The following is a 118982-nucleotide window of genomic DNA, read 5'->3' as shown; positions in this document are numbered from 1 at the left end:
GAAACTTCTGGGAGTAGAATCCAAACTAGGCAGTGCAGCAAGAGAAGGTCCAGATGAAAATAGGAGAGCACCGTATCATTTGTTTTAATGTTACACAAAAGCAACACAAGAGGGCGCTCAAAAGCCATGAAATTAAAAAAAATACTCAATCTAAATTTCTTTTAAAATTAAAACCTTTTCTGTGGCGGATTCATTTTGATATTTGGCAAAACTAATACAGTTATGTAAAGTTTAAAAATAAAATAAAATTAAAAAAAATAAAATTAAAACCTTTTCATGTAAAAATGAGCAACAGAAAAGGATCAAGGTTTATTACAATGAAAAAATAAGGCTAATAACATCCCTTGACAACAAAATCATGGTAGATAAATAACACTACAAAATATGAAAACTATAAACCAACTGTTTTAGAGCAAGTAAAAGGACATTAAGGAAATTATACAAGATGTGAAACAACAATACAAATCAGAATTAGAAAAACTCAAAAGTTAGGTGACAGAAGTAAGGAAAGAATTGGAAATAAAAGAAAAAATCAGAAATGAATTCTAAACTAGAAGAAGCACAAGAGCAAATAAACTCAACACACAATTCCTTAAGAGAAAAAGAAATAGAAGAAAAAAATTAAAACTAAAAGAAAAAAGAGATAGAATCTGAGAAAAAGTGATAAATTCAGAAGATAGAGAAAAGTCAACATACATAGAAGAAAACCAAAGCAAGGGGAAAAGAATGAATAATAAAGACTATAAGAAAGTTTTCCTAAAATAACTTTCAACAGACTTGAAAAAAAAATTAAGAAGGGAATTTGTGAAACTGAGAAAATTAACCCAAGATGATCATATCATAGTAAAATTACTGGACTTTAAAGAAAAAAAAATCTTATGTATCCTAGTAAAGAGAACAAGGGAAAGAAAATCAGCCAGTTATCAGATGTATTGACAGCAATGGCTTATGCCAGAAGAAAATAAATTTACATGTTCAAGATATACAAGGAAAGAAAATGTGGGCTAAAGTTTATCTCTAGCCAAACTGACTGGTGTGGGCTGAATTGTGTATTCCCTCCCCACTTGTAGTGTTCTTATGCTGAAACCCAGTATCTCAGAATGTGAACTGTATTTGGAGACAGGACTTTTCAAGGTGATAAAGTTAAAATGGGACCATTTTTAGGGTGGGCTGTAATTCAGTCCCACTGTCATCGTAAGAGGAAATTTGAAGACCCAGAGAGAAACCAGGAATGAATATGCACACAGAAAAGATTATGCAAGGACACAGTAAGAAGCTGGCCATCTGCAAGCTGAGGAGAAAGGCCTGAGAAAATCAAACTTGCCAACACCTAGATTTTGGACTTCAAGCCTACAGAACTGTGAAAAAAATGAATTTATGTTGTTTAATTCATCTAGTCTGTGATATTTTGTTACAGCAACCCTAGCTAACTAATACACTGACTTTCTAGATTAGAGGCTACAAACTACTATCAACATGTAATCATTCAAGAAAGATTGGTTTTGTGACCCCCTACCTGAGGAATCTACCAGAGAAAAAACTTCAGAAAACCAAAATAACTAGAAAGACATTGATATGAGGACTGGTGTGTGCTTCGTAGCTCAGTCATATCCGACTCTTTGTGATCCCATGGACTGTAGCCCACCAGGCTCCTCTACTGAGGAGGATTCTCCAGGCAAGAGTACTGAAGTAGGTTGCCATGCCCTCTTCCAGGGGATCGTCCCAACTCAGGGATCGAGCCCAGGTCTCCCACACTGCAGGCAGATTCTTCACTATCTGAGTCACCAGGGAAGACCAAGAATACTGGAGTGGGTAGCCTATCCCTTGTCCAGGGAAATTTTCCAATCCAGGTATCAAACCAGGGTCTCCTGCATTGCAGGCAGATTCTTCACTAGCTGAACTACCAGGGAAGCACATAAGGACAGATAGTGAGCATTAAATAAATAACAAACACACATACACACACATGTAGAACTAAGATTCAATGAAGGTTCTAAGTAAAAGTATAGTATATAATTGCTACTAAAGGGAGGGAAATGGAGAGATGACATGCAGAAATGTTTAATTGTTTTCATTATTATATAGGTGGTAGTATTAATAATGCCATTTTGAGACAGTTGTGTATGTTAGTGGGATAAAGCAAATGAGTAATTATGTGATATTCTATTATTCCCTATATCTATGGGAACCATAGTGGGCCTTAGGAAACATTACTAGGAACAAAGCTAATGGAGGTAATGGAATTCCAGCTGAGCTATTTCAAATCCTAAAAGATGATGCTGTTAAAGTGCTGCACTCAATATGTCAGCAAATTTGGAAAACTCAGCAGTGGCCACAGGACTGAAAAAAGTCAGTTTTAATTCCAATCCCAAAGAAAGGCAATGCTAAAGAATTTTCAAACTACTATACAATTGCACTCATTTCACATGCTAGTAAGGTAATGTTCAAAATCCTTCAAGCCAGGCTTCAGCAGTATGTGAATCAAAAACTTCCAGATGTACAAGCTGGATTTAGAAAAGGCAGGGAAACCAGAGATCAAATTGCCAACATTTGTTGGATCATAGAGAAAGCAAGGGAATTCCAGAGAAACATCAACTGCTTCATTGACTACACTAAAGCCTTTGTGTGGATCAAAACAAACTGGAAAAGTGTTAAAGAGATGGGAATACCAGACCATGTTACCTGTCTCCTGAAAAACTTGTAGGCAGGTCAAGAAGCAACAGTTAGAAGCAGACATGGAACAATAAACTGGTTCAAAACTGGGAAAGGAGTACATCAAGGCTGTGTATTGCCACCCTGCTTATTTAACTTACATGCAGAGTTGTTGCCATTCAGTTGCTCAGTCATGTCCAACTCTTTACGACCCCATGAACTGGAGCACCCCAGGCTTCCCTGTCCCAAACTCATGTCCATTGAGTTGGTGATGCCATCCAACCATCTCATCTTCTGTTGTCCCCTTCTCCTCCTGCCCTCAATCTTTCCCAGCATGAGAATCTTTTCCAATGAATTGCTTTTCGCATCAGGTGGCGAAAGTATTGGAGCTTCAGCTTCAGCATCAGTCCCTCCAATGAATATTCCGGGTTATTTTCCTTTAGAATTGACTGGTTTGATATCCTTGCTGTCCAAGGGACTTTCAAGATTCTTGAGCACCACAGTTCAAAAGCATCAATTCTTTGGTGCTCAGCCTTCTTTATGGTCCAACTCGCACATCACTCTCCTCAGGCTGGATGAATCACAAGCTGGAATCAAAATTGCTGGGAGAAATATCAGCAATCTCAGATATGCAGATGATACGACCCTTATGGCAGAAAGCAGAGAGGAACTAAAGAGCCTCTAAATGAAAGTGAAAGAGGAGAACATTGTGGAGATTCCTTAAAAAAAACTGGAAATAGAACTGCCATACGACCCAGCAATCCTACTGCTGGGCATACACACTGAGGAAACCAGAATTGAAAGAGACATGTGTACTCCATCTCTTTCAGAATTTTCCACAGTTTATTGTGTGGAAAATACTGAAAGAGATGGGAATACGACCACCTGACCTGCCTCTTGAGAAATCTGTATGCAGGTCAGGAGGCAACAGTTAGAACTGGACATGGAACAACAGACTCGTTCCAAATAGGAAAAGGAGTACGTCAAGGCTGTATATTGTCACCCTGCTTATTTAACTTATATGCAGAGTACATCATGAGAAACTCTGGGCTGGAAGAAGCACAAGCTGCAATCAAGATTGCCGGGAGAAATATTAATAACCTCAGACATGCAGATGACACCACCCTTATGGCAGAAAGTGAAGAGGAACTCAAGAGCCTCTTGATGAAAGTGAAAGAGGAGAGTGAAAAAGTTGGCTTAAAGCTCAACATTCAGAAAACGAAGATCATGGCATCTGGTCCCATCACTTCATGGGAAATAGATGGGAAACAGTGGAAACAGTGTCAGACTTTATTTTTTGGGGCTCCAAAATCACTGCAGATGGTGACTGCAGCCATGAAATTAAAAGATGCTTACTCCTTGGAAGAAAAGTTATGACCAACCTAGATAGCATATTCAAGGGCAGAGACACTACTTTGCCAACAAAGGTCCGTCTAGTCAAGGCTATGGTTTTTCCTGTGGTCATGTATGGATGTGAGAGTTGAACTGTGAAGAAGGCTGAGCACTGAAGAATTGATGCTTTTGAACTGTGGTGTTGGAGAAGACTCTTGAGAGTCCCTTGGACTGCAAGGAGATCCAACCAGTCCATTCTGAAGGAGATCAGCCCTGGGATTTCTTTGGAAGGAATGATGCTAAAGCTGAAACTCCAGTACTTTGGCCACCTCATGCGAAGAGTTGACTCATTGGAAAAGACTCTGATGCTGGGAGGGATTGGGGGCAGGAGGAGAAGGGGACGACAGAGGATGAGATGGCTGGATGGCATCACTGACTCTATGGACGTGAGTCTGAGTGAACTCCGGGAGTTGGTAATGGACAGGGAAGCCTGGTGTGCTGCGATTCATGGGGTCACAAAGAGTCAGACACGACTGAGCGACTGAACTGACTGTGTACCCCAATGTTCATCGCAGCACTGTTTACAATAGCTAGAACATGGAAGCAACCTAGATGTCCATCAGCAGACAAATGGATAAGAAAGCTGTGGTACATATACACAGTGGGATATTACTCAGCTATTAAAAAGAACACATTAGAATCAGTTCTAATGAGGTGGATGAAACTGGAGCCTATTATACAGAGTGAAATAAGTCAGAAAGAAAAACACCAATACAACATATTAACAAATATATATGGAATTTAGAAAGGGTAACAATGACCCTATATGCGAGACAGCAAAAGAGACACAGATATAAAGAACAGACTTTTGGACTCTGTGGGAGAAGGTGAGGATGGATGATTTGAGAGAATAGCATTGAAACATGTATATTACCATATGTGAAATAGATGGCCAGTCCAGGTTCGATGCATGAGACTGGCTGCTCAGGGCCGGTGCACTGGGATGACCCTGAGGGATGGGAGCGAAGAGGGAGGAGGGTTCAGGATGGGGGACACATGGACACCATGGCTGATTCATGCCAATGTATGGCAAAAAACACCACAATATTGTAAAGTAATTGGCCTCCAATTAAAATAAACAAATTAATTTTTTTTAAGTGAAAGAGGAGGGTGAAAAAGTTGGCTTAAAACTCACCATTCAAAAAATTAAGATCATGGCACCTGGTCTCATCATTTCATGGCAAATAGATGGGGAAAAAGTGGAAACAGTGATAAATTTTATTTTCTTGGGCTCCAAGATCACTGAGGATGGTGACTGCAGCCATGAAATTAAAAGATGCTTGCTTCTTGGAAGAAAAGCTATGACAAACTGAGACAGGGTATTAAAAAGCAGAGACATCACTTTGCCAACAAAGGTCCATATAGTTAAAGCTATGGTTTTACCAATAGTTAGTTAGTGTTAGTCGCTCAGTCGTGCCCGACTCTTTGTGACCCCATGGACTGCAGCCCACCAGGCTCCTCTGTCCATGAGATTTTCCAGGCAAGGATGGAGTGGGTTGCCATTTCCTTCTCCAGGGGATCTTCCTAACCCAGGGATAGAATCCGGGTCTCCTGCACTGCAGGCAGATTCTTTACTGACTGAGCTACAAATAGACATGTACAGATGTTGAGAGTTGGTCCATAAAGAAGGCTGAGAACCGAAGAATTGATGCTTTCGAACTGTGGTGCTGGAGAAGACTCTTCCGAGTCCCTTGGACAGCAATGAAATCAAACCAGTCAATCCTAAAGGAAATCAACTCTGAATATTCATTGGAAGGACTGATGCTGAAGCTCCAATAATTTGGCCACCTGATTCGAAGAGCCAGCTCATTGGAAAAGACTCTGATGCTGGGAAAGATTGAGAGCACAAGGAGAAGGGGTGACAGAGAATGAGATGGTTGGATGGCATCACCGACTCAATGGACATGAGTTTGAGCAAACTTCAGGGGATAGTGAAGGACAGGGAAGCCTGGGGTGCTGCAGATCATCGGATCACAAAGAGTCAGACACAACTTAGCAACTAAACAACAACAATGGGAACCAAGATTCTCAAGTTTGAAAGAAAGGAGATTCAAATACAACATGGGAGTTAAGTAAAATCCCATAGGCTTGACTTTGAATTAAAGTATCTGTGGGAACTCATGAGGCATTTTTTCTTAAAAGGCTTAGAAACAGTGACCAGCCCTGTACCTATGAGCACTGCTAGCATCTAGACTGTGACCTTAAAATACCTTTTTCCACTAAAGAGAAACCAGGGCTTTTTGGAGAAGTGGCTGATTCCAGATTTGGGACAGGAAATGTACATGGTGAGTCTGAGATATCAAATATATTCAAATCCATGAGTTCAAAATTAGTGAATTTTTGCTGAAAAATAAGTAAAATCATACATGTCAGCGGTATGCAAAGGGCCTCTGTAAAAGTACAGCAAATACACAGCTTATCTCTTGGGACTAGGATCATAGAGAATTTTTCTTTCCAAGCCACAACTCTCTGGTTGTTTGTTTAAAACTTAACGAGCATACATTATTTCTGTGACTAGCAAAAGCAGTGATTAAAGAAAAAAATTTTAAAGACTGATAATCACATAGTTTCAAGAATCAGTTTATAAAATGAAGCATTCTCATTGACGTAATCAAAATTGAGCAATGACTAACACTAGGCTTTGGTAAAATAAAGTTTCCTAAGCTTACTTTTAGAATGTTTTTGTATTATTGTTCAAATTCATAGTTTTGAATAGCTAGAGGACTATTGTTATTGATAGAAATTCATATACTCTCACAAATGGATTTCTGATCAAGTGGTTCAGTAGTTTGAAAAAAAAAAGTAGAATCCTGCTTTAAGTTTTAAACATTTCTTTCCTTCTGCTTTGGTGGAATATGAGGATCAGAGGGAAAAGCTTCCCACGGACTTTATCTCTCACCATTTAACCTACCTGGCATGGATCTCAAAAGTGGTCTCTAGACCAGCAGGCACCAATTCTCAGGCCCCATCCTGACCTACAGAATCAAAACCATTGGGAAGTGAGGCCCAGCAAGCTGTGTTTTAATAATGCCTTCCAGGAAAGTTTACCAGATAAAATACAAAATGGTCCAGCTAATTTTGAATTTCAGATAAACAACAAATAATTTTTTGTTATTGTTCCTTGTTGAGTTGCTCAGTCGTGTCCAACTCTTTGCCACACCATGGACTGTAGCATTCCAGGCTTCCCTGTCATTCACCATCTCCTGGAGCTTGCTCAAACTCATGTCCATTGAGTTGGTGATGTCATTCAACCATCTCGTCCTCTGTCATCCCCTTCTCCTCCTGCCCCCAATCCCTCCCAGCATCAGAGTCTTTTCCAAAAGTATCAATTCTTCATCACTCAGCCTTCTTCACAGTCCAACTCTTACATCCATACATAACCACTGGAAAAACCATAGCTTTGACCAGATGGACCTTTGTTGGCAAAGTAATGTCTCTGCTTTTTAATATGCTGTCTAGGTTGCTCAAAACTTTTCTTTCAAGGAGCGAGTGTCGTCTAATTTCATGGCTGCAGTCACCATCTGCAGTGATTTTGGAGCCCACTGTTTGCATTGTTTCCCCATCTATTTCCCATGAAGTGATGGGACCAGATGCCATGATCTTCGTTTTCTGAACGTTGAGCTTTAAGCCAACTTTTTCACTTCCTCTTTCACCTTCATCAAGAGGCTTTTTAGTTCCTCTTCACTTTCTGCCATAAGGGTGGTGTCATCTGCATATCTGAGGTTATTGATATTTCTCCCGGCAATCCTGATTCCAGCTTGTGCTTCTTCCAGCCCAGTGTTTCTCATGATGTACTCTGCATATAAGTTAAATAAGCAGGGTGACAATATACAGCCTTGACGTACTGCTTTTCCTATTTGGAGCCAGTCTGTTGTTCCATGTCCAGTTCTAACTGTTGCTTCCTGACCTGCATATAGGTTTCTCACGAGGCAGGTCAGGTGGCCTGGTATTCCCATCTCTTTCAGGATTTTCCACAGTTTATTGTGATCCACACAGTCAAAGGCTTTGGCATAGTCAATAAAGCAGAAATAGATGTTTTTCTGGAACTCTCTTGCTTTTTTGATGATCCAGCAGATGTTGGCAATCTGATCTCTGGTTCCTCTGCCTTTTCTAAAACCAGCTTGAACATCTGGAAGTTCATGGTTCATGTACTGCTGAAGCCTGGCTTGGAGAATTTTGAGCATTACTTTACTAGCGTGTGAGATGAGTGCAATTGTGCGGTAGTTTGAGCATTCTTTGGCATTGCCTTTCTTTGGGACTGGAATGAAAACTGACCTTTTCCAGTCCTGTGGCCACTTCTGAGTTTTCCAAATTTGCTGGCATATTGAGTGCACACTTTAGCAGCATCATCTTTTAGGATTGAAATAGCTCAACTGGAATTCCATCACATCCGCTGGCTTTGTTTGTAGTGATGCTTCCTAAGGCCCACTTGACTTTGCACTCCAAGATGTCTGGCTCTAGGTGAGTGATCACACCATCGTGGTTATCTGAGTCATGAAGATCTATTTTGTACAGTTCTTCTGTGTATTCTTGCCACCTCTTCTTAACATCTTCTGTCAGGCCCATACTGTTTCTGTCCTTTATTGCGCCCATCTTTGCATGAAATGTTCCCGTCTCTAATTTTCTTGAAGAGATCTCTAGTCTTTCCCATTCTATTGTTTTCCTCTATTTCTTTGCATTGATCACTTAGGAAGACTTTCTTCTCTCTCCTTGCTATTCTTTGGAACTCTGCGTTCAAATGGGTACATTTGCTTCTCTTCTTTTCTCAGCTATTAAGGCCTCCTAAGACAACCATTTTACCTTTTTGCATTTCTTTTTCTTGGGGATGCTTTTGATCACAGCCTCCCGTACCAGGTTATGAGCCTCCATCCATAGTTATTCAGGCACTCTATCAGACCTAACTCCTTGAATCTATTTATCACTTCCACTGTATAATCATAAGGGATTTGATTTTATTTTAAAAACAAACAATTTTAACTATAAATATTTGAAATATTTGGTACATAACTATATTCAAGTTAAAATTTAACTGGACATTTTGTTTTTGTTTGGTTGGTTTTTGTCTTATTATTTTTCAAAATCTGGCAACTTTACCGCCAAGGGATTCTGATCTATACTAAAATTTGAAAACAATGGAGGGAAAGGTAAGAACCTGGGCCTTGGGTTCAGGTAGATCTGACTCCACCATTTTGTTAATAATTGGATGGAATCTCACAAATATGACTGGTATCTCCATGTGACAAAGGAAAACATCGGGGAGAGAGTCAACAAGCCTCAGGGACTAGAGTAGAGTTTAATAGCAGAGAGGGCCTGGATTTTACCAGAAAGTTCAAAAACACCCTGAGTTGCCCAGGGGGTACTGTTCTTACACAAAACATAACTTAAGTCTAAATGGGAGAAAGGGCTGGGGGATCCAAGGAAGGGAAAAAAACAAATATACAACAGAGAGGAAGGAGAATAAAGGGCACAGAAAAGGGCTAAGACTTAGAACCAGTCATGTCACCTTGTATTCATAGCATGTTCTCTACCACTGACTTTGTAGGGAGAAAAGACTGGGGAAGAGTTACTCTCTTCGGGTATAAAGAGGCTCCTGGGCAGCACCTGCTGTGTTCTGTGAACCTCTAAAGCAGTGATTCTCAATCAGGGGTGATTTTAACCCTTAGCAATGTCCGGAGACATTTTCGATTGTCACCATGTGGTAGGCCTGAAGGGTATGCTACAGCCGTCTAGTGGGCAGAGGTCAGAGATACTAGTAAACATATCATTCATGAGACAGCCCCCCACAACAAAGAATTACCCAGCTGCAAGTATCAAATTTCAAGGCTGAGAAACCCTGCTCTAAAGCAAGTCAGTGTGGAGAAAGCACTACCCTCTTTGCCATAGCCTCACCCCTTATCCCAAACCTGCATTTGCACTGCACTAAAGACATTTTATACACGCACATGCCCATAGGTCTAAATTTGAGCAGGCTACTAAATCCTCTAAGCCTTTGTATCCTAATCTATACAGTGTGGGTAAAATTATTTACCTCATAGGGTTATTGCAGGGATTAAATGAGGTATTTTAATATTCTAGATTCAAACATTTATTGAGCACTGACACTGTGTGCTGGGTGTTGAGGGTACAGACATAGTCCTTACTGTTAATGACTTAAGTCTAGTGAGTTTTAAGTCCCAGAGTACATTGTTAAACATAGACTAATTTCCTTCACACTAAGCCCCTACCCATGTCCTTCTCTTTCATTATTAGACAGGCATCTAATCCTCTCTCTTCCTTGCCAGAGAACTAGAAAGAAGAGCAGAATTAATACCTATTAGGAAGAGGAGCTGTATCACCACTTTGTGCTATTTTGTTGATGCTTCTCATCACTATACTGAGGACAGCATTCAAGCAAATGTATTGTTCTTAATATCAAGAGATTCAGTTAACTATTTAAGACTAACACCTGTTCTGTTCTCAGACTTGACTATTACCTTTGAACATGGTTAGGAAATAAAAAAAAAGCAAGTTCACTCTCTTTCTGACCCTGACCTGCATGGCTTCTACATCCTGCTCTGACAGGGCTTCAGTAAGCCAGGTAAGGTTATTGGAATATTAGAAAATGTATGTGCTCTCTCAGCATTCCCACTTATTCATTAAATGGAATGAAAGAAAGGGAGGACTCAAGTGTCATATCCAGGTTTGGGGGTTGAGAAACTGAGAGTGGTGCCATTTACTGAGATTGGAAAGTTTGGGGAAGCAAGTTTTGAAGGGAAATCAGGAATGCTACTTTAGACATTTTAGAAAATCTCTCTTCCTCTTGCCTCTAACCTTTCCTTCTCTCAGTCTGTACAAATGATCAAGTCTCTTTTTTCTTAAATGAAGCCCTCCACAAACCTTATAATCCCTCTAACTATTGCCTTCTCTCCTTCCTTTTAGGTCTGAACTTCTTTAAAGGATCATCTACTTCTCACTATGTCTACTTCCCTACCTTTGATAGGGATCTTCTCAACCCCCTGTAATCTGGCTTCAGGCCATCACCATATTATTGGAACTACATTCACTAAGGTGGTAAATAACGCCCTATTTGCCACATGTAATGGATATTTTTCAGTCCTAACCTCACTGAACCTCTCTGTAGCCTTTGACATGGCTGATCATATCTTCTTTGAATATCTCTCTTCCCTTGTCTTCCTTGGCATCAGCCTCTCCTGCTTCTTTTTCTCCTTGCGTTCTTCCTGACTCTACCTCTATCTGCTGCTTAAATGTTGAATTTGCAGGGGTTTTGCTCAGCTTTTTTTCCTCACTTTACACTGTTTTCAAGGATGATCCTATCATTTAGATCCCATTTAGATGATTCTGGTTCTCATCTATAAACTGTCAACTCCCAATTTGCTATTTACCAACTCTAATTCTCTTTGGAACTAGAGGCCCATATTTTGAGTTGCCTACTAGACAGGTCATCTAGATGCTCCTAGATGACAAACTCAACACATTCAGAATTCAGTTTTAAACAAGGCAATTTACAGAAGAAATTCAAGTTGTCAAAAACAAATGAGAAGATGCCCAATCTCGCCTAGAAATCAGGAAAATTCAAATTAAAGCAATAAATGCAATATATCTCACCAAGCCTGGCAAAAAATTAATGATACTGATAACATCCAACACTGGCAATGATTAGGGAAAACAGGGACTCTCATACACCTCTGTGGAGAAGGAAATGGCAACCCACTCCAGTATTCTTGCCTAGAGAATCCTGTGGACAGAGGAGCCTGGTGGGCTGCTGTCCATAGGGTCACACAGAGTTGGACATGACTGAAGCAACTTAGCATGCATGCATGCTTTGGAGAAGGAAATGGCAATCCACTCCAGTGTTCTTGCCTGGAGAATCCCAGGGACGGGGGAACCTGGTGGGCTGCCGTCTGTGGGGTCGCACAGAGTTGGATACAACTGAAACGACTTAGCAGCAGCAGCAGCAGCATACACCTCTGATAGAAGAAAGACTTATTATAACCTTTCTGGAAAGTAATCTGGCAATATCTATTAAAATATAAAATACATTCATGTCCTTTATATGCCAAAGAAATTGCTACACAGGTCCATAGGGTACATGTACGAGTATGCTCATCACATTGTTGTTTGTGTTACCAGGAAGTTGGAGATAATCTGCTTGCTCATCACTGGAGAAACTGATAGGGAAAATATAGTAGACATATACCTCGGAGTACTATATACTAGTCAGAGGGAATACCTTAGATGTATGTATGCAGTAAACAGGAATGGCTTTTTTTTTCTTTTTTTAAATTTTATTGGAGTTACAATGTTGTGTTAATTTCAGGTGCACAGCAAAGTGCTTCAGTTACACATATACATACTTTCACTCTTCTTAGATTGTTTTCTCATATAGTTTATCACAGAATATTGAGTAGATTTCCCTGTGCTATATAGAAAGTCCTTGTTCATTATCTGTCTTATATATAGTAGTGTGAGTGTGTTCACCCCAAGCTTCTTATTAAAATGGCTTCTACAACAGAGTGCTGAGTGAAAAAAAATTGAGTGTTTAACACAATATGATTTATATAAATATAAATAATACACATAAAATAAATTGCATTTTACATTCAAACAAAAGGATATACATTAAGGAATGGTTGCATGTGGGGTGAAGAGGGCATGGGAGTGGGGAATGGGGCTAAAAGAAAATATATACACAAATAAAGGAGGAATCTTGCATGGGTCAATGAAGACAATATGCCATAAATTGAGGAATATGATTCACTCAGCCCACAGCACTGAGAACCTCTCCTTAGTTAATAACACATTCTCTTTGATCCTACAGTCTATTCCTATTTTTGCCACTAATGATAATGTTACAATAAATATTCTTTATATATTTTTGTATTAGTGATTCTACGTCTGTAGCATATATTTTAATTGTGATATCTTCAAATATAGAATACAATGCAGTTATTAGAAAGCATGAATTACAAAGAAATCCATGCTAAGACACATTATAATTGAACTTCTGAAACTGAAAGACAAGAAATCGTGAAGTCAGCCAAAGAAAAAGATGCACTACTTAAAAGGGAACATCAGCTTGGATGATGACAGATTCCTCACCTGAAACCATGCAGGTCAGAAGATAGTGGCACAAAATTTTTCAAGCACAGTAAAAGAATAACTGTCAGATTAGGGCAATACATAAGATGAGCCTAGAACATCTTATAGAGCCAGAAAGTAAGAAAGTGCTGAGGAAAGTGCAAAGGAAAAAAATTAAAAAACCACAGTGATGGGAGTATGTCAAAGGGACAGAGGAGCCAAATGAAAGAGCTCCCGATGGTCAAAGCCAGAACAATTTGAGCAATATAATAAAATAGTATTGGGTTATAACCCAAAGTATAAAATAAATATCCATGAGTATATATTTATACTCATATAATGATTGATTTGATGGATAAATACATACAAGCATATTAATACATTTATTCATAATGCCACATATATGTATATACATATATACATGCATATATGGAGGAAAAAAGACAAATCTCCCATGCAAAACTCTAAATAATTTATTTTGATAGTTTGCTCCCAAGGAGGTAGTAGAGCAAAACTCTACTCAAGTTTGGGTATACACAGTGACTTCTAAGAGTACAACACAGGAAGGGGGATAGAATAGTAACTTTACTTTGAGGAAACCTGACAAACACCACCTAGCCGAGTGTTCAATGTGAACATCTAAAGTGAGAAATCATTTGATAGTGTGTACACTTGATACGATGCAGTGAAAATGGTACTTTACCTCTGTGGTCTTCCTTCCCAAGACCTATAACTCCAGTTTTATCATGCATTGGATAAATTCTAGTAAAGGATATTCTATAAAACAGCTGTCCAGTGCTCCTCAAAACCATCAAGGTCATCAAAAGGAATACAAATCTGAGAAACTGTCACAGCCAAGAGGAGCCTAAGAAGACATGATGACTAGATGCAATGTGGTATCTTGGGTGGTTCTGAAACAGATAAAGAACATCAGGTTAAAACAAAGGAAATTTGGATAAAGTATAGACTTTAATAATAATGTATTGATATTACTTCATTAACTGTAACAAATGTACCATACGAATATACTAATGTAAGATGTTAACAATAGGGAAAACAGTGTGGGGTATATGGAAACTGTACTATTTTCTCAATTTTTCTGTAAACCTAAAACTGTTCTAAAAAATAAAGATTAGTCAAAAATAAACAACTGTTGGACTTCCCTGGTGGCAGAGTTATTAGGAATCCACCTGCCAATGCAGGGGACACCGGTTTGATCACTGGTCTGGGAAGATTTCACATGCCTCAGAGCAACTAAGCCCATGCACCACAACTACTGAGCCTGTGCTCTAGAGCCTGCGAGCTGCAACTACTGAAGCCCATGTTCCTAGAGCCCATGCTCCACAATGGGAGAGTAGAGGGGGCTATTCAGCTCCCGCCCTCTGCAACTAGAGAAAGCTTGCATGCAGCAACGAAGGCCCAGCATAGCCAAAAATAAATAAAGCAGTGTGTACATGTCAAAAAATTTTAAAAAATAACTAACAGTCAACAACAAATTCTGTATCTGTCAAAACTATCCTTCATTCAAAGGAAAACTGAGAGAATGTGTTGCTAGCAAACCTGCCCTTCAAGAACAGCTAAAGGAAGTTCTCTAAATGGAAAGGAAATGATAAAAGGAGGTCTGGAAATTTAGAAAGGAAAGTACATCAGAATGGGTGAAAATGGGGGAATACTATCTTTTTCATGAGTTTCTTAAATCATATTTGATGGTTAAAGCTAAAATTATAACACTATCTAATGTGGTGGCTCAATACATGTAGAAGAAATACTTAAGACAATTATACATTTTTAATGGGGGTATCATAAAGCAATCTAAATGAAAATAAGGTCTCTCTACTGTAGTTGAAGTAGTAAAATACTAAAAAGAGTAGACTATTATAAGTCACTGTTCATGGGGTTCTCAAACTTGTTTAAAACTCAACATTCAAAAAACTAAGATCATGGCATCCAATCCCATCACTTCATGGAAAATAGATGGGGAAACAATGGAAACAGTGACAGACTTTATTTTCTTGGGCTCCAAAATCACTGCAGATGGTGACTGCAGCCATGAAATTAAAACATGTTTGCTCCTTGGAAGAAAAGCTATGACCAATCTAGACAGCATATTAAAAAACATAAACACTACTTTGCTAACAAAGGTCTGTACAGTCAAAGCTATGGTTTTTCTAGTAGTCATGTATGGATCTGAGAGTTGGACCATAAAGAAAGCTGAGCACTGAAGAATTGATGGTTTTGAACTGTGGTGTTGGAGAAGACTCTTGAGAGTCCCTTGGACTGCAAGGAGATCCAACCAGTCAATACTAAAGGAAATCAATCCTAAATATTCACTGGAAGGACTGATGCTGAAGCTGAAGCTCCAATACTTTGGCCACCTGATGTGAAGAACTGACTCATTGGAAAAGACCCTGATGATGGGAAAGATTGAAGGCAGGAAGAGAAGGGGATGACAGAGGATGAGATGGTTGGATGACATCAACAACTCAATGGACATGAGTTTGAGCAAGCTCTGGGAGTTGGTGATGGACAGGGAAGCCTGGAGTGCTGCAGTCCATGGGGTCACAAAGAGTCAGACACAACTGAGCAACTGAACTAAACTGATTATAAGTTACATGTTTATATTGTAACACTTATAACAACAACTAAGAAAACTATATAGAGCAGTGTGCTCAAAAATACTATAAATAAATCAAGATAGAATCCTTAAAAATGTTCAAGCAAGTACAGGAAAGCAAAAGAAGAGAAAGAAGAACAGAGGACACAAACAGAAAATAATGAAATGGGAGACTCAAGTCTTAACATATCAATAATTACTATATTTTATCACTAATTACTATTATAGATTGAATTGTATCCCATAGAAAGATATATTGAAGTCCTAATACCAGTACCTGTGAATGTGGCCTTATCTGGAAACAGGGTTGTCTTAGTTCTGGCTTCTATGACAAAGTACTGTAGAGGGGGTAGCTTACAAACAACAGAAATTTGTTTCTCACAGTTCTAGTGGCTGGAAGTTAGGATATCAGGGTGCCAGCATGCTTGGTAGGCAAGTTCTTTACCCACCCAGGGAAGAACCTGTGTCTCCTGCATTGGTAGGCGAGTTCTTTACCACTGCGCCACCTAGGAAGCCCAGTATAATACAACTGGTGTCCTAATGAGAAAAAGGGAAGCTCCCCGCGTTGAGGATGGTTAAGAATCCAATATGGAATAAATTGGGGGAAATAGATAGGGCTCAGTGAGGTGCCCTGTACCGCCTCACAGGTATAACTCCCCTAGCTCCCCCCAAGCCCTGATTGGTCTAGCGGTGGGGGGTGGGGAGGTCCAGGATTGAGCCCCCCTCCAACAGCTTGCCCTCTCCTTCTCCCAGCAGTCCCCGCCTCTCAGCCACGTGGTAGTTTTTCCACCCAAATCGTTTCCATCTCCCCTCTACTGACTCCCAAGTCCCCTGAGTCCCTGCTGGCCTCCATCCTCTCGCCTCACGGGTGCTCAGTCCCCGCTCCCCCAACCAGATTGTATATGCAACCCTGCCCTTGCACTCCAGTCGCTCCAGTTGCTACCATTCTCCGCCTCCAACTAAATCAGGTGATCTCTGAAGATGTAAATAAGCGGGGAGGGTAGCAGACAGGAAGATGAAGGGAGAAAAGCTGCCCACCATCACGGGACAGGAATGTAGGTGAATAGGAAAATGATAGAAGAATCACACCTGGGTGAGGACAGCTATATTGTGCACGTGGAGGCTGTAGTTATGACCTGAGGTGACTTCAGCTGGGCGGGTTGGTTCCCACAAGAAGGAAAGCGGAATCTGTAATGTTGTGTGTGCGCATGCGTGCGTGTGTGCGCCTGTGTGTGCGTGTGTGCGCATGCGTGTGCGTGTGCGCATGCGTGCGCGCGTGTGTGCGTGTGTGAATTGCTCAGTCGTGATGGCAACGGACGAATCGGCTTTCTCATAAAAGACAGAAAGAGAAAAAGTGAAGGACAGAAAGACAAACTGGTGGTATTGGAACACTTTTAAGAAATGACTCGGTCTACACCAGAGTCTTCCCTGGTGGCTCAGATGGTAAAGCATCTGCCTACAATGCGGGAGACCCAGGTTCGATCCCTGGGTTGAGAAGATCCTCTGGAGAAGGAAATGGCAACCCACTCCAGTACTCTTGCCTGGAAAATCCCATGGACGGAGGAGCATTGTAGGCTATAGTCCATGGGGTCGCAAAGAATCAGAGACGACTTCACTTTCACTTTCACACCAAAGTCAACCCAACCTTTCATCATTGGAAGGTTGACAACAGTTAGTTTTGACTTAATTTCCAAAGCCTCGAGTGAGGAAACCAAAGACCTTATAAAAAGCTCAACATCATCTTTCACTGTCCATTATGAAACTGGAGCTTTGCGATGACAACGTTTTATTAATACAACTGCTAATTCGTCTCAGAAGGAACAACTTGTTCAGAGGATCTCCTCCCTCATATCCTGTTAGCACCAGAGGACTTACAGCCTGGGTCACCTCCCGGACCCATACCTCACAGACCGTTATCATATCAAACAGCTGATGGCAAGGCCCCACTGGCAGGTGAGGAGATCGTGTGCATCAACCCAGGGAGAAGATCAGGGACAAGCACTAAGAGGATTACCAGTGTGTGCAAGGGACAAATACCTGGACCACTTGGAGGATGCAGACCCCAACCAGTGTTTCGCCAAGGGCAAGGTCTCTAAGCACGACTACAGTTACCCCATGTGGACTCCTTAGACTTTGGCATCAGTGTGGGACCAGTGAGATTAAGACATAGTCATCTCAGAGCAAGTCCCAGCAGTGGAAGGAGAGTATCATGCACATACAACAGAATGCATTCAACTGTGAGTAAAACGGAAGGGGCTGCTGTCAGGACTCAGTGAGAACTTGGCTCCAAGCAGTGAGCTGTATGTGGGGAGGACAGCATGCTCTATTGCTGTGTGTGGGACCAGTGGAGACTATACAGACCTGTCTTGTGCTATGAGAAGTTTTGCCTCCATTGGATGGCTCTAACAGAGTTCTGTTTCTTGGCCCTCTGTTCTTACTGTCACCTCCCACTTTGGGCCTGCTACCACTGAGGAATGATGTGCAGGTGCTATGGAAGGAACCACAAAGCGGCTGTGTGACTCAGTTTCAGAGAGAGAGGGGAAGGAGGGAGGGAGAGGGAGGAAGAATATGATTTCATTTTTATTTAAAAAAATCGTATCTGTGTGTATAAATACATACACATAATGAAGGTGTGAAAGGCTCCACAAATTGGTACCCTCAATATTACAAGGGGAGGGGAAGGGAATATGAAAGGGGAGATTTTTTTAATTTTAAAAATTAATTTATTTTAATTGGAAGCTAATTACAAGATTGTGGTGGTTTTTGCCATACATCGACATGAATCAGCCATGGGTGATTCATCCCATCCCTCTGGGTTGTCCCAGAGCAGTGGCTTTAAGTGCCCTGCCTCATACATTGAACTTACCCTGGTCATCTGTTTTACATATGGTAATATACATGTTTCAATGCTACTCTCTCATATCATCCCACCCGCACCTTCTCCCACAGAGTCCAAAAGTCTGTTCTCTACATCTGTGTCTCCCCTGCTGTCCTGCATATAGGGTCATTGTTACCATTGAAAGGGGAGATTTTACCTTTATCTTCTTCTTTTTTTTAAGAATAAATAAATAAATAATATTAAAAATGAAGAAATAAAATCCATTTGTTGCTGCACATGGGCTTTCTCTAGTTGTAGAATAGAGGCCTACCCTCTGGTTGCAGTGCATGGGCTTCTCATTGCAGTAGCCTCTTTTGTTTGCAGAGCAGGGGATCTAGAGCATGCAGGCTTCAGTAGTTGCAGCATGTAGGCTCAGTAGTTGTGGCTCATAGGCTCTAGAGCATAGACTCAATAGTTTTGGTGCACGGGCTTAGTTACCTCAGGGCGTGTGGAATCTTTGCAGAGCAGGAATGAAACCTGTGTCCCCTGCATTAACAGGTAGATTGATTCTTAACCACTGGGTCACCAAGGAAGTCCTTTATCTTCTTGCATTTATTATTTCACTTCCTACAATGAGAAAAAACATATTTGTAACTTAAAAGAAAATGTCAATTAAATAAATTTTTGAGAGAAATTTTTTCCCCTCAAACCTAATTTTACTCTTGTTCTCTGCTCTGGTGGACTGGTATCATCATTCACTTCCAAGACAAGAGACCTACAAGTAATTCAAGATCCTTCCTTCTCTGTAATCTTCCACCCTTCCACTTAGTCACTAAATCCAGATTTTAGCTCATAAATATCCCGACCTTCTTCTAATTAATAAGTCCTGTCTATTCTAGTTCCTAAATATCTTTTAAATCCCTTCCCCTCTTTACCATCCCTGCGAATAAGGCTTGTTTTTGTTTTTTTTTTTTTTTTAATTCAGGACTTCATCATCTGTCAATAATCACATGTTTTATTCCCCCATCCATTCTCTCTCATATAACACTCTCAGACTATCTTTCTAAACAATTATAGTGTACCACTGCTGGAAAACAAATGAAAACATTTTTATTTTAAGAGGCATACTTTTATTTTAATATTCATAGGAAATATATATTAAACTCATAATTTCAAAAATATTATTGACTAAATTTAAAAAATTAAAATGGTAAAGGTAGAATATGAATAAGTGAAGTTGGAAAACATTGGCTTATAAGGATAAAGCCCAAACTCCATGAATCTTTATGACCTAGTCCCATCCTACCTTTCCAATTTTGTCATCATAAAAGTACCATTTCAATTAAGGAAAACTTTCTGATGGCCCCAAATATGCTTTCTTCTTTCATCCCTCTCTGCCCTTCCTCATGATATTCTTACTCATTCTACTTAGTAATCTCCTCCTTTTCATGATATTCTTACTCATTCTACTTAGTAATCTCCTCCTTTTCTTTGAATATTCAGCTCAAATATTTCTTCTGTGAGGATCTTTTTCGGGGGGTATGTGAATGTTTACAGAAGCTTTACTCATAATTACTAGAAGCAACCAAGATGTAATCCAGTAAGTGACTAGATAAACAGACTATGGTATATCCAAACAATGGGATACTACTGAAAGATAACAGGGAATGAAGTACCAACCCATGCAAAAACATGGATGAATCATAAACATAAATGATTTATATGTGAAACAAGTCAGTATGAAAAGATGACATACTGTATGATTCCATTTATATGACATTCTAAAAGAGGCAAAACTAAAATGACAGTAAAAACATCACTGGTTTCCAGGTATTTGGAGAAGAGGAGGAGGTTGAAGGACAGGGGAATATTTCAGGACAGTGAACTTTTCTCTATGATACTGTAATGGTAGATGCTTAATATTTTTTTCCAAACCCATAGAACTTTAGAGCACAAAGTAAAATATGAAAAAAACTTAATATATTTAACTAAAACAAAAAAATCACTTAGGAGATCAAGCGATACAAAGGTCAGAATGCACAACATGAAAAAAGAATTTGCAATTTGGGTTACAAAAGTACAAAAGAACGCTTCTGAAGTGGGTGCAAACCTAAGTAACTTTGTAAATGAGTGATGTTTAAGAGTATAGGCAAAAGGGACTGTACATAAGCATTCTATTCTAGTTGACAAAATTTTTTCCCCTAAGGGTACAGGCTAATAATTCTGAAACCACTATACATGTATACTGGAATTGAACAATTAACTATCTGATGGTGGACTGTAGGAGCCAGGTTTCTTAGTGTTGAAGTGGGAGGATACAGATAAGCAAAGGGAAGAAGGTAAAATGACCCACAGGGTAATAGATATGAATTGGAAATATTAGTATGAATTCATTTTACCTTAATACAGATACATGTATAAATATATATATGTTATTAAATTAATTAAATAAGGAGGCCATTACACTGATGTGGCTCTAATGCCATGGTGGCCTATGTAAGCAAGCCAGAATCTAAGCTTCAAGGTTTCAAAATCACAACAATAAGGACAGCCAATCACAAACAGCCAATTAGGCTTTAAGTAATAGGCTTCAGCAGTACGTGAACCAAGAACTTCCAGATGTAAAACTTGTGTTTAGAAAAGACAGAGAAACCAGAGATCAGATTGCCAACATTGGCTGGATCATAGAGAAAGCAAGGAAATACCAGAAAAACACCTACTTGTTTCATTGACTATGCTAAAGCCTTTGACTGTGTAGATCACAAAAACTGTGGAAAATTCTTCAAGAGATGGGAATACCAGACCACAAATATTTTCACCACCTTACCTGCCTCCTGAGAAACCTGTATGCAGATCGAGAAGCAACAGTTAGAACTGGACATGGAACAATGGACTGGTTCCAAATTGGAAAAGGAGTACGTGAAGGCTGTATATTGTCATCTTGCTTATTTAACTTAATGCAAGGACATCATGCAAAATGGCGGGCTGGATGAATCACAAGCTGGAATCAAGATTGCTGGGAGAAATATCAACAGCCTCAGATATGCAGATGATACCACTCTAATGGCAGAAAATGAAGAGGAACTAAAAGAGCCTCTTAATGAGGGTGAAAGAGGAGAGTGAAAAATCTGGCTTAAAATTCAATATTAAAAAAACTAAGATCATAGCATCCAGTCCCATCACTTCATGGCAAATAGAAGAGGAAAAAGTGAAACAGTGACAGAGTTTATTTTCTTGGGCTCTAAAATCACTGTGGACAATGACTGCAGGCATGAAATTAAAAGACACTTGCTCTTTGGAAGAAAAGCAATGACAAACCCAGACAGCATATTAAAAAGCAAAGACATCAGTTTGCCAACAAAGGTCCATCTAGTCAAAGCTATAGTTTTTCCAGTAGTCATGTATGGATGTAAGAGTTGGACTATAAAGAAGGCTGAGCACCAAAGAATTGATGCTTTTGAATTGTGGTGCTGGGGAAGACTCTTGAGAGTCCCTTAGACAGCAAGGAGATCAAACCAGTCAATCCTAAAGGAAATCGATCCTGAATATTCACTGGAAGGACTGATGCTGAAGCTGAAGCTCCAATACTTTGGCCACATGATGTGAAGAGCTGACTCGTTGGAAAAGACCCTGCTACTGGGAAAGATTGAGGGCAGGAGGAGATGAGGGTGACAGAGGATGAGATGGTTGGATGGCATCACTGACTCAATGAACATGAGTTTGAGCAGACTCTGGGAGATAGTTGGGACAGCAGCCTGGCATGCTGCAGTTCATGGGGTTGCAAAGAGTCAGACACAACTTAGTGACTGAACAACAACAACAAATGTTTTTTGCAGAATTATTCACAACAGCCAAGATATGGAAACATCCTAGGTGTCCACTGACAGATGAATGGATAAAAAAGTTGTGGGATACACATACACACACATATATATGCACATACATACAATGCAATATTCAGCCACAAGAAAGAAGGAAATTCTGCCATTTGCAACAACATAGATGAACTTTAAGGGCATTATACTAAGTGAAATAAGTCAGACGAAGACAAATATAGTATGCTGTCACTTATATGTGGAATCTAAAAAACTGAACTCATAGAAACAGAGAGCAGAATGGTAGTTTCTAGGTGCTGGGGAGTAGAGGAGAAGGAGAAATGTTCAAAGGGTACATAATTTCAGTTATAAAATAAATAAATGATGAGTATCTAATGTACAGGATTGTGACTGTAATTAAAAATACTGTATTATATACTTGAACGTTGCTAAGAGAGGACCTTAAATATTCTCATCACAAAAAAGAAATGGTAATTATGTGGCTGGTGGTAATCATTTTACAATATGTACATGTATAAAAATCAATGCATTGTATACCTTGAACTTACACAGTGTTATATGTCAATTATAGCTCAATAAAGTTGGAAAAAATAATTATCAGACAGTTTGTTTAAGAATAATTGAGCTGACACAATAAGAGAAGCCACCACAATGAGAAGCCCATGTGCCACTACTAGAGAAAGCCCTCACATAGCAAAGACGACCCTGCTACTGCTGCTAAGTCACTTCAGTTGTGCCCAACTCTGTGCAACCCCATAGACGGCAGCCTACCAGGCTCCTCTGTCCCTGGGATTCTCCAGGCAAGAATACTGGAGTGGGTTGCCATTTCCTACTTCAGGGGATCTTCCTGACCTAGGAATCAAATTCACATCTCTTTCATCTCTTGCATTGGCAGGCAGATTCTTTACCACTGTGCCACCTGGGAAGGGCATTAAGCCAACTAATTTATGGTAATTGGTTATGGCAGTTCTAGGAAACTAATATACTTCCTAACTTATCTCCCTGCCTCCACCTGTTTACTTCTAATCCATTTTCTACACTCCACCAGGATGGCCTTTTCTAAAATACACATGTAATCATATTAGTCTTCTGCTTAAAAGCCTGCCATGGTTCCCTAGTGATCCATGCTGATCCTTACAGCTTCAGTTCTTGCTACTCCATTACATAATCCCTACACATTAATAACATGTTACTTGAAATTCTCCCCCAAATACTATGGTCATGCATACTTATCTGCTCATCTATATATTGCTCCCTCTGCCTAGATCATAGCCCCTGAATACCATCAAATTTTTCTTTGCAATCACATATGCAAGAAGAGGCAGTAGAGAATATAGAATGGTTTTTCAAGAAATCTGGCTATGAAGGCTGAGAAACTTTTGTCAGTGACAAATTTTGAAACCAGAGCTTCTGGAATCCGCTTTCTAACAAACACTGCTAGAAAGGGACCCCTTATTTATACAAAGCCATTCTCCCAAATTCTGTCATTGGCCCTCTTCTGTTTCACCTCTGTTTTCTCCCTCTGCAGTGGCATCCAGTCTTCTATCTTCAAATACCACCTATTATCATTGAGACTAGCAAATCTCTATCTTTACTTTAAATATCTCTCCCAAGTTCAGACCACTGGAAGTTGTCCCACTGCACACTGATACTCTGTTAATTTTTTCTTCTACTCATTTTTTTCTCTGTGTGTTTCATTTCAGATAGTTTCTACGGCTGTGTCTTCAAGTTCATTAATTTTTCCTTTGGTTTGTCTAATCTATTAATCCAGTCAAGTAATTTTTTCTCAGACATTAATATCTATAAGTTTAATTTCAGTCTTTTAATATCCTCCATATCTCTCCTCAATATGATCACATTTTCCTTTACTTTATTGAACAAATAGAGTATATTCGAACTTCAAAGTCTTTGTCTACTGATTCTATCATCTGTGCTATTTCTGGGTCTGTATCTGTTGATTGATTTTGCTCATAGTTTCTTGCTTTGTATACTTCATTATTTATTACTGGATACAAGGCATTGGGGATTTTATGTTGTTGAGTGCTGGAATTTTTCTTCGTTTTTCCTTTAAATACTTGTGCAATTTGTTCTGAGATAATAAAGTTACTCAGAAACAATTTAATCCTTTAAGGCTTGCTCTTAAGTTTTGTTAGGTAGAATTAAAGCAACCTGTGTGTGTGTGTGTGCACACGCACACATGTGTGCACATGCTTAGTTGCTCAGTCGTGTCTGACTCTTTGAGACCCTTTGGACTATAGCCTGCCAGGCTCCTCTGTTCATGAGATTTTTCAGGCAAGAAATACTGGAGCGGGTTGCCATTCACTCCTCCAGGGGATCTTCCTGACCCAGGGATCAAACCTGCATATCCTATGTCTCCTGCATTGCAGGCAGATTCTTTACCTGCTGAGCCATCGGGGAAGTCTTTGGTCTAAAGCTAATTTATCTGTACTACTGAGGCAATATTCTTTCTCTTTCTCTCTTTGTCTCTTTGTATCTCTCTCTCTCCGTCTCTCTATGTGCATGTTTCTTCTCTTTGTTACTGTGCCCTGTGAATTTTAGCCACTTCCATTTCCCTGGATTCTCAACACTGCCTTCTAAACTCAAAGAGATTGCTTGACTCTAGCCAGGCTCACTCTCTCTGAACTGTTGTTTCATTTATTTTGTCCAGTTTTGTAGTTATTTAAGGTCAAAGAGTAAATCCAGTCCTTTTTAGTCCATTATAACCAGAAGCATAAGTCCTTACTCTTTTGAAAAGATCACTGTATCTACTCTGAGAAAAACCAAACTGTTGAAGGGCAAAAGTGGAAGCAGACAGACTAAGCTATCACAATAATCCAGGTAGAATTTATTATCTAGCAGGGGTAGCAGTGGAGATAGGGTTTTACCTGCTGGGGCTTCCTTGGTGGCTCAGCAGTAAAGAATCCACCTGCAACACAGGAGATTCAGGAGACGGGTCAGGAAAATCCCCTGGAGGAGGGTGTAGCAACCCACTCCAGTATTCTTGTCTGGACAATCCCATGGACAGAGGAACCTGGCAGGGTTGCAAAGAGTTGGACACGACGGAAGCAACTTAGCATGCATGCATAGTACCTGCCATACAATGGGCTCTCTATAAATGTTAGTGATTATTATATTACAGTTACCACTCCCCAAACTTGTTTTGTTGCCAACAGTTTTATTCTTTGTTAATTGTCTCACCATTAATCTAGACTCCTAAACCAGGGCCTTTTAGGGCTTTAAGCCATTTCAATGCTACTCCCTTCTTTTTTTTTTTCAGTTTCTTTAAAAAAAATATTTATTAATATTTATTTGACTGTGCTGGATCTTAGTTGTGGCATGCAAACTCTTAGTTGTAGCATGTGGCATCTAGTTCCCTGACCAGGGATCAAACCCAAGCCCCCAGCATTGGGAGCTCAGAGTTTTAGCCACTGAACCACCAGGGAAGCCCCCCAATGCCACTCCCTTCTTAATTCCTCTCATACTCTTCACAGTCACTTAGTAAACAAAGGTCTATTGAATCTTTTTCAGAAATACTTCTCTAAATCTATCACTTCCTCTCTTTTGTTTAGGACCTCACTTCTCCCTGATACAATTCCGATAGCCTTCTAAATTAATCTCCCTTCCTCTGGTCTTTCCTAGTGTATTCTTCAAACTGTAACCGGTTGTCTAAAACACAGTGGACTTTCCCCTTTAACACTCTCCAATGGGAATGCCCTGGAAGTTCAGTGGTTAGGACTCAATACTTTCACTGCTGGATGGGGTTCAATCCCTGGTTGGGGAACTAAGATCTTGTAAGCTATGTGGTATGGCAAAAAAACAAAACAAAAAACCCCAACTCTCCAATGGCTACCACATAGTTTGGTATAAAAGGCCCTTTTGTGTTCTGACTCCTGCCCACCTATCCAACTTTATCTTCTTTATCTTCTATCAATTCCTTATACCAGTCTATTTTCAATTACAAGAATGGGCCATGCGGTTTTACCATTTCATGCCTGGGTAATTTAATTTCTTCCTGAAATGCCCTTCCTTACCTTGTGTACTTAGTAAGTGCTTATTCATTCTCTGTCTCTGTTTAATTGCATTCTCTATGAAGATATATCTAATCTCACTCTCTGTTGTTACTTTATCACATTTTTTCTATTTGTTTCCCTTACCACTAGATTGTCTTTATTTCTTAAGAGCAAAAGTCACATTCATATTTTTATTCTCAAAGTGTTCCATAGTGTCTAGTGAATAAAAATATCACCTCCAAAGATCCTGATTTAGTAACCGGGTGTGGGACCTGGAAATTGGCTAAAAAAAAAACTCCAGGTGATTCTAATGCAGATGAGTGGGTCTGCACATGCCCTTTGGGAGGTTCATGAACTCAATTAAATTACATGAAAACTGTAAATATATTAATATATGTGTATTTATCTAGAAAGAGTCTATACTTTATATCATCTATGACCTCCAAAAAGGCAAAAAACTCAGTGATTAAATGGGAAACGTATATTGCTGACAAGTTACAAAACAATTAAGCTAAATTCTAGAGCAAAAATATAAATAAGGTGTTGTGGGAACATAGACCAAGGAGCAACTATGTGTGCCTAGGGTAGCTAGAAAAAGCTTCACATGAAGGTAATATTTTAGCAGGATCTTCCAAAGTGAGTATAAGTTTGCCAAGGTGGAATAGAAAAATATTAGTATTCTAGGCAGAGGGAACAGAATATGTAAAGACACAGATACAAAAGGGAAGTATTACATTCAACATGTTTAGAGTATTTGTGAGAGGAAGTGCATGGATATTATGAAAAGAGACCTTGTATGCCAAGTTAAAGAATTTTAACTTTATCCTATAAGTAGAGAAATAATGTTTTTGTAGTTGAGATAAAGTTTTCATAACATAAAAGTCACCATTTTAACTATTAAGGTGTACAAATTCAGTAGTTTCTGGTGTATTCATATTGTTGTGCAACCATTACCACTAATTCCAGAACATTTCATCATTCAGAAAGAAACTATGTGCCTACTAAGCAGTCACTCCTGATTGCCCTCTTAACCCCCCAAGCCCCTGGCAACCACTAATCTGATTTCTGTCTCTAAGAATTTTACATTTTAGATATTTCATATAAGTGGAATCATACAGTGTGAGGCTTTTTCTGTCTGGCTTTTTAAACTTAGGATTTTGTTCTCTTCACCAATGTTGTAGCATGTATCAGTACATCATTCATTCATTCTTTCTTTTTTTTGCTGAATAGTGTTTCATTGTATGGGTATACCACATTTTGCTTATCAGTCAATGGATATTTGGGTTATTTCCATTTTGGGGCTATTATGAATAATGCTGTTATGAACATTCATGTACAAGTATACATTGTAAAGCCTATTTTCAATTATCTTTGATAATATATCTAGAAGTAGAACTGCCAAGTCATATGATAAATCTGTGTTTAACTTTTTGAGGAACCCCAACAGAGACTTTTAAGCAAAGTAATGGACAGTAGGATAGGAGCTATAGCAAAGTATAGAAGAAAACTGGAATGGGAAAGAGACAGGAGGCAGGAAGACCACAGGGATGACTATTGTAATAGTCTAATAAGAGTAGAATAAGGGTTTAGATTTCCCTGGTGGCCCAGTGGATAAGATTCTGCCTGCCAATACAGGGGACATGGGTTTGATCCCTGATCTGGGAAGATCCCACATGTAGTGGAACAACTAAGCCTGTGCTCCACAATTACTGAGCCTGTGCTCTAAAGCCTGTGCATGAGCTACAACTACTGAGCCCACATGCCACAACTACTGAAGTCCACATGCCCTAGAGCCCATGCTCTGCAACAAGAGAAGTCACTGCAATAGAAGCCCACGTACCACAACAAAGAGTAGCCCCTGATCACCGCAACTAGAAAAAGCCTGCACACAGCAGTGAAGACCTAGTGCAGGAAAAAAAGAAATTCTGTCTCTCTCTCACACACACACACAGATTAAAAAGAGGCTAGAGAAAAGGCAAAATAATAGTGTGTGTAATGTTCAGGATAAGGAACAGGGATAAGTCAAGAAGATGACACTGAATTTGCTAGCTTAAAAAACCAGATGGATGGTGACATTAACTGAAATTAAGAACAAAGGAGGGAGAAGAAACTTAAAAAAGGTAGTAGAGCATAGTGGTTAAAATTATTGGCTCTAGAGCCAGACTGCTTAGGTTAATTCAGATATAGCCACTTACTAGCTGTGTGACCTTGGACAGGTTACTTACCATTCCATGTATCAATTTCCTCATCTAGAAGATGGATATAATATGCAACTTCATCAAGGTGTTGAGAAAAATAAAATGACTTAAAATACATAAAGCACCAAGAATAGTATTGAGCATGTAGTAAGTGCTCAATACCATCTAGTACTGTGTTATTTTTGGTAATGATTTCAATCTTTTTAATTTATAAAGATTTGTTTTGTGGTCTAACATGTGGTCTCTCCTGCAGAATGTCCCTCATGCACCAGAAAAGAATGTGTATTTCTGATGTTGTTGGGTGGGATGTTCTGTATATATGTCTGTTAAGTCTAGTTGGTTTCTTGTTTTTTTATTTGCATAATATTTGGTACTTATAACATATGAAGAGAACATATAACATATGAAGAACATATAGCATACAAACATATAACATATAAGACATATGAACATATAACATATGAAGCATAAGGTAAAAATCCATGAAGCTACCACTCCCCTTGAGCACGAGAATGTCATACACCTTCACTCTCCCCAAAACACACCCCTGTACCATCCCCATAGGGAAGCATTGTGGCCATTGTGTTGATTCCCTTGCTTTCCTTCATAATTATAGCACATATGTATGAATCCTATGAAATGTATCTTTAGTATTGAGCTTTATTAAAATGGCATCATATTGATAAACTTCCAAACCCTGTATTTATTCTGCATTGTATGATAAGAGCCCAGAGTGATGTCAGGGCTGTGGTCCCTGTTTCACTGACTTGACATTGAGGTACAGTCATCCCTCAGTCCTTTATTCGTCTTTCTGTAGGTGGGCTTTTGGGTGGCTTGCAGTCTTTTGCTCATCTCCATCTCCTGATTTCTCTGTATTCCACTCAAGGGCACCCAAAATATAACAGACTAAGGGTACAGAGATGCTCAATGAGACCACCTGGTAGGATGACACCCCCAATTATGCCTATACCCTCGGAAAGGAGGGCCTGATATTGTTAATGATGATGATATTATTTGAGGTGAATAATCTAAGTGTCAGATGCTAAGTTTGAAACATTCAGGGAAGAAGAGTCCAGTACAGAGTTAGAAAAAATAAACTGAATTTTGAAAAAAATAAGTATTTAAAGCCATCAGTATAGATAAGAGTTCTTATAGAGAACATATAAGATAAAAAAGAAAAACCAAGGATAGAAGATAGAAATCTTCTTTCTGGGCTATTTCTTAACCCACCTTCTAAACATTCCCTTGGGTACTAACGTTAACCTGTTCCTATTATTATAATCTCCATAAGCAATCTCATATATCCCCATGCTTTTAACCATTAGCTAAGTGCTGCTGCTGCTAAGTTGCTTCAGTCGTGTCCGACTCTGTGCAACCCCATAGATGGCAGCCCACCAGGCTCCCCCGTCCCTGGGATTCTCCAACCAAGAACACTGGAGTGGGTTGCCACTTCCTTCTCCAGTGCATGAAAGTGAAAAGTGAAAGTGAAGTTGCTCAGTCATATCCGACTCCTCGAGACCCCATGGACTGCAGCCTACCAGGCTCCTCCGTCCATGGGATTTTCCAGGCAAGAGTACTGGAGTGGGGTGCCATTGCCTTCTCCGTAGCTAAGTGCTAGTAGTTCTTAAATCTCTACTTCCTGCGTTCACTTCTCCTCTTAGCTAGAATTCTTAGATCTCATTTCTGAATAACTGCATCTTCTTGGATTCCCTAAACATGTCTAAAACTGAACTTATTGTCACTCTGACAACCAAACTTGTTCCTCCTATATTCCTTATCTCAGCCAATGGTACCATTTTCCTCAAGTCAAGCCAGAAACCTGGAAGTCATCTTTTATTCAACAAGGCCATCACCAATATATACATATCTTAGTTCCCACTAAAGTTGTGTTCTACTCTTACAAAGATCTCTAGAATCTATCCTCTCCAACTCTACAATTGGCCTAGTTCACGCCCTTGCCATCTTGTATATGGTATAACTATTATATACTCACTAGTCTCCCAGTCTTGGATCTTGGCCAATAACTATTTCATTCCCACCTACCACATGGCCACCATTATTATCCATTTAAAACTAAATTCTATTTTCTTAAAACCTACTTGAAGTACTATAGGACTCTTTTCCAATAACCACAGCAACTGATAGAGGTTAGCAGTCCCCATCAGTCCTAGCCTCTACCTGCTTATCCTCATCTTTAGTCACTCACCATTTCATACTTCTCAGTGCTATTCAAAGTTCATCAAAGGAGTGGGACTTCCCTACTGGTCCAGTGGCTAAGACTCTGTGCTCCCAATACTGGGGGTTCTGGGTTTGATCCCTGGTTATGGAACTATATTGCACATTCCACAACTAAGAGTTTGTATGCCATAACGAAAAAGATTCTGCATGCTACAACTAAAGAAAGGAAGAATTAGAAAATATAAATAAGACCAATCACAAGTAATCAAATTGAAACTGTAATTAAAAATCTTTCAACAAACAAAAATCCAGGATCAGATGGCTTCACAGGTGAACTCTATCAAACATTTAGACAAGAGCTAATACCTATCCTTCTCAAAAAAAATTGCAGAGGGAGGAACACTCTCAAATTCATTCTACGAGGCCGCCATCACCCTGATACCAAAACCAGACAAACATATCACAAAAAAAGAAAATTATAGATCAGTATCACTGATGAACATAGAGGCAAAAATCCTCAACAAAATACTAGCAAACTGAATCCAACAACACATTAAAAGAACCGTACACCATGATCAAGTGGGATTTATCCCAGGAACACAAGGATTCTTTAATATATACAAATCAATCAATATGATATAACATATTAACAAATTAAAGAATAAAAACCACATGGTCATCTCAATGGATGCAAAAAAATTGACAAAATTCAACACCCATTTGTGATAAAACCTCCAGAAAGTAAGCATAGAGGGAAACTACCTCAACATAATAAAGGCCATATAAAACAGACCCACAGCAAACATCATTCTCAACGTAACGCATATATATGGAATTTAGAAAGATGGTAACGATAACCCTGTATGTGAGACAGCAAAAGAGACACAGATGTATAGAACAGTCTTTTGGACTCTGTGGGAGAGGGAGAGGGTGGGATGATTTGGGAGAATGGCATTGAAACATGTATAATATCATATAAGAAACGAATCGCCAGTCCAGGTTCGATGCAGGATACAGGATGCTCGGGGCTGGTGCACTGGGGTGACCCAGAGGGATGGTATGGGGAGGGAGGTGGGAGGGGGGTTCAGGATGGAGAACATGTGTACACCCGTGGTGGATTCATGTTGATGTATGGCAAAACCAATATAATATTGTAAAGTAATTAGCCTCCAATTAAAATAAATAAATTTAAATTAAAAAAAAAAGAACTGAAAGCATTTCCTCTAAGATCAGGAACAGACAAGGATATCTATTCTCACCACTCTTATTCAACACAGTTTTGGAAGTCCTAGCCATGGCAATCAGAAAAGAAAAAGAAATAAAAGGAATCCAAATTGGAAAAGAAGTAAAACTGTCACTGTTTGCAGATGACATGATACTATACATATAAAATCCTAAAGATGCCACCAGAAAACTACTAGAGCTCATCAATGAATTTAATAGTTGCAGGATACAAAACTAATACACAGAAACCTCTTGTATTCCTATACACGAACAACAAAAGATCAGAAAGAGAAATTAAGGGAACAACCGCATTTAACATTGCAACAAAAAGAATAAAATACCTAGGAATAAACCTACCTAAAGGGACAAACCTACAAAAAGAGGCCTGTACTCCAAAAACTTATATGCAGAGTACATCGTGAGAAACGCTGGGCTGGAGGAAGCACAAGCTGGACTCAAGATTGCTGGGAGAAATATCAATAACCTCAGATATGCAGATGACATCACTCTTATGGCAGAAAGTGAAGAACTAAAGAGCCTCTTGATGAAAGTGAAAGAGGAGAGTGAAAAAGTTGGCTTAAAGCTCAACATTCAGAAAACTAAGATCGTGGCATCTGGTCCCATCACTTCATGGCAAATAGATGGGGAAACAGTGGAAACAGTGGCTGACTTTATTTTTTGGGGCTCCAAAATCACTGCAGATGGTGACTGCAGCCATGAAATTAAAAGATTCTTACCCCTTGGAAGGAAAGTTATGACCAACCTAGACAGCATATTGAAAAGCAGAGACATTACTTTGTCAACAAAGGTCCATCTAGTCAAGGCTATGGTTTTTCCAGTGGTCATGTATGGATGTGAGACTTGGACTGTGAAGAAAGCTGAGCGCCGAAGAATTGATGCTTTTGAACTGTGGTGTTGGAGAAGACTCTTGAGAGTCCCTTGGACTGCAAGGAGATCCAACTAGTCCATCGTAAAGGAGATCAGTCCTGGGTGTTCATTGGAAGGACTGATGTTGAAGCTGAAACTCCAATACCTTGGCCACCTGATGCGGAGAGCTGACTTATTTGAAAAGACCCTGATGCTGGGAAAGAGTGAGGGCAGGAGGAGAAGGGGATGAGATGACAGAGGATGAGATGGTTGGATGGCATCACTGACTCGATGGACATGGGTTTGGGTGAACTCCGGGAGTTGGTGATGGACAGGGAGGCCCACGATTCATGGGGTCGCAAAGAGTCAGACACGACTGAGCGACTGAACTGAACTGAACTGAACTGCAAAAAGCATAAGACACTGATGAAAGAAATCAATGACACAAACAGATGGAGAGATATACCATATTCTTGGATTAGAAGAATCAATACTGTGAAAATGACTATACTACCCAAAGCAGTGTCAACTCCAGTACTTTGGCCACCTCATGCGAAGAGCTGACTCATTGGAAAAGACTCTGATGCTGGGAGGGATTGGGGGCAGGAGGAGGAGGGGACGACAGAGGATGAGATGGCTGGATGGCATCACTGACTCGATGGACGTGAGTCTGGGTGAACTCCAGGAGTTGGTGATGGACAGGGAGGCCTGGCGTGCTGTGATTCATGGGGTTGCAAAGAGTCGGACACGACTGAGCGACTGAACTGAACTGACCCAAAGCAGTCTACAGATTCAATGCAATTCCTATCAAATTACCAATGGGATTCTTCACAGAATTAGAACAAAACATTTTATAATTTGTATGGAAACACAAAAGACCTTGAATAGCCAAAGCAATCTTGAGAAAGAGAAACAGCTGGAGGAATCAGGCTCCCTGACTTCAAACTATACTACAAAGCTACAGTAATCAAGAGAATATGGTACTGGCACAAAAACAGATATATACATCAACTGTACAGGTTAGAAAGCCCAGAGATAAACCCATGCACCTATGGGATCTTCCCAACCCAGGAATCGAACCTGGGTCTCCCGCATTGCAGGCAGACACTTTACCGTCTGAGCCACCAGGGAAGCCCAGTGGTCACCTAATCTATGTCAAAGAAAGCAAGAATATATTAACACAGTGGAAAAAAGACAGCCTCTTCACTAAGTGGTCCTGGGAAAACTAGACAATTACATGTAAAAGAATGAAATTAGAACATTCTCTAACACCACACACAAAAATAAACTCAAAATGGATTAAAGACCTAAAGGTAAGACTGAACACTCAGGATGGGGGACACATGTACACCCATGGCTAATTCATGTCAATGTATGGCAAAAACCACTATAATATTGTAAAGTAATTAGCCTCCAATTAAAATAAATTAATTAATTTTAAAAATTCTTAGAAGAAAACATAGGCAAAACACTCTTTAACATAAATCACAGCAAGATCTTTTTAGACTCACCTCCTAGAGTAATGAAAATTTTAAAAAATAATAAACAAATGGGACCTAATTAAACCTAAAAGCTTTTTCACAGCAAAGGAAACCATCAGATCAGATCAGATCAGTCGCTCAGTCGTGTCTGACTCTTTGCGACCCCATGAATCGCAGCACGCCAGGCCTCCCTGTCCATCACAAACTCCCGGAGTTCACTGAGACTCACGTCCATCGAGTCAGTGATGCCATCCAGCCATCTCATCCTCTGTCGTCCCCTTCTCCTTCTGCCCCCAATCCCTCCCAGCATCAGAGTCTTTTCCAATGAGTCAACTCTTCGCATGAGGTGGCCAAAGTACTGGAGTTTCAGCTTTAGCATCATTCCTTCCAAAGAAATCCCAGGGCTGATCTCCTTCAGAATGGACTGATTGGATCTCCTTGCAGTCCAAGGGACTCTCAAGAGTCTTCTCCAACACCACAGTTCAAAAGCATCAATTCTTCGGCGCTCAGCCTTCTTCACAGTCCAACTCTCACATCCATACATGACCACAGGAAAAACCATAGCCTTGACTAGAAACCATAAACAAGATGAAAAGACAATCTTCAGAATGGGAGAAAGAATTTGCAAATAAGGCAATGGACAAAGGATTAATCTCCAAAACACATAAACAATTCATGGAGCTCAATATTCAAAAAAAAATTAAAAATGGGCAGAAGACCTAAATAGACATCTCTCCAAAGATGTTCCTTTTTTCTTCTTTTAGTTTCTTCACTTGTTTGATGATTTTCTTAAGCGGTATTTGTGTTCAGGGGCTTCCCTGATGGCTCAGTAGTAAAGAATCCACCTGCAATACAGGAGACACAGGAAACAGGGGTTTGATCTCCGGGTCAGGAAGATCCCCTGGAGGAGAGCATGGCAACTCACTCCAGTGTTCTTGCCTGGAGAATCCCATGGACAGAGGAGCCTGGCAGGCTACAGTCCATGGGGTCACCAAGAGATGGACACAAATGAGGTGATTGAGCACATATGCATGTTTGTGTTCCTTTCTCTCTAGTTTTTGTGTATCTATTGTAGGTTTCTGACTTGTGGTTAACATGTGGTTCATATATGTTAACCTATGTATTTGTTTTAAACTGGTAGTCATTTTACTACAAAAATTTTCTAAGAGATCTACATTTTTTTACTCCCCTCTCTCACAGTTTTATATTTCTGCTGTCATATTTTACATTCTCATGTTTATTCCTTAATGGTTTGTTATAGCTGATTTTATAATTTTTCTTTTTAAATCTTAGTTCTACCTTATTTAACCACTGAAATGTTGATCCAAAGCCCTTAATATATATTTGCCTTGACTAGTGGGATTTTTCCTTCCCTATAGATTCTTACTTCTTGCTATGGTCCTTTCTTTGCAACTTAGAGAAGATCCTTTAGCATTTCTTTTAGGGTCAGTTTAATACTGATGAACTCTTTTAGTTTTGGCTAGTCTGAGAAGTTCTTTATCTCTCTACCAGTTTTGAATGATGATCTTGCTGGGCAGAGTATCCTACTTTGTAGAGTTTTCCTGTTCAGGCCTGCAAGCTTCTGCAGAAAAATCAGCTGATAGCTTTCTGGAGGTTCCCTTGTATATGACTTTATTTTTTTCTTGTTGTCTTTAGAATTCTCTTTTAACTTTTACTATTTTAATTATGATATGTCTTGGTATGGGTCTGTTTGGGTTCATCTGTATTTTTTGTACCTGGATATCTGTTTCATTCAGGTTCAGGGATTTTTTTAGCCATAGTTTCATCAACTACATTTTTGACACCTTTCTCTCACTCTTCTCCTTTTGAGACTCCTTTAATGTGGATGTTGGTGTGCTCTATTTTGTCACAGAGGCCCCTTAAACTGTTCTTATTTAATTTTTTTCTTTTTGTTGTTCTGACTTTGTGATTTCCATTATTCTAAATTCCAGATCACTTACACATTCTTCTGTATCACTTCCGTTCAGTTCAGTCACTCAGTCGTGTCCGACTCTTTGTGACCCCATGAATCACAGCACACCAGGCCTCCCTGTCCATCACCAACTCCTGGAGTTTACCCAAACTCATGTCCATCGAGTCGGTGATGCCATCCAGCCATCTCATCCTCTGTCGTCCGCTTCTCCTCCTGCCCCAAATCCCTCCCAGCATCAGGGTCTTTTCCAATGAGTCAACTCTTTGCATGAGGTGGCTTAGTCTACTGTTAATTCCTTCTAGTGTGCCTTTCATTTTAGTTATTATATTCTTCAGTTCTGACAGGTTCTTTTTATATGTGCTAGTCCCTTATTAACATTATCACTGTGTTCATCTATTCTTTTCTCAAGTTCAAATGCTTTGAACTCTTTATCTAGTAAATTCTGTTTTATTAGTTGTTTTTTCAAGGTTTTTAAAATCTGTCTTTGGTTTGAAACAAATTCCCCTGTCTTCTGATTTCCTGTAAGTTTCTCTGTGTCTATGAAATTAGGTGAAACAGTTACCTATCCTGGTCTTGAAGACATGTCCTTGTATGGGCACACCTTTATACAGCCTACATGTGCCCAGTGGCTTTGGTGGGAGGGTTGGACCTTAAGTGAGCACAGGTCATATCTTCCCCTCAGGTTTGATGGCAGTTATCACCTTGGTGGGAGGTGGGACTGCAGATGGAGGGGTTAGGGCCAGAGCCGGGGCTTCTCCTATGCTCAGTGGCCAGTACTAGGGACAGGGTTGGGTCCCAAGGTACTAAAGCAGAAGCTCTGAGGGTCAGGTCTGAACTGATTCTGTTCCCTCTAAGTGTGTTCTCTCCCCACTCCTGGCAACAGTACCTCCATCCCAGAAGGTAGCAATGCTGGAGCAAGAGGTGCTGACCCAGGCTCCCAGTATGGGCCACGGCATGTGCTGGGACCATCCCAGCACACCAATCAGAGTTCCAGATTGCTCCTGATCTGCTACTCCTATGAGCACCAGTAAGGCTGCCCTCACACCATTCAGATTCAGATGCAGTGCCAGGTATGAGCCATCTCCGTCCCCACTAAGTGTGCACTTTCCTTAGTAATAGCAGCCTTTGTCTTAGTGCAGAGCTGTGCTGGAGAAATTAGTCAAGCCAGAGCCAGTGCTCAGCATGGGCCAGTGAACAGGAAGACAGTCCCAGCACATCAATTAGAGCTCCAGACCACTTCTGATCTACTACCCCCACAGGCACCAGTAATGGCTGACCTCACCACATTCAGGTGCAATGCTCATGCTAAGCCAGCTCTGTCCCCACTAAGTGTGTACTCTGCTCAGCAACAGCAGCCTTTATCCTAGTGGGGAAGCTGTGCCAGAGCTAGAGGGGTCAGGGAAAGGACTGGGATGGTCATGGGAAACTGGCCAAAGCCCCAGGCAATTTCAGTCTGATTCTTCCACCTTATTTCCAGGAGTAAGCAAGCGTGTGCATTCTATTTATGAGTGGATTCTGGGTTTCTTACAGCCCTCCTAAAGTACCACTGGTTTTCAAACCAGCTAAGGGGACTCATTATTTCTGGTATCTGACTCCTGGGTTGAGATATCCAGTATGTGGTTCAAACCCTTCACTCCCCAGGGAGGATCTCTGAGTGATATCCCCCTGCTCTCCTGTGTTCGCTCCTGGAGGCACAGGTCCTGACCTGATTGCTTTTCCTCCTTCCCTAACTGACTATGTATGGCTCTTTCTTTACAGGCTCGATTATAGAAGAATCTTTCTGTCTGTCTCCAGTTTGTTTTCAGTGAGCATTACTCCACAGGTAGATCTATTTTTGATGTGTTTGTGTGGGATGTAAGCTCAGCATCTTCCTACTCTGCCATCGTGATCTCCTCCCTACAGGAGAAACACTTTAGATCAAAGATACAAAGAGGCTAAAAATAAAAGGATGGAAAAATATATACCATGAAAATAGCAACCATAAGAAAGCTGAACTGGATAGACTAATATCAGATAAAACAGACTTTAAGAATAAAGTGTTTCTAGAGATAAAAAGGGACATTTTATAATGACAAACACATCAGGAATATATAATAATTATAATATATATGTACCTAACAACATAACCCCAAAATATGTGAAGCACACATTGACAGAATTGAAGGGGAAAAATAGAGAATACAATAATAATAGTTGGAGACTTCAATATTCCACTTTCAATAATGGCTAGAACTACAAGACAGAAGATTAACAGGGAAACTGAAGACTTACATAACACTATACATAAACTAGCCCTAATAGACATCTATAGAACAACATGTCCAACAACACAAGAATATACATTCCTCTAAAATATACAAGGAACATTCATTCTCTAGGATAGACAATATGCTAGGCCTCAGTAAAATTTAAGTGACTGAAATTGTACAAACTATATTCTCCAATCACAATGGAGTGAAATTAAAAATTTAAGTAACAGAAAAAAATTTGGAAGAATTAACAAATATGTGGAAATTAAACAATGCACTCCTAGAAAAGCAAGGGTTTAAAAGAAGAAACCATAAGGGAATTTAGAAAATACTATGAGATGAATAAAAATTCAAACACAACCAGAACTTACAGACTGCCACTAGAGCAGTACTTACAAGAACTGTACAGACATAAATGTCAACATTAAAAAAAGAGATTGCAAATCAGCAACCTAACCTTCCAGTTGAAGACAATGGGGAAAAAAGAGTAAACTAAACCTAAAGGAAATGAAAGGGAAGAATAAAGATTAGAATGGAAACAAATAAAATAGATACTAGAAAAACATTATAGAAAGTCGATGAAATCAAAAGCTTAAATCTTTGAAAAGATGAACAAACCTACTAAAGCTTTAGTTAGACTGATGAGGAAAAAGAGACTCAAATTACTAAAATCATAAATTAGAGGATTTCTCTGGTGGTCCAGGGGCTAAGACTCTGCGTCCCCAGTGCAGGGTGCCTGGGTTCAATCCCTGGTCAGGGAACTAGATCCCACATGCTACAACTAAGAGTTCACATGCCACAACTAAATATTACACATGCTGCAACTAAAAGATCCTGCATGCTGTAACAAAGATCAAAGATCCCAAGAGCTGAAACTAAGACATGGTACAGTCAAATTAATTTTTAAAAAAGAAGTGAAAGTGGAGACTTCACTACTCACATTAGAAATACAAAAACGATTACTAGGGAATGCTATAAAAAACTGTATGGCAACAAATTAGATAACCTAGGTGAAATAGTGCAATTGTGTGGTAGTTTGAGCATTCTTTTGGCATTGCCTTTCTTTGGGATTGGAATGAAAACTGACCTTTTCCAGTCCTGTGGCCACTGCTGAGTTTTCCAAATTTGCTGGCATACTGAGTGCAGCACTTTCACAGCATCATCTTTCAGGATTTGAAATAGCTCAACTGGAATTCCATCACCTCCACTAGCTTTGTTCGTAGTGATACTTTCTAAGGCCCACTTGACTTCACATTCCAAGATGTCCGGCTCTAGGTCAGTGATCACACCATCGTGATTATCTTGGTCATGAAGATCTTTTTTGTACAGTTCTTCTGTGTATTCTTGCCATCTCTTCTTAATATCTTCTGCTTCTGTTAGGTCCATAATTTTTCTGTCCTTTATAGAGCCCATCTTTTCATGAAATGTTCCCTTGGTATCTCTAATTTTCTTGAAAAGATCTCTAGTCTTTCCCATTCTGCTGTTTTCCTCTATTTCTTTGCATTGATTGCTGAGGAAGGCTTTCTTATCTCTTCTTGCTATTCTTTGGAACTCTGCATTCAGATGTTTATATCTTTCCTTTTCTCCTTTGCTTCTCATTTCTCTTCTTTTCACAGCTATTTGTAAGGCCTCCCCAGACAGCCATTTTGCTTTTTTGCATTTCTTTTCCATGGGGATGGTCTTGATCCCTGTCTCCTGTACAGTGTCACGAACCTCAGTCCATAGTTCATCAGGCACTCTATCTATCAGATCTAGGCCCTTAAATCTATTTCTCACTTCCACTGTATAATCATAAGGGATTTGATTTTGGTTATACCTGAATGGTCTAGTGGTTTTCCCTACTTTCTTCAATTTAAGTCTGAATTTAGTAATAAGGAGTTCATGATCTGAGCCACAGTCAGCTCCTGGTCTTGTTTCTGTTGACTGTATAGAGCTTCTCCATCTTTGGCTGCAAAGAAGATAATCAATCTGATTTCAGTGTTGACCATCTGGTGATGTCCATGTGTAGAGTCTTCTCTTGTGTTGTTGGAAGAGGGTGTTTGCTATGACCAGTGCATTTTCTTGGCAAAACTCTATTAGTCTTTGCCCTGCTTCATTCCGTATTCCAAGGCCAAATTTGCCTGTTACTCCAGGTGTTTCTTGACTTCCTACTTTTGCATTCCAGTCCCCTATAATGAAATGGATGTGAGAGTTGGACTGTGAAGAAGGCTGAGCGCCGAAGAATTCATGCTTTTGAACTGTGGTGTTGGAGAAGACTCTTGAGAGTCCCTTGGACTGCAAGGAGATCCAACCAGTCCATTCTGAAGGAGATCAGCCCTGGGATTTCTTTGGAAGGAATGATGCTAAAGCTGAAACTCCAGTACTTTGGCCACCTCATGCAAAGAGTTGACTCATTGGAAAAGACTCTGATGCTGGGAGGGATTGGGGGCAGAAGGAGAAGGGGATGACAGAGGGTGAGATAGCTGGATGGCATCACTGACTCGATGGACGTGAGTCTGAGTGAACTCCAGGAGTTGGTGATGGACAGGGAGGCCTGGCATACTGCAATTCATGGGGTCGCAGGGAGTCGGACATGACTGAGCGACTGAACTGAACTGAACGGAACTGAAGGTGAAATAGACAAATTCCTAGAAAGACACAAAGTAACTAAAATTACTCAAGAAGAAATAGAAGATTTTTTATTTTAATATTTAGTTTATTTTTTGATGTTTGCTGCTGCTGCTGCTAAGTCACTTCAGTCCTGTCCAACTCGGTGTGACCCCATAGACGGCAGCCCACCAGGCTCCCCCGTCCCTGGGATTCTCCAGGCAAGAACACTGGAGTGGGTTGCCATTTCCTTCTCCAATGCATGAAAGTGAAAAGTGAAAGTGAAGTCGCTCAGTCGTGTCCGACTCTCCGTGACCCCATGGACTGCAGCCTACTAGGCTCCTCCGTCCATGGGATTTTCCAGGCAAGAGTACTGGAGTGGGCTGCCATTGCCTTCTCCTTTGATGTTTATATTCTTCAAAATAATTTTGTTTAATTGAAGGATAATTGCTTTACAGAATTTTGTGGTTTTCTGTCATACATCAACAAGAACAAGCCATAGGTACACCCATGTCCCCTCCCTCCCAAACCTTCCTCCCAAACTTTCCTCCCGTCTCCTTCCCCATCCCACCCTTCTAGGTTGTCACAGAGCCCCTGTTTGTGTTCCCTGAGTCACACAGCAAATTCCCATTGGCTATCTATTTTACATATGGTATTGTAAATTTCCACATTACTCTCTCCATACATCTCACCTTCTCCCTCCTCCCCTCCCCTCATGTCCATAGGTCTGTTCTCTATGTCTGTTTCTCCATTGCTGCCCTGAAAATTAAGTCATCAGTGCCACCTTTTTAGATTCCATAATATGCATCAGTATATGATATTTATATTTCTCTTTCTGACTTACTTCACTCTATATTATAGGTTCTAGGTTCATCCACCTCATTAGAACTGACTCAGATATGTTCCTTTTTATGGTGGAGTACTATTCCATTGTATATACGTACCACAGCTTCTTTATCCACTCATCTGTCAATGGACAACTAGGTTGCTTCCACATTCTAGACCTTGAATAGCCAAAGCAATCTTGAGAAAGAAGAACGGAGCTGGAGGAATCAACCTTCCTGACTTCAGACTATACTACAAAGCTATAGTCATCAAGACAGTATGATACTGGCACAAAAACAGTATCTATGGGTACCTTATTTTTGACAAAGAAGGCAAGAATATACAATGGGACAAAGACAGCCTCTTCAGTAAGTGGTGCTGGGAAAACTGGACAGCTATGTGCAAAAGAATGAAATTAGAACACTTCCTAATGCCATATACAAAAATAAACTCAAAATGGATTAAAGACCTAAATGTAAGACCAGAAACTATAAGACTCTTAGAGGAAAACATAGGAAGAACACTAGATGACACAAATCAAAGGAAGATCTTCTATGACCCACTGCCCTGAGTAATGGAAATAAAAACAAAAATAAACAAGTGGGACCTGATTAAACTTAAAAGCTTTTGCACAGCAAAGGAAACCATAAACAAGGTAAAAAGACAACCCTCAGAATGGGAGAAAATAATAGCAAAGGAAACAACTAACAAAGAATTAATTTCCAAAATATACACGCAGCTCATACAACTTAATACCAGAAAAACAAACAACCCAACCAAAAAGTGGGGAAAAGACCTAAACAGACATTTCTCCAAAGAAGACATACAGATGGCTAACAAGCACATGAAAAGATGCTCAACATCACTCATTATTAGAGAAATGCAAATCAAACTACAATGAGATATCACCTCACACCAGTCAGAATGGCCATCATCAAAAAGTCTACAAACAATAAATGCTGGAGAGGGTGTGGAGAAAAGGGAACACTCTTGCATTGCTGGTGGGAATGTAAACTGATACAGCCACTATGGAAGATTCCTTAAAATTTAAGATTCCTTAAAAAGCTAGGAATAAAAGCACCATATGACCCAACAATCCCACTCCTAAGCATATGTCCTGAGGAAACCAAAATTGAAAAAGATGCATATACCACAGTGTTCATTGCAGCACTATTTACAATAGCTAGAACATGGAAATAGAGGATTTGAATAGATCTAAATAAGTAAAAAGGTTGAAATGGTAATCAAAGCCCTTCCCACAAGGAAAAGCCCAGACACAGATGACTTCACTAGTGAAGTCTACCAAATATTTAAGGAAGAGTTAATAATAATTTTTCATAAATTATCCCCCCCAAAATGAGAGGGGAACACTTCCCAGCTCATTCTATGAGGTCAGTATTACCCTGACACCAAAACCAGAAATATTACTATAAAGAAAATTATGGACTCTCTTATGACTGTAGACATACACATGCACACACACACACAAACACCCACACTCATATGCAACATTAATCCAGCAATATGTAAGAAGAAATGTAAACCATGCCCAAGTAGGATTTATCCCAATAATGCAAGGTTGGTTTAAAATCCAAAAATCAATTAGTGTTAAACACCATATCAATAAAGGACAAAAAACATATTATCATCTCAATAGACACAGACTGACAAACCGCAAAAACTATTCATGATAAACAAAAAATTTTTTTAAAAAAAGGGAAAAGGTAACCTCCTCAACCTGGTAAAGGGCATATATGAATAATATTTAATGGTGAAAGACTGGATGTTTTTCCCTAAGTTCTTAAGCAAGACCAGTATGTCTACTCTCATTACTTGTATTCAACACTGTATTGGAGGATATAGCCAGGGCAATTAGGGGGAAAAAAGAAAGAAAGAAAAAAGGGAAAAGAAAACAAAGCATCCAGACTAGAAAAAAAGTTAAACTAACTATATGTGTAGATGACTTAGTCTTATATATAGAAAATCCTAAGAAAAACACTAGAAAATAATCAGAATAAATGAATTCAGCAGAATTGCAAGATACAAGATAAATGTATAAAACTTGATGATATTTCTATACGCTTGCAGAAAAAATGATGTTCAACATCGTTCATTATTAGAGAACTGTAAATCAAAACTACAATGAGATATCATCTCACACTGGTCAGAATGGCCATCATCAAAAAGTCTACAAACAATAAATGCTGGAGAGGATGTGAAGAAAAGAGAACTCTCTTGCACTGTTGATAGGAATGTAAATTGATACAGCCACTACGGAGAACAGTATGGAGATTCCTTAAAAAATTAGGAATAAAACTACCATATGACCCAGCAATCCCAAAACTCGGCATATAGCCTGAGAAAACCATAATTCAAAAAGACACATGTACCCCAATATTCACTGCAGCATTATTTAAAATAGCCAGGACATGGAAGCAACCTAGATGTCCATTGACAGAGGAATGGATAAAGAAGTTGTGGCACATATATACAGTGGGATATTCGTCAGCCATAAAAAAGAACAAATGTGAATCAGTTGAACAGACATAGATGAAACTTGAGTTTGTTACACAGAGTGAAGTAAGTCAGAAGGAGAAAAATAAATATCATATGCTAACTCATATATATGGAATCTAGAAAAATGGTACTGATGAACTTATTTGAAAGGCAGGAATAGAGATGCAGACACATAGAGAACAGACTCATGGACACAGTGAGGGAAGGAGAGGGTGGCATGAAGTGAGAAAGTTAGCACTGACATACACACTACCATGTGTAAAATAGATAGCTAGTGGAAAGCTGCTATATAACACAGGAAACCCAGCCTGGCACTCTGTGACAACCTAGAGGGGTGGGATGGAGTGGTGGGAGGGAAGCTCAAGAGAGAGGGGGTATACATATAGTCGATGAAAGTGAAAGAGGAGAGTGAAAAAGTTGGCTTAAAGCTCAACATTCAGAAAACTAAGATCATGGCATCTGGTCCCATCACTTCATGGCAAATAGGTGGGGAAACAGTGGAAACAGTGACAGAGTTTATTCTTTTGGGATCCAAAATCGCTGCTGATGGTGATTGCAGCCATGAAATTAAGAGATGCTTACTCCTTGGAAGGAAAGTTATGACCAACCTGGACAGCATATTAAAAAGCAGAGACATTACTTTGTCAACAAAGGTCCGTCTAGTCAAGGCTATGGTTTTTCCAGTAGTCATGTATGGATGTGAGAGTTGGACTATAAAGAGAGCTGAGCACTGAAGAATTGATGGTTTTGAACTGTGGTATTGGAGAAGACTCTTGAGAGTCCCTTGGACTTCAAGGAGATCCAACCAGTCCATCCTAAAGGAGATCAGTCCTGGGTGTTCATTGGAAGGACTGATGTTGAAGCTGAAACTCCAATACCTTGGCCACCTGATGCGAAGAGCTGACTCATTTGAAAAGATCCTGATGCTGGGAAAGATTGAGGGCAGGAGGAGAAGGGGACGACAGAGGATGAGATGGTTGGATGGCATCACTGACTCAATGGACATGGGTTTGGGTAGAATCCGGCAGTTGGTGATGGACAGGGAGGCCTGGCGTGCTGCGGTTCATGGGGTTGCAAACAGTCGGACACGACTGAGCGACTGAACTGAACTGATGATTGATATGCAGTGTTGTACAGCAGAAATTAATGAAACACTGTAAAGCAATTACCCTCCAATTAAAAAAATAAATAATAAATATAAAAAAGAAACAATATCATTTATAATAGCATTAAAAAGAATTGTGAATAAACATATCAAAAGAAGTACAAAATGTATATGCTGAAAACTATAAAATATTGTTAAAATAACTTGAATAACTTAATAGGAACTTCCCTGTCAGTCCAGTGTTTTAAGTCTCCACGCTTCCACTGCACAGGGCAGGTTCAATTCCTGGTCAGGGAACTAAGATCCTGCATGGCACAGCTAAATAAATAAATAAAATGGAAAAGACCTCATTAAAAAAAAAACTAAATAAGTAGAAAGGCATACCACTTCATGGATGACATTTTAACACTATTAGACATAATGTCTAATGTCTAACATAATGTCTAGTATTGTTAAAATGTCAATACTCCCAAAATTGATGCATGGATTCAAAGTAATCTCCATCAAATTTCCAGCTTTCTCCTTTACAGACATTTATAAGCTGAACCTAAAGTTCATATGGAAATTCAAGAGACACAGAATGACCAAACAATCTTGAAAAATAAAAACAAAGCTAGAGTGATCACATTTCCAAATTTCAAAACTTATTAAACACAGCTACAATAATCAATACAGTGTGGTTCTGGAATTAGAATAGACACATGTGTATGTGTCTTCAGTCACTCAGTCATCTCCATCTCCTTGCTACCTTATGGACTGTAGCCCACCAGACTCCTCTGTCCATGGGATTTTCCTGGCAAGAATACTGGAGTGGGTTGCCATTTCCTCCTTCAGGAGATCTTCCCGACCCAGGGATCGAACCCACGTTTCCTGTGTCCCCTGCATTGCAGGCAGATTCTTTTACCAATGAGCCATTGGAGAAGCCCAGGATAGACACACAGATCAATGGAATAGAATTAATAGTACAGAAATAAACCCATGTATCTGTGGTCAATTGATTTTTGAAAAGGGTGCCAAGGACATTCAATGGGGAAAGAGTTGTGTTTTCAACAAAGGGTGCTGGGAACACTGGATAGCCATATTCAAAAGATGAAGTTGGACCCTCATCTCACATCATATACAAAATTAACTCAAATGGATAAAAGGCCTAAATGTAACATAAATGTAAATATTCATTATGTTGAATTGGGCAATGGATTCTTATGTATGACACCAAAGACATGAGTAATTAAAGAAAAAATAGATATACTTGACTAACCAAAATTTTAAACTTTGGTCTTTCAAAAGATATATCAAAAAAGTGAAAAGACTCCATCAATAAAAGGACTCATGGCAAGACAGTCCATGTCAGATCCCAGGAGAATAAGAAATGAGATCTCCAAATATAAGCAGGGTCTGAAGAACTTGGACAAGGAGAATAAAGAGGTCATAGCTGTTAACTGCATCTAAAAATAATTTTCTTACAGGTTTAAAGTACAAGACATTCAGGATTATGAAGATCTCTTCAAATGCAATCAACCTATCTAACTTTATTCTTGAAGGTAATCTCACATACCCAAATTAAAAATGTTCAGAGATAATGTAAAACATATCTGAGACATCACTCTACTTATGAGAATAACTGCTTAGAGAAAGCAGATGCACAGGCACCTGAGATGCACAGGATACTTATAAAGACACAATTCAGCAGAAAAACTATTTTTAAAGCACAAAAATTTACTTGGAGAGAATTCAGACAATGATTTACTTAGACAATAATTTGTGTTTTATTCTCTCTGCTGTAAAACATCAAAAAATGAAAGGTATTAGACCTTCTCCATTCTAAATCAGCGGCCACATGAATGTGTCCAGAATGTAGGCTCCATAGCCAAGGACCTTCTTAATAACTGTTCTATGACAGAACTTAAGAAGTTGACAAACACATGAAAGACAAATATCCCCCAGTGCCTGCCATCAGATCTTGTTTGAGAGATGGCAGCTTATAAAAAGGTATTGGTATAGGCAGTGGCTTAAATATCTGAGGGGAAAAATAATGGAAAAGTTTGAGCTTCTCCAGGACAACAAGGAAAGAAGGTACTAGACTTCCAGGGAGTAATGAAAAAAGAAAAAGAAAGAAAGAAAGTGAAAAGACAACACACAGAATGAGAGAGAAGTATTTTCAAATCATATATATGTTAAGGGACTAAACATATATAAATACATAAATTCTTGCAACTTAATACTAAAATGAATAATCCAATTAAAAAATTGACAAAGGAGACTTCCAATTTCTAGTCTGGCACATAAGAAGTCATCACTCCATCCTAATAAGTAAAAAGCTGAACAAACTAAAAAATTAACAACTCTTCTAGATCTGTCAGTGAAGTAATAAGGCAAACACTGCCCCCCAAGTTGGGGAACAAGCAGGCAGATTCAGAGAATTACAACTTGCCAGAACAGAAACCTATGAGCAGAAACTTCCATGGGAACCAGTATTGGGGTAGAAAATTCTGAACTATTGATGAAATGCTGGAGTATCAGAGTAGATAAGCCTGAGAGATTAAAAAAAATCCAGGAAGACCCAGTCATGGAGATAACGCACTCTCAGGATTCCAGTAGGAGGAGGAGAAAGTAATCTTTTTGAAATATGCTAGGCCATTCTGTTCTACCCTTAAGAACTGTTTTACAAGAGCCTAATCTTTCGGGGTCATATTAGAGCCTGCTCAACCTAGAGGAAGGGAAATAGTCAACTCTTGACCCCTCTAAACACTCTCTACCACCTAAGTGGGGAGAATAAAAATCTGAGAGACACATAAATTTCACAGCCCAGGGACACAGGGTCACTGAAAGATTAAGGCTTAATCAGAGGATTTATAAAACACTTCCCCTCCCACCATACTTTACCAGTACATTACAACAGTCCTATTTACCAAAGTTCCTTTTACCTCATACACCATGTCTGGTTTCCAGTGAAAAACAACAAGGCATGCCAAAAGGCAAAACACAGTTTTAAGTGACAGAGCAAACATCAGAACAAGATCCAGACATACCAGATGCTAGAATCAGCCATGAATTTAAAGCAACTATGATAAATATGCTAGGGGCTCTAATGGAAAAAGCAGATAACATGTAAGAACAGATGAGTAATTTAAGCAGAGAGATGAAAATTCTAAGAATCAAAAAGATTTTCTACAGATCAAAAACACTGTAACAGAAATGGAGAATGCCTATGACAGACTCATTAGTAGACTGGACATGGCTGAGGAAAGAATCACTGAACTTGAGAATATCAATAGAATCCTCCAGAAATAAAAAGCAAACTGAAAAGGACTTTTCTAAAATAGGAAAAGAATATCCAAGAACTATGGGTCAACAAAAATAAAAGTGTAATATATGCAAAATGGGAATACCAAGAGAAGGAATTAAAAAAAGAAGAAATTTTTCTTATTCTAAATTGATCTAATAAAAAAAAGAATAAATTGATCTAATAGATGCCAGTTTGCTCAAATAGCAACAGTGCATTCAATTATGTATACGTGTGTGTGTGTGTGTTTATAATGAAGTGAAATGAGTGAGAGCAATGATAAGAAAGAACAAGAGGGAGGAATTAGGATTATTTTGTCATCATAAGGCACTTGTGCTACCTGTGAAACAGTGTACAGTTGTCCCTAGACATCCACAGGGGATTGTTTCCAGGAGTCCTCAATCCATGGATGCGCAAGTCCCTTATATAAAATGGCATAGTACAGTTGCCCCTTCATATCTGTAGGTTTTACAACTGTGGATTCAACCAACCACAAATGGAAATTTCAATATGCAGTTGTTGAACCCACAGATGCAAAGCCTATGAGTACAGAGGGCTAACTATATATTTATTGGAAACAAATCTGCATATAAGTGGACCTGTGCATGTTGTTCAAAGGTCAACTGTAGTGTTATTTGAAAAGTGGACATGGATGCTACAAATGTATATTGAAAACTCTAGGGCAACCACTAAAAAGGGGGAAAAAAGTACAGTTGCTGTTCTAAGAAAGGAAAAAAAAATGGAACTATATAAAATGTTCAGTTAAAACCACAGAAGATACAAAAAGAATAAAAGATAAAAAAAGGAACAAAGAACAAGGGCAGCAAATAGAAAACACTAATGAATATGATAAATATTATCACTTTGAATGTTAATGATCAAAATGTACCATTGAAAAGATAGAGATTATAAAAATGAATTAAGAAAATAAGACCCAGGTATATGTTATCTATAAGAAGCCCATTTTAAATATAAAGACACATATAGATTAAAAGTAAATGGATGGGGAATTCCCTGGTGGTCCAGTGGTTATGAATCTGCTTTGTAATGCTAGGGGCATGGGTTCAATTCCTGGTTGGGGAGCTGAGATCCCACAAGCTGCAAAGCAACTAAGCCTGCATGCCATGTGCTGCAACTAAGACCTGATGCAGCCAAATAAATAAAATTTTTTTATTAAGAAGTAAATGGATGGAATAAAATATACCATGCTAACACTAACAAAAAAAGAGGAGAAGCTATATTAATTTCACACAGAGTGAAATTTAAGCAAGAAAAGTTATCAGAGATAAAGAAGAGCATTACATAATGATAAAAGGGCTAACTCTCCAGGAAGACATAACAGTCCTTAATGTATATACAACCTAACAACAGAGCATTAACTTATGTGAGGCAAAAACTAATAGCATTGCAAAGACAAATAGATAAATCCAGTATCTTGATTAGATACTTCAATATGCCTCCATAAAATAGAACTGTCATAAATGAACAGTTCTAGCAGACAGTGAGGATCTAGCTGAACTTAACAACACCATCAATCAACTGGATATAATTGACATCTATAGACGAATTCATTCAATAACAGTAGGACACACATTTTTTCTCAAGCTCACATGAAACATGTACCAGGATAGATCACAGTCTAGGCCATAAAACACACCTTAACAATTTGAAGAACAGAATTTAAAAGAATAGAAGTCAAACAATTGTCACTGTCAGGCCACAGTGGAATTAAACCAGAAATCATAACAGAAAGATGACTGGAAAAATTCCAAAATATATGGAGATTAAACAATACTCTTCTAAATAACACATGGTCATGGAGAAATCTCAAGAGAAATTTAAAAATATTTTGGCTAGATGAAAATGAAAATATAACTTATCAAAATATGTGGGATACCACAAAAACAGTGCTTAGAGAGATGTCATAGTATTGAATGCACGAAAGAATAAAGATCTAAAATCAGTAATCTCAGTTTCCACCTTAGGAAGCTAGAAAAAGAAGAGCAAATTAAATTCTTAGTAGGCAGAAGAAAAGACAATAATAAGAATTAGAGCAGAAATCAATGAGCCCTAAAATAGAAATCAATAGAAAAAAATCAATGAAACTAAAAGCTGGTCCTTTAAAAAGGTCAATATACTAAATTATACATTGGATTGTACACTTTAAATGGGTGAGTTGTGTGGTGTATGAACTATACCTCAATAAAGCTATTTTTAAAAATCAGATCAAAACTATAAAAACAGTAAAAAGGCCAGTGGTTACCAGGGGTTAGGGAGGAGAGAGAGATAAATAAGAACACAGAAGATATTCAAGGTGGTGAAACTATTCTGTATGATACTATAAGTGGCTATATATGTCATCATACAGTTGTCAAAACCCACTGAATGTACAGTACCAAGTATGAACTATGGACTTCGGGTGATAATGATGTGTCATTATAGGTTCCTTAATTTTAAGAAATGTACCACTCTGGTGCAGAATGTTGATTGTGGGGGAGGCTATGCTTGTGTGGGGTCAGGGGGTATATAGGAACTTTCAGTTTAATTTTGATGTGAACATCAGTTCAGTTCAGTTCATTTCAGTCGCTCAGTCGTGTCCGACTCTTTGCGACCCCATGAACCGCAGCACGCCAGGCCTCCCTGTCCATCACCAACTCCCAGAGTTCACCCAAACCCATGTCCATTGTGTCGGTGATGCCATCCAACCGTCTCATCCTCTGTTGTCCCCTTCTCCTCCTGCCCTCAATCTTTCCCAGCATCAGGATCTTTTCAAATGAGTCAGCTCTCTGCATCAAGTGGCCAAAGTATTGGAGTTTCATAAAACTGCTCTAAAAATAAAGTCTATTAAAATTGTTTAAATCAGAGACTCTTCAAATAGAATGTGAAATAACAATAAAACAAAAAATACTATAGCTTTATACTTTCTGTCCCATGGCTGTTTTTTAGGCCTAGCAAAATTAGGTCCATAAAAAGCACAGTCCATGTCCTCCTTTGCTATTTAGACTGAGAAGCCTAGTTCCTCCTCCTTAACTTGAATAGGCTAATCAGAGAACCTCATTAGGACCTCTGTTTTAGACTCCCTGTGGCACTTCAACTCCAGGCATTCTGTTTCACTCTACCCAGACAAGTGACCTAATGAAGTAAATCCAAAAGGTGATCTACACTAACCATGGAGAAATCTGTACCTTTTATACTCTTAACACTTACCATCTTCTCTGTTTTTAACTAGCACGGTCTGTCTACTTGATCTGTTGATGGTTTTGCCATCTAACCCAGAATTCAAGATCCACGTCAAAGAAACAAAAATGTTAAAAACACTTAAGATAAATCTAGCTAAAATGCTAATGTTAAATGCACTGTTCTGGAAGGGAAGTGTAGAAGACTTAATTTGTTACAAACTCAAAAAACAAAGAAAGCTACCCTCCTTCAAACTGGCCTGATTAGCACCCATTGTAGTCCTGATCTCCAAGATGTTCTGACCTTGAAACTTCTTGCTGCAAACTAACCTGACAAGAAATAACTAATTGCATGCCTACCTGTGAAGAATCATTCATCACATTACTGCACTCCCATCTCATTTACTCTTCCTTCCAAAGCCTGATAATAGTGACTGTATATTGAGCTCTAAGTATGTGCTAGGCATCATGTTATACACTTTATATATTTTTTCATTTAATTTGTACAATAACCATATAAGTATACCTAATCTATTTGATAGGTAAAGAAACTGAAGTTTGAGAAGGTAACTAATTTTCCCATGATCACACAACTAATAATTTAAAGAGCTGGGATTCATTCTCCTAAATATAAAAGAAATCTTTAAAACGTTATTATTATCTCTATAGAGCTAATATTGCTTTAGAAAAAGATACTTCATAACTGAATCACCTTACTGTATACCTGAAACTAACACGACATTGTAAACCAACTATATAGTCCAATATAAAATAAAAACTAAAAAACAAAAAATAAAATATTGCTAGTTTTCTAAAAAAGAAAGAAAAAGGTACTTCATTAAAATTAAGCTTCTATCCATTTTAACTTCAAAGCATACTTCTTTCCTATTTAACCTTGCCTTCATAGGTATTTTTATTGCAGTTCAACCTAAGTTTCTTCATGCTTGAAGTCAAGCCAGGTCTCAAAACAGACGTTATTCTCCCAGTATTTTTTTCATGAATTCCACTCTAGTGAACTTGTATATAACCCCCAGGGTCATCTTCACCTGTTTTGCTGCTTATGGCCCAAGCCTTAAGTTCTCCTCTAGGGCCTAAGATTCATATCTAGATTTTTTCATACTCCCCTACTTTGGTTTTTTTATTTCTTGTTCTTTTCAGAGAACAAGAAATTAGTCCATAGGGACTACTTACCTGGCTAGACCAGAATGACATAGATTGCCTCATGAACTGGAATTCTGACAGCCCAAGAGCTCAATATCCTAGGTCACAAACGATGAAGAGGACTGTACAGGCAATTGCTTTCTTGTGGTCTCTTTTCTGATGGCTGCTGGAATGACAAAAAAAAGAAAGAAATATTACATCTTATAAGAGTAACCATTAAACTCTTTCATATTATTACAAAGTAGAATCAATATAACAAGTCCTCAGCATAATCATAAATAATTTTCCTGCTGTTAACCACCAATGCCAAATATACAGTATTAACATAAAAACAGCTGTAAGTCTTCTTGCTAGCTAACGAACTCCCCTCCTCCATCCCATTGCCAGCAATTATACACCTCAGTATCCAATTATTTCAATGTTCTTTCAGTTCATAACAAATGATAGCTAGAATTGAAAATGTGCCAGATTACCATCACAGCAGTTAATCTTCTTAAAGTTTTCATAGCTGGAGCTCTACATCTACAATTCAGACTCATTTTTGCTTTACATTTTCTCTTCTCCTACACGCCTATGTTTCTTATACATAGACACAATCATGTCAAATAGAATCAGTCAGGGCAACTGAGATCAAAACCCCCATACTCAAGCAGATTCTACACAGTCCTCTATATATAGTGAATTACAGATGGTTCTAGAAAATAGAAGAAGATTATTCCAAAAAGTCAATACATTTTTAAAGCTCCAATTTTCTAATTACAAAAGGCCAAAACTCATCAGTCTCCTGGATATATTCCTATCAAAATTATGATTTATAGTCACCTTCAATTCCAGTGGTGGCATTAATAACTTATCAAACATACACCAAATCCCATTTGTCACAAAGTATTCTAAAGTTATCAAATTGCTTCCCAGCTACCAATATCAGTTCCAAAATTTCCCTAAGATCTAAATACAATAATTTCAAAAAGTTTCCTTAGTATTTCATCTAACTAATAATAATTTTAACAATAACACTATTTATAGTCTAGATTCAAACTAATTTGAATTGTTTGAATTCAAACAATATTATCTTCTAATATACTCCAAATTATGGGCTTCTCTGGTGGCTCAGTGGTAAAGAATACACCTGCAATGCAGGAAGACAGTAGACAAGGTTCAATCCCTGGGTTGGGAAGGTCCCCTGGAGGAGGGCATGGCAACCCACTCCAGTATTCTTGCCCGGAGAATCCCATGGACAGAGGAGGCTGATGGGCTACAGTCCATAGAGTCGCAAAGAGTTGGACACAACTGAAGCGACTGAGCATGCACACACGGATACTCTGAATCACACCTATGCTTAAGCCAAAAAAAAAAAAACTATCCACCATTTCCTAAAACCTTCTTGTTTTTGGTCTTGCTCATCCATTCAAGGAGTCTCTATCTCCTCTCCTTAACTCTGGGTATCCCAATTTTGTTTCCCTTGCAAATTTCTTAACTGGAAGCTATTCATTTTCCTTTATTCATCCCTTCCCATAAATCAAGACCAAGTTAACATCATCTCATGTCTTGTTCACTGGATCCCCAAAGTATTGTTTTACTCAATAGCCCTTCTTTCTTCAGAGTTTACACTGCTTAATTTTATCATCCTGTTAATGTTAAATGTCAACTTTCAGATCTCCCCTTGACATTCACTGAGGACTTTGGTACCAACTGTTTTCTTTCCCCTTTTCATTCTGAAAGCCTTCACTATTCCCCTTGATGATCTAACATCCAAACTTCACAGCTCCATGACATATCCTATTTTAATTTCTTCAGCTCAGCCATCCATTTCTGTAGTGACACCTGGAATGGCTCTACCTCCAAAACCAGAGTCTGCACTCAGAACTACCTGTTTTTCTGCCTGTCCTACACTTTACAGTCTTTGAATTTACCCTTCAACTTTCCAAAGGCCTTCGATTCATCAATGCTCTTAACTCTTCTCAAAGGCCTCAATGTCCCTTTGGACTTCACTTCCTTCTCTACCTAGGAAAGATTCCATGGACAGTGGGACTTCATTGACAGTAACTAGCACACTCAATTCTCCTATCCCCTTGATTTTCCACCATATTTATCCTGCCAATTCCTACTCATAAATCAACCCAACGATTTCTTTTTTCTATTCCTGTTTACAAATTACAAAGTACTATTAAGGAAAATCCTATACTCCTGACCAGTAGTTTCTCCTCCACCCAACTGATCTTCTATTGCTATCAGAGTGATCTTTTACTTTTGGCAGGGGAGGGGGCTGCACTGAGTCTTCTTTGCACCACACAGACTCTCTGGTTGTGGTGCATGGGCTTAGTTGCCCTCAGTATGTGGGATCTTAGTTCCCTGATCAGGGATCAAACTCATGTCCTCCGTATTGGAAGGTAGATTCTTAACCACTGGACCACCAGGGAAGTGCCAGAATGATCTTTTAAAACATAGATTAAGCAAGACTTCATGAATGGCAGAATGAGGGGCTCAGCTAATTTTCTCCCCATGAAAACAATGATATAACTGTACAGATTTGTCAAAAACAACCATTTCAAGATTCTGGAAATAGACCAAAATTAAAAAATAAATTTAAAAGTATTTAAGAAAATCTATTAAATGTTGGCTAAGAACAGTGGGAATCTATGGTGTTTTAGCCTGAGGCTTGTTCATATTCCCACCTCCCTCCCCAGCTCTACTGGAGCTGATATTATAAGGTTAGGGCAAGTCAAATCATAAAAACCAACAACTTGGCTGCTGGAGGGGAATTACTTGTATGAGAATGAGCACACACACAAAAAATTTCTATGCCCAGGGGTGTTGAAGATAACAGCAAACTCCTTAGATCAGAGAAAAGGATCATCACAGTTACCTGAGATTACAGCATTGGTTGGGGCAAGCAACAGAATAGCAGGCCTGCTGAAAGTTTAGCAGAGAGATGCAGAGAGAAAGACAACCCTGGTAGGGCTTAATAAACTCCCTCATACCCCCGTGGGTCTACAATGCTATGTATGTACAAGGTTGCACTCAAGCTCAAGGTACTAGAGAGGATCCTACTTAACTACATTTCCCTGCTTGAATGCTAAGCCTTACAAAGGTACAGAGGAGACACAAGAAGGCCCAGCAGAAAGTAAAAATCAAGGAAACTTTTTAAACTCTCCTGAACTTCAACTATACTTCCAAACCTACACACAATTCCATCGACAAAGAGTAAAAGACAACACTGGCCCAAGGTATTTAGAGACAATCTCTAATAAAACAATTGGCTGAATGCTAAGCTATCCTGACCTGTATGACACCAAGGAAGCCAAGCTTACAAATAAAAAGAGTAGAAACATTAATAGGCTACACACTGAAGAGAGAGAATTCACAGAATTGATCCAGGCAAGCCACCACAGCAACCTCAGAGACAGAATAGGTAGGAATCAGAACCTGAAATTAACCTTTTGAGGAACTGCCAACTGTTTTCCAAAGTGGCTACACCCACTGTTTTCCAAAGTGGCTACATACCGCAACCAGAGAGTCTGTGTGGTGCAAAGAAGACTCAGTGCAACCCCCTCCCCTGCCAAAAGTAAAAGATCACTCTGATAGCAATAGATCAGTTGGGTGGAGGAGAAACTAGTGGTCAGGAGTATAGGATTTTCCTTAATAGTACTTTGTAATTTGTAAACAGGAATAGAAAAAAGAAATCGTTGGGTTGATTTGTGAGTAGGGATTGGCCGGATAAATATAGTGGAAAATCAATAGGATGGCTATGGTCAAAAAGATGGACAATAAACAAGCTTTGGCAAGGATGTGGAAAAAACTGGAACTCTCGTACACTGTTTCTGGGAATGTAAAATTGTGTAACTGCTTTGGAAAACAGTATACCACTATTTACAATAGCTAGAACTAGATGTCCATTGACAGATGAATGGATAAAGAAGCTGTGGTACATATATACAATAGAATAAAAGCCATAAAAAGGAACACATTTAAGTAGTTCTACTGAGGTGAACAAACCTAGAGCCTATTATACAGAGTGAAGTAAGTCAGAAAGAGAAATATAAATATTGTATTCTGACGCATATAAATGGAATCTAGAAAGATGGTACTGATGAACTTATTTTCAGGGCAGCAATGGTGAAACAGACCTAAAAAACAGACTTATGGACACGGTGGGAGGGAAGGAGGAAGTGGGTGAGATGTATGGAGAGAGTAACATGGAAACTTACAATGCCATATGTAAAATAGATAGCCAATAGGAATTTGCTGTATGACTCAGGGAACTCAAATAGGGGCTCTGTGATAATCTAGATGGGTGGGATGGAGAAGGAGATGGGAGGGAGGGAGGGGACATGGGTGTATCTATGGCTGATTCTTGTTGATGTTTGACAAAAAACCCACAAAATTGTGTAAAGAAATTATCCTTCAATTAAAAAAAGCAAAGTGGCAAAAAATAAGTGTTGCCAGTTTCTCAAAAGGTTAAACTTGGAGTAACCTACCATATGTCTGAAACAACCCAAAATATCCATCAATTGATGAATGGATAAACAAAATATGGTATATTCATACAATGGAATACTATTTGGACATAAAAAGGAATAAAGGAAGTTCTGTCACATAACATGGATGAACCTTGAAAACACTATGCTAAGTAAAAAAGTCAGACCAAAAGGAGACATATTATATGATTTCATTTATATAAAATGCTCAGTTCAGTTCAGTTCAGTTATTCAGTCGTGTCCAACTCTTTGCAACCCCATGGACCACAGCACGCCAGGCTTCCCTGTCCATCACCAACTCCTGGAGCTTGCTCAAACTCGTGTCTGTTGAGTCGGTGATGCCATCCAACCATCTCATCCTTTGTCATCCCCTTCTCCTCCTGCCTTCAATCTTTCCCAGCATCACGATCTTTTCCAGTGAGTCAGTTCTTCATATCAGGTGGCCAAAGTATTGGAGTTTCAGCTTCAGAATCACTCCTTCCAATGAATATTCAGGACTGATTTCCTTTAGGATTGACTGGTTTGATCTCCTGGCAGTCCAAGGGACTCTCAAGTGTCTTCTCCAACACCACAGTTCAAAAGCATCAATTCTTTGGTGCTCAGCTTTCTTTATAGTTCAACTCTCACATCCATACATGACTACTGGAAAAACCATAACTTAGACCAGATGGACCTTTGTTGGCATAGTAATGTCTGCTTTCTAATATGCTGTCTAGGTTTGTCATAACTTTTCTTCCACGGAGCAAGCATCTTTAAATTTCATGGTTTTGCTTTATTTTTTTTGCTATATTTTGCTTAAATTTCATGCAGTGACCATCTGCAGTGATTTTGGAGCCCAAGAAAATAAAGTCTCTTACTGTTTCCCCATCTATTTGCCATGAAGTGATGGGACTGGATACCATGATCTTAGTTTTTTGAATGTTGAGTTTTAAGCCAGCTTTATTACTCTCCTCTTTCACCTTCATCAAGAAGCTCTTTAGTTCCTCTTTGCTTTCTGTGATAAGGGTAGTGTCATCTGCATATCTGAGGTTATTGATGTTTCTCCCAGCAATCTTGATTACAGCTTGTGCTTCATCCAGCCTGGCATTTCACATGATGTACTCTGCATATAAGTTACATAAGCAGGGTGACAATATATACCCTTGACGTACTCCTTTCCCAATTTGAAACCTGTTCATTGTTCCATGTCCGGTTCTAACTGTTGCTTCCTGACCTACATGCAGGTTTCTCAGGAGGCAGGTAAGATGATCTGGTATTCCCATCTCTTTCAGAATTTTCCAGTTTGTTGTGATCCACACAGTCAAAGGCTTTGGCATAGTCAATAAAGCAGAAGTAGATGTTTTTCTGGAATTCCCTTGCTTTTTCTATGATCCAACAGATGTTGGCAGTTTGATCTCTGGTTCCTCTGCCTTTTCTAAATCCAGCTTGAACATCTGGAAGTTCCCAGTTCACATACTGTTGAAGCCTCGCTTGGAGAATTTTGAGCATTACTTTGGTAGCGTGTGAAAAGAGTGCAATTGTGTGATAGTTTGAACATTCTTTGGCATTGCCTTTCTTTGGGATTGGAATGAAAACTGACCTTTTCCAGTCCTGTGGCCAATGCTGAGTTTTCTAAATTTGCTGGCATATTGAGTGCAGCACTTTAGCAGCAGCATCTTTTAGGATTTGAAACAGCTCAACTGGAATTCCATCACCTCCACTAGCTTTGTTCATAGTGATGCTTCCTAAGGCCCACTTTACCTCACACTCCAGGATGTGTGGCTCTAGGTGAGTGATCACACCATTGTGGTTATCTGGATCATTAAGATCTTTTTTGTATAGTTCTTCTGTATATTCTTGCCACCTTTTCTTAATATCTTCTGCTTCTGTTAGGTCTGTACCATTTCTGTCCTTTATTGTGCCCATCTTTGCATGAAATGTTCCCTTGGTATCTCTAATTTTCTTGAAGAGATCTCTAGTCTTTCCCATTCTATTGTTTTCCTCTATTTCTTTGCACTGATCACTGAGGAAGTCTTTCTTATCTCTCCTTGCTATTCTTTGGAACACTGCATTCAAATGGGTATATCTTTCCTTTTCTCCTTTGCCTTTAGCTTTCTTTTCTCAGCTATTTGTAAGGCCTCTTCAGGCAACCATTTTGTCTTTCCTATTTCTTTTTCTTGAGGATTGTCTTGATCATTGCCTCCTGTACAATGTCACGAACCTCTGTCCACAGTTCTTCAGGCACTCTGTCTATCAGATCTAATCCCTTGAATCTATTCGTCACTTCCACTGTATAATCATAAGGGATCTGATTTAGATCATATCTGAATGGTCTAGTGGTTTTCCCTACTTTCTTCATTTTAAGTCTGAATTTTGCAATAAGGAGTTCATGATCTGAGCCACAGTCAGCTCCCGGTCTTGTTTTTTGCTGACCGTATAGAGCTTCTCCATCTTCAGCTGCAATAAAATATTCAGAGTGGACAAATTCATAGAGACAGAAAGTAGACTGTTGGTTGCCAGGGACTAAGGGATGGCGAAAATTGGAAGTGACTGCTAACCGGTACAGTTTCTTTTTGGTGTGATGAAAATATTCTGGAATTAGATGGTGGTGATGATTGCACAACCTTGTGAATATATTAAAAACCACTGAGTTATATACTTTAAAATGATGTATTTTATGGTATGTGAATTACATCTCAATTTAAAAAAAGCAATATTTAAGTGAAAGCAGCCAGATGCCAAAGGTTATATAGCGTGTGATTCCATTCATATGAAATTTATAGAAAAGGCATATCTATAGAGACAGAAAGTAGATTAGTGGTTGCATAGGAATAGGGACGAGTAAGGAGACTGACAGACAAAGGGTACAAAAGATCTTGTGGTCTGATGGAAATATTCTAAAGTCAGATTGTGGTCATAGTTGTACAACTATATAATTTACTAAAAATCATTGAATTGTATACTTCAAATAGGTGAATTTTATGGTATGTAAGTTGTACCTGAATAAAGATATCATTAAAAAAGAAAATATAAATAAACTAAGGCTCCTTAGAGAAATGGCAGGTCTCAGGCAGGAAATATATGAGGTAATCTCTATGCCAAAAATCAAGCAAGCTATGAAAACCTAATGACTAGTGTTGAAGGGATACAGGAGGTAACATTTTGGCAAGATATGGGACAATTTGAGTGTTAAAAAGGATAATGAATGCAATCAATTGAAACTCACTGAATATATTTTTAAAAACACGGGTTCATAATGATAAAGCGAGAACAGACACATACAACTCACTGGATATCATTGAAAGTAAGTAAACAGGGCACAAAGCATTTATTCTAAAAACTGGCAATCAAGTCCAAGATAAAGAATTAAGTATCTCTCCTGTCCTCTCTGCACAAGTAACTCAATAGCTGTAATTGATGAGAGAAAGTTTATTTTCAGAAGAATTCCAACTAATTAATGTAGAAGATAAAATTGGAAAATCACCACCTTGAAATTCCTAGTGAAATAATTAATTCTGCTAATGATTATCAATGAATTAAATCAATAGATGAAAGGTTGATGGGAAACATCATATCGAAGGAATCAGACTGTCACCTGCTCATTAAAAGTGGAATAGACATGAGGCTCCAGATGTGACTCAAAGTGCATTACACACCAACCCTTGTGTAATATTCTTGACAAAAAAAATAGTTGAGCCTGAATCAAGCCTCTAAAGCTAACTTCCATTATAGAAAAATATGGAGTGTATAGAGGAATAAAGTAAATGACAGCAGAAGAAAGGTAACAGACAAATCCAAAATGTGGGATTTTCTGTAGGACAACTGACCCACTTTTTGTAACAAGTCGATGGCTTGAAAAAGTAAAGTGCAGACTGCTCTAGATTAAGAGAGGCTTAAGAAATAATATGGACCACAGCCTTGTCTAACTCAGTGAAACTAAGTCATGCTGTGTGGGGCCACCCAAGACGGGAGGGTCATGGTAGAGAGGTCTGACAGAATGTGGTCCACTGGAGAAGGAAATGGCAAATCACTTCAGTATTCTTGCCTTGAGAACCCCATGAACAGTATGAAAAGGCAAAATGATAGGATACTGAAAGGGGAACTCCCTGGGTCGGTAGGTGCCCAATATGCTACTGGAGATCAGTGGAGAAATAACTCCAGAAAGAATGAAGGGATGGAGCCAAAGCAAAAACAATAATGCTGAAGCTGAAACTCCAATACTTTGGCCACCTCATGCGAAGAGTTGACTCACTGGAAAGGACCCTGATGCTGGGAGGGATTGGGGGCAGGAGAAGGGGACGACAGAAGATGAGATGAGATGGCTGGATGGCATCACCGACTCGATGGACATGAGTCTGAGTGAACTCTGGGAGTTGGTGATGGACAGGGAGGCCTGGTGTGCTGCGATTCATGGGGTCGCAAAGAGTCGGACACGACTGAGCGACTGAACTGAACTGAACTGAACTGAAGAAATAATAACCATCTTGTATAACTGAAACCTTGTATACCTTGATCAACATTTTTCCCTTTAACCCCTATCCTCCCTGGTCATCGTAAATATTCCCTAGTGTATACCTGTATCAAATCATAAAGTTGTACACCTTAAATATATGCTTTTTTTTCTTTCTGGTAGCGCTTTGTAGGCTCTTAGTTCCCTGACCAGTGATCAAAGTTGGACTCCTGCATTAGAAGCATGGAGTCCTAACCACTAGACTGCCAGATAATTCCTTAAATATATACTACTTTTATTTGTCAATTACACCTTGTCTTGGTCTGTTCGTCCAGGCTGCTATAACAAAATACCATATACTTGTGTGTGTGTCTGTGTGTGTGTTCAGTTGGTCAGTCATGTCCAACTCTTTGCAACCCGCCAGGCTCCTCTGTGGAGAAGGCGATGGCACCCCACTCCAGCACTCTTGCCTGGAAAATCCCATGGATGGAGGAGCCTGGTAGGCTGCAGTCCATGGGGTCGATAAGAGTCAGACACGACTGAGCGACTTCACTTTCACTTTTCACTTTCATGCATTGGAGAAGGAAATGGCAACCCACTCCGGTGTTCTTGCCTGGAGAATCCCAGGGACGGGGGAGCCTGGTGGGCTGCCGTCTATGGGGTCGCACAGAGTCGGATACGACTGAAGTGACTTAGCAGCAGGCTCCTCTGTCCGTGGGATTCTCCAGGGAAGAATACCGGAATGGGTTGCCATTTCCTACTCCAATTACACCTCATTTTAGTCTGTTTGTCCAGGCTGCTATAACAAAATACCATAGCTTATAAATAACATAAATTTATTTTTTATAGTTCTAGAGACAGGGAGGGAAGTCCAAGATCAAAGTGCTGGCAGATTAAGTGTCTGGTAAGATCCCCTCTTCATAGACAACTCTCTTTTCTCTGTGTCCTCACATGGTGGAATGGGTAAGGGATTTCTCTGAAGTCTTTTTTATAAAGGCACTAATCCTATTCATGAGGGCTCTGTCCTTACGACATAATCATCTTCTAAATGCCCTACCTCCTAACACCATCACGATGGGGGTTAGGTTTCAACATACAAACTTGGGGAAGGGGGTGGAACACAAACATTTAATCTATAGCAATGTCAGTAAGCAGGTAAAAATGATGATAACCAAATGTAATATGAGAACATTGTTTGGATCTTTATATGAACAAACCAACTGTTGGACAATCTTTTGAGATAACCTGAGAAATTTTATAATGAACTGGGTACTAGATACTATTAAGGAATTATTAATTTTGTAAGATAGCATAAGGAGAAGGGCAATGGCAACCCACTCCAGTATTCTTGCCTGGGAAATCCCATGGACGGAGGAGCTTGGTAGGCTGCAGTCCATGGGGTCGCAAAGAGTCGGACATGACTGAGCGACTTCACTTTCACTTTTCCTTTCATGCATTGGAGAAGGAAATGGCAACCCACTCCAGTATTCTTGCCTGGAGAATCCCAGGGACGGGAGCCTGGTGGGCTGCCGTCTATGGGGTCACACAGAGTCAGACACAACTGATGTGACTTAGCAGCAGCAGCAGCAAGATAGCATAACCACAGCATAACTGTTATATAAGAAAATGTCTGTACTTTAGACATGCCTAGTGAATATGTATGGTGAAATAACATGATACCTGGGATTGGCTTTTAAAAAAATTTCAGCAAATTTTAAAAAAGAAGGAAACCAGAATTGAAAGAGACACGTGTACCCCAATGTTCATCGCAGCACTGTTTATCATAGCCAGGACATGGAAGAAACCTAGATGTCCATCAGCAGATGAATGGATAAGAAAGCTGTGGTACATATACACAATGGAGTATTACTCAGCCATCAAAAAGAATACATTTGAATCAGTTCCAATGAGGTGGTTGAAACTGGAGCTGATTTTACAGAGTGAAATAAGCCAGAAAGAAAAACACCAATACAGTATACTAATGCATATATATGGAATTTAGAAAGATGGTAATGATAACCCTGTATGCAAGACAGCAAAAGAGACACAGATGTATAGAACAATCTTTTGGACTCTATGGGAGAGGGACGGGGGGATGATTTGGGAGAATGGCATTGAAACATGTATAATATCATATAAGAAACGAATCACCAGTCCAGGTTTGATGCAGGGTACAGGATGCTTGGGGCTGGTGCACTGGGTTGACCCAGAGGGATGGTATGGGGAGGGAGGTGGGAGGGGGGTTCAAGATTGGGAACACGTGTACACCCGTGGCGGATTCATGTTAATGTATGGCAAAACCAATACACTATTGTAAAGTAATTAGCCTCTAATTAAAATAAATAAATTAAAAAAAAAGAAAGGAAAGAGAAAGGAAAAAAGAGATAGCTGAAACAAGATTGGCAAAATCTTGGTAATTATTGAATGTAGTTAATGGGTACTGCAGAAGGCAATGGCACCCCACTCCAGTACTCTTGCCTGGAAAATCCCAGGGATGGAGGAGCCTGGAAGGCTGCAGTCCATGGGGTAGCTAAGGGTCGGACACAACTGAGTGACTTCATTTTCACGTTTCACTTTCACGCATTGGAGAAGGAAATGGCAACCCACTCCAGTGTTCTTGCCTGGAGAATCCCAGGAATGGGGGAGCCTGGTGGGCTGCCGTCTATGGGTTTGCACAGAGTCGGACACGACTGAAGTGACAGCAGCAGCAGTTAATGGGTACATGAAGGTTCATTATATAATTCTCTTTATTTATGAGTACATTTGAAGACATTTATTTAAAGTCACAAATCTCTCCATGTAACTTCTGAGTATAAAAAAAACTTCAGTAGTTCTCCAAGGTCCAGAGATAAAGCTCAAATCTATAGCATGGTCTATAAAGCCCTCCATAATCCAGTCCCCAGCCTCATCTCCTACTACTCCCTAAATTACAGTCATTAAACCTATTTCACATCCCCATGCCTTTGCTCCTGTTTCCTGTTTTTTGTTATCACACTTCCTCCTAAAACTTTCTGGCCTGAGGAGAGCTTTCTGACACCAGCATAAGTCTCCATGAACCCTTTCTTGACCTCCAATATTCAATCTACTTTGGTTTGAACTTTCTTCTCCTATCATATAATATCTGTGTTCTTATCTGTAGCCTTAGAGTCTTTGCTCAGTTTCAAACTGTACCTAGGAACTGCTGTACCACGTCCTTCCACAGATCTCACTGGACTGTTTCCCACTGAGAGAGCTCAAAAGTCACTATCTTACAGCACAACATTTAAGGAGGCACTCACTCTCAGGGTCAAGCAAGTGTAGCATCGGCACTACAGGCATCTCATTTTGCTTTACCCTAGATCTGGTCCCTCCTCACACCTAAGTCCAAACATTAAAGTCCTTCTATCTTTTATCACTCTGGTCTCAGGTGCACTCACATGTACCTCTTTAATTCCCTTCTGACAGTTGGCATATGGGAAAATGTGCCTCTCTCCATTTGTAACTTGAAAATTTCCCCTGACTGTGGGCCCTGGTTGCTGAGTACAAGGGAAGTGTTGGTGTTATGCCAGTCACAGAAATGGAAATAGCTTAAATCCTTAGTGAAATTAAACATAAGAACCAGCTTTTCGGCCAGAACCACCATCTTCCAGTAATTCGCCAAAATGACCAACACAAAGGGAAAGAAGAGGGGCACCCGCTACATGTTCTCTAGGCCTTTTAGAAAACATGGAGTTGTTCCTTTGGCCACATACATGCGAATCTACAAGAAGGGTGATATTGTAGATATCAAGGGAATGTGTACTGTTCAAAAAGGAATGCCCCACGAATGTTGCCATGGCAAAACTGGGAGAGCCTACAATGTTACCCAGCATGCTGTTGTCATCATTGTAAACAAACAAGTTAAGGACAAGATTCTTGCCAAGAGAATTAATGTGCGTATCGAGCATATTAAGCACTCTAAGAGCCGAGATAGCTTCCTGAAACGTATGAAGGAAAATGATCAGAAAAAGAAGGAAGCCAAAGAGAAAGGGACTTGGGTTCAGCTGAAGTGCCAGCCTGCTCCACCCAGAGAAGTACACTTTGGGAGGACCAATGGAAAGGAACCCAAACTGTTGGAGCCCATTCCCTATGAATTTATGGCCTGATGTGTTATGGCCTGATGTGTGTAAAAATAAAGACCTGGACTGTACAAATGTTTCTCTTAATTAAGTAGAGGTGTTGTGTCCAAATTCAGTGGGTGATGTCTTTTCAAATTTAGTGTCTTTTCTTCCTGAAAGATGAAAGATAGTTTGTTGTTCAGTATGCTCCATTTTTTAATAAACTGCCAGATATTATTTATAAAAATAAATAAATAAACATAAGAACCAGTGCCATCAAATTCTAAAAACTCTTGAAAATACTCCGCAGATCCCTTCAAAGCACTGTTAGTATCTACCTACATCTTCTTCCTCTAAGCGTATGCATGCTAAGTCACTTCAGTCATGTCCGACTCTTTGAGACCCTATGGACTGTAGCCCACCAGGCTCCTCTGTCCATGGGATTCTCCAAGCAAGAATACTGGAGTGGGTTACCATGCCCTCCTCCAGGAAATCTTCCCCACCTAGGGATCAAATCCATGACTCTTAAGTCTCCTGCATTGGCAGGTGGGTTCTTCACTACTAGCACTGCCTTTCTCTCTCTCAAGTTAAACTTCAAAAATTCATCCAATTTTCATTTAATAACTAATATTACAAAAATATTTTATATTTTTCATTGCTTATGTATAATGCTTAATTTATTCTGTAGGCTTTTAATCTGCTACTCTGAAAACACAACCACTACTCTTAGTTTTTCTGATAAAATTGTCCAAAACTTCAAGTCACTAATTTTAAAAATGTTTAAAAATATAACCATAAAAGAATTAAATATTCATCCTGCCAATCATGTTTAAACTATGTTTCAGTATACCAAATAGACCTAGCCAGTCAGAGACAATTCTTTACAAAAGATTTCCAGCTAATAGATGTAGAAAGAATGATAGAACTAGAAAAATTACCAGTTTGAAGCCTCTTATAATATAACTGATTTAGACAATGATCATTGTGCATACATTCATGTTAGTCACTCAGTCATGTCCGATTCTTTGTGATCCCATGGACTGTAGCCCACCAGGCTCCTTTGTCCATGGAATTTTCCAGGCAACAATACTGGAGTGGGTTGACATTTGCTACTCCAGATAATAATTATCACTGGATGCTAAAACTAATAGAAGACAAATAGGGAATTTTAAGTGGGGGGATCAAATGGTCACCAATTTGCAACCAGATACTAGAATAGCATGTGTGAAGGTTTCGATTCAAGAGGAAGAGAGCATGGAATTCTCAATAATGGAAAACGGGGTTTAGAGTTTGAGATAGAAAGTTGTTTTTTTTTTTCCCTTCTCTATATGAATTTATTTTTTTAAATTTATTTTATTTTGTAACTTTACAATATTGTTTCTTTTAATTTTATTTTATTTTTAAACTTTACAATATTGTATTAGTTTTGCCAAATATCGAAATGAATCCGCCACAGGTATACCTGTGTTCCCCATCCTGAACCCTCCTCCCTCCTCCCTCCCCATATCCTCCCTCTGGGTCGTCCCAGTGCACCAGCCCCAAGCATCCAGTATCGTGCATCAAACCTGGACTGGCGACTCGTTTCATACATGATATTATACATGTTTCAATGCCATTCTCCCAAATCTCCCCACCCTCTCCCTCTCCTACAGAGTCCATAAGACTGATCTATACATCAGTGTCTTTTGCTGTCTCGTACACAGGGTTATTGTTACCATCTTTCTAAATTCCATATATATGCGTTAGTATACTGTATTGAAAACGGGGTTTAGAGTTTGAGATAGAAAGTTTTGATAAAAGAAGCTGATACAGGAGCAAGATGTAGGATCTTGGAAGCTACTCAAAGAATTGTGGACTTTCTCTTACAGGGGCTAGGAAGCCACTGAAGGGTTATGTTTTAGAAAGTATTCTCTGGCTATAGTGTGGAGAATGCTTTGGGAGTAGGAAAGTGGGGGCAGGTAGATGAATTAAGAGATAGTTGCAATAGTGGAGGTGAAATGTGATGGCGGCCTGGACCAGAATAGGAATAGGCAATAGGAAAATAGAAGTACATGGATTCAATAGATATTTAGCAAGTAGACCTAAAAGGATTTGGTGGTAGAATAACTAGAGGGAGGACAGTATGACGGTTTCAGGCTTGGGCCACTGAACTAACAGTGGTGCCATTCTCTGAGATAAGGAACAGAAGAGGAGGAACAAGTTTTGACAGAAAAGGGAAGAACAAGCTCAATATGGGAAATGGTGAATTTGAGATGCCTATCCACATAGGCAGATGGATACACTGGGTCTAAAACTCAGAAAAGAAGTCTGAGTTGAACATACACTTGTGTAAAGTGAATGTATAGTAAGCAACTGAAGCCATGGGAACAGATAAGAGAACCCCAATTAAAAAAAAAAAGAAAACAGCAGAAGTTCCCTGATGGTCTAGTGGTTACGATTCTGGGCTTTCACTGCCATGGCCTGGCTTCAGTCCCTAGCTGGGGAACTGAGATACCAAAAGTCATGCAGCCTGGCCAAAAAACAAAACAGAAAAGCAAAGCATAACACATTCCCTGTAGTCCCATATCTTTAACCTTATTATCTATGTTCAGTTCAGTTCAGTTCAGTCACTCAGTCGTGTTCGACTCTTTGTGACCCCATGAATCGCAGCACGCCAGGCCTCCCTGTCCATCACCAACTCCTGGAGTTCACCCAGACTCACATCCATCGAGTCAGTGATGCCATCCAGCCATCTCATCCTCTGTCGTCCCCTTCTCCTCCTGCCCCCAATCCCTCCCAGCATCAGAGTCTTTTCCAATGAGTCAACTCTTCGCATGAGGTGGCCAAAGTACTGGAGTTTCAGCTTTAGCATCATTCCTTCCAAAGAACACCCAGGGCTGATCTCCTTTAGAATGGACTGCTTGGATCTCCTCGCAGTCCAAGGGACTCTCAAGAGTCTTCTCCAACACCACAGTTCAAAAGCATCAATTCTTCGGCGCTCAGTAGTTTAGAAAAGGCTAAAGAAACAAATAGGCTAAAGAAACAAAAAGGCTAAAGAAACAAAATATCATTCTTCTCCTTTCTAGGCTCCTTGCCATAACCACCCTTCCACTTCTATGCACAGTTTTCTATCTCAGAGGGCCAAGTTATAAGGTAGCTGAGTAAATTAGGATTTTTTGCATTATTACATTTCATTCTCTTCTTTGATGGAAACTTGAAAGATACCCTAGTCTCATTAAAAGAAAACTTAGAAACTCTGTCTTAAAGTAGGTTAATTCTCTTAGAAGCATGCTTTCAGATAGCTACTTTTATCCATTATATTTAATTTTAAGACAATAACCTTTCCCGGTCCTTATTTGCAATTCTGAGAGCACCTTACAGAATAAGGCATATTTCCTCCTTTTTAATAAGGTATGTAAATACTTGTTGTCAAATTTAGCAGATTAAAATAGAAGGGTACATTATTACGAGGTTTTGACAGTCAGATTTTTGAAGCTTGAACTAGATGATCCTTAAAGTTCTTAGAGTCAATAAAGATTCTATGATTAAAGTATAATAGTCTTGGCTCCCTCAAACATTTTCCCTTGACTCTGTCACCAAGGATGACACAGAACGAGCCAGACCAGGTCAGTTTTCATGCAAAAATAAGTTTGGACTATGTGAAAGGCCTCTATTTTACAAGAAATAAGCCTTCTTATGACCTTGAAGCACTGACCCATGAAAACACTTAGAAATTGGACCTATTTTGTGTACTGTAACAGGTCTGTTAGCTCAGATCCTATATACAACAGTAACTGAAGGTAGATGAACAGCACTAACCCTTATTTGACAGACTGATTTCAACATGGGAGAAAAGTCTCCAATCAGGCTGAAAAGAGTTGAGCTGCAAATTTCCCTTCTTGATATTTTTAAATAGTTAGTTGTATGAACACACCAACAGCATACTAAGCAAATCTGCAGATGATAGATGGAAAGAAAGCTAGTACAACCGGACGACATTTAGGATTCAAAATAAGCTTGACAAGCAGGAATAATAGGCTAAATAAATAAATAAACAAGGTGAAGAGAAAGAGATCAACTTAAAGAGTGCATTCCGAGTCCTAAAACACAACTGTGCAAATACCAAATGGATGAACACAGAAGCAGAGTCAGTCTTAGGAATTCCGACTACCTCAACATAAGTCAACAGAGTGATTGACGTGATTGTCAAAAAGAAAAAGAAAAAAAAAAGGCAAAAGCTAAATAAATCTTGGCCTGCATAAGTAGTAGCATAGGATCTAAAACAAAAAGGCATTGACTCCCCTCTCTGTAGTGAGGGGAAATAGTACATTTCATTGCTTGAAATAGTACATTTCATTCTAGATGCCAATCTTTAAAGAGAGATATTGGTGAACTGAAGTAAGAGCAGAACAGAATAACCAGAATGATGAGTGGATCTTAAAACTCTGTCATGAGAATAGTGGCAGTAAAGGAATTGCAGACGTTTAGCACAAAGACAAGACTTAGTAGAGGAAACCAATGACCACTGTTTTCAAATGTAAATGTCATCAAGTACCAAAGCTGCGCAACAATAGAAAAGACTGTCTCTGGAGCATATCCTCAAATAATGAAGTGCTCAAGCACAGACCACAATCATTTTATGGGAATACTGAGAGAGATTCAAAAGCCTGGGATAATTCATAGGTCTCTCTGCTAAAAAAGCCAAAAGCCATGATACTCCAGTAGTAATAAATATACCTAGTACAAGATCTTGGTTTCTAAATATCATTCTTCATTTAAGAGAGCCAAAGCTCCTTGGAGAAATAGCTGGTCCCATGGCGATAGCAGGTATATGATAAGCAAGTATATGATAAGCTTGTAATGCATATATATCATATAGCAAGTATATGATAAGCTTGAAATAGTCTTATTGTCCCAGAAAGTAAGGAAGTGCTAAATAATGATGGGGATATGTAAATGGACACAGATATCAGCTTGAAAGGGCTCCTACTGCCCAAGTCTGGGCCAATTTAACTATAAAACTGAATAATGACAGTAAAACATTACTATTGTTGTTGTTCGGTCACTAAGTCGTGTCTGACTCTTTGCAACCCCAACGCCTCCCTGTTCCTCACATTATAACCCACGTTATAAAATATTATAGGGCTATCTTCCCTGGTGGCTCAGATGGTAAAGCATCTGCCTACAATGCAGGAGATCCGGGTTCAATCCCTGGGTCGGGAAGATTTCCTGGAGAAGGAACCCACTCCAGTATTCTTGCCTGGAAAATCCCATGGATGGAGGAGCCTGGTAGGCTACAGTCCATGGGGTCACAAAGAGTCGGACACGACTGAGCTACTTCACTTTTACTATAAAATAGTATAACTCATGCAAAAAATAAGAACCCATGTATCCATACTGATAATCAATCTATCAATACATGGGATAAAAGGAAAGCTCTTTGTTTCAGCAGAACGCCAACTAATGTAGAAATAAAGATATATTTAGAAAACCACTATTTTCCAAACTACATAGTAATGAGTAATTCAGGTAAGAAATATCAGTGAACGCTAAAAACTATTAGGTGAAAATTTGATGAGGAACAAGACATTTATACAGTCTCAAATTATCCCCTCACAAATTGTATATTGATTACAAAGGAAAAAACAGTATATTTACAGTGGAGAAACCTGGCAGACTTCACTTTACCAAATAGCCAAACTTAGCATCAGCGATCGTGGGACAGGCAAACATCATGTGCTTTCTGGTGTAATGCATTGAGAACAAATCACTTCTTCAATATTCCTATAAAAAATGCATAACCTGAAGTTAATCATTGGGAAGCATCAGATAAACCGAAACTAAGGGACATTCTACAAAATAACTGGCCTGAACTCTTCAAAAATGGCAACACAATGAAAGAAAAAAAAGACAGGAACAATTTCAGATTAAAAGATAATAAAGTGACATGACAAATGAATTCAATAGATAATATTGGCTTGTAATCTGGACTGGGGAAAAATTGCTATTGAGGACATTACTGAGACAAGAAGTAAAATCTAAATATAGATAGTGATAGTACTATATTAATATCAATGTTACTTTTTCTGATTTTGATCATTATGCTGTGATTTTGTAAGAGAATGTCTCTGCTCTTAAGAAAGACATGCTTAAGGATTTAGGAGAATAGGAAATTTATGTCTGAAAATTACTCAAGTGATTCAAAAAATTACAGAGAGATGATGATAGAATAAGAAAGCAAATGTGGCAACATGTCAAAAATTTATGAATCTGGGTAGATAGTATATGGAAATGCTTTGTGCTATTCCTCCAACTTTTAAGTTTGAAATTACTTCAAAGTGATAAGTTTGTTTTTAAGCTTTAAATGATATTTTAAAAAGGGAAAACTATACCAAATGTTCACTAAAGTTCTATCAAGATTAATAGCAGGAGCCAAATTCCAAAACCAAAGCTTTTAGCAAAAGAGATAATAACCTTTTTAAAAAATTGAAATATAGTTCATTTACAATATTGCATTTAATGTTTACAACATAGAAATTCAAAATTTTTACAGATTATGCTCCATTTATAGTGAATATAAAATTGGTTATATTCTCTGTGCTATACAATATGCCCGCATGGCTTGTTTATTTCATATATAGTAGTTTGTATCTTTGGAGAAGACGATGGCACCCCATTCCAGTACTCTTGCCTGGAAAATCCCATGGATGGAGGAGCCTGGTAGGCTGCAGTCCATGGGGTCGCGAAGAGTTGGACACGACTGAGCGACTTCACTTTCACGTTTCATTTTCATGCATTGGAGAAGGAAATGGCAACCCACTCCAGTGTTCTTGCCTGGAGAATCCCAGGGATGGGGAAGCCTGGTGAGCTACCGTCTATGGGGTCGCACAGAGTCAGACATGACTGAAGTGACTTAGCAGCAGCAGCAGCAGTTTGTATCTTTAAATATGTAGCCCTCTCTTTCCCTTCCCCCTTCTTTCTCCCCACTGGTAACTAGATCTCTATATTCGTGAGTCTATTTTTGTTTCATTATATTAATGTTTTATTTTTAAGGTCTCACATATAACTGATAACGTTATATACAGTATTTGTCTTTCTATCTCTGATTTACTGAGCATAGTAGCCTTCTTTTACATGTAGCTGTCCAGTTTTCACAGCACCATTTACTGAAGAGATTGCTTTTTTGCCCCAGTGCAGTCTCAAAAATGGCAGACTGATCTCGGTTTGTTTCCAAGGCAAACTATTATACATCACAATAATCCAACTCTATGCCCCAACCACTAATGCCAAAGAATCTGAAGCCAAAGAATCTGCTACTGCTGCTAAGTCACGTCAGTCGTGTCTGACTCTGTGCAACCCCATAGACGGCAGCCCACCAGGCTCCTCTGTCCCTGGGATTCTCCAGGCAAGAACACTGGAGTGGGTTGCCATTTCCTTCTCCAATGCATGAAAGTGGAAAGTGACAGGGAGGTCCCTCAGTCGTGTCCAACTCCTAGCGACCCCATGGACTGAAGCCTACCAGGCTCCTCCGTCCATGGGATTTTCCAGGCAAGAGTACTGGAGTGGGGTGCCGTTGCCTTCTCCACGAATGGCTCTATGAAGACCTAAAAAACCTTTTAGAACTAACACCAAAAAATGATGTCCTTTTCATCATAGGGGACTGGAATGCAAAAGTAGGAAGTCAAGAGATAACTGGAGTAACAGGCAAGTTTGGCCTTCGAGTACAAAATGAAGCAGGGCAAAGGCTAACAGAATTTTGCCAAAAGAACTCACTGGTCATAGCAAACACCCTCTTCCAGCAACACAAGAGACGACTCTACATATGGACATCACCAGATGGTCAACATAAACTCAGACTGATTATATTCTTTGCATCCAAAGATGGAGAAGCTCTATATCGTCAGCAAAAACAAGACCAGGAGCTGACTGTGGCTCAGCTCCTTATTGAAAAATTCAGACTTAAATTGGAGAAAGGAGGGAAAACCACTATGCTATTCAGGTATGACCTAAATCGAATCCCTTCTGATTATACAGTGGAAGTGACTAATAGATTCAAGGGATTAGATCTGATAAACAGAGTGCTGGAAGAACTATGGATGGAGGTTCAAAACACTGTACAGCAAGTAGTGATCAAAACCATCCCCAAGAAAAAGAAATGCAAAAAGACAAAATGATTGTCTGAGGCAGTCTTACAAATAGCTGAAAAAAGAAGAGAAGCTAAAGGCAAAGGAGAAAAGGAAAGATATACCCATCTGAATATAGAGTTCTAAAGAATACCAAAGAGAGATAAGAAACCCTTCCTATGTGAACAATGCAAAGAAATAGAGGAAAACAATATTATGGGAAAGACTAGAGATCTCCTCAAGAAAATTGGAGATACCGAGGGAACATTTCATGCAATGATGGGTACAATAAAGGAAAGAAACGGTAGGGACCTAACAGAAGCGGAAGATATTAAGAAGAGGTGGCAAGAATACACAGATGAACTATACAAAAAAAGATCTTAATGACCCAGATAACCATGATTATATTATTGCTCAGCAGACATCCTGGAGTGTGAGATCAAGTGGGCCTTAGGAAGCATCACTATGAACAAAGCTAGTGGAGGTGATGGAATTCCAGATAAGCTATTTCAAACCCTAAAAGATGCTGCTGTGAAAGTTCTGCACTCAATATGCCAGCAAATTTGGAAAATTCAGCAGGGACCTTGGAGTACAAAATGAAGATGGCAAAAGCTAACAGAGCCCAGTGATTTTTGGGGCTCCAAAATCACTGCAGATGGTGACTGCAGCCATGAAATTAAAAGATGCTTGCTCCTTGGAAGAAAAGCTATGACAAACCTAGACAGCATATTAAAAAGCAGAGTCATTACTTTGCTCACAAAGGTTCATCTAGTCAAAGCTATGGTTTTTCCAGTAGCCATGTATGGATGTGAGAGCTGGACTAAAGAAAGGTGAGCACTGAAGAATTGATGCTTTTGAACTGTGGTGTTGGAGAAGACTCTTGAGAGTCCCTTGGACTGCAGAGAGATCAAACCAGTCAATCCTAAAGGAAATCAGTCATGAATATTCATTGGAAGGACTGATGCTTAAGCTGAGTGAAACTCCAGTACTTTGGCCACCTAATGTGAAGAAGTGACTCACGAGAAAAGATCGTGATGCTGGGAAAGATTGAAGGCAGGAGGAGAAGGGGACAACAGAGGATAAGATGGTTGAATGGCATCATCAACTCAATGGACATGAGTTTAAGCAAGCTCCAGGAGTTGGTAATGGACAGGGAAGCCTGGCATGCTGCAGTCCATGGGGTCGCAAAGAGTCAGACATGATTGAGCAACTAAACTGAATAACAGTGGCCACAGGACTGGAAAAGGTCAGTTTTCATTCCAATCCCAACAAAAGGCAATGCCAAAGAATGTTCTAACTACTGCACAATTGAACTCATTTCACATGCTAACAACGTAATTCTCAAAATTCTTCAAGCTAGGCTTCAACAGTATGTGAAACGAGAACATCCAGATGTACAAGCTGAATTTAGAAAAGGCAGAGGAACCAGAGATCAAATTGCCAACATCCATTGGATCATAAAAAAAGCTACAGAATTCCAGGAAAACATATACTTCTGTTTCATTGGCTACACTAAAGCCTTTGACTGTGTGGATCACAACAAACTGTGGAAAATTCTTAAAGAGATGGGACTACCCGACCAGCTTCCCTGCCTCCTGAGAAACCTGTATGCAGGTCAAGAAGCAACAGTTAGAACCAGACATGGGACAACCAACTGGTTCCAAATTGGGAAAGGAGTATGTCAAGGTTGTACAGAGTATATTGTCACCCTGTTTATTTAACTTATATACAGAGTACATCATGCAAAATGCTGGGCTGGATGAAGCACAAGCTGGAATCAAGATTGCTGGGAGAAATATCAATAACCTCAGATATGTAGATGATACCACCCTTAGGGCAGGAAGCAAAGAGGAACTAAAAAGCCTCTTATGAAGGTGAAAGAGGAGAGTGAAAAAGCTGGCTTAAAATTCAACATTCAAAAACTATGATCATGGCATCCAGTTCCATCACGTCATGGCAAATAGATGGGGAAATAATGGAAACAGTGACCGACTTTATTTTCTTGGGCTCCAAAATCACTGTGGATGGTGACTGCAGCCATGAAATGAAAAAGACGCTTGCTCCTTGGAAGAAAAGCTATGACAAACCTAGACAGCATATTAAAAAGCAGAGACATTACTTTGCTAACAAAAGTGCATATAGTCAAAGTTATGATTTTCCCAGTAGTCATGTATGGATGTGAGGGTTGAACTATAAAGAAGGCTGAGCACCGAAGAATTGATGCTTTTGAACTGTGAGATTGGAAAAGACTCTTGAGAGTCCCTTGGACTGCAAGGAGATCCAACCAGTCAATCCTAAGGGAAATCAACCCTGAATATTCATTGGTAGGACTGATGCTGAAGCTGAAGCTCCAATACTTTGACACCTGATGCGAAGAATTGACTCATTGGAAAAGACTGAAGGCAGGGAAAGACTGAAGGCAGGAGGAGAAGGGGACAACATTGGATAAGATGGTTAGATGCCATCACCGACTCAATGGACGTGAGTTTGAGCAAGCTCCAGGAGATAGTGAAGGACAGGGAAGCCTGGCGTGCTGCAGTTCATGGAGCTGCAAAGGGTCAGACATGACTGAGTGACTGAACAACAAGAACAATATTTTTGCTTACCTTGTTGTAGATTAATTGACCATAAATGTATGAGTTTATTTCTGTGCTCTGTATTCTGTTCCATTGATCTAAGTGTCTATTTTTGTGGCAAGAAATCAGTGAGCATACTTCTGGCTCTGTTCTTTTACTCAAAAGATTGCTTTGGCTACTGGGGATCTTTTCTGATTTCCATCTAAGTTTTAGGATTATTTGTTCTAGCTTTGTGCAAAATGTCATGGGTATTCTAATAGCAATTGCATCGGTATGATAATTTTAAAAAATATTTTTATTTATTTATTCTATTTTTGGCTGTGCTGGGTCTTCATTACTGCTCAGGCTTTTCTCTAGGTGCAGTGAGCTACTCTAGTTGTGTGAGGGCTGCTGATTGTGACGCCTTCTCTTGTTGCAGAGCAGGGGCTCTAGGGTGCACAGGCTTCGGTAGTTGCAGCATGTGGGCTCAGTAGTTGTGGCTCCCAAGCTCTAGAGTACTCAATAGTTGTGGCTCATAGGCTTAGTGGCTCCACAGCATATGGGATCTTCCTGGACCAGGGATCGAACCCATGTCTCCTGCATTGTCAAGAGGATTCTTTACCACTGAGCCAGGGAAGACCAGTATGACCATTTTAACAATGTTAATACTTCCAGACCATGAAGACGGGATATCTTTCCATTTTTTTGCATCATTTTCAATTCCCTTCATCAGTATTTTATAGTTTTCAGAGTATAGGTCTTTCACCTCCTCTAAGTTTACTCCTAGATGTTTTATTCTTTTTGATGCAATTTTAAATAGGACTGTTTTCTTGCTTTCTCTTGCTGATAGTTCATTACAAATGTATATAAAAGCAACAGGTTTCTGTCTACTAATCTTGTATCCTGCAACTTTACTGAATTCATTGATTAGTTCTTAGTTTTCTGATGGAGACTTTAGGGTCTTCTATATTTAGTATCATGTCATTTGTAAATAGTGAGTTTTATTTCTTCTCTTCCAATTTATCTCTTTGTCTTGTCTGATTGCTGTGGCTAGGGCTTCTAATACTATGGTAAATATATGTAGTGAGAGTAGGCATCCTTATCTTGTTTCTGATTTAAGAGAAAACACTTTCAGCCTTTCACTATTGAGTATGGTGCTCGCTGTGGGTTTGTCATATATGGCCTTTATTATGTTGAGATTTGTTCCCTCTATATCCAGTTTGATCAGAGTTTTTATTATGAATTAATGTTGAATTTTGTCAAATGCTTTTTCTGCATCTAATGAGATGAGCGTGTGATTTTTATCCTTCCTTTTGTTAATGAGGTGTATTACACTGATTTGTGAATGTTGAACCATCCTTGCATCCCTAGAATAGATCACATTTGTTCATGCTGTATGATCCTTTTCATATATTGTTGAATTCAGTCTGCTAACATTTTGTTGAGAATTTTTGTATCTATATTCATCAGAGACACTGGCATGTAATCTCTTCTATTGTAGTGTTTTTGTCTGGTTTTGGTATCAGGGTAATGATGGCCTTGTAGAATGAATTTGGGAGTGTTCCCTCCTTTTCAATTTTTTGGAATCGTTTGAGAAGGATAGGATTCTTTATATGTTTAGTAGAAATCCCCTATGAAGCTCTCAAGTATTGGACTTGTGTTTTCTGGGAGTTATTTAAATTACTAATTGAATTTCCAGATGTTCAAGCTGGTTTTAGAAAAGGCAGAGGAACCAGAGATCAAATTGCCAACATCCGCTGGATCATCGAAAAAGCAAGAGAGTTCCAGAAAAACATCTATTTTTGCTTTATTGACTATGCCAAAGCCTTTGACTGTGTGGATCACAATAAACTGTGGAAAATCCTGAAAGAGATGGGAATACCAGACCATCTGACCTGCCTCTTGAGAAACCTGTATGCAGGTCAGGAGGCAACAGTTAGAACTGGATATGGAACAACAGACTGGTTCCAAATAGAAAAAGAAGTATGTCAAGGCTGTATACTGTCACTCTGCTTATTTAACTTATATGCAGAGTACATCATGAGAAACACTGGGCTGGAGGAAGCACAAGCTGGAATCAAGATTGCCAGGAGAAATATCAATAACTTCAGAGATGCAGATGACACCACCCTTATGGCAGAAAGTGAAGAGAAACTAAAGAGCTTCTTGATGAAAGTGAAAGAGGAGAGTGAAAAAGTTGGCTTAAAGCTCAACATTCAGAAAACTAAGATCATGGCATCTGGTCCCATCACTTCATGGCAAATAGATAGGGAAACAGTGGCTAACTTTATTTTTCTGGGCTCCAGAATCACTATAGATGGTGATTGCAGCCATGAAATTAAAAGATGCTTACTCCTTGGAAGGAAAGTTATGACCAACCTAGACAGCATTTTGAAAAGCAGAGACATTACTTTGTCAACAATTGTCCATCTAGTCAAGGCTATAGTTTTTCCAGTAGTCATGTATGCATGTGAGAGTTGGACTATAAAGAGAGCTGAGCACTGAAGAATTGATGCTTTTGAACCATGGTGTTGGAGAAGACTCTTGAGAGTCCCTTGGACTCCAAAGAGATCCAACCAGTCCATCCTAAAGGAGATCAGTCCTGGGTGTTCATTGGTAGGACTGATGTTGAAGCTGAAACTCCAGTACTTTGGCCACCTGATGAGAAGAGCTGACTCATTGGAAAAGACCTTGATACTGGGAAAGATTGAGGGCAGGAGAAGGGGACGGCACAGGATGAGATGGCTGGATGGCATCACCGACTCAATGGACGTGGGTTTGGGTGAACTCCAGGAGTTGGTGATGGGCAGGGAGGCCTGGCGTGCTGCAGTTCATGGGGTCGCAAAGAGTTGGACACGACTGAGTGACTGAACTGAACTGAATTCAGTTAGTATACTGTATACTCTCCTCAGCAACAGTAGCCCTTGCCCTAGTGGGGAGCTGTGCTGGAGCAAGAGAGGCCATAATGGGTTCTTGGTGAGGGCCAGGGCACACATCGTGATAGGTCAGAGTCCCAGGCAGTTTCTATCAGCTTCCTCTGCCTTGTTTTGAGTGTAAGCAAGTGTGTGCCTGCTCTTCAGGGGCACAGTCTTGGTTTCTTATAACTCTATTAGTCCCATTAGTTTTCAAACCAGCTAAGAGGATTTGTCTTGCCAGTATTGGACCCCAATATGTAGTTTGAGCCATTCACTCCCTAGGAAGGGTCTCCAAGTTCATATAATCTCCTCTGCTGGGTTCTCTCTGAGGTGTGCAGGTTCTGATCAGATTGCTGCTTCTCCCTCTCTACCAAATTAATTTGGATCTTTCTTTACAGCTTTGGTTGCAGAAGAGTCTTTCTGTCTTTCTCTAGTTTGTTTTCAGTGAGAATTGCTCCACCCATAGATATATTTTTGATGTATTTATAGAGATAGGTGAGATCAACATCCTCATACTTCACCATTTTGATCTCTTCCCCCAAAAGACAATAATCTTAGAGAAGTTTTACAAATCTTAGGACTTCCCTGGTGGTACAGTGGCTAAGAATCTGCCTGCCAATGCAGGGGACACAGGTTCAATCCCTGGTCCAGGAAGATTCCACATGCCACAGAGCAACTAAGCCTGTGCTCCACAGCTACTGAGTCCATGCTCTAGAGCCCATGAGCCATTTACTGCTGAGCCCCTGTGCCATAACTACTGAAGCCTGCTCACTCTAGGGCCCACGAGCCACAGCTACTGAAGCCCATGCTCCCTAGAGCCTGGAAGTCGCAACTACTGAGCCTGAGTGCTGCGACTACCAAAGCCTGTGCACCTAGAGCCTGTCTTCAACAACAAGAGAAGCCACAACAGTGAGAAGCCCATACACTGCAACTAAAGAGTAGCCCCCACTTTCCTCAACTAGAGAAAGCCCATGAGCAGGAATGACGATCCAGTGCAACCAAAACTATAAATAAATAAATAATTTTTAAAAGAATTTTTATAAGTCTTGAAAAAGTTATTAAGAGACTAAAAATAATCTTTTTATAAAAGAAGGAACAGTATTTTTTGTCACACAGGCCAGGATTCAAATCCTTGCTCTGTCACTTATTTGCATGATCCCCTGGAAAAGGGATAGGCTACCCACTCCAGTATTCTTGGGCTTCCCTTGTGGCTCAGCTGGTAAAGAATCTGCCTGCAATGCAGGAGACCTGGGTTCAATCTCTGGGTGGGGAAGATCCCCTGGAGAAGGGAAAGGCTACCCACTCCAGTATTCTGGCCTGGAGAGTTCCACGAACTGTACAGTCCATGGGGTCACAAACAGTCAGACATGACTGAGCGACTCTCCCTTTCACTTTCAGGCAAGTTGCTTAGCTTTTCTCAGCTTCAATTTCTTCATGTTGTAAAGATAATACTATTAGTTCTCTAGTTATACAGACACACTCACTCCTCCCTAACTTACAAAGAGCTTTTACAAATCATTGCAAATCAACAGGAAAATGATGAACACCCCAATATAAAAATGGGCAAAAGATAAGAATTTATTAAAAATTATATATAGATAATCAATAAATACAGTTTGTGGAAAAAATGTTCAATCTCACCACTAGTCAAAGACATGCCAATAAAACTGAAATATAATTTTTAATCTATGAGAGACTGACAAGGAATAAAAACATTGATAAAATCCAGTGTTGATGAAAGTATGGGAAAATGTACTATTGGTGATAATGCAAACTGGTATAACATTTCTATCGCTTCCCTAGTGGCTCAGAGAGTAAAGCGTCTGCCTGCAGTGCAGGTAGACCTGGGTTCGATCCCTGGGTCAGGAAGATCCTCTGGAGAGGGAAATGGCAACCCACTATAAAGCATTCGATAATATCCATTAAAACTGACCTAGAAAGTTCAACACTGAAAACTATAAAACATTCCTATAAGAAAATTTTAAAGGCCTAAATAAATGGACCTGCCATGTTCTTAGATTGAAAGACGCAATACTGTTAAGGTGTCAAACCTCTCTAAATTCATCTATAGACTCAATAAAATTGTGATCATAACCCCATCACGTTTTAAAATAGAAATTGGCAAACTGATTTTTAGATGTACATGGTAATGCAAAGGACCTACAATATCCAAAGGAATTTCAAAAAAGATTAACAAAGTTGGTAGATCTATATTCCTGACTTTAAGACTTACTACAAAGAAAGTCACAGTATTTGATAGACAAATAGGCCAATGGAACAGAATAGAGAGTTCTAGACATGCAAAGTAATTTGATTTTTGACAAAGCAATATTGAATTGGGGAAAGGAAAAGTCTTTCAACAAATGGTGCTGGAAAAATTGGATATCAGTACAGAGAAAATAAACCTCGACCCCAATCCTACATCATTCATAAAAACTAACTGAATGTCAATTATACCTTAATAAAGCTGAAATTTTTAGAAAACCAATTTAAGATAGATTGTGGAACCAGTCATAAAATATAATTTTTAAAACTATAAAGTTTCTAGAAGAAAACTCAAGAAAGGGTCTTTGAGACGAGGATAGACAAAGCTTTCTTAGAAAGAACACAGAAAGCAATATTCATATAAAAGAAAAATTATAAATTAGATTTCACCAAATTAAAAAAAAAAAGAAACCTGTTCATCAAAAATCACCACTAAGAAAATGAATAGGCAAGTGACAGACTAGGAGAAAATATCTGTAAAACATATACCTGACAAAGAACTTGTAACCAGAGTATAATGAACTCCTATCTTAGAAGACTATGTCAAAAGATATAGAATGTGTTGAAAGTCACAATCTAGGAGGAAGATAAATGCCATCGTTGTTTACTGGATGGTCTGTGGTCACAGCAACCAGACCTGTATGTAGAACAAGAGGAGGTGCCTTCCCCACAGTCTTAACAGAAGCTAAAGGAACCACTTCCACAGGCTTGGCATGAGTATACTCGTTTTCCTACCTCCCTGCCAGCAATAGCTATAAAAACTTCATTTGTATGCATAGGTACATGGAGTATATGGGAAATCTCTGCCCTTTCCCCTCAATTTTGTTGTGAACCTAAAAATTTCCCCCCCAAAAAAAGTCTTTATTAAAAAATACAGAAAAAAAGAACTCATACTTGGTCGCCAAGTCTTGCCCAACACTTTGCAACCCCAAGGACTGTAGCCCAACAGGTCCTCTGTCCATGGGATTCTTCAGGCAAGAATACTGGAGTGGGTTGCCCAATTCAATAATTTAAAAAGGCAAACAATCCAGTTTGGAAAAAGGAGAAAATATTTGAATATACACTTCACAAAGAAAAATGTATAAATAGGAAATAAGCATGTGAAAAAGTGCTTGACATCACTAGTCATCAGAGAAATGCATATTAAAACTACAATGGATGCTACTACACAGCAAAATACCTAAAATTTAAAAGACCAACCATATCAAATGTTGGAGAAGATATAGAACAACCATATCAAATGTTGGAGAAGATATAGAACAAGTGGAATTCTTATACATTATCAATATGAATATAAAATGGTACAACCATTTACAAGAACTGTTTTGAAGTGTCTTATAAATTTAAATATATATCTACCCTACAGTTTAGAAATGCCACTTCTATCTAGATACTTACCAAAAAAACCCTCCTAAAGACAAAGCAACAAAAGTATATGTTTATGAAAAGACTTTAGTCATAATAGCTAAAAAGACCAAACAATCCAAATGTTCATCAATAATAGAAAGGACAGACTGGTATATTCACACAATGGGATATCACTCAATAATGAAAGGGAGAAAACTTGATATGCACAATTAACATGGGAAAATCTCAGAAACATTATGCTGAGCAAAAGAAGCATTACATATAAACTGGTCCTTACAAGGTATAGATTTTGAAGCAAATGTTGGTTAATAAATGCATTAACAAGTAAAACATTTTACTAAGGAGAGAACCAGAAAATTACACAAAGATTCATGGGTAAGAATGTTCATCACAGGTGCTTATAATAGCAAGAAAGCCTGAAAACAACCTAAATGTCCATTAAGAGAAAATTAAATAAAATTATATTACATTCACAAATTATAATACTACACAGCCATTTAAAATTATGGTATAATGTATATTCATTGACACAGAAAAAAGTTCAGAACATGCTACTGAGTGCAAACAAAATGGATTACAAACAACTCTCCTTGGAAAGGATATAAAATGATTGATAATACCCAATATTGACAAGTACGTGGGAAAAACGTACCTTCATATTCTCTTGGTAAAGCATGTAAAATGGTAGACTCTGACTGTAATTAAAATTCTAAGTGTGCATACCTTTTCACATAGCAATACATTTCTAAAACTTCATCCTATATACTCACATAGGCACATAAATACATGTACAAAGAATGTTTGTAATAGTCATACATTATAACAACCTAATGGAGAAGGCAATGGCACCCCACTCCAGTACTCTTGCCTGGAAAATCCCATGGACAGAGGAGCCTGGTAGCCTGCAGTCCATGGGGTCGCTAAGAGTCGGACACAACTGAGCCACTTCACTTTCTCTTTTCACTTTCATGCATTGGAGAAGGAAATGGCAACCCACTCCAGTGTTCTTGCCTGGAGAATCCCAGGGACGGGGGAGCCTGGAGGGCTGCCATCTATGGGGTCACACAGAGTCGGACACGACTGAAGTGACTTAGCACTTAGCATACCATAACAACCCAAATGTCTATCAGTAGATTTGGCTAAATAAAATGATAGTCTATATACACAATGGGACACTATACAGCTATTAAAATTAATTAGTTGGGATTGAAGTCAGAAAGTATAATGGTGGTTACCACAGGCTGGGGGTGGAGGGAAAAGAAAAAATAATTTTTTGTATCAAAGGGTACAAACTTTCAGTTATAAGATAAATAAGTTCTGGAAACCTAATATACGCATGGTGACTATAGTTAATAACAATGTATTATATAGCTAATAGAGTAGATCTCTAGTGTTCACACTACACACACCAAAAAATGGTAACTATGGGAGTTATGTTAATTAGTTTGGTTGTGGTAATCATATCACAATGTGTATATATATCAAAGCATCACATTTTACACCTTAAATATATACAATCTTTAAATATATATACATATATATATAATTCTTATTTATCTAAATAAATAAATAAAAATATTTTAAATGAATGAGCTAAGACTCCAAATAGGCAAAATAATCTTGAGAAAGAAGAACACAGTATCACACTCCCCAATTACAAACTATACTACAAAGCTACAGTCATCAAAACAGTGTTACTGGCATAAAAACACATATATAGATCAATGGAACAGAGTGCAGAGCTCCAAAATAAACCCATGCTCTTACAGTCAGTTGACCATATGACCAGTCTATGACAAAGGAGACAAGAATACACAATGGAGAAAGGGCAGTCTCTTCTGTAAATAGTGCTGGGGAAGCTGGACAGCTACACATAAAAGAATAAAATTAGAACATTCTCGGACTTCCCTGGTGGTACAGTGGATAGTAATCCACATGCCAATGCAGGGGAAATGGGTTTGCTCCCTGGTCTGGGAAGATTCCACATGCCACAGAGCAACTAAGCTACTGTGGGCCATAACTACTGAAGCCTGCATGCTCTAGGACCTGCAAGCTGCAACTACTGAGCCTATCTGCTGCAACTACTGAAGCCTGTGTGCCTGGAGCCTGTGCTGAGCAACAGAGAAGCCACTGCAATAAGAAGCCTGCACACCGCAATGAAGAGTAGGCCCACTCACCACAACTAGAGAAAGCCCATGTGCAGCAATGAAGACTCAGTGCAAGCAAAAAAAAAAAAAAAGGAACATCCTCCAACACCATATACAAAAATAAACTCAAAAGGGATTAAAGCCCTGAATTTAAAATTAGATACTATAAAAGCTCCTAGAGGAAAACTAAGTTCCTTCACATGGATCTTGGTGATGGTTTTTTGGATCTGACATCAAAACCAAAGGCAATAAAAGCAAAAATAAACATGTGGGACTACATCAAACTAAAAAGCTTCTGCATAGCAAAGGAAACCATCAATAAAATTAAGACAACCTAATAAATAGGAGAACATATGTGAAACTCATATATCTGCTAAGAGGTTAATATTCAAAATATATAAAGAATTCATACACTCAATAGGTACACTCAATAGTGTGTACACTCAGTCATGTCCAGCTTTTTGCAACCCCATGAACTGTAGCCCACCAGGATCCTCTGTCCATGAGATTTCCCAGGTAAGAATACTGGAGTGGGTTGCTATTTCTTTCTCCAGGGGATCTTCCCAACCCAGGGACTGAACCTGCATCTATTGCATCTCCTGCATTGGCAGGCAGATTCTTTACCAACAGTGCCACCTGGGAAGCCCACACTCAATGGTAACAAACAAACAAAAATCTGATTTAAAAATGAGCAGAAGATCTGAATAGACATTTTTCCAAAGAAGACATTCAAATGGCCAACAGGTACATGAAAAATGAAACATCAATAATCATCAGGGAAATGCAAATCAAAACCACACAATATCACCACACACCTGTTAGAATGCATGCTAAGTCACTTGAGGCATGTCCGAAACTTTGCAACCCCATGGACTGTAGCCCGCCAGGTTCCTCTGTCCATGGAATTCTCCAGGGTGAGAATACTAGAGTGGGTTACCATTTCCTCCTCCAGGGGATCTTCCCAACTAAGGAATGGAGCCAGGTGTTTTATGGCTCCTGCATTGGCAGGCAGGTTCTTTAGCACTAGCACTACCTGGGAAGCCCCCTGTTAGAATGGCTATAATCAAAAAGACGAGAAATAACAAATGTTGGTAAGGATGTGGAGAACAGGGAACCCTTGTGTGCATCACTGGTGGGAATGTAAATTGGTGCAGCCAGTAGGGAAAATAGTTTGGAGATTCCTCAAAAAATTAAAAATGGAACTACTATATGATCCAGCAATTCCACTTTTTGTATTTATCTGAAGATAATGAAACCACTAACTCAAAAAGGTACATGCACCCCCATATTCAGTGGAGCATTATTTACAATAGTCAAGATTTGGAAACAACCTAAATGTCCATGAATGATGTGGAACAAGCCTGTCTGTATATCTGATGGTTCTCTCTCATTTTGCTTTCCTTACCAGTATCCTACCTCACGTTTGCCCCTGTGATGGCTATATTGCTAGCCAGCACACCTGTGGTTGTAAAAATAGTAGAGCAAAAGAGAAAAAAACTTGGTTATTGATATAAAAGATTTGTGTGTGTCTTTTAAACACACATAATTTCCACCTTACATGGAATAATCAGGAAAAGTGTAAAAACTCAAAAGTTAAATTAAAAAATTTATCAGTTAAAAAAATAAATGTTCATCAATGGATAAATAAAGATGATGTGGTAAATATATACAATAGAACATTATTCACCTACAAAAAAATGAAATTTTGCCATCTGTGACAACATGGATGGACCCTGAAGGCATTATGCTAAGGGAAATAAATCTGAAAAAAAAATACCATATGATCTCATTTGTATGTAGAATCTAAAAACAAACAAACAAAAAAACAAGACAAATCAAGCTCATAGATATGAGAGAACAAATTAGTGGTTGCCAGAGGTGGGAGGCAATATGGGAGAAGGGATCATGGGGATGTAATATAAAGCATGGTGACTGTAATTAATAATACTGTATTACATATTTGAAAATTGCTGAGAGTAAAATTTTTAATATGATCAACAAAGACACACTGTATCACACAAGGAACTATACTCGATACTCTACAATAACCTTTATGGGAAAGGAATCTGAAAAAGAATAAATGAATATATATAACTAAATCACTTTGCTGTACATAAGAAACTAACACAATATTATAAATCAACTATACTCCAATAAAAACTACTTTTAAAAAAAGGAGAGTAAATCTTAAATAAGTTCTCAACACAAGAAAAAGAAGTTCATAACTATCTATAGTGATGGATGTTCACTAGACTTATTTTGGTGATCATTTCACAATATGAAATTCAGTAACTGATACTGAATCATTATGTTGTAAACCTGAAACTATATGTCCATTTACACCTCAATAGAAAATTGTTTGAATTTTTAAAAATGAATGCATTGATGCTGTATGTATAAAATGACCAAAATGTCCAAAATAGATTATGCAAAAAGGAAGTACAGAATGGCATATAAAATATAATATGTGCCCATTATTATAAAAATATAAAAGTATGTGTATAGATGAAACTCTGGAAGACCTACACTAAATTCTTAACAGAGGTTATCTCAGAGTGATAGAACTACCAGACAGAACTCTCTAGACTGTAGGTTTAGTTATTAAGCCACTCTTTTATAATACATATTATTTTTAAAATAATAAGAACACCTTTTGAAAAATAAAGTGAAGGGTGGACTTCCCTGGTGGCTCAGTGGATGGGAATCCTCCTGCCAATACAGGGAACACAGGTTTGATCCCTGGTCTGGGAAGATTCCACATGTTGCAGAGCAGCTAAGTCTGTGTGCTGCAACCACTGAGCTCATGCACCTAGAGCCCGTGCTCCACAAAAAGAGAAGCCACCACAATGAAAAGCCAGTATATCGCAATGAAGAATAGCCCCTGCTTGCCACAACTAGAGAAAGCCCAAGCACAGCAAGAAATCCAGTGCGACCAAAAATTAATTAATTCAAAAAAATAAAGTGAAGGGGTTATGGATTTGAAGGGAAATGACAAAAGGATTAAGGTAGTAAGAAACCAAAGTGGAGGACAAAGACTGCAATAATGGAATTTTACATTTTCAGTAGAGTAATTCTGGGAAATGGCCAAATCCAGGAGCAGGCAAAGAGATTTTTGTTGCAGAAGTAGAGTGGAGAACACTAGCAGTGGCCAGAGAACTGTGAAGCTGGGGTGCTGCTTGGCTAGTCAAATCACAGAGCTCTCTGATCAGGTGAAGAGCTGGAGTTTGGGTAGAGGGGAGAATAAAAGCTAGATGCCTGAAAAATTGGGACTTGTCTGACCAGGGATCGAAATCTGGCCCCCTTGCATTGAGAGTGTGGAGTCCTAGCCACTGGACCACCAGGGAAGTCCCAATTCCTTCTTGATGTAGTAATTTATTACCTTCTTTTATATTTCCTTATATTTTTTTGAGAACTCAGGCATCTGGCTCTTATTCTCCCTTCTACCCAAACTCTACACTCCAAAACTAGGGGGCCCAGATTGGATCCCTGTTGGGGGAACTAGATCCCACATGCTGCAACTAAAATCCTGCATTCCGCAACTAAGATCGAAGATCCCATGTGCTGCAATAAGACTTGGCACAGCTAAAGAAATAAATAAATAGATACTTTTTAAAAAAGAAAAAGGAATAAAAAGGGAATTCCTCAGCAGTCCAGAGGTTGGGACTCCACACTCTCACTGCCAGGGGCCCAGGATTTGATCCCTGGTCAGGAAATGAAGATCCCACAAGCTGTGGGAGGCAACCAGAAAAAAAAAAAAAGAATAAAAAGTAATAATACCAGAAAAGTGAAAGTGAAGTCGCTCAGTCGTGTCCGACTCTTAGCAACCCCATGGACTATAGCCTACCAGGCTCCTCCATCCATGGGATTTTCCAGGCAAGAGTACTGGAGTGGGGTGCCATTGCCTTCTCCATGAGACATGAGCATTGAATATTACCAGAAGGCATGAGCCTTTTAATCTGAGTGTTGAAAGCAATGGTCTGAAAATAGTGAAGAATAAGAACGATGATAATTTCTACTGTGAAACAAAAAAGACTAATGACTAAAATGACTGAAAAAGACAAATAACTCTCCAGCATTGGTGACATATGACATATCATGTATGCCTGGTAAGAATGTACATTAGAACAAACTTTCTGGAGTAGTGTGGGTAGTGTTAAGTTGCTGTTGTTCAGTTACTCAGTCCTGTCTGACTCTTTGCAGCCCCAGAACTGCAGCACACCAGCCTTCCCTGTCCTTCACCACCTCCCAGAGCTTGCTCAAACTCATGTCCATTGAGTTGGTGATGCCATCCAATCATCTTGTCCTCTGTTGCCCCTTCTCCTCCTGCCTTCAATCTTTCCCAGTATCAGGGTCTTTTCTAATGAGTTGGTGCTTCGCATCAGGAGGCCAAAAGATTGGAGCTTCAGCTTCACAGCATCAGTCCTTCCAATGAATATTTAAGGTTGATTCCTTTAGGATTGACTGGTTTGATCTCCTTGCTGTCCAAGGGACTCTCAAGAGTCTTCAGCACCACAGTTTGAAGGCTTCAATTCTTTGGCACTCATCCTTTTTTATTGTCCAGGTCTCACATCCATACATGACTACTGGAAAAACCGTAGCTTTGACTATATGACCTTTGTAGGCAAAGTGATGTCTCTGCTTTTTAATACACTGTCTAGGTTTGTCATAGCGTTTCTTCCAAGGAGCAAACATCTTTTAATTTCATGGCTGCAGTTGCCATCCACAGTGATTTTGGAGCCCAAGAAAATAAAGTCTCTTACCGTTTCCATTGTTTCCCCATCTACTTGCCATGAAGTGATGGGACCAAATGCCATGATCTTAGTTTTTTTGAATGTTGAGTTTTAAGCCAGCTTTTTCACTCCCCTCTTTCATCTTCATCAAGAGGCACTTTAGTTCCTCTTCAATTTCTGCCTTAAGGGTGGTGTCATCTGAGTATCTGAGGTTATTGATGTTTCTCCCAGCAATCTTGATTCCAGCTTGTGCTTCATCCAGCCTGGTATTTCGCATGATGTACTCTGCATATAAGTTAAATAAGCAGGGTGACAATATACAGCCTTGATGTACTCCTTTCTCAATTTGGAACCAGTCCTTGTTCCCTGTCTGGTTCTAACTATTGCTTCTTGACATGCATGCAGATTTCTCAGGAGGCAGGTAAGGTGGTCTGGTTTTACCATCTCTTGAGTCTCCTTCATTGGCAGATGGGTTCTTTACCACTAGCGTCACCTGGGAAGCCTTGCTAGCATGTGAAATGACTGCAGTTGTATCGTAGTTTGAACATTCTTTGACATTGCCCTTCTTTTGGGGCTGGAATGAAAACCGACCTTTTCTAGTGACCCCATAAGAGACTGAGCCAGACTTGCCTGTTTGTGTTGAGGAGTCTCCAGCGGAGACAAATAGTCCACAGTTGGTTGTGATCCACACAAAGGCTTTAGCGTAGTCAATGAAGCAGAAGTAGATAGATGTTTTTCTGGAATTCTCTTGCTTTTTCTATGATCCAATGGATGTTGGCGATTTGATCTCTGGTTCCTTTTCTAAATCCAGCTTGAACATCTGGGAGTTCTCGGTTCATGTACTGTTGAAGCCTAGCCTGGAGAGTTTTGAGCATTACTTTGCTAGCATGTGAAATGAGTGAGTGTGAAACTTTCAATTGATATACTGAACTTCATCAAAATTATGAACTTCTGCTCTTCAAAAGATACTGGTAAGAGAAAGAAATGACAAGCTACAGACTGTGAGGAAATGTCTGCGTATCTGATAAAGGACTTGTACTCAAAATATAAGAACTCTCAAAACTCAATAATGAGAAAACAAATAATCCGATTTTTTAATGGGCAAAAGATTTGAACAGACATTATACCAAAGATGCTCAATACATTAAGTCAAATACAAATTAAATACAAATTAAAACCACAATGAAAAACTTAATAGAATTTTAAAAAAACTGACACTACCAAGTGCTGAGGAACTAGCACTAACTGGAACTCTCATACATTACTGAAAGGAATACAAAATTGTATAACCAATTTGGAAAAAAGTTTGGCAGTTTCTTATAAAGTTAAACATACATTGACTACACAACCTAGCAGTCCCATTCCTATGCATTCACCCAAGCAAAATGAAAATCTGTGTTCACCCAAAAACCTGATGCTAATGTTAACAGTGACTGCATTTGTAATCATAAAACACCAGAAACAACCCAAATGTCCCTCAACTGGGGAATGGAAAAACAAACTGTGGCGCATCCATACACTGAAATCTATTTAACAAAATAAGAAGGAACAAAGTACTGGTACAAGCAATGACATGGAAACATTTTAAAGGTTGTGCATGGATTGGAAAAAGCCAATTTCAAAAGGCTATATACTGTATAATTTCATATATATATATATATATATATAAAATTTTTTTAGCCATCCTGTATGGCATGCAGGATTTTAGTTCCCCCCAACCCGTGCCCCCTGCATTGGAAGATCAGAGTCTTAACCACTGGACTACCAGGGAAGTCCCTGTATGATTTAATTTATATGACAGTTTTGAAAACACAAAACTACAATGACAGAAAATAGGTAGTGAGTACTAGGAAGTAGGGAGGAGTTGACCATAATGGAGAACTGGGGAATTTTTTGAAGTGATGGGTCTATTCTGTATCTTGATTATCATGGTTGTTACACAACTATAATGCATTTGTCAAAACATGTAGAAATGTACACTAAAAGGAGCGAATTTTACTATACATAATTATACCTTAATTAAAAAATGAAAACATAATCCGAGCACACACATGCATACACACACATACACACTTAGAAATGTATGAGAACAAAGGAACAAGGAGATTTGGGGAGTGATGGACATGTTCATTGTGGTGATAGTTTAATGGGCATGTACATATGTCAAAACTCACCAAACTACATTCTTTATGTACAGTTTACTGTACATTGATCATACCTCAATAAAGCTTTTATAAAAAGGAGAGAGAAACATGAGGGGACTTCCTTGGTGGTCCAGTGGCTGGGACTCTATGCTCCCAATGAAGGGGGTCTGGGTTCAATCCCTGGTCAGGGAACTTGATCCTGATGCCCCAGCTAAAGATCCCGCATGCTGCAATGAAACTGAGGGTTCCGAGTGCCACAGCTAAGCCTCAGCACAGCCAAATTAATTAATTAATTAAAAAAAATAGACATGAGAAGAAAATATAAGTGAGTATATTTAAAACCTTGGAGTAGGGACAGCCTTCTTAAACAGATGAAAAATAAAAAGCCGTAACGGAAAAGAATGATGCATTTGACTACATCAAAATTTAAAGTTTCTATTCTAAAGAGATAAAAAATAAATACAAAAGAATGGGGAAGTGTTTGTAACATATATAGAAGACAGATAATTAATATCTAAAAAATAGAGAACTACAAATCAATGAGAAAAAACAACCCAATAGAAACATGAGCAAAAGATATAATAAGCAAATAAGAAGAGAGGAAATGCAAATAATAAACATGTGAAAGGAATATATATAACTTGGCTAATAAGCAGAGAACTACAAATCAAAACATCACCTTTTGCCTTACAGATTTAAAAAAATTATTTTAATTTTTTGCTTGTGCTGGGCCTTCACTGCTGCATGTGGGCTTTCTCTAGTTGAGACGAGCAGAGGTTATTCTTCATTGAGGTGTGCAGGCTTCTCATTGCGGAGGCCTCTCCTGTGGGGTATCACAGGCTCTAGGCACATAGGCTTCAGTATTTGTGGTGCAGGGGCTTAGTGGCTCTGCAGCATGTGGAATCTTCCCAGACCACAGACTGAATTCATGTCCCCTGCACTGGCAAGCAGATTCTTATCCACTGTACCACCAGGGGAATTCCCTGTCTGATTGATATCAATTGTTGGCAGAGGTATGGGGAAATATGTGCTCTCACACACTGTTGTTGGAAATATTCAGTCTTTTGGTGGGCAATACTGTACTATCTATTAAAATGTAAAATGTGCATACCCTTCAACCCAGTAATTCTATTCATTACCTATCCTATAGAAACACTTGCATATATCCACAAAAAAAAGGTAATGAGAGGGGATAAATTAGGAATTGGAATTAACATATACACACCACCATATACAAAATAAACAAGGACCCACTATATAGCACAGGGAACTGTACTGAATATCTTGTAATAACCTATAATGGAAAAGAATCTAAAAAAGAACATACACACACACACACACATATGTATATATAACTGAATCATTTTGCTGTATACTTGAAACTAACATAATATTATAGATCAACTATATTTCAATAAAAATATTTTAAGCCTTAAAAATATAATATGTTTTTTAAAAATGCAATAGGCTTTGAACCAATAGCAGTTCTAGGAACTAGTTCTAAAAAAATAATCAGAAATCAAAAAAAAATCAACACACCAGGTATTTATTACAGTATTATTTATAATAACAAAAAATTCCAGTGTATATCAATAGGAGAACATGAGATAAATTTTAGACATTGCTTAGAAAAGACTGACATCCACATAATGACAGGTTAATTGTATTGCTATGATTTCTTATTTGTATTTTCTCATTTTCTACAATAATGTTATACTTTCATAATAAGAAAACAATTAAAAATTTTTCATAGTAAAAGTTTTTAAAAAGAGTTAATAGGAAAAAACCAAAAACTAAAAACTCTCTCTCAGTGATCCTCAAACTATATGTGGCAAAGGACCAATATGTAACACTTGTAATTTATGTAATATTATACTTCAATTATATTTCAATTTAAAAAATGAAAATAATTGTTAAATGGTAAATTTTATGTTATGCTTATTTTATCACAGTTAAAAAAGGGAAGTGGGAAATGGTATATGCATACTATAGAATATGATACAGCATGTCTTATGTAAGAAACACCGATTTAACCTCATTCTCTTAGGTATATTGCCAAATAAAAAAGCAAGCTTGGAACAATGTAGAGTATATCACTTATATAGGGAAAAATAAACAAAATATATATATTTGTATTTTTAAATACACAGAAGATGATCTGGAAGGACAAACACCAAATTGGTAACACCAGTTTCCTCTGGGACAAGGACCTACATTGGAGAGGCTGAAAAAAACTATCTATAATGTTTGACTCAAACAACAAAAATATATTCACGAATTACTTGAAGAATCAAAGCTTCAACAGTATGTGAACTGTAAACTTCCAGATGTTCAAGCTGGATTTAGAAAAGGCAGAGGAACCAGAGATCAAATTGCCAACATCCGTTGGCTCATCAAAAAAGCAAGAGAGTTCCAGAAAAACATCTACTTCTGCTTTATTGACTATGCCAAAGTCTTTGACTATGTGGATCACAACAAACTGTGGAAAATTCTTCAAGAGATGAGAATACCAGACCATCTTACCTGCCTCCTGAGAAACCTGCATCAGGTCAAGAAGCAACAGTTAGAACCAGACAAGGAACAATGGACTGGTTCCAAATTGGGAAAGGAGTACGTTAAGGCTATATATTGTCACCCTGCTTATTTAACTTCTATGCAGAGTACATCATGAGAAATGCCAGGCTGGATGAAACACAAGCTGGAATCAAGATTGCCGGGAGAAATATCAATAACCTCAGATATTCGGATGACACCACCCTTATGGCAGAAACAAAGAACTAAAGAGCTTCTTGATGAAAGTGAAAGAGGAGAGTGAAAAAGTTGGCTTAAAACTCAACATTCACAAAAACTAAGATCATGGCATCCGGTTCCACTACTTCAGGGCAAATAGATGGGGAAACAATGGAAACAGTAAGAGACTTTATTTTCTTGGGCTCCAAAATCACTGCAGATGGTGACTGCAGCCATGAAATTAAAAGATGCTTGCTCCTTGGAAGAAAAGCTATGACCAACCTAGATAGCATATTAAAAAGCAGAGACATCACTTTGCCGACAAAGGTCCGTCTAGTCAAAGCTATGGTTTTTCCAGTAGTCATAAATGGATGTGAGAGTTGGACCATAAAGAAAGCTGAGCAATGAAGAATTGATGCTTTTGAACTGCAGTGTTGGAGAAGACTCTTGAGAGTCCCTTGGACTGTAAGGAGATCAAACCAGTCAATCCTAAAGGAAATCAGTCCTGAATATTCATTGGGAGGACTGATGCTGAAGCTTAAGCTCCAATACTTTGGCCACTTGATGTGAAGAACTGACTCATTGGAAAAGATCCTGATGCTGAGAAAGATTGAAGGCAGGAAAAGGGGACGACAGGGGATAAGATGATTGGATGGCATCACTGACTCGATGGACACGAGTTTGATCAAGCTCTGGCAGTTGATGATGGACAGGGAGGCCTGGCATGCTGCAGTCCATGGGATCACAAAGAGTCGGACGCGACTGAGGGACTGAACTGAACTGAACTGATACTTTTCCACAATTTACTGATTAAAAAAGAGTTTTAAAGAGGACTTTAACTGGCAGGATGAAGGAAAATGCATGATGCCAAGTTCATTTTATAACAACCATAAATGTTTTCTCGATACATCAAATATCTCCTAGCTTTATTTATGTGCATGGACAATGTGGGAAGGGAGACAGGAAGTGCTTGTGAAGTTTTTGGACTCATAATATTCCTAAAAGAATTTTTTAAAATAACATTTACATATTTATTACTACTCATAAATAACGATGGCAAAGTAGTATTGTTCATCAAGTTATAAAATAAAGAGTATCAAAAACTATCAGATTAGAGAAACAAATACATAAGACACCACTTTCTTCAATATTATTAATAGGAAAAGTCTATGGGGGGATATTGGTCAAAAAGAAGAATTTATAGTAAATTGAAGGAGCGAAATAAGAAAGTGACTTAAGAGAAACAAAACTGATTTGTAAGTTGAAAAGAAAAGTATAAGTCAACGAATTCTTGTTGGCAGAACAACAGGGAGAAGTTGGCAGAACTGCTGAATGGTTTACCTCTTTCCTCTGAAAACTGAGGGTGTAAAAAGCATGGCTAAGGTCTATGCAAACAGAGTTGACATTTCAACAAAACATTTCAAATTTCAAGACTGACACTAATGTATACCCTCTTGTGTTCAGATAATAGGGACTCCTGATGATATTAAAGTGAGAAAGGGCATGTGCTAATGAAGTACAATGTTAGATCCTAGCTTCATCTTAGGAAAAGATTTGCTGAGAAATTCAGGAGAACTGTTACACTTAAAATGGACGAGACTATGAGGAAACAGACATAAATTATACATAAAAGCTTAAAATAAAATTTCCAGGCTCAAAAGCTTGCGAGTTCTATGTATTTTTCAAGTACTCAAATATACAAATGTGATCCACATGTGACTGATAATGGATATACACACTTCTTATATACAAAGAATTTTCTCTTGTCATTAGAAAACAATACAAGCGTTACATAGTGGTACCAGTGATTTTATGGTGGTAGTTGTGTTTTCCTGATTTAATTTCACATTTAAATGCAGGGCAATAGTGCATAAATAGTAAAAGAAGATAAATGAAGCCAGAAATAAGTAAACAATAAACTAAAAAAATTAATATATGTAACTCAACAATTACAATATCTGCATGCACAAGCCATATAAAACATAGTTATTAAATATTAATTTCAAATTGTATGAGTGAAATGGCCTAAAAGAATATAGCACAACAGCATATTGTGTGTTCAATTTCTTATAATGATAAAAAAAAATGGAGACATAAACTATAACTTTTAACAACCAACAAGGACCTACTATACAGCACAGGGAACTATATTCAACATTATGCAATAACCTATAAAGGAAAGGAATCTGAAAAAGAATATATTTGTATATATGTATGTCTTCTCTAGTGGCTCAGATGGTAAAGAGTTTGCCTGCAATGCGGGAGACCTGGGTTCAATCACTGGGTCAGAAAGATCCCCTGGAGAAGGGAATGGCAACCCACTCCAGTATTCTTGCCTGGAAAATCCCATGGACAGAGGAGCCTGGCGGGCCCCAATCCATGGGGTCGTAAAGAGTCAGACACGACTGAGCAACTAACACACACATATACGTATTAACTGAGTGGCTGTGCTATATACCTGAAACTTACATGATACTGTAAATCAACTATACTCCGATAAAAAATTTATAAAATAAAAAATTGAAAATTCTTTTTTATATAATTTTTAAAACTTTATTAATTTTAATGAAATTTTGGCCATACCATGTGGCATGCATGATCTTAAGTTTCCTGACCAGGGATGGAACCCGTGCCACTTGCAGTGAAGGAGTGGAATCAGGACCATTGGGCAAGTCCCTGAAAATTCTTAAATGAGTTATGTACTCAGTGTTCTTCCTACTTCCCATCACTCCACAGAAATTGCCATTGCAAAGGTCACCAAATCTCACAGATGCCTTTCAGTCCTCATCTTACTTTGGTCTCTCAGCAGCATTTAATACAGTATTAAATGTACTCCTTCCTTTCTTCTTTCCAACAATACTCTAGTCCCTTGGTTTTCATGACACCTCACCCTCCAGGTTTTCCTCCTATGTCTCTTCCCATTCCTTAGCTTCTTTTATGAGCTTCTCCCTTCTACCTCCTATTCCCTCTATAATCCAACCAAAGGCAGATAGGATATGATTGGGAAATTATTATGGAAAGGTTATCAAACTGCCAACATCTGTTGGATCATAGAAAAAGTTAGAGAATTCCAGAAAAGCATCTACTTCTGCTTCATTAACTATGCTAAAGTCTTTGACTGTGTAGATCACAACAAACTGTGGACAATTCTTAAAGAGATGGAAATACCAGATCCCCTTACCAGCCTTCTGAGAAACATGTATGCAGGTCAAGAAGCAACAGTTAGAATCAGACATGGAACAACAGACTGGTTCAAAATTGGGAAAGGAGTATGTCAAGGCTGTATATTGCCACCCTGCTTATTTAAATTCCATGCAGAGTACATCATTCGAAATGCCAGGCTGGATGAAGCACAAGATGAAATCAAGCTGGAATCAAAAATTTTTTTTGAGGGGGGGAAGGTAAACCTTTATTTGGAAAAGAGAATTCAAATGACCATTTAAATCCCCCTTTCATTTCCAAAACAGAAACAAATAAGAAAACAAGGAAAAGATTGTATCTATCAAGCTCCTGCCCTCTGTCATCTTTAGCCATTTTTAAACTATATTTCCTGACAGAAGAGAACAGCTGATGATGGGCTCTAGTTCTAAGTTCTAGGAACCAAGGAAGAGACAGAGTGGATGGTGGGATGTGGACAGATGGGCCTGGGGCTCAGACAGGCACATGCCCAGTACCCAAGAAACAATGTTTAAAAATATACATGCATAGATAAATTCCCCAGAACCTAGGCATGGAAAGCTTATAACCATGAATACAGCAGCAGAATTCAAGCTCGGCCTAAGAGGAGAAAACGTGAACCTCAGCTAACTGTCCCTAACTTTAGCCTCTCGGCTATATCCTCCAGTCCCATTCTGGGGGCCACATCTGCAGGGCCAACAGCTACTCTGAATGATGGGAGGTGTGAGGAGGAGCCAGCCAGGAACACCCCACGCCAAATCCAGCAATGAAAGATTAAAGCCTGCAGGTGACTCGTGTGGGCAAGAGAGCCCCCTGAATGGGCCAGAGTGCCCCACCGTACCAGGCGAGGGAAAGCAGAGGCAATGAGCAGCTGAGGCCTTGCCAGCTGGAGCAAACCCTCAAGCACCGCCACCTCCAGGTCTCAGGCCACTTTTGCCCAAGGCTGCCTTTCTACTGAGAAGGTTTGGCCTGAGCTAAATATCAAGCTTTTCTAGGGGAAAAAAAAAAGGGAAGGGAATGGGGGACGTAGCAAAAAGTAAAAAGCAGTGGGAGGAGAGGAGCAGAGAGTTGCAGCTTAGGTGTGTGAGAAAAAGGAGCAAGTTCCTGAGGTCTTGAGTCCTAGCTGAGGCCGCTGACTGCTCTCCCCCCTCTGGGACTCCCACCCTCACCCCAGTCCTCCAGTGAGACCAGAGTTTCCTGAAAGCTCTTTCTCCTCAGCCTTAAAGAGCTTTGAACCTTGAACCACTATCTCTGCCCACTGATCCCCCCACAGGGCAGCTTGGGGAAAGGGACAAGCCCTAGGGGAAACACGCAGGCCTGTGGGGAGCTCTGGGAAGGAGGCTCAGAGGCTGCGAAGACAGCAAATGTACCCCTTAGTCTGCCGCTCCAGGTTGTGGCAACCACTTGTTCCAGAGCCCAGATGAAGAGGATCCCCTGGTTGGCCAGATGAATGCCTAATGAAACACAGAGGATAAAAGGACCTGGTTACACCCTCCACTGGCCCCAAGGCCAACAACCCCAGTGTGGAAAGCAGGCTAGTCAGAGACAGGCAAGATGGCACATAGCAGTTCCACCCTGAGAGGATGCAGACATGACACAGATTTTAAGCCACTTGTCTGCTGATGAGTAAGGCTGTGTTCCCACTGTTTGGTTGGGCTAATGGCAATTTCTGGAAGGGCTCATACCAGTAGTTCAGTTCAGTCACTCAGTCATGTCCAACTCCCGGAGTCCACCCAAACCCATGTCCATTGAGTCGGTGATGCCATCCAACCATCTTATCCTCTGTCGTCCCCTTCTCTTGCCCTCAATCTTTCCCAGCATCAGGGTCTTTTCAAATGAGTCAGCTCTTCGCATCAGGTGGCCAAAGTATGAAAATATCTATCTACTAAGATTATAAATGCATATAGTTTATGATACCACTCCTAGGTACATGTCCTATAGTATATGCTCAGATGTTCTCAAAAGGTGGTCCACAGATCCCTAGAAACCCCCAAGATCGTTTTGGAGGGTCTGTGAGATTCAAAACAGCTTCCTTGGTGGTCCAGTGGTTAAGAATGTGCCTGCCAATGCAGGGGACACAGGTTCGATCTCTGGTCCAGGAAGATTCCACATGCTGTAAAGCAACTAAGTATGTGCCACCACAACTAACCATGAGCTGCAACTACTGAAGCCAATGCACTCTAAAACCTGTGCTCCACAACAAAAGAAGTCACTGCAATGAGAAGCCCACGAACCACAACTAGAGAGCAGTGCCCACTCACTGCAACAAGAGTAGCCCCTGCTAGCTGCAACTAGAGAAAGTTTGTGCACAGCAATGAAGACCCAGTGCAGCTATAAATAAATAAAGTATTAACATGTGTTTGCCTTTTTTACTGTGCTGACATTTGCAGATGGTGCAAAAGCAAATGTGGGAGAAAAAGAAAAAGCAAAGGTGGATAAAAGGCAGTGGGACCAAGCTGTACTAGTAGTCACTATTTTTTAACCACCACATACTTAAGAATGTCCTTGATGAAGCAGTAAAAGTTATTACATCTCCATTGTTGAGTACATGGTTTAATATTTTGTATAACAAAACAGGAAGTACAGATAAAGTATTTCTGTTGCATACTCAAGTTGGGTTGTGCCAAGGAAGAGCACTTGTGAAACTGAGTTGTGAGCTGAACTAGTCACTTTTTAAATGAAACACCATTTTTCTTGAAATAACAACTGACAGATAAACCATGGATATTCAGACTTGGGTTCTTGGCAGGCGTTTTCTCGAAATGGACAAAATGAGCCTGTTGCTTCAAGAAAAACTGACAGAATCTGAGCTTTCGAGCAAAAAGTAGAATTTTTGAAAACTTACACCTCCACCATAGATAGGTTTGGCAGCTTTTCAATACTTAAAGACTTCTGATGAGAGCAGTGGTGATATTAATGAATGTGACTTTTTTGGCACTGTATAATGAACTGTGTCAACATTTGAAAGATCTGTGTAACAGTGAAAACAACACTTTCCAAACTGCCAATACATGTTATAAAATCATGCACCCAGTAAAAGATCTATTAAAGTACAAGGTAGACATGGGTTTTAATGTAACAAAATATGAAAAGTTTACTAATACAGTTTCAAAATCCACATTAAAAGTAATCTTTTAAAAAGTAATCTTTAAGAAACTACCACTTGTTAAGGATTGATGTAATATTAAACAATATACACAATTATTTGAAAAGGCTATTAAAATACTGCTCATTTTTCTAATTACACCTGTGTGATATACTTCAACCAAAACATCATAGTAGATCAAATACAGAAGCAGATATTAGAATCCGTATGTTTCCTATTAATCCTATTTAAGAGACTTGCAAAAAATGTAGCACAATTTTACTGTTTTTTGGCTTTGCAAAAGTAATTTTTCATGTACAAATATCATTTAACATGTAGTTTATTGCTGTTATTTTTAATGACTATTTTAAAATTATCACTTTGTAATTTCTAATACATTGAATAGTGATAGATATAAACCCACATAAACAAATTCTCTTAGAAGTGTAGAGGGTCCTGACATTAAAAAGTTTGAAAACCACTTTCCTAGAGAAACTCTGACAAAAATGTCAAGTCAGGAAATGTTCATAGCAGGGCTCCTTGTAAAAGCCATATCAATAAGGAATGGTTAAATAAACCATTTAATAGCTGTTCTATGGCATGTTTGTGTATGGTCAGTTGCTCAGTCCTATCCAACTCTTTGCAACCCCATGGACTGCAGCCCACCAAGCTCCTCTGTCCATGGAATTTTCCAAGCAAAAAATACCGGAATAGATTGCCATTTCCTTCTCCAATTCTATGGCATTTTTTTTAATGAAGTAAATCTTGATATTAGTGAAATTAAAATGTTTCAAAAACATTGAATGAAAAACTTTCAGGATATGTACAGTATGGTATACTTTTTGTACAAATTGACAAAAACACATTGTCTTTTAAAAAGAGTTGGAAAACTACAAGGATATACAAAACAGTTGATAGTGGCTACCTTTGGGAAGGGTAAGAGGACTAGGGTTGTGGGTAATGGCCAACGTGTACTTTAGCACCATTTTTGTGTAATGTTTTGAGGGCTTCCCCCCACACATCAAGGAGACTGTACTAGTGTAATTAAAAATAATTGGGGTAAAGGAATAAAGCAACGAGGTCAGGTCCACTGACACTGAGAAAGAAAGGGCACTGGCTCTAATCCAGCTGAGATGGCCGATGTATTTGCTGCAGTCGTTCTGGAGCTGATGAGTCTAGGAAAAGCGAGCGGTGAAATCAGGCGACGGAGGGGATGGTTGGCTCAAACAGTTTTGAACACCTGGATGGAGAAATTTCTGAGTCAGGCACCCCCTGCTTCCTTCTTGGTATTTAATTCAAAGGAGGCCTTCACAGCCGCAGAGCCCAGCCTCTCCCGCTTCCGGCTTCACCTCTCTCTGTGGCCCCCGTCCAGGTCCCCAACCCTCACTCCCCTGGCCGCATCAGAGGTAGAGCTCGGGACCAGCGGTGGTGGAAGAAGCCCTGCAGGTTAAGGCACGGCCCCTCTAAGTGCTAGGCAAGGAGACTACAGGCAGTGTCGCGGCGGCACATCCGGAGACACAGTGAGACGCCAAAGCGTGGACCTGGGGTGACGGGGTTGGGGGGTGGTTAGAGGTAGCTAGGTTGCGGGATGCAGGAAGTTACCGAACTAGCCAAACGAGCTCCGAGGTATCCCGCCGACTCTTCTAGGTGCCCTGAGGCAGGTTATGCTTTCGAAACCAGTGCCACAGGGTCCCCATTGGTCTTCCATCCCAGCCAACCAGCTGGAATCCCTATGGCCCACCCCCTCGATTAAGAAGCCAATCAGAGGAGAGCATGTGCTTCCCGTTGCATAGGACCAATTAAGCTTGCTCATTTCTGACGTGTGGATAGCCAACCAGAAAAGCGGAGGCCTGGCGAGTCGGCTTCTTATTTCAGTCCCCAACTCTATCTACGTCACTGTCCTTGTCCCGTCCCTACCTGTAATCTAAATAACCGAAAAGGAGATCCAAGCTGGAGGGGTAGTGGTCCAAAAGGCAAAGTGATATTTCCCTGAGTTTCTAAGGAGATTAGCCCTGAGGTCAGATGAGCCTGTGGTTGAGCTATCAGTCCTGTTCTGGGACTGGCCTCAAGTAGTGCCAACCTGAGAAAAATATTGGTCGTCATGAGAGCGCCTCAGATATGTTGCTTTGCCACTAGGCTAGTAGTTTCATTTACCTCCAAATTGAGGTGGGAAGGCTAGGAACATCCTGAACCTTTAATTGATATGGGTTTTTCTATAACAAGAAGTATAGGGATGCTCAATTAGCAGCAATAGATACTGCTTATAGAACAACTAAAATGAAAAGTATGGGGAAATTTTTAAAAACCTGACAGTGGTATCATTACAAATAAATGTGCCAGGAAATGCAAATTAAAACTAAGAAAACACCACTTTCACCAAATAGTATGGATAATTATGAATTGTTTAATATTTTTCCACTTTTGGCAAAGAAACGTTTTGGAGGGAAACAGGATTTCTCCACTTTTGTAAAGTTACAGAAATTCTCATTTTCTGTAAGTGGGAAACTAAACTGCACTCTTTAAGAAGGTAGCTTAGTAGTACCTAACAAAATGTAAAATGCACACATCCTTTCACCCAGGAATTCCTTCTCTCAAAATCTATCCTACAGAAACACTTAAAACACACAAGGTTATATGCAGCATTACTTATAATAGTAGATGATTTCCACCAATAAGTGAATCATTAAATGTTGATACAACTACACTGTAAAATGTTATGTCACCATTTTAAAAAAATGAGGTAAATTTCCATGTACTAATGAGAGGAAGTTCACACAATATTACAAAATAAAGTTCCAAAATACTTCATAAAATATCCCATTTTGTTTTTAAAACTATATACAAGTGTATGAGTATTCAATGATGTTTACGTGTGTATGAATATATGTATGTATTCATATACATGCATTTGTGCATAGAAAAATGCCTAGGAAGACCCATACCAAATTAGGTTATTCCTGAGGAATGGAAATAGGGTTAGGGAATAAGGAGAAATCTCACTTTTTACATATGTATGTTTTGTTTGAATTTTTTCAACTAGCATTAATTACTTTTGAACTTTCATCACAATAAAACATTTTAACAAAATTGGCACTTTCGTAATCAAATCAAAGCTATAATTTATATATTTTAAATAAGAATGACTACATATAGTTATGAGGTGATTATTTTATTTAAAAATTTTGGCTAGGGTCTTCCTGGTGGTCCAGTGGTTAAGGTTCCACCCTTCTACTGCAAGGGATGCAGTTTGATCCCTGGTCAGGGAACTAAGATCCCTCATGTCACTTGGCAGAAAAAAATTTTTTTCTTAAATAATAAAAATTTTGGCTAGAAGACCTATGAAAAAATTATGGTCAAATCACCAATGAGATTCAATGGGGTACTCATGACACAACAGAATATGTGCAAAGAAAATCTAATCAGGGTTAACTAAAGAGTCATTTATTTCTGGGAGAGAAAACCTAACTGCACCATAGCAAACCTCATCACAGAGGGAAAATTGTGCTTTTACCTTTTTTGATAGCATCACCTCCAGGGTTTCTCAACTCCTTGAGAAACAAGGGTTGAAAATCATAAACATTAGAGATTTAAGATAACTCATATATCATTTAGTTAAACTCCCTCACTTTATAGCTGAGAAAACAGGCCCAGAGTGGTGATGCAATTTGCTTAAGGAGCTATGGCCAACTAATAGCATAGCCAGCTCTGAACCCAGGCTTCTCTTTAGGTTTAGTACTCTTTCTACTTTTCAGATCTTCCTGTGTCTTTTCTGATGACATATTAGGGAATATTTTAAAGTCTTATGAATATTAGACATTTCTGTATTTAAATTTTAGGACAAAAATGCATAACAAAATATTTAATAATATCCCTCCACTAGCACAGATTATCAAAGTTGACTGTATTTGGACAAAAGAAATTAATGGATAAGAAATAACATTAAAAAATAACATTTTCTTGAAAAGTAATGCATAAATTTCTGTGAATCTAACTGTATTTTACTATTCACTTAAGAACTACCATTTTATCCAATTTGATTGTTCTTCTATTGGCAGTGCCTCTTAATCCTTTACCTTCAGTTTCTCTATATTAAGTAGTTGTTTATCTATATACAAACACTTAAAACCACCACAGAAGTACATATTTAAAAGAAGCCTGCTGTGATTTTAAAACTCCTTTATTCTGTATATTGTTAATAATTACCCGTTTGTCTCTTTTCTAAGGAATGACTTTTCTGTTCTCAGAAGGGTAGATAGACAGACAGGACGGAGAGAGAAAATAAAAGTAAAATAGGGAACAATTCTTTTGTATAACGTAAAAAAGATAAGAAGAATGAGGGGTGGTGGGTGGTCGGGAAGGGAGTGGCAGAGAACCACAAGCTAAATTAGTCACAAAGTGTTTGTATTTTTAAAGTAAACTTGAATACTGCGATATATAGATGGACTAACAACCACCTAAACTTCAGGCTATAATTAAAGTGGTATCCAGTTTTAGACTCTATGACTTGGGGACATATGAGGACCTTGGAGAGACTTCAGAATAATAAAGATAAAAGGGTTAAAAATGAGTGAAGTGAGGAAAACTTAGAACTGTTATTGTGTCTGAGAAGACCAGAGATGACTCAACAATCCTCAAAGGTAGGAAGAAATATCTATTTCAGTCAGCAGTTAGTCTGCATTTCCAAAGCAAAAGAGTAATTTTACTTAAATTATTACAGCATGTATTTGAAGATAGAAATGCCTTACCTAGGATACCTCATCAAACAAAAACTCCAAAGAAGCCTGAATGTTGTTCATCTCTCCCACCCTATACTAGCTCAACTCATCTCAAAGAAAGGTTCAAAGGGTAGCTAAGCCATCTTTGGAATGTGAAGATTTAGACTTCCCTTGGGTATAGCTACTATATTCAAAAATTTTTGTTAGCCTCTGTTGCCCAGCTTCCAGTGAAAAGTTGAGTTGCTTCTGTGCTATGGAAAAAGAGGATTAATTAGTAGTAAATACCTAGATGCATGCATAAACTTGAATTTCTTATAAAAAGTATGCTTCTCCTTCTCATTGTTCATGGGCTTGGATTTGGGGTTCTTTCAGAACCCAGTTACATTTGAATCCAAAGAAATAATTTACCTGACTGACATTAAAAAGGAAAAAAGTTAGGACAACTAACTAGATATATCTGGACCTCTTAATTTGTCTCTAGCATTTTTTGTCTTACTGAGCTATCTCCTGAACTAAAGTATAAAAAGTATAAAGTCTATGAAGAAAGAGAATGTAATCATTTTATTTGTACCTTGAGCCACCCACCCCATCACAGCCCAACTTTTAGCATAAGGCTGGGCACACAGGCAGCTATTGATTAGTACTTATATCGTTATCTGTCAAAATTTTGTTAATATTTTTATAGCTGCTTTTTCTGGTTATTCTATATTCATTCTCCAACACTGCTGCCTATGAAGGCTACACTTCTCTTATTACTCTTCCTTTTTCTCATCTCATAGAAACAGCTGTTCTTCCCTATTCCCTCAGATATCTTTAGGCATCTGATTCCCAAATCTCTTTAACTTCTTCAATTCAGTCCCCACTTTTCTACCTGGACTCAAATATCATCTTAATTCATAATGTTTTAATGACATCACTTTCTATACCTTCTTTGCATGCTCAACTACATGATTAAAAGTAGCTTTGACTTCCCAAATGCCAAGATTCCTAACTAACCTCTCATTCCAAACCTTTCCCAAAACCCACTTTGTGCATGAAGCCATTTGAGAACCCATTGGTCAAGTGAAACTATCTATCCATCAAAAATTCTCAGAGTTCACTCACCTTTCTGCCTACATAAAATTTATTTGAAAGGAAAACATCTCAATTGAGGTAAAAAGCCTATGAAAAAAAGTGTTTGTAGGGCATGTGTGGGTATATTGGAGGATGAGCGTATGCACACGTTTATGTACACATATAGCATTTGCATATACACACACACACGTACTATAAATATGTTTTGCCCAAATTAGCACAAACCTACAAGCTTAAAAACCAAATTTGCTAAATCTGACCCAAACCACAGTTACTGAGCCCTATGGCTACTTCCTCCAGGCAGATGCATTACCTCTGTGACAAAGTCAATTGGAAGCTGCAAAAAGGACAGGTAAATACTACTACAGGTAGCTTGGATTCTGCTTTTTAAAAATTTAAATGTAAAAATTACTTATCACTTTAGGACATTGACCATGTTAATATAATTCTGCACAATACCCAGAATATTCTAGAAACTAAAATGTACTAAATTTACAACTTAAACAGGAAAACAGAGGCTTGCTTCACAGTGGTTTAATATGAACAGAGTTGAATATGACATTGTCTGACAGGAGAATGAACATTTTGCTGAATGAAAGCCCCGAGTCAGGATATATACACAGCAGAAATGGGACCTCAGGCTCTCAGCACTTGTGCACAATGAAAGAAGGAACCTTTAAAAACAAATAGTAACAGAGGATACAGATGAAAAAGGCAGCAACAACACCAACACTGGAAAGGTGGGAAAGGGAGCAGAGCGTCTCTCTAGGGGCTGCTCAGGCCCGGTAGCCGGAGAGCTGGTCTGCCTCAGGGAACTTCAACATATAGATGGACTTAAACCCCATGTTAAAATCCAATCCTTAACCTCTCTGTTCAGGGTCTTGTCAGAATCAGTAATCCTTTTCCCCAAGACCCTATATAAAGAATTCCAACCCTTCCATGACAGGAAGTCTAAGCAAAGAGCCCCCACTTTTGACCTGACACCAGAGTTAACCTGCTCCCATCCCACCACTTGGGATAGACATTGGGCTCTAGCAAACAAACCACCACCTCTCAGACAGAAGCCTAGGACAGCTGCCAGCCTCAAAAAGCTGCTTCAGACTCTAAGATTTAGGAAATCTATACCCAGCTGCTAACCCTAGCTCAGCTTCTGGGGAGAATGCTGGGGTTCCATGGGAAACAAGTGCAGGCAGTTCAATAACCCTGTGACCAAGCTGGGGAGGGCAGTGACAACTCTTGCCCCTAAGCCCCATTCAACAGCTCAAAGTGCTTAGGAGAAGTCAGACTGTGTGGTTTGTTCATGTGTTTCTACCTTGTGGCAGCACTAAATAGGATGGTGGGGAGGGAGAATGGAAGGAAGAGAGTGGTGATGTCCTTCCCTACCACTGGGAGGTACCTAGAAAATGATCTACTCCCACCCTTCAGGGAGTTACCTGGCAGTGGTGAGTTTCCCCCAGCCCTCAAGCCACCAAACCTGCAAAGCTAACCCATAAAAGTAGCGAGGGCTTGGGGAGAAAGAACTGCTGGCCCAGCCCATACTGACTCACCTGCTGGTGAGCAAGAAACAGGTAGTCAGAGTGGGGAGCCACAAAGGAGGGGCTAGGCAACAGGATCTCCCTGACTGTCCTATGGCTTTCTTCTGACTCTGAAGCAGCCATGATGATGGGCCCAAAAAACCCACACACCTTGCTCCATAAACAGACTGCTTAGACCCTAGAATTACTGCCATGAAAAGCAACAAGGGAGAGAGAAAGTATAACAAAAGAAACTCTTGAGAAAACTGGGAAAAGGCCTAGAGAAAATGAGAGCTTCGGGGTCTCTGCTACCTTCCCCAAAGAAAAAAGTTCATGCAGGTAGGAAAGGCAGGGTCTTTCCCTGCTTAGCGTTCCTGGTTAAACCTAAGAGTAAGAAAAATCCCCTGGACTTGCAGCATCAGTATGTATCCAAGTGCCCCACCAACACAAGACCCACGCCCCCAAGGTTGGCCTTCTGGTATGGGTAAATGCCCAAGAAATTGCCTTCCAGTCCAATACTCCCACCCACCCCCCCAATCCCAAGCAAAGGGCATCTTCCTGTGGTTTCCCACCTCTCCTCAGAGAAGAGGATCCTAGTAGAGTGCCCATGGTATAGTCAGTTACCAAGGAACACAATGCCAGACAGTCTATCAGGCCAGGGAATGGACAGACAACTTCAGATCAGAGAGAAAGAGAGGCTTAGTGTAAAAACCAATGTCATTTCAGCAGGAAAGTAGAGGGCAAGTGGTGAGAGGGGCTCCTACTGGCGCACCTTCCCAGGGACGTAGTTCCTGTCAATTGCCTCCTCCTGCAGGAACATGTGTAGGCAGCGTTCATTCTGAGCCAGTGGGTGCCCAGCAATTCTATAAAGAGACCAAGATGGTTATCAGTAGTTTTGGGGACCAGAGAGAATTCACAGAGGGGCAGGGCTGTGGATGTGGACAGGGGAAGAAGGGCAAAGTCAGCCCTGAGGGTCAAGCAAGTAAAGGACAGCAGCACGGCACCATTTCAACCATAATACTGCAGAGAGGAAGGGGACAGAGAGGTAAGGTAGGGGCAAATTCCTAGACACATCCAACATGCAATGCTTCCTCAGGCCCTGGGGTACAGGATCAGAATTCTGCTCAAAGGAATGGAGTTTTACTGTCCAGTGACCCCAGCACACAATCAGCACCACATCATATTACCCATTGCAAAAGAGCAGAGAGATGAAACATACAGAAAGACTAAGATGGCAAAAGTAGCAAAAGGAACCCCCAGGAACTTGGCTTACTTGTTAATAAACTGTTCCAGGCCCTGCCTCCTTTCTTCAATAAAAGACTCCTCAAAGATCCCTTCGTCTCCTCGGAAAGGGAGCTGCCGCTTCAAGGCTTTCCCAGGGAGTGGTGGTACTACAATCTGTAGGCAGATGCAAAATATCCGTGGTAATGCATTGTACATTTAATTTCCTATTAGGAATAGGGTCCATCCTATGCCATAGTTCAGCAATTTGCAAGAACTGAGATCATAAGAACAGTCAGGGGTGTGGAGAAAAGGGAACCCTCTTATACTGTTGGTGGGAATGCAAACTAGTACAGCCACTATGGAGAACAGTGTGGAGATTCCTTAAAAAACTGGAAATAGAACTGCCATATGACCCAGCAATCCCACTGCTGGGCATACATACCAAGGAAACCACAATTGAAAGAGACACGTGTATCCCAATGTTCATCACAGTGCTGTTTACAATAGCTAGGACATGGAAGCAGCCTAGACGTCCATCGGCAGACGAATGGATAAGAAAGTCGTGGTACATATACACAATGGAATATTAGTCAGCTATTAAAAAGAACACATTTGAATCAGCTCTAATGAGGTGAATGAAACTGGAGCCTATTTTCCAGAGTGAAATAAGTCACAAAGAAAAACACCAATATAGTATATTAATGCATATATATGGAATTTAGAAAGATGGTAACAAAGACCCTATATGCGAGACAACAAAAGAGACACAGAGATAAAGAACAGACTTTTGGACTCTGTGGGACTCTGATTTGTAAGAACAGCATTGAAACATGTATACTACCATATGTGAAATAGATGACCAGTCCAAGTTCGATGCATGAAATAGGGCACTCAAAGCTGGTGCACTGGGACAACCCAAAGGGATGGGATGGGGAGGGAGGTGGGAGGGGGGTTTGGGATGGGGGACACATATACACCTGCAGCTGACTCATGTCATTGTATGGCAAAAACCACCACAGTATTGTAATTAACCTCCAATTAAAATTAATTAATTAAAAAAAAAGAACAGGATGGCTCAGGTCAAAAATTAATCCAACTCTGTTTCTGTAGGAGGACAGGTTTACCATCTCAAAAGAAAGGAAATAAACTTCAAATATTCTTCACTTTCTTTAACAGTCCACTACCATCCAAGAATTTAGCTCAACTTTCCATTTTTAGCACCTATAGGAATTTAGTTGCATGATTTTTCTATCCGCTGAGTCAAGTAATAATTTTTCTTTACAATTTCTCCTGAACTTCCCACTTTCAGGTCTCAAAGGGTATCACTCAGATCCAACATATTGGGATTTGGTAGATAGAGTATGTTCACCCTCCCTATTGCCTTCAAGATTTTATAAACCTATGGAGATCTCCTCTCTCAAGGGTCACACAGGGAACAGGGCCATACCTTACTATCTCGCTCCAGCTCATTTTTTAGCCATTCAAAGTCACTGTAGCGCCGTCGTACACAGGACTCCTTTAGTTTGAAGATAGGTAGGTTTGTCTACAAGGAGAAAGAATGAGAGAAGAGAGATGTTAAGTAACACTCAGCCTGTGACGCCCACCTGTCACAACCACTTGAACACATCTTAAGAAAAGAAACAGCTCCTAAGGACCATGCCCCTATAACCCTTTTGAAACACCACTGGGTGAATACCAATCCTCACCACATCCAGCCTTGTCAGAGGTGGTGATCAGAAGTCCCATGCTGCTTAGAATTTATCCCACAAATAGACTTGAAGTTATACATAAATATGTGTATACAAGGGTTTTCACTGAATTTTCTCATTTGTAATAATAATAAATGTCTATAGATAGATAATTGGTTAAATAAATTATGGTACACTTGCAGAGTGGAATACAACTATGAAAAGAATGAGAAAGATATATATGTCCCAATATGGAAAGATATTAAGCATTAAAATCAAGGCACAGAACAGTATATAGTCTGTGTTTTTTAAAGGGGTATGTATATGTGTATCTATTTATATTTATGAATTAAAACATTTATGAAAAGACACTGATAATAGTGACTGACTTTGGAGAATAAAACTAGACAACTGGAATGGGTACGTCACATTTTTCACTGTACAACTTGAGTTTATCATGTGCATGTATTACATTTTCAATTGAAAAGTGAATTTACGGTCCCTGTAAAAAAACAAGAGATAAGCACCTTCAAAGTATGCTTTCCTTTGCTTTTCCTGTCCAAATCCTTTCCATTCTAAAAGTCCCAGCTCAAGTCCCACTTCATCCAGGAAATCTGTCCTGACAACACTGGCTTAATTTATTGGTCTCCTCCTCTGAACTCTTAGGACACATAAGACTTTGGTATTGCCTGACACACCACTGTTTTATGCATTATGTTAGCCTTGTTACCAAAGTAAATTATAATTTCATTGAAATCAGGAGCCATGACTACTGCTGCATCTCCCTAAATGCAGATTATGCAAGTTACTCAATAAACACTCAATTGATTAACAGTGAACTATGTATCTGTTTACCCTCCCCTTATCCAGAAAGTGCAGCAGAAATAGCAATTACATTAAGTTGGTTTTCCATAGTTTGCTCCCTGATATACATCAGCTGATTCCCACATTTTAATCACTGAGAATTTTCCCAAAGCTCCATTGGCAACATGAACCTCCAACAAACAAAAAGCCCTGATCCTCACTCCTATCTATAGGTTCTAAACAGAAATAGCCAAACAAATGTATTAATACTGACTATACTTCCTACCAGTCAATTCAAATCAGTAGATGGAAATAAAAGGAGCTAGTTTTTCTACTTTCTCCACAACTAACTCAGAGCAGGAAAAGGGCATTGGCACTATGCTGGAGCTTCACACATTCCTTGCTATGTTATGTTCTGTAGTCCTTGTCTGGATACTGACTTTTCAGGATCTAGGTATATAGCATCAAACAATAAAGCCAAATAACTGGCCAACTTACATTAGTTACAACTCTACTCAGGATCATGATCCCAGGAATGGCAGTGGATTGAAGTGGAATGAGAAATATGTAAAGCAGTATCTTATTAATGGAAGCAGTAGTTTCTTCAGAAAGAGGAACCTCCAGAAGGCAGGAGAGGGAGACCTCATTGTTACAGTACAGCTGACCCTTGAACAACATAGTTTTAAATCACATGGGTCCACATGGGTCCACAGATTTTTTTCAATATATATAGTATATCATTTTTGTACCTTTTGATTTTGTACCATGTGCATGTATTAACTATTCAAAACAAGCCATTATAGACAACATTCTCAGAATCCTGCACACAAATATGTACATGTATCAAATCATCACAGTCTATACTTTAAACCTACACAATGTTATCACTGACTCAATGGACAGAATTTGAGCAAAATCCGGGAGATGGTGAAGGACAGGGAAGCCTGGCATGCTGTAGTCCATGGGGTCGCAGAGAGTCAGACACGACTGAGCAACTGAACAACAACACACAACGCTATCTGTCAATTATATCTCAATAAAGCTGGGAGTAAAAATAATCATTCAAGAAAAAAAGCCATTCAGTATCTTGAGATTCTAGGTTTCCACCAGAGCTCACTACAAATACTGTGATCCCCAAACAGTAGAACCTTAACTAGTAGGCCAACAGAAAGACATAAGGAAAAAAGTGTTGAGTAGATTCTTCCAAGACACAGTAAAACCACCCACTGTCATTTTGTGGACTTCCTCCTTTGACTTACAAAAATGCTCTTCTTCCCTACCCCCACAGGACGGTGACAGTAATGGCCCTTCGTCTCAGCACCTAGCCATCTAAGGAAGGGGCTGCTATGTACCAGGATACTCTCTCAGGTCCAACCTACAAACTGTATGAGAGAGACAGGATTGTGTAGTACAGGATACACAGTCCTTTGGCTCTGATCAAAACAAAATCAAGGGAAAGGAAAGAAAGAAGCAAAGTTCAAGTCCAAAGGATAACTGACATTTGAAAAGTCCCATACATATCATGTGGAGTCACCAGAACAACTCTCCAGACTCATTTCTTGCGGGGGTGAGGGGGATAGATATTCCTTCCCTGAGCTATTATTATACAAATGAAAAAAGTCAGTGCCATCTGCTTCTACCATACACAATGCCCAACTCTCAAAGCCCACTCTCTGAGCCTCATACTCCCTATAATACCTACCATGATCAGTCACTTAAATTAGCAATTTAAAACCAAATGATTTCATCAATTTCCCCTCGGAGCACAACAAAATATTAAAAGTCTATATAGCCATACAAATTAACAAAAATACAAATTAACTCAAACCCACAGAATTAGGAACTGCCATCAATCCTATCATTACCATACAATTAGTAATTGTGGAAAGGCCTGATGAAAAGCTTAGTGGGTAAAAAAAACCCTGCAAACTAAAGTTTTGCAACTAAGCACTGCCAAAGACACTACAATGTAGTGGAAAGAGTATGATGGGCTTCGGAGTCAGACAGATCTGGGTTCAAATCCCAACACTGCCACTTATTAGCTATGTGTACTTGAGCAAATTACTTATATTGCATTGCTCCTTAGTTTCCTATCTGTAAAATGGTGTTTTTGTAAGGATTTATAAATTAAATCCTAGTTCAGTGCCTGACACACGACAGGCAGTAGATGAACAGTTCTTGTTATTAGAAGACGAGTCGCGAACAATTCCATTCATAATCCCTACAGCTCTTGGGTAATACATCAAGACAACGTCTCCAAAACCCCACAGCAGAGAGTTCTTACACTGAACAAGTTATGCCCAGGCCTCTTTAGGTAATTAAATTCTCTACCATTAACAGTTCCCAAGTTTTATCATATTTTGAGGGATCTAACATCCATTCTTCCCCAAAGAGATGATTTCATATAATTCTTATATAGATGAGTTTTTCTCATTTTCTGCTATTCGTGTTTCTTTCTTCAGTTTGGACTTTGCCAAACTTGGAATTTGGAGATCATCACTTCTCAGTTAGATTTCAAAGTTCAGTTGGGACAGCATACTCTCTCATTCAATTCATTCATTCAAAAATAAAAGCACATACACTCTTTTAGGTCTTCAAATGCTGTTTGAGCAGCATGCTGTCCATAGAGAATATTCTGGCCCTCTAGTCTGAGAAGAAAACATAAGGAAAATTAGGAAATGGCTCTCAACCTTTTTGCCTGTAGCCACTTCAGTGGGGGCAAAGAACCTGCAAACCATGTACTCTGCACATTCCATCCTTGCATGGTGGACTAAGAACTAGAGAATAAAGTCCTCTGTAGCGCACACTGGAAGAAGCCACTCCTAGAGCAGTACTTAAATGTCATATATTAAAGTTAACTACAGACCAAGGACTAATATAATGAATCCAAAAGGTTAATCTGGGGCAGAAAGGGCAAATGGCCATTCATATACAGAAAACCCAAATGAGAGCCAGTAAATACTGAAATAAACATTCTGGATACTTCAAATCTAAAGGGTCAGCACAAGATGAGGGCAGTGACTAACAATCCACCAATCCGAGTTGCAAGGTCAGGTTTTCCAGTGAGCATGTAGTACCTGAGAAAACAAGCACTGAACACTTCTTTCAGATGTTAATTCTACACAAGTCTGGGAAGCACTCAAGGAGCCTCCAGTTCTTATTTCTGCTCCACCAAGTCCACTGTCTCCCTTTCCTGTAGTCTCTCTTCCCTTTAACCCAGGCTTTGCTCAACCCCATCATCCATGACAGAGGATGAGATTGTTGGAGGGCATCACCGACTCGACGTGAGTTTGAGCAAGCTCCGGGAGTTGGTGATGGACAGGGAAGCCTGGTGTGCTGCAGTCCATGGGGTTGCAAAGAGTAGGACACGACTGAGCAGAACTGATCATCCAGAGACCTCATTAGGAAGAAGTTGGGCCTTCCTGATCCCCTTCCTCAGACTGGCTTCCCACAACCTCGTTTTGGGACCCCGCAGCATACAGCTTTGGCTTTCCATCCCCCAGCCCTCTTCCACTCTTCCTTCCCTCCTTCTGTTGCTACACTTCTGATTCCTACTTCCTGGAATTCCTCACTCTAATCCTCTCCACCCCCACCGTCTCCAGCCATGCTTCCTTCTTGCTCCTGGGTACTTGTTTTCCCTCAGGCTGGTCATCGAGCCAGGAGTCCCCCCTCAGGAATTTTCTGCATCCTCAGGCCACAACCTTGTGTGCAGACCTCTCAGCAAACCTACTAAGCCCCTAACCCCCAAATGACCCCTCAAGTGTTTCCTCCACCGTTACCTTCCCAATGGCAGTCTTTCCCCCTCCCCGCCCCCGCCCTTCCCGCCCAGCCGCCCGGTCCTCCCTCAGCTGTCTCCCTCACCCCGTGACTCACCCGCATGCGAACCTCATAGGTGGTGAAGCGCGCGCGGCCCACGCCCACCGTCTGTGGATTAAAGATGTCGATCTCCAGGAAGTTACTCGGAGGCCCGTAAGCGTCGGTCAGGTCCTGCGGCTTCGAGTTAAGGCGCCGAGTGTCAGCTACTGCCGTGTCCGACATCTTTCCGAAGGAGAGACCCAGACCGGGGAAAGGGGGGGTGGGGGGACAGAGACCGAAGACAGAGAGCGCGCACAGCCCCTCCCGCTTGCAAAATAACCAGCCAACCCACAGACGGCGGCGTCGCGCACGCGCGCCCACGCACGCACGCACGCACGCGCACGCCGCCACGGCCAAGGGCCCGGAACCCTGAATAGCGGCTAAGCTGACGGCCTGCACGCCTGTACCGAGTAGGCATCATTCAGACTTCCGGGCAGTGTGTGTGTGACTGCCCCGGAACCTGCATCTCCAACACGTATTCCCCCAGTATCCTAGGAAGCACTACAGGGGAGATCCGCCAATCGCTGCCCCTCAAACCAAGAAATTGTTTTTATATTATGCATCCATCAGCAGTGGGCACTGCCCCGCAAGCTGGGATCCTACAGTGATAGGCCGAAGCCCCGGGACCTGAATAAGTCCTGGTTTTGCGCGAAAATAGAAGGGTGGTCTCCCGAGGGTGGGGTTCCAACAATATTAAAAACGTAGAACGCAGCCTGGCCACTTGTGCCACTGATAGTTTCAATTCATTTCACACGCAGTTGAGCACTCAGTGAGCGCTACTTATGATGCCAGGAAAGCAACAAAAAGGAATAGCATATGCAAAGTCATCCAGATAAGCTGCACAATATTTTTAGACAGTTATCACCAATTCAGGTTGTGTTATGGAAGTGCTTAGAGAGGTAGCCTGGCTGGGGATGGTCAGATGAGGATGATTCTTCTATATTAAGCAAAGGATCTTCGGCTTTATGATGTAGGCAATAAGAAACCACTGAAGGATCTTCAATAGAAAGAAAAAAAAGACAATCAGATTTGTGTTTTAGAAGGATTATTTTGCAGGCAACATGGAAGAAGATGTATCGGAGTTGAATGTGACCAATTATGAGTATCTGCATTAGTACTTGGAATCAGGTGGTGGCGGTGGGAGTGGAGAAAGGGGAAGACAGAAGGCTGAGACTGAGGAAATAAAATAGATAGAAGTTGTATCCGATTAGATATGGTGGTTGTAGGGCCTAAATGTGTGAGCTATGGACTTAGGCTGCCTGGGTTTAGATCGTTGCTTCCTAGCTATATAGCCTTGACATGTTATCCAACAAGTTTTCCTCCTCTGTAAAATGGAAATAAGACTAAAAACTACCTCTGGGGCTTTGGTGAAAATTAAATGAAATAAAATATGTGCAAACAGCAAGTGTTCAGTAACTATTAGCTATTATTACTATTTGAGGGAGAGAGAGAAAATAATAAAATGACTCCTAGGTTTCTGAGATAGGTAACTAGGTAGATTGCTGGTGAAAGTGAAGTGAAGTGAAAGTTGCCCAGCCACGTCCGACTCTTTGTGATCCCAAACAGAAGCCTTGTGTACTTTTTAAGTTTATCCAGTGACTGCTCATTTCTTGCTATGCAGTGAATGTGAAAGTGTTAGTAACTCAGTCAGTCGTGTCTGACTCTTTGTGACCATATGGACTATAGCCCACCAGGCTCCTTTGTCCATGGGATTCTCCAGGCAAGAATACTGGAGTGAGTTGCCATTCCCTTCTCCAGGAGATCTTCCCGACCCAGGGATCAAACTTAGGTCTCCTGCATTACAGGCAAGTTCTTTACTGTCTGAGCCACCAGGGAAGCCCAGATTGCTGGTACCACCAATCAAAACTGGCATTACAGAAAGAAGGGTGAGCTTGGGAGGGAAGACAGTGAGTTCAATTTAGATGAATCTGGGGTATCTATAGGACCTCCAAATGTTCAGGAAGTGGTTGGAAATACTGGCCTGGAGCTCAAGGATGTGATTAGGGCTAGAGATTTGGGAACTATCAGCATATAGTGTAGAAAGAAAAATGTGAAGAGGCAAGGACAGAATATTTAAAAATTGGTGAAGGCATGCAATGTTGATGAGAGTGTAAATCCATGCAGTCTTTCTGGGAGGCTAACTGGCAGTATATATTAAAAAAAAAAAAGGCTTTGACCTCAAGAAACTTGTAATACTGCTTGTCTCTGGAGAACAGAACTGGAAAACAGGAATCAGGGACAGCAGAGAGAGTTGTTTTTCATATTCATTTCATTTATGTTTAAGTGCTTTTGTATTAAAAAAAATTTTAATGGGAATTCCCTTGTAGTCCAGTGGTTAAGACTTGGCTCTTTCACTGCCAGGGCCCAAGTTCAATCCCTAGTCAGAAAACTAAGATCCTGCAAGCCTTGGGGCATGGCCAAAAAAATTGTTTGATGTTATTTATCAAAACTTTTGGCTCAAAATTTTCACCTCAATAGTAAAACTCACTGTCTTGTATAAATGGCCAAATTCAGGGTTCTTCCATGTATCCATTTAAAATAATGTTCTTATATTCATTGATATGGGATAATGCCCACAAAAAAAGTGGGGGAAAGCTGGTTAAAAAAAATATCCTCAATCACGATGATCAGCAAGAACAAGCGCCTTATGAAAGGCAACAAAAAGGAAGCCAAAAAGAAAATACCATGATTGAAGCTAACATTGATGTCAAGACTACTGATGAT

General features: G+C 39.4%; 2 protein-coding genes across 8 annotated transcripts; one reads left to right on the top strand and one right to left on the bottom strand.

Moving 5' to 3' along the window:
- Positions 1-13610: 13610 nt before the first annotated feature.
- On the bottom strand, positions 13611-117178 carry SNX12 (sorting nexin 12). 7 transcript variants are annotated; one of them, XR_008707836.1, is made up of 7 exons: positions 116277-117173; positions 111359-111454; positions 109961-110085; positions 109460-109550; positions 53214-53349; positions 19053-19181; positions 13611-14033 (listed from the first exon to the last, which is right to left on the bottom strand). XR_008707836.1 is itself a non-coding variant. In XM_055562870.1 (5 exons), exons 1-5 carry the CDS (start codon positions 116439-116441, stop codon positions 99673-99675), a joined length of 558 nt encoding a protein of 185 aa, XP_055418845.1. In that variant the 5' UTR covers positions 116442-117175; the 3' UTR covers positions 93812-99672. The 7 variants fall into 7 exon arrangements, 4 of the variants coding, with proteins under 4 accessions (XP_055418845.1, XP_055418847.1, XP_055418844.1 ...); XR_008707838.1 differs by having other exon boundaries at positions 13612-14033; positions 53214-53346; positions 116277-117172; XR_008707837.1 differs by lacking the exons at positions 13611-14033; positions 19053-19181 and adding an exon at positions 45755-45881.
- Positions 65732-66214, top strand: LOC129638451 (60S ribosomal protein L21-like). Its single transcript, XM_055562873.1, has one exon. The coding sequence runs from the start codon at positions 65732-65734 to the stop codon at positions 66212-66214; it is 483 nt and encodes a 160-aa protein (XP_055418848.1).
- Positions 117179-118982: the final 1804 nt, after the last annotated feature.

This window comes from Bubalus kerabau, chromosome X (genome assembly GCF_029407905.1).
Source record: "Bubalus kerabau isolate K-KA32 ecotype Philippines breed swamp buffalo chromosome X, PCC_UOA_SB_1v2, whole genome shotgun sequence".
In the NCBI taxonomy this organism is placed as follows: domain Eukaryota; kingdom Metazoa; phylum Chordata; class Mammalia; order Artiodactyla; family Bovidae; genus Bubalus; species Bubalus kerabau.
This window is presented reverse-complemented; position numbering and strand designations above follow the sequence as displayed.

Bases quoted from the DNA above. Each gene is read 5' to 3' on its own strand.
- LOC129638451 (XM_055562873.1), top strand. From the start codon at position 65,732: ATGACCAACACAAAGGGAAAGAAGAGGGGCACCCGCTACATGTTCTCT.
- SNX12 (XM_055562869.1), bottom strand. From the start codon at position 116,441: ATGTCGGACACGGCAGTAGCTGACACTCGGCGCCTTAACTCGAAGCCG. The intron at 110,086-111,358 runs GTATGGCCCTGT...ATCTGCCTACAG, and splicing joins AGCTGGAGCGAGATAGTAAG to ATTGTAGTACCACCACTCCC. The intron at 106,346-109,459 runs GTGCGCCAGTAG...TCCATAGCACAG, and splicing joins GGAACTACGTCCCTGGGAAG to AAGCAACTCAACTTTTCACT.